General features: G+C 40.0%; 9 protein-coding genes across 57 annotated transcripts; 6 read left to right on the forward strand and 3 right to left on the reverse strand.

Annotated features, from left to right (window-relative positions):
* Positions 1–6,712: 6,712 nt before the first annotated feature.
* LOC121869975 (60S ribosome subunit biogenesis protein NIP7 homolog) lies at positions 6,713–15,157 on the forward strand. 2 transcript variants are annotated; one of them, XR_006089616.1, is made up of 5 exons: positions 6,713–6,912; positions 8,725–8,950; positions 12,303–12,443; positions 13,245–13,400; positions 14,981–15,157. XR_006089616.1 is itself a non-coding variant. In XM_042371596.1 (4 exons), the coding sequence occupies exons 1-4, from the start codon at positions 6,857–6,859 to the stop codon at positions 15,098–15,100; spliced, it is 543 nt and encodes a 180-aa protein (XP_042227530.1). In that variant the 5' UTR covers positions 6,715–6,856; the 3' UTR covers positions 15,101–15,157. The 2 variants fall into 2 exon arrangements, 1 of the variants encoding a protein (XP_042227530.1); XM_042371596.1 differs by lacking the exon at positions 13,245–13,400 and having other exon boundaries at positions 6,715–6,912.
* A 3,260-nt stretch (positions 15,158–18,417) lies between these two features.
* On the forward strand, positions 18,418–30,176 carry LOC121869976 (tetraspanin-4-like). 44 transcript variants are annotated; one of them, XM_042371603.1, is made up of 9 exons: positions 18,418–18,546; positions 19,940–20,131; positions 20,871–21,053; positions 22,218–22,373; positions 26,149–26,244; positions 26,962–29,193; positions 29,229–29,248; positions 29,289–29,354; positions 29,389–30,176. In XM_042371603.1, exons 1-6 carry the CDS (start codon positions 18,499–18,501, stop codon positions 27,091–27,093), a joined length of 807 nt encoding a protein of 268 aa, XP_042227537.1. In that variant the 5' UTR covers positions 18,418–18,498; the 3' UTR covers positions 27,094–29,193; positions 29,229–29,248; positions 29,289–29,354; positions 29,389–30,176. The 44 variants fall into 44 exon arrangements, with proteins under 44 accessions (XP_042227537.1, XP_042227540.1, XP_042227565.1 ...); XM_042371606.1 differs by having other exon boundaries at positions 29,429–30,176; XM_042371631.1 differs by lacking the exon at positions 29,229–29,248 and having other exon boundaries at positions 26,962–29,070; positions 29,114–29,173; positions 29,309–29,331; positions 29,369–30,176.
* A 3,258-nt stretch (positions 30,177–33,434) lies between these two features.
* LOC121869902 lies at positions 33,435–39,467 on the reverse strand. The gene is made up of 3 exons (XM_042371467.1): positions 39,274–39,467; positions 34,853–35,396; positions 33,435–34,353 (listed from the first exon to the last, which is right to left on the reverse strand). The coding sequence occupies exons 1-3, from the start codon at positions 39,418–39,420 to the stop codon at positions 34,247–34,249; spliced, it is 798 nt and encodes a 265-aa protein (XP_042227401.1). The 5' UTR covers positions 39,421–39,467; the 3' UTR covers positions 33,435–34,246.
* A 9,977-nt stretch (positions 39,468–49,444) lies between these two features.
* LOC121869910 (collagen alpha-1(I) chain-like) lies at positions 49,445–50,005 on the forward strand. The gene has a single exon (XM_042371476.1). It carries the CDS (start codon positions 49,445–49,447, stop codon positions 50,003–50,005), a length of 561 nt encoding a protein of 186 aa, XP_042227410.1.
* Positions 50,006–50,901: 896 nt separating this feature from the next.
* On the forward strand, positions 50,902–51,597 carry LOC121869911 (formin-2-like). The gene has a single exon (XM_042371477.1). It carries the CDS (start codon positions 50,902–50,904, stop codon positions 51,595–51,597), a length of 696 nt encoding a protein of 231 aa, XP_042227411.1.
* Positions 51,598–52,452: 855 nt separating this feature from the next.
* Positions 52,453–52,941, forward strand: LOC121869913 (SH3 domain-containing protein C23A1.17-like). Its single transcript, XM_042371478.1, has one exon. The coding sequence runs from the start codon at positions 52,453–52,455 to the stop codon at positions 52,939–52,941; it is 489 nt and encodes a 162-aa protein (XP_042227412.1).
* An 850-nt stretch (positions 52,942–53,791) lies between these two features.
* Positions 53,792–54,286, reverse strand: LOC121869914 (basic salivary proline-rich protein 2-like). The gene has a single exon (XM_042371479.1). The coding sequence runs from the start codon at positions 54,284–54,286 to the stop codon at positions 53,792–53,794; it is 495 nt and encodes a 164-aa protein (XP_042227413.1).
* An 850-nt stretch (positions 54,287–55,136) lies between these two features.
* Positions 55,137–55,577, forward strand: LOC121869915 (skin secretory protein xP2-like). Its single transcript, XM_042371480.1, has one exon. The coding sequence runs from the start codon at positions 55,137–55,139 to the stop codon at positions 55,575–55,577; it is 441 nt and encodes a 146-aa protein (XP_042227414.1).
* A 2,595-nt stretch (positions 55,578–58,172) lies between these two features.
* LOC121869980 (E3 SUMO-protein ligase PIAS3-like) lies at positions 58,173–83,472 on the reverse strand. 5 transcript variants are annotated; one of them, XM_042371645.1, is made up of 12 exons: positions 83,339–83,472; positions 79,541–80,000; positions 77,699–77,784; positions 75,576–75,677; positions 73,484–73,573; positions 71,711–71,834; positions 69,262–69,499; positions 68,205–68,282; positions 67,468–67,559; positions 67,315–67,434; positions 63,107–63,619; positions 58,173–59,102 (listed from the first exon to the last, which is right to left on the reverse strand). In XM_042371645.1, exons 2-12 carry the CDS (start codon positions 79,995–79,997, stop codon positions 58,930–58,932), a joined length of 2,073 nt encoding a protein of 690 aa, XP_042227579.1. In that variant the 5' UTR covers positions 79,998–80,000; positions 83,339–83,472; the 3' UTR covers positions 58,173–58,929. The 5 variants fall into 5 exon arrangements, with proteins under 5 accessions (XP_042227579.1, XP_042227582.1, XP_042227578.1 ...); XM_042371648.1 differs by lacking the exon at positions 68,205–68,282; XM_042371644.1 differs by having other exon boundaries at positions 67,315–67,559.
* Positions 83,473–104,509: the final 21,037 nt, after the last annotated feature.

Here is a 104,509-nt window from a genome sequence, read left to right on the forward strand (position 1 = left end):
ACATTAAAAGCATTGTTCAGGTCCGTGTTCCAGACCACAGAGTTCTTGATTACCTGCTTGGCAAGAGTGGTAGGACGTGTGATACACAATACCATGTATTGTGAGTTTGTGTTTGTTGCAAGGAGATTCTGCTTAATGATAGGAGTTGACGAGTAATAAAACAATTAGTTCGCTGGAGTTTACTGAAAGAGTACCAGTGCAGAGGCAAGAGCACCGGACAGACGTGTGCTCTAATTGGACAAACTAGTAAGACTGTTGGCACAGCCGCCAGACCTAGCCCATTTTGATATGGTTTACTACCCTAACGGTAGTTTGGGTGGCGCGTTAGTTTGCTAGGCGTTGGACAAAATAACAATACAAAGTAATGGTAACAGCACATACAAACAAAAAGTGAAGTAAATTAAAAGAGAATAAAAATAAATAAAGTAAACCTTTAAGAATTTAATTAATTAAATATTAACACAATAAAGAGCCTCGTAGGCTGTCACAACAAATTGATTCACCATCGAAACTTTTAAGACAAGTGATACAAAACATCGAAAGAATAAAAATAAAGCATTGGATCACGTTAACACTGCATAAACATATAAAAACTAACACTGAAATTAACTAACGTGAAACAACACTGAATTACTTGAATACAACTAAGCAAATACTGATGGACACAAACAGAGAAATAAATAGGTACTCACATAGATATACCACATTGGTGGCGACAGGAACAACACAAATAAATTAAGTACAAGTAACAAGTGACACTCAAAGAATGTGGACTGTATGACAAGAGGACTGAATTGACTCAAGTCAGTTGGTGGGTCCTATATATAAGGTCGGCTCCCGCCACGCGACCCGCCGGTGGGTCGTTTAACGATGCAGATGGTCGTTAGAGAACAAAGAATGCTGGTCGCAACACAAAATAAAGAAATAAGATGGGCTTGAACAAATAATGACAGTTAAAACCTTAACAGCACAGGGTAAGGTGACTAGAATATATAATAGTACGACAAACTCTGAAGAAAAACAATAAAATAATACAAATATATCCAAACCCAATAGGAAAGGTCCAAGTCAGACGTGTGGTATTACCTCATTCATATAATATTTGATCATATAATCCTTCACCTTCCAAGCAGTTCATTCACCATCATTGACTCTTTTAAGATACCTCCCCCCCAAGGTGATGTGTGCCGTTCCATGACCTACTACTGACTGAAGAACAGCTAATGGAGCAACAAGAGCACCAGGCTGTCACGGGTTCTCCTATGATATACAAGATGCCGAACCGTCCGACAAAAAATCTATAAAACAAAGAGGCAAATATACTAAAGTTACGGCCGTAATGACCCAGACGTTGACGGCCAGTAAAGCTTCAAACAACTGTGAGAGGAGAGAGGTGAACAAGTGAGGCACAACCGACACTCACTCACCTACTACACAAACTCTGAACCTTCAATACTCAGGAATTCGAACTATCTGGAAAACCTCTGCAATTAGTCCAATAAAATAATTTCACACCTGATATTACACTAAACTGTAATCTGATAGAGGAACTATTTAAGTAATAATCCTAGGCTTGCTTATAATCATGCTTCTTCAATGTCAAAGATACTCTGCCGTGCCTAATGTAATTGACCGCCCCTGGAGCTACAGACCGATCAGTGGCGAAGAGGATAAAACAAACACATACCTTTTTTCTTATTCTTTTTCTTCCTTTGGTTGTGTAGAATACGACACCTATCTTGATTAAACAGTCATAAAACAAATGGCTTTCTATATCTGTTAATGTCTTATGTACGGTAGTGTTCGGTGGTGCTGCGTGAGCAATGAAGACTAGCGCTGTATTACCGTCGTCCTCCACAGGATTGCTGATGTGTTGTGGGAGGGTTGCAAGCCTGGCTTTTCCTCCCACAAGTTGCACTAAAGTTTAACCACGGTGTTGCATTACGAAATATGAGCAGTTTCGTCTCGGGGAGGAGGTATCGTCAGCGTGAAGGTTATTTTTGTTTATATGTAAGGGTATACAGTACACGGTATACACCAAAAGCTCTTTTAGAGCTATATTCTAGGCTTTACTGAAGTCTGGTACAGTACATGCTATATTTGTGCACCCCATCCCCTGGAGCCCACAACGAAACATTAGCAGGTAATAAGAACTGGTCATAATTTAAAATCTTCTTGTCATGGGTAATGCAAATTGTCAAAGATAAAGGCAGTTGCGGAAATATGTTCCTACACCCCCTGTGGTAATCCTGTCTCCAAACGGCCACCCTATATGACCTACAGCAAACCTATCCACCAATCACGTCCATCGTTACACGATCAATACCCATTTATTCATAAAAGGTGATACTACTACTGTGACATGCCGTTTTGAGACACGGGTTACCATAAGAGGTGTAGGAACACATTTCCACAACTGTTCATAAGAGCCCTGACCCATGGCCCTGATGGGGGCATCACAGTGTTTAGAGAACTGTGCAACGACCTTGCTGAGCCCCTTAACCCTTTCATTACGGAGACGCCACTTATAATATTTTATTTCACTAATGCCAGACGATTTTATTCCGAGAGAGAGGACCCCGTACACACGTGGTAAGTACACTATTTCCCCCAATTCTTGTTCTACAGATACAGGAACAAGTAAGAGATCCCCAGTGACTGGAAAATGGCAAATGTGAGAACTATATTCAAACAGGGAGATCGCCACTGCACGAATAATTATAGGCCGATGAATTTTATCAGAATAGTGTAAAGTAGACCCTGCTGCCATATGGCATCACGAAAATTGTGACCAAGTCCCAGGTTGCTGATCTGACTTTCTGCCTCATTTACACACAATTGCAGGGTCTCAATTGTTTCTCTTATTATTGACAACTCAACATATATATACAGTATTGGTTCTCACTTTTTATTTATTTTTATTTTTATTATTACATTATTATTATTATTATTATTATTATTATTATTATTATTATTATTATTATTATTATTATTATTGTTATTATTATTGTTATTATTATTGTTATTATTGTTATTATTATTATTATTATTATTATTATTATTATTATTATTATTATTATTGTTATTATTGTTATTATTATTATTATTATTAGTGTTGTTATTATTATAAGTAGTAGTACTTTATTATTATATTTTTATTTTTATATTTTATTATAAATTTTATTTACTATGAATTATTACTATTATTATTATTACTACTACTATTACATTTTCGCCCCCCTCCCCCCTCCCCCCCAGGCCCCGATGTGGGTCGGTGACCTGTGCCCGGGTGGGCTAATACCCGTAAACAAAAAAAAACAAAAAAAATACAGGATGCCATTGGTAGAATATTTACTACGCAGAGGCGGACTGAGCACTGTTTAGAGGCCCTGCCATTTCATTATGAGTTGAGCCCATTTCACCCAACTAGTACTGATAGTCATCTATACCAATGCATTTGTCACCAGGGGTATATTTTTTGGAGAAGAAGCACTCACTCATCTGATCATTTCCAGATGTCAACTGTGCCATCCATCATGATACCATTAGTTTATTGAGAAAAGAGACCATGGCAATAACATCCCCGTCCTATCCCCTTGTGCACTTGTCGTTGGCTCAGAAAAGTTAAAATTAGAAAATAAGGAAACTATCTGAATTTCTTTCGAAGATCTTTTTTAAAGGGAGGATCGAGGACCTTCTACATGCCCGCCAGCAGTGTGTGGTGATTAATGGCACGAAATCATCATGTGTACCCATCACAAGCGGGGTACCACAGGGCAGTGTATTGGGTCCACTGTTGTTTGCTTACTTTATAAATGGCATGCCTGACGCTGTACATTCCTCCATACAAATGTTTGCGGATGACGCCAAGTTATTTCTGGAAATTATGAACCAAGCAGACTGTGAAGAGCTGCAGAAGGATCTCTGTGATCTCCAGGAATGGTCGAAGAAATGGCTGCTAAGATTCAATGTCACGAAGTGTAAGAGGATGCACCTGGGACGTTCCAACAGCAAGGAGGCGTATCATGTGTCCCAACGGGACGAAGAAACTGCATTAATTGAGACTGAATGTGAAAAGGACCTAGGTGTGCATGTTGACAATGAGCTGAAGTTCTAGGGCCATTACGAGAAGAAGGTCAATCAGGCAACTAAGTTATTAGGTCTTATAAGAAGGTTCAGATGTGTGTGTGTGTGTGCACGTGAACACATTAAGAACGTCAAGGTAATATTATTACCTTGACGTTCTTAATGTGTTCTTCTACGTACAGCTCTTCACAGTCCGCATGGTTCTTAATTTCCCGAACTAACTTGGCGTCATCGGCAAACATTTGTATGGAGAAGTGTACAACGCCCGGCATGTCATTTATGAAACAAACAAGCAACAGCGGGCTCAATACACTGCCCTGTGGTACCCCACTTGAGACAGGTACGGATGATGATTTCGTGCCATTAATCACCACACACTGCTTGCGATCATGCAGAAAGTCTTCTATCCACGCTAGAACATTTCCCCGAATTCCGTACCCTTCCAGTTTGATTTTCAGCCTTTCGTGGAGGAACACTGTCGAAAGCCTTGGCATAATCTAGGTATATATATTGTCGATATTACCAATCCGTTCTGTCACTTGACTCGAGTCACTCATATTTCAAAAAGTATTAATTGTAGCAATTAGTTATAGACACAGTAATAGGCAAAAGCTAAATATGTTGTAGGTTATTCATAAAAGGTAAACAAAATGCAATGCAAAATTAGCTGCCTTGCCAAGCATTCTGCTGGCCCTGGCAGACGAAGCTTGTCAGCAAGCAAACTTGTCCCTACACACAGCTGTGATGTAAGCACAAATCCCCTCGTGTTTGTTATAAAAATGTATATGATCATCGTAATTCCAGTGCAGTTATCCGAAATATCTACGGTAGTGGGCATAGCCTAGTAGCTATAGTTTTGAGGTAGCAACACGAGTTGCGTTAACACGCTCTTTCTTCTACATTACGACTAAATAATTCATTGTTATATAAACTACCTTGTTTTTCATATATTCTCGATTAATTTATAACGTTATTATGTACAAAACTTACGAATAATTGGGGCTGTGAAAACTAGGGAGAACTCAGCGTGGATCAAGCCGGGATGACGTCCTGGTTTCTAGTGGAGCATCAGCTTTCAGCGTCCACCAGCATATCCCACGAATCTCATGCTCGCGGTTAAAGCTTCCGGCCGCATAGCCCGAATTTTGAACGACGTTCAACCGGCCGCAACTATGACAATTCCCGGCCACATGCAGCCGGAAAAAGGAAGGTTGCGGACCCCTGACAGACGACGTACTGTGGGGGTATGAGATATTGGTTCACACTCAGGATGGGATGGAGAAAGGAAACTCACAATGTGCTCACTGTATACATATTGTATTGGATGAACAATGCAGCTTGTTGCTGGGTAGGTAGCATGGTAATAAGCGATGAATAGAGGGAGCTGGGTGGTGAGGGTGCCCAGAGTGAGGGCACGTGGCTTGAGGGACGCCTAGGTCGCCGGCAGGAGCGGGAGCCGCCAGGCTGGCGCGGAGGAAGAGGTGTTGCTTGCTGGTGGCACTGGGTAGAAAAGAGCGAGGGTGGTCACAGCGGTGTCAGGCCTTATAAGGCGGGGGTAGGCGTGGGTAGATAGTTGACCCCCGCTCCGTGGGCGGCGCTGGAGGCGTAGACTGGGGAATTCGAGAAGTTTCGGTGCTTGTAGGGGAGGAATCCACTACAGTACAGACGACCCGCGTCTTGTATACTACCGTCATCTGCTGACCATGCGGCCACCTACAGTATATGCTATGTGGCTTACGCGGTTTTCGCCTTACTTTCATGTCTCTCTTATTATAGTCTTTGCTAATAGTGTCTTATAATATTCCTTAGATTGCATTGTACACTGTATACCTGCACTGCACAGTATATATATACATGCTGAAATAATGTGACCCTTGTTCCATTTATTTATGAGTGAAAATTTTAATTATTGTTTTTTTTCTGAATAATTTTACTTACTCTCTGTGAGAGGTTTGAATAATAGACCAGGTTCCTTGCAGACTTTACTACTCCAGCGTCAGATGGTGACTGGCAACCGGGCGCTGCCACAGACAAGCTCCTGTGGGGTAAAAGGATGTTTGGTTCACACTCAGGATGGGATGGAGAAAGGAAACTCACAATGTGCTCTCTATATACATGTTGTATTGGATGTACAATGCAGCTTGGTGCTGGGAAGGCAGCATGGTTACAAGCGTGATGTAGAGAGAGCTGGTTGGTGAGGGTGCTCAGAGGAGGACCAGCTTGTGCGAGGACCGCCAGGCAGGCGGAGGAGGAGGAGGTGTTGCTGGCTGGTTGGTGTAGGTAGAAAGAGACAGGTCACCACGAGGTCAGGTCTTAAATAGCGGGGGGTAGGCGTGGCTTAGTAGTTGACCCCCGCTCCGTGATGTATGGCGGCGCCGGTTGACCTAGACCATGAGGCATACACTGGGGAATTGGTGGGGTCGACTACTCAGCGACAAACAGCGTTTGTAGGGGAGAAATCCGCTACACTCCCACCTCAACACATGGGAAAACATCGTACGATGGTAATCCATTTCATAATCTCACTCTCTCGAGATGATTAATGTTAAGAACTTTGCTCTGAGGTGGGTGCCGTGGTTAGCTCTTGTGTTCGTTGTGTTTCTCTAACATTGTTCGTCTTGGTCGCCTCGTGCACGGCCAGCGTTTGTTTACATCTCACTGGCGGCAGAGAGCCTGTGTAACAGAGCTTGGTCGACTCGTTCAGACAAGAAAACACGTAATAAGTGAAGGGAAAAGTGTCATTTAATACAAGAAAAATAAAATACAAATAATGAGGCCACTAAATAACGAGGAGACAACTCTGGTGTTTAGCAAACTGAAGAACTAGTAAGTCAGATCATATCACTACCGTAATGGTAATCGGTGTTGGATATTACTTTACTTTGTTTATTTTGTAGAATTTCTTCCTCCTATGGATGCAGCTGAGGTGGACCTCCGCTGTAACCAGACAGCGCAATAATCCTCTTGTCCTGCAGTTCGGGCAAGGTGTTAGGAATTGCACTGGTGTATCCCAGTATTGGGCGGTCCGACTAATTACCCAAATGTAGCCGCAATGAAGTCAAATGATGGTCCTACAGGCGTAAATCGGGCTGTGAATCACTTCTCGATTATTATTTGGTGTCATAAAGTCAAAAAAATTGGTAAACTTAATTTAATCTGAGTTGTGTTGTGTTAGGTTAGGATAGGTTAGGTACATGCACTCGATATATTAACTCAGATTAAATTAAGTTTACCAATTTTTTGTGACTTCGTCACACCAAATACTAGTCGAGAAGTGTTTGGCAGTCCGATTTATTCATCAGGTCGCCCCTCGCTCTACGTCTCTCGAGGGAGTGCAAATTAAGATGCTTTAACCTGTCTCTATACTCAAGGTTCCTAATGCCTGGGATTAGTCTTGTCATTCTCTGAATTCTTTCCAAGGATTCTATATCCATTCAGTAATACGGTGACCAGAACTGAACTGCGTAATCCAGGTGTGGTCTCACACGAGCAAGATACAGTTTTAGGATGACCTTGCTAGTCTTGCCGTTGAGATTCAGATGGATATGCTCAAACGTTATAAGATAGGTGAACGAACATCTGATATTAAGCAGAGAAGATCAAGAAGAGTGCCAAGAGTGGAACATTAATCAGTGCATCTAAGACTCGTATTCCTGAAGCTTAATTATGGAGGGAATGGATCGAGTGTTGAGCACATGGATCAAACACCAAACTCATGAAAATGTTCCTGTTAGCATGCTTTTGATTCAAATACAGGCCCAGAATATTTTATAATTCCTGATATGTGTATAGCTATTGTAGTTTTTCACTGGTATAATATTGGGTAGTGTGTTATTAATAATAAAAAACCCTAATCTCCGCTATTTACACATTTTCTTTTATTTACATAACCATTGTCAAGAAGGTAATTATTGCATAAGTTGAGAGGTTCCTTTGGGGAACTGTTATACTTACTTTCACTGCATCTACAAATAACATAACAGACCACATCAGAATCAGTTATGGTATTAAACAATTCAAAGCTAAAACAAAGAAATACTCGGTACAGTACATAACTGAAGAAGCTACAGCAAGAAAAAATAGTGAGTTTCTACATTATTAAACCACAGAAAGTAGTTGTAATCCGCCAGCCTTTGGATATTCCAAGCGCAGTGTAATGCTTATTAAATGCCATCAAATAAATTTTCACAAATACTCTTACTCCTGTAGACATACTATCACTGATTACAGGACAAGCATAAGCCTAAGCAAAGGGCCCTCATGGAAAAAAACACCTGACAGCTTTGTTGGCTATCCTTGGTCAAGTTGTCTTACTGTTACCCTTGTTGTATTCCTGCTCTATCTTGGCACACAGGAAACTGTATACAGTACAGTACTCTACTCCTATGGCCTCCATGCACCATATACTCTACCTACATTGTCTATATTCATGTTGAAATGTATAACTGCATAGTTTATTAACATACTTATCCAATTGTAAACCTGTATAGTTACCGAGTTATTATTATTATTGTTCACACAAACACACATTTGTACTGTAATGCTCTGTACTGTACTGTACTGTGTACACAAAAAAGTCATACATTACAGATTTTTATGCTGAATGTATAACTACTACATTAATTTAATTTCCAACAGCATTGGTAGTAACATCAGAGCCCTCCTGGAGCGCTCAGATGGACTATATTGCTTCCGTCTTCACAATGGCAGGATTTACTACGTTAAAGAAGACATTATGAAATTTGCAGCAACATTACCAAGAGAGAATATTATATCACTGGGAGTTTGTTTTGGCAAGATAACTAAAGGAGGAAAGTTCCTTGTACACATCACAGCATTGGAATTTCTTCATCCATATTGTCAGGTACTGTACTGAGTTTATTGTACAAGTATTGTGTTTATATAAGCTCATACTGTATTACAGAATCCTTTTAATGTGTTGTATCACTCTTCAATCAGTTTAAACAAATTCGAGCATAAGTTAAGTTTCATTGTTTAAAAGATTATTGGCACTCCAATGTTTAGAAAATTAGTGTTGGCCTTTTGACAGCTGTGAACAGTTTATTTAATTATTTCATGTAATGTTTTCTGGAGATGCCAGTCATCTTGACAGTACAGGTAAAGTTTTACCTATTTCTAAAATATAGAAAGCGAACACTACCACCTCGGTATCATTATTTTCACGTACAATTTGCAAATTTTACATTTCTTGATGACACCTTTAGTCAGGTGGCACTTGTACTACTGAATGACTTCTTAAGGTCCATAGACAGGGGCTCCTAATACCAGCCAGAATTAATTTGGTAATCCCATGATGTATAAACCAAATACCCTTCCCTTCCCCCAGTTCTGTCAGGTTCACAGGAGGGGGACATTAACTCAATCATTGTTCAAAAGAATTTAATTTGTATTTAAAGCCATGCTAGAGCAATTGAACACTCATTCACCTTGGCAGCTGATGCCTTTGCCTATGAACTTGAGCATCACTACACCTCTGGGGCTCAATAATTGTAAACAATATTTTGAATAAAGTCTGATTTAACTGAATTCGATTATAAAATAATATAATATACTGTATTAATATGAAACTCCCTAAGTAGTACAGTACAGTATTACCCCCCTGACCAAAATAATTGGTCAGCAGCCAGTTTCGTATAGGGATGTTTTTAGTATAAAATAAATAGAATATATTCATCCAATGCAGAGCTTTATTCAGTACAGGGTATATGAAAAAAGTTGGTATATTTAGTCCAGATAAACTGTCACAATAGACAGTACGTGTATATATATATATATATATATATATATATATATATATATATATATATATATATATATATATATATATATATATATATATATATATATATATATATATATATATATATATATATATATGCACACAATCAACACCTCAACCCGCTAGGATTCGAACTCACGGCCCACGAGCCCATGACTGTGACATGGGAACGCTAACCGCTGGAGCATAAGCTCGTTGAACAGGGCTGCTTTTAGTATCCTGGTGGTCCAGCGGTTAGCGTTCCCCGGTCACAGTCATGGGCTCGTGGGCCGTGGGTTCGAATCCTGGCGGGTTGAGGTGTTGATTGTATGTAGAAGTCCGCGTGCTTTATTGGGCATGATCCAGGTATATGCTAATAACCACAAGGAAAAAGAAAACACGAAGTTCCCAAGTGCTTTCGTGTAATTCACATCTTCAGGGGTGAGTACAGACGAAGGAGAAGTACATAACAAGGTATATATATATATATATATACAGAGGAGGGTGAGATCAAGTCCACAATAGTCAGGTATTAGGTAATGCATAACAGCATTAATAGAACACACACATTATGTAGACAGACATGTGTTGTTGTTTTGAGATTATTCATCCCCTTCCCACGTCACCGTGGGGGGATCGTCAAGCTCAGATAACGATGCAGGGAAGGATGTGGGCAGCTCAAAGTCACTGTGAGAAGTTGAGGGCGTCGGCTGATCTGCTGACAATGTTGATGCTGAGGTTTTCTTAAAGAACATGGTGATTAGAAGCTGTCTTCATTTCTTAAGCTGCAGTAACATACAGTATTCTTATACTGAGTCATAAGGCTTGTAAGACCTAGTGAGAAGTTGGAAATTGTAACCAATCTCCTGGGTTCATCCGTGTATAGTTGAAACCATTATAAGAAAAGTCCGCATAAGTTGCTAGTCTACTGTACAGTAAGTCCCCGCTTAACGTCGGGGTTAAGAAATAGATAAAATACGGAAGTTACGATCCTGAGCCTCCCTTTGCCCCATGAAACACATTACATGTACAGAAAATCATTGCCATTTCTATAGAAAACAGTGCATGCATATACAACTACTAAGTTGGTATTGGTACTCACCAGTGGGTGGAGGTGGTAGAGCGAGTGTGTGGTGGGTACTGAAGCGGTGGAGGCGGGATGGGAAGAGCATGGCGGGTGCCAGGAGGGTGGTGAGTCACTGAGACCTGGCAGGTAGCTCCTCCTCCCTCTCAAAGCGGTTTAAAACCTCCATTTTTGTAGCAAGGTCCTATGGTCTTACGTTGCTTCTTCACAACACAAGCATCAATAGCACTTGATGGGTGCTTGGAAGCCATTTTGAATGGTTAGAGTACAGTATTAAGAGCGAAAACACTTAACACTCACGAACATTGTGGAAGCCCAACAAAGACTGGCGTCACTTGGGGACGCCGTGACGTTCTGTGGCCAGACGAGAGAGGGTGATGCACTGTAAAAAATAGTCCATGACGACGCAAACTGCTGTTGTACCGAGTCACTGGGATGTTAAACAAATTTTTGGTCTCTAAAGTTTAGCGACGTAGTACCGAAACAACGTTAAACGAGCCAACTTTAAGCGAAGACTTACTGTACTGTACTGTATATATATACATATATATATATATATATATATATATATATATATATATATATATATATATATATATATATATATATATATATATATATATATATATATATATATATATATATATATATATATATATATAAGAATGACGCTTAAGTAATGGGTTATTTGGGATTTCTGACAGTTTTCTACTTGAAATTATAACTGGATAATTTAATCCACACAAGGAGTATAGGGTCTGTATGAATACTTGTGGGTGACTGTACATTTTGCACATTAATATGCGGTACATTGCAGTATTCGGTTGGACAAAGTTAACACGTTTTAATTATTAATTCAATTACCCGTATTTCAAACATTAAATTAATGAGACAATGAGCAATGAGGACTCTCTGTATAATTAATTTGTCTGGAGAACCATATAAGAAGTAATTTGTATGTACATTATATGAGTTGACAGAACTCTTTTTTTTAGCTTCAGGATCTTACATCTGCCAGTACACTGTATGAATTTCAGTTTCAGCCTTAATTGATGAGCTGCTGCTGAACTTCATTCATTTAGTTGAAAATTTGTTTTATTGCTGTGATTTTTATGATAATTATTTTGTTTTACAGGGTTATATTTGTTTGAATGTCATGAAATAATGGTAGATTTCAGTCTGTCCAACCGGACAACTATGCAGCAGTTGAACGTGCCTTAAATAGTGGGGTTTGCTGGAAAATGCTGTTTATATAACATTAACTGTGCCATTAATTTGGAGTTGCTGGAATGCCAAATAAGAGAGGGTCACCCTGTAATAAGTAGCATTAACTTCCTTGTTTCTTTTTAGCAGAACAAAATATGGCTGAAAGAATCTGCAGAACAAAATTTCATGTATGGTAACCACGTTTACAAGTCTGGTCTGGCCCGGATCTCTGAAAATACTCCCAAGTATGCTGGTGCTGTTGTTTACTCTTCAAAAGACATCCCATTGGTAAGATGACATGTCAAAATTTTTAATTCTTTGTTGTGCTACATATTTATACAGTGAGGCTTGGATGAATTCACAGTTGATTGCTGGAGTGTGATATACCCTGTACAGTAATAGTGGAGACCTCTGACTTGTATGTGCCTACTGTATCACCCTAAAATACCGCCTTGATACAGTAAATGAGAGACCTGGAACCACCAACATGATCAGCTGATCACAATAAACTGATTGGAATTGTTCTATGGCATGTACAACACTTCTTTTCTTTCTTTTTTTTGTATTTTAATATAAATTATGCTCAGTTTCATGGTCATGCTTTTATTCAACTTTCTAACAACAGGAAAATTAATGAAAACACAAGTAAACTTTTTGGGTAGAATAACACACAGTAAATCATAAAGAAAGATAAAAAATAATATACATTACATTTTAAGACAATAATAGACATGTATAAGGTTGAATTGTAAAATAAATGTAAAGTACAGTACAATCGGCCCTTAACATACGCGGGGGATAGGTAAAAGAGATACCCGTGAATGTTAAGAATCCGCGTTTTTTTTTTCAGCAAAAATATTACATTTCCATATTCTCAGAAATAAATAGTAGTTTTGCTGAAACGTAATGTATTTCAATGTAAATTAGGATAAACTACATGAAAACAAAAGACTATACCTAACCTTCCGATGTTCAAGATATGTTACTCGTTTTTTTAATAGTTTTTGGTTAAAATTCTGTTATATTAGTGATATTCTATTCATACTGTGCTTGATATAATACATTCACGGAAATGTAATATTTTTGCAGCTACAATGCTGATGTCAACACAAGCGTGGTTACAGCGAGACTGACTGACTGAGGGAACGCGGGGTGGCGCGGGCGATGTGTGTGTGTGTGTGGTGTCGCGTGCAATTTGAATAATGTATATTCCTCCAGCGGCAATCCACGTATTTGCAAATCCGTGTAAGTTAAACCCGCGTATGTTAAGGGCCGACTGTACTTCAATTTATTTTCTTTGCCACTTGTCAGCTTATTCACCAGTTGGGCACTTGGATTCTTTTTCTATTACACACTGTTAGCATGCAGGGCATGTTCAAAATCTTATGTATTTGAACATACACCAGTGTTGATCTGGTCTTAACCCTTAAACGGTAGCCATCACTCGTGGAAGTTAGCTCTAGAGATGGAGGTCATCATCTCTGGAAGTTTCATGTGCCATGCATTCCATTTTTGTGTTTATGGGGGTGTGAGAGTGGAGGATCCTAAGCCACCAATTAAGGATTAAAAGTAGTTCATACTTGTTTAGCAGAATCTATTTTCCCATATAATCTCATTAAAAACAGAGATGCGTTCCAACCCAAAAATTATTTACCCAAAACCCCATGGTTTAAATTTAGGTTCAGACCTGCTTAAAGATTTTGAACCTTAAAACCTAACCTAACAAAGATAAACATTAGTTAAGTATATTGTACTTACCGGAACTGAAGAGGAATGTTGCTCATGTTGGCCATATTATTGTTGGTTGAAGGTGTAGACCCTGCTGCCATATGGCATCACAAAAATTGTGACCGAGTCTCAGGTTGCTGATCTGAATTTATGTCTCATTTACACACAATTGCAGGGTCTCAATTGTTTCTCTTACTTTGACAACACAACATATATACTGTATAGGTATTGTTTCTCACTCTTGATATTTTTTTCTTTTTTTGAATGTCTTTATTATTATTATTATTTCAATTTATTTTAATTTTTTTTTTACTTTTTATTTATTATGAATAATAATAATAATAATAATTTTTATTATTTTTATTATTATTATTACACTTTCGCCCCCCGTGCCCCGATGTGGGTCAGTGGCCTGTGCCCGGGTGGGCTAATCCCAGTAAAATAAAATCTAGAGATGATTAACCTTTATTGAATGTTGTGATTCCACTTGTAGATGACTTTGGTGATCCTGGCATTAGAGATGATGCTTCTTTCTATAATCCTTGTTGTAGCACTCAGTCACCATAAATCTCAGATCTGTTTCAATGACCAACTGCAAGATTGTCCTTTAAGATAATAAGTTATTAAGGCTCTAATTACTCCTTGTTTATGGGCTGGATCAATGATGTGGTGTTCTTGAGCAAAAACTCCATTTTCACATGACATAAGACCTCAGCCATCTTGTGTCTTGGAGGTTTGGAATCTCTCAAGTCAATCTTTAACGAGGACAGAAACTTGGAGTCCTTTTATAGCAAAGAGAATGAGACATACTACCTGGTCTCCCTTGATAAGCTTCCTAACTGACAAGAAAATATTGACTTAGACATTTTAACTTGGAGATAGACAGTCTAATCCTTTGTTAATGGATTGTTATGCTAAGGAGTATTCTAGTTTCTCATGAGTCACATGTCTTTTTGTCTTAGTTATTTAATGGGATTTTATTCTTCAGTTGTATTTATTGTTATATTTATTATTATAATACCCCAGGATACCCTTATTCGAGATAAACAGGAAGTGGTGTCTGTCAGTAATGTTGTCAAATAAACTTCTTATTGCAGGGGTTTGGAGTAGCAGCCAAGGCAACTGCTGAGTGTCGGCATGCTGACCCCATGGACATTGTGTGTTTCCATCAAGCAGACATTGGAGAATATATCAGAAATGAAGACACACTTGTTTAGGAAAATATACTGTATTTTAAAGGATATTTTTTTCATTAAAATTTATTTGAAAATGTAGAGTTATTTTTATATAAATATCTACCTACTATTGTATCCATATTCTACAGTACGTATTTACATCAACATGGTGTTGAGGAGGAGGAGCATTAAGTTGTACAAGAAAAAGAGGAGTGTAATAATGTATACTAGAAAGAAAAAACAGAAAAGTCGAATCATTCATAATTAACCCATGTTGAATAAGAGAGTAGAATGTGTCCTCAGTATTCTTGGAGTATCTTTCCTTATCAGGGACATATTCTTCCTTTAACTAAGAAACGGAGGCCAACACCAATTGATATTATCTTCTACTACTACTGTACTACTTTGCTGTCACTCGAAATCGAGTATGCTGATTGTCCAGCAAGAGGGATGATGACCAATATCAATTGATATCAGCTATAGGGATGATGACCAGCATCAATTGATATTAGTTATAGGGATGATGGCCAGCATCAATTGATATTAGCTATAGGGATGATGACCAATATCAATTGATATTAGCTATAGGGGTGACCAGCATCAATTGATATCAGCTATAGGGATAATGGCCAACATCAGTTAATATTAGCTATAGGGATGGTGGCCAACATCAATTGATGTTAGCTATAGGAAGGTGGCCAACATCAGTTGATATTAGCTATTGGGATGGTGGTCAACATCAACTGATATTAACTGAAGTGATGGTGGCCAACATCAGTTGATATTAGCTATAGGGACAGTGGTCAACATCAATTAATGTTTGTTATAGGAACGGCAGCCAACATTAATGAATGTTTACTGTCCTTGCATTCCAGTTTTGCAAATATTAGGGAATCCTTACCTCCTGTTTACAGGTTAAAGAGCTACTTTTTAAGGGGTGACTATAACAAAAGGATTCATGTTTTCCATTCCTTTGAGGATTTTTAATGTTTCAAAGGGATCTTCCTTATTGTACCTTGTCCTAAGGGTTGTTAGCTCTAAGGCCATCAGTCTACTTGGATAATCGAGATGACATAATCCGAATCATCTTAGTCACTTGTGTGTTGCACCTTTTCTAGGGATGTTAGGTCTTTCTGGAGGTATGGTTTCCATGCCTGTATACAGTAATCCAAACTGGGACATGCGTAAGATTTGTACAGTTAAAGGAACATTTTTCAATTGTTGTATTTGAAGGTATGTTTTATAATTCCCTTATCCCAGTTTACTTTGTCACTGCTGCCCCCACTTGTTGTACCCCCTTCAGTGAATGATCGATCACATTGGTTAGATCCTTCTCCTTATTAACAATATCCAAGAAAGTGTCAACAGAATTATATAGTTGTGTTTAGGATTGTTTTATTCTACATGTAGTCTTATATTTTGTTATGCTAAAGAGTATTTGGCAGTCTCGGAAACATTTGAACAGCTCATGCAAGTCTTTTGCATTGTTGCATTATCGTCTTGACTTGCTACCTTCCTAGATATTTCATGTCCGCAAACTTGACACTGTAGTTCGGTATATATTTTCATCTATGTCGTTTATGTACACGGTAGATCATAAACAGGGTGGGTCCAAGGAAAGAGCCTTGTGGTACTCCACTGGGAATCTTTTTCCAATCAGAATGTACTCCATTTATTACCACTCTTTGTCATCTGTCTTCAAACCAGTTGTTACTCCACTTCAAAATCTTGCCAGCGATACCATGTGCCTGGTTCTTAGAGGCTAGTTATGCATGTGGGACTTTGTCAAATGTCTTGGAAAAATCCATGTACAACACATCTACTGGTGAGCCTTGGCCCACATAGTCTGTTACCATCTCAAGGAACATGAGTAGATTTGTCAGGCAGGATTTTCTTTCCATGAAAGTGTTGTGATACATTGATAAGACTGCTCGGTCAGGTGTAGTTTTCTGCTGCACTTTTTCTACCCTTGTATACTGGGGTGATGTTGGCTGATATCCAGTCCCTCAACACTTTACTTTGATCCAAGAATTTCCTGAATAAGAGTCACAGTGAGGTGCAAATCTCGTTTGCCACCTCCTTTATCACCTTGGTCTGTGCTCCGTCCACTCCAGGAACTTTGAGTTTTTTCAAGCTGGCTACTTTTCTTTTGATGATATTTTCTGGAATTGCTATCTCTCTTAATTCATTTTCTCCCCTGGTGTATACATTTTCACGGGTACTGACATGTTACCCACCATCTTCTGTGAATACTAATGCAAAGTATTCTTTTATGGTGTCGTCCTTTAGAGGGCTGAAAAGTATATTTGGTGTTCATTTTATTCCTGGTATACTCACAAAAGGACTTGGGATCTTTATTAATATTTTCACAGAAAAAAAATTACCATACAATTTTCCAGACTTGTGGCTTCGTCAACCTTGAGCTGTGACCCCTAGTGTAGGTGGGGCAGGCATCTGCCAGCTCCAATTATGGATAGTCTACTGAGTAGTGCCCTCAGAGATGTATATGAACTTCTTTAATCACCCCTCGTCTACCTAACTGCTAGACAGTTGCAGAACTTGCAGGTAATCTAATCTCTGGGTAACTGAGGTGCGCAAGGGCAAGGGGTGTCCCAGGCTCTCAGCTGAATAAAATTATCTGGCCCTAGCCAAAATAAAACCAGGTGCACAATTAATTTTTATGTTAAACAGCTCACAAAATGAAAGGGTTCAAAATTAAAACACGAACTATAAAAGCAACAAATAAACTTCAAATTTAATAATATAATCAAGAATTCAAGAAAAATGTTATTAGCAATCGTACATCGAAATAAAAATAAAATACTGTGTACTGAGAAGTGAGGAATCGCATTTTTCATAATTTTCGTCACTAATTGGGTGTAAGGCTGTTGTGCTGTGGTTGAGTTTAATTCTGGTTTCATAAGAATTCGAAATGTAGGTCCGCCCTGGAAGGTGTATGATAAGTTACATAACATCACCACATGACTACCATTTAGTATTATACAGTCATCAGCAGAGCTACAGCACCCGGCCTGTGTTACTACCACGTTAAATCTTCCTTGGTTGCTAGGTTGAGAGTATCACTAGGAAGTAGTTGAAAGTACTACTAAATAAAATAATTGGATTTACAACTTATAGCATAATGTTACTGAAACTCACAAAATGCAAAAAAAAAAAAATATATTCAGTATCCGAAACATTTAGAAAAGGTTTGTTACCATATAACTGTATATACACATAATTTCCGGTCATGAGATAGTAATATCGGTGAAAGTTAATCTTGATAAACTTAAATAGTACTGGAAGTTTATATTTGTAACTGAGTAAAAATATAATTTAATTTGAAAGTTGTTATAAATATTTTCTTGTATAGAGTAACTAAGGACAAATTGATACCTGGGAGTGTGGTAACAGTCGCACCTGGCCATCAGCTGATCAACATGGCTGTAGCTAAGTATATAGCCTTTGCTGCCTTCATTATACTGGCCGTAAGTGCTCCAATGATTGATATTTTTGTGGAACAGTAATATGGACTCATCAGAATATTATTATCTTTAGATATGTCCACTATTCAATGTGTTAAAGAGCTGGAGTATGGTAATATTGCAGTAAACAGCAACTATAGAATTACGGAAATTTACTAAACTCAATCGATAAAACTATTTTTGTCTATGATCATTTTCTAATATTATGTTAGGTAACACATTTTTTTTAATCAGATTATTTGGTTGCTGTAATCTGCAATTTTACCAAAAAAAAATTATTATTGGTTAATATTCGTTTAATGGCTGTGGCAAGATTTTCGTATTTAGTTATTCTACGTTTAGTTACGTTAGGGTTCAACAGTGATTTAGAAGTTGAAATTGTTATGAGATTAGATTTTTCTTGTATTTAGGTGTGTTTTATTCATATCTGGCCTTTATTTCTTGTGCCACAGCTATTAAACAAATATTTACCTTATTTTAATTGTAAGTATTTTGGGGTAAATTTTTACCTTGAGACAGCACAAGAATATCAGGAATTTTATCCTTACTATAGGTGGTTTCAACAATTCAAACAATTTTCTTCTATGACTTTTCCCTCGTAATTGACCTAACTAACCTCCTATCCAGGGGGTGCCGCCTCCCTGGATACCCCAACATAGTAAGTCGTGGCTAATATGCGACTCGTGACCGTCAGCAGTTAGGTAATTATGAGGGGTGGTTTTAGACACAGTGTTGTATGCAGTTTACTTTCACTTCTATTCATTTTCTAGTGCAAATGCTTAGTTTTCTAGATAAAGGGATTATCAGCTGTGATGTGACAGATGTAAACAATGTACATTGTAGCTTTTCGGTAATTATGAGGGACGTGGCTGTCAGTGGTTCGGCATTTATGAAGATGGTTTTAGACAGATTTGTACGCCGGTTACTTTCAGTTCTGTTAATTTCTTGTGTAAAAGCTTAGTTTTCAAGGTAAAGGTGAGTTGAGATATAGGTTAGGTTGGCACATGATTTCAGCCATTTTCATATTTTTCCACAGCATGATACAGCATCCTCTAATAAAATAAGTGAAAACTGGGTATTTTTAAACCCATTTTCAATGAAAAACAGCAGAAGGTCACTATTCAAATAATTACCAAGTTGTTTGTGAAAGAAATGTCATAAAGAAAAGTCTTAGAATTTACCATAAATACTTCTCCAAACAATCTGCGGAGTCTGTGTGTGTTGCTGTCTGCTCTGTTTGCCTACAACTGACATGCTTCAACAGAGTTTCTTTCATTGGTACCAGATATCATAATAACCACATTCTATTTAACATGGGGGGGGGTTGAATATGCTAGATATTTGATCCCTTTTTACTAAGCTAATCATAGAATATTAAATAATGATATTGTTGCAGGGAACTGGTATAGCTGTAGGCTATACGGGTGCAAGTCTTCTGACATCATATGTGGCGTATCTCTCACCTTGGGTGCCTGCATGGCTGTGGATAGCAGTGAGCATAATTATGGGACTAGGAGTTGGAATCACAGCTACAAGCACTGTTGGAGCCATTACCACTTTGGCCCCTAAACCACGAGCATTTAAAATTGTAAGTATTTTATATTTTCATACTGGCACAGTACAAACTTTAATGCAGTAGTATGTCATTTTACTGAACTCATTATTGCATACGAAAATCCTGATTACAGTAGTGGAAATTCCCAAATAGTGAAATTTTTACTACAGTGGTACACTCCCCCGTGCCTCCCAGGTATACTGTATACTGCAGTGGTCCCCAACCTTTCGTAGGCTCTGGGCCACATTTATCATTATAAATATCGTGAATGGTACCAAAACTTTGTATCTACATTCAAGAAAGAAAATCTCATATATATATATATATACAAAGCTCAAGACACAGGACAATGAAGCTCGTAACAAAGTAACAAAAAACATTTGACTGTCTGAATGACTAGTAAGCTGACAAGTGGTATTAATGATCAATTAAAATTTGAGGAATAAAAAAAATTAAGATTGTTAGGAAAGTTTTGTTCAACAGATTTATGCCTTCTTTGTTTTATAAGTGCTCTATTGTATATCTTTAGATTTGTTAGATTAATAAGAGTGAATATTTAATGTTAATTATGATTACAGTTCTTGTGTTGTTCATAACAGTTTTCAATTTTAATCAATAATTTGTTATTAAAAAGCCATTTTTCAGTGTATGCCAACTGCAGCAGTTGGCATACACTGTAAAATTGGTTTTGAAAACAAACAATTGATTAATATTTACATTCTGTAATGTATCAAGACAAGATATATGTGTCAAATATTTCTTTTTTCAACAGTGTCTTTCTCTGCTTCTGTCGATGGTGGTAACAGAAATAGCAGCCACAGTAATAGTTTACCAGAAACAGCACATACTTTGCCAGGCTCTAAGTAACTATATGGACCACTCCATGAAGGAAACACAAGTGGACTATGGAACTAATTTATCTGATACACAGCTGTGGGATGAGATCCAGTTGGAGGTAAGCTTTTTGTTCATGGTGGACTCATGGAAAAGATGAAAACTACGTATCTTTGTCGGCATTAAATTGCCTACTAGCTGAGTTACCCAGTATTACCGATCTTTTGGTGAAGAAGATAAATGAAAAGGAAAACTAATCAGAGACGTGACCGATCGCCCAAGCGGCTAACGAGCCGATCAGTGGCGAAGAGGATGAAAGTAAAGTATTACCCAGGTTTGTTTCCGAGGGGCAATGCATTGCCTGTTTCCATAACTACACTATCAGCTTCCCAATGTTCATCACACTATTTACACAACATTCACTGCACTCATCTACTCTACATCCACTACATTATAATCTAAACTACAGCCACTACGCTATCATCTATACTACAATCAATACACTACATCCTCTCCACTATCTACAGTACAGTACATCATCTAAATTACATCAACTACCCTTCCTAAACTACATCCACTATACTATTTGCAATAAATCCATCACACTGTCATCTACACTATATTTCACTTTATTATCCTTGGGCAGAGTTCAGTGCATATGCAAAAAATAACCATACAAATTTTCAGCTATGTCGAAAACAGTGATCATTCACAAAGGTCGACATTTACAGGGCCGACCTCCTTCCCCCCCAGTTTAGATATTTTTAATGAGGAGGTTCCACTTTTAGGGATGGGACACCCCCCAAAAAAAAATCTGCAGTTGGCAAGATGTATGGGAAATAGGGGGTTAGGTTCCATGGCCACAGATAACACTCTTCAAAGCCTAACTCTAAGTTGCCTGTTCCTTCACTAAACAATGCCTGTATTGTACATTGAATTAAATTTGAGTGAATTACATATAAAATAGTTTAATAAAATTACATACTACTGTACAGTATTTTAAAATTACATTTTGCATTTTTTTTAATACCTATTTTTCTGGTGTCATTTATATCTGACTTCATATGACTATGGTATGAAAATAAGACATTTTGATATTTAATTTGATTAGGAGATAAAAATTGTATGATAAGAAAAACTATTTTTTGTAAAGCAGTTTTGAATATTGTTCACCTGTTCTTCTTTATCCATAGAGATGTGCAGCTTGATAACTTAGGTAGGAATATAGTTGGATGAATAGGATTGAATTACTCTGATATTGTTCTCATAGATTATAAACTTGCAGATGAACTGCTGTGGTGTTGATAGTTACAAAGACTGGTTTCCAACGGATTTTGGCAATGGCACGGATGTCCCCGACTCTTGCTGCCTTGTGGTTGAACCTGGTTGTGGGAAGAATATTGCAAGTTCAGTTGATCCCGGTGATTATATTATAACAGAGGTGAGTAGTGTTAATGTTTGATAATCTCCATTTATCCATATCACATTCTTTCTGGTTAAATCAAATAAGATGTGTACCAAGCCTCACAGTGTATCAAAACTTAGTGTATTAACCCTTTTGATGGAAATCCTGAGCAGGAAGCTGTACCCCACCAGTGTAAAGGAAAACGTTAAAAATGAAAAAAAGCGGAAAAAATATTTGACCTTTCAAATTTGTTGTCATATTGTAAGGGTTCGTTTTTCCTTACTTCAGATTTATTCTATTTATTCTTCTTTTCTATACTTCTATTCTTAGTCTCTCTCTCTCTATAAGTATCTATCTTATATTTCTTTGTTTATATTTTCTAAGTCAGTATTCTTTTCTTTACTACATTTCTTGTTTCATATACCGTATATTATTGTATTTTCTGAATTCTGTCCTTACTTTCTCTCAATTATATCCTGTTTTAGTTATATTCTAAACCATGGATTAGTCTGGGAAACCATGTCATTATTATTATAACACTTATTATACCTACAACGGTAGCCTGCCACCACCCAGACTTTTATTAGAATATACCATATCTCATTGAACTGTTAAGTAGCGTGCTAGCGAGCTTCTAGGCATGTGAGTTATAATAGTTATTTTCTGAGAACCAATGGGTAGAAGAAATAGAGCGGTGATACTTGTAGTTTACTTATCCAATATTTATTAACATATGGAGTGAACAAGATGTTAATTAATTACACTCAAACAAGACTGGACCACTTAGGTCTTACTTTACACACAGCAAAATAGATCTTCATTACTTATTACATCATTGCACAATTGTTATATTATTTTATTGTCAATACAGATGATTATATAACACACTCGACAAGATCCAAAATTAAGATATTATTAAACACATCGTGTTAGTTCAGACTGAACAACATGTCACTTTACTAGAATTCAGTGGTAGTACACCTGGTTGGTGGACTCGACTCCTATAACACGGTACCACTAGTAACACCAACATTCATGGGTTCAATACTCAACTTGGGATAACTATATTTCTGCTAATTATCCCCAATCATAGATACCAATACTGCTCAATACATATAACCAAGATCAATGGACCGGACAAGAATGAGTCCACTGGTTGTTTACAACACCGACAGCCGAAACTCGCTCTCAAGGAGCGCCCGGGGGTAGACTCGGTACAGTGTCTTCGCACAGCGTTCCCTGATTAGTCCCGTCCTCGAATTCTAATCTCGCCTTATTAAAGACATCCTTCGAGGACCATCTTGTCCATAGGCGACTACCGAACCTCGGTAGTGGTGCCAACACAGACAGTGCCTGGAGATGCGTTGAGGAAGAGACACGAGCTTGTGAGTCTTCCTTGTGCATTCGTATATATGCGAGCCTGGGGCAGTTCTGGCCTACGCATACATACCAGAAAGACTAATCTCACCAACAACAGAAATTCTATTCAACTCGGTCACTGTACACTCAACTATGAACGCCAGTGTCACGGGTCAGGTGAATTTCTTATGTCTATTTTTATAATCTAATCAGAGATTGAGTTTGTCAGGAAAAAGTGAAATGGACGTTAAACACGCACTAACAACTCTACTTACCGTAAAATCACAAACCACAGCCAAGGAATTCTTCCCGGGGGAGCCATTAGGTCTTGGAGATTTTGAGTTTGACAATCTTTTCAGGAGATTAATGACTTTCTTAAATAGACAACTGACACTAACTACAAACATCAGATTCTCTGATGTTTGGGCATCAAAATAATCTAACATCAGTAGCACTTGGAAACTTATGGCTATCCCCAAGGACGATAAAAGGATATGCTATTCGTACTGACAGACTTGACACTCACTTACTTGACAAGTTTTACCAACAACAAAGACAGTTGAAGCTTTCAACATCACTCACAATGGATCTTGAATGTTCCAACTGTAATCAGACATATCTAAGTTGCCTCAACATATGCAACCACAGTTGCAATTTCAAATTCTGTGTCATTATACTAAGGAATAACGAAGTCTCGGGTGCACTCAGTGGTGGGCACGGTTCCGCTAACCGCAAATTAGCAAAGCTAACTTTCTCGTTAGCGGATTAGCATTTTCGCTAACTTTGAAAACCATTAGCGGACCAATTAGCTTCCGCTAAATTTAGTTCCGCTAACTTTAAGTCCGCTAACAAAATTTATACATGTTTGTTCCTGTCTGTCATAAGGGTGTGACGCCGCGACGCTTGTTTCCAACAGCCAGTCTGGCACGCTTGGCTGATTGCATGTTAGTATGTGTAAAGTTTAGAGTTTTCTGTTTATTTACATGACTAAGACCAACAATACAGCAGACAATAACGTGTTATTGGTGTTTCCCAACTTACACAAACACCATGAAATGCAATGAGACTCCTGCACACTGATGTATTATTTTCATGGTATTGTTATTTAAGATAATTATGTTTGACATCTTTCTGGCTATGAAGATGCTTATGTAATTAAATTATATATTCATTGGGTCATAAATCCAACCGTCATAAACGAACACCATGGTATGTAGAGGCCCCAGCCCATTCATCCCTGTACGTGTAGTAAGTGACATGCTTAGGTTTCAGCAGGAGGTGGGAAGGACATGGAAGAATACAGAATGACCGATGCATGTGTGTGAGGTTGGAAGGGAGGTTGTGTTGTGTTGTGTTATCACAGTGGCCTATTATCTCTTAAAATTAAATTCTGGACAGTTAATATGCATAGAATGGTTCAGACTTGTAGCATAAGCTTAAAAAAAAATTTAATGTACAGTACTACAGTAACACATTTTACTCATAATTTGTGTTTTGTCCTATGCATTTATATCCTTACTTAATATATTTGGTGTTGTAACTGCACAGTTAGTGGTGAGTGTTGCTGGTGATGATTAGTGTTGGTTTTTAGTGGTAATGGTGAGTGTTGGTCACCACCAACACTTACCATCAGCAACAGGTGTTTACAGCCGACTTGTATGTATTACAGAATTTCATTTTTTATGTAAAAATTACTTGGGTCACAAATATTCACTATATTATGTGGAAATCAGTCATATAAAGAGTGAGTGTGTCAAGTTAGTTGAATGCTACAAGAAAATTTTTACATACTGATGAGAGCGCTGATAGGCTGTGAGCATACTTGGGTACGTCGAATGTTCTGGCTTGCAACTTTTGTTTAGTATTATGGATTTTCTTAATTTTTTGTTTTCTCATAAAAAATAACTCCAAGAGAGGACAAAAGAGCTCCATAAAGAATCAGTGTTATGCAGGGTTGGGCTAATTTGGATACGAATGTTCCTTTATGTTTTCTTTAACGGACTTGAGTCCGTAATATATGAACCTAGTCCAAACGGGTCAGAGTGTCCGTTATACACGGTGTCCAGTATATTGGGGGTTTACTGTATGGAGTCTGCAGTTTCTTAAAAACAAAGGTTTTGAAATAAAAGGGCAAGTTTCCATAAAGTTGTGTGACTTACAATTTTGTCATCACAGAGGTTAAATGAATTGCTAATATACTAAGACTAGGTAAAGTGATTTAAAAGCCTACTTACTTTTTCCTAGTTCATTTTTAGCATCTCTGCTCATCCTCCTTTTTCTTCTGTGCATCTAGTAGTCTTTCCTTATTGATTCCTCTCATAATTACATGTTTACCATCTTTTCACACCTAAATTAACCTTCCTCATTCGCTCTGTAGAAGATAATATCTTTAGCATATAATTATAATGAGCACAATTTTGAAAAAGGCATTTTATGGTATTTTTCTTTTCAGGGTTGCCGTCTAACTGTCATACATGCCATTGGACTTGACTACCACAGTCTTAGCCGGGGAGTATGGCTGCCTGTGTGTGCTATGCATGTTGCTCTAGTAAGTAATAATATATGTATCTTCATTCATAACAGTGTTTGTACCAGTCTACTGGATTTTAATGTGGTTTTGGGTGGTATATGAAATAAAATGCCAAGACAAAACACTAAAAAGGATCCCATCTGAATGAAAGAATCAGTGGGTGTACAATAGGAAGAGGTTACCCTGATATACAAATGATATGTGAGAAGAACGTCATACTTAGCACTCAATACTGTATTGTACAGTAGTTGTTTTTCAAATCGTAGTTTTGGGTCGATGTATTTTTTATTTATTTTTTTACTTCGTTACAGTATTGAGTGTTTACTGAGAATGTAACAACCCTCAGTAGACTTGTATCCTACTAAGAAGTTACTCATGAATGCTTTTTAGCTCTTGCATCAGTATAGCAAGAAAGGCATTTATGAATAAAAAATTAGACTGTGATGTTGGCCATCTAAGTGTAATACATCTTAAAAATGGAATTAAGTTATTGTTGTGTGTTCATATGGTTTCAGTAAACAGATTGTGGAAGTTGATTTTATGATTTTGAATTTTGTACTAGTACTGCCAAGAAGATATTACACTGATTCACCACTAAAATACCTGTTGTGATATTTTCTGGTGAATTGGCTACCTGTTTTTATCATAACTTTAACTTTTATACGGTAAATGTAAGGTGTATAGCAGAATGTAAATGATCCAGATAAGCTACTAATTCTACTTTTTGTTGAATAGATGGTTCTGCTGGTGGCCACGGCCATGTTCCTGCAGGAGAGCTACACAGCCAGCAACCTCCGTATCTACTCTGTGTCTGCTGTTCTCCCAGCCAATGCTCACAAGTACCAGGCACTTGATAATAATTTTTAGGAGATGAGTTAAATATGCTTAAAATATCACAAGCCTTAAGTTACCCAAAATATAGAGGCTCATAGGATACAGCTTTTGGACCTATGAATAATCTGGTGAGTGTAAAACATAGTAACTATTTTTGCAGATTAGAGAAAATAATTGTAGGAATTTCACATAAATTTTCTTGCATTAATTGTTTCTGTTGTAAAACAAGATAACCTTTTGCTTATACTGTACAGTATAAGAAAAATATTAGGAGGCGCACACACACAAATTGGGCTTGATATTTATTCGTCATTGAATTTTTTGTATTTTCTGTATGTAGAGAAACTACACTATTTTAGATACAATAATCCCTCTGCAATTCCTAATTATAGGGGTCAAGCCTTTCTGAGCTTGGGAGGAATACAGATTAGCTAGAATTTTATGAACACAAGTGTTTGTGCAATGAATCACGAGAGAACAGTGCAGGTTAGAACCCAAACTACCGTAGGCAGCAATAAGGCACCAATTCTTGAATCAAATTCTAATCTTACGGTAATTTTATCAAATTAATTCCTTTGTGAATATGTTGCAGAATGGTAAAGCATCCATAGTGTACAATGCAGTGTTGATTGTTGTATTTATACCATATGATAACTGCAGTAATTTATAAATAATTTTTAAGGTAAAGATTACAAATGGCAGAATCAACATTTGAAATAGTTATGACTTAAGCGGAATTAGCTGGTTAATTTCAAGAATATTTCTTTCAATTTGGAATATACACATTATTAGAGATTTCAATACTTGATTTCAGAAGCACCAAAATGCTAAAATTACGAGGAATCCTAAATTTGGGAATGCAGAATTTTAGTGTAATCACTGTACACTCGCTGGCAAAATACTCTCATGGTAGCATCTGAGACAACATAATCATACATAAAGGCCAAAAATCATTTATATAAGTAACACTGGTGTGAATTGGTAAATGGAACACAGGATAGGAGACTGAAACAGAGTGACATGATCTGAATATCTATAAGAGTACAGTAGTGCTGCCAGACGTCTCAAGAGTATTTTGTCAGTGACTGTACATTGAGAAGTAATTTATTTTACACTCAGTTTTACTCTCTTCACCCCCTACATCATCTTTCAGTTTTTTAGTACATATTCTTATGTTCCATATATACATATATATATTTTTTTATGTAGCATTAAATTGGAATTTACAAATGCACTTGCCAATGAACAGCACTGACACAGGCACACTGTGCACATATAGTACATGCACATACTGTACACTCATGCACTAACATGCTCATACCAAGTTACATATTCACTGTGTGTGTGCGCATTAGATTTATACTGAATATTTCTTTGTGCAGTGGGTGCTCAGAAAGGTATTAGAGGTAGTACCGGGTATATATATATATATATATATATATATATATATATATATATATATATATATATATATATATATATATATATATATATATATATATATATATTATATATATATATATATATATATATATTGTTTTATGTTAACATGTGGGAGAGTATGATCTGTGATAATCATAATGCTCTCCTGTATTGAAAGGTAGATATATATAAAGTTTTGAAAATACAGTACAGGGGTGATGTAATTTTTTTATTTAACTGTGGAATATTTAATTGAGGTCAGTGTTGTGGAGTAGATATCAAGTTATTTAATGTACAGCTCTATAGACACCACTAAATAAGACTGCTGCAAGCTTTCTCAGGTGGTACCTTTATTTGTGGCTTCTATCAGGTGTCATTCATTAAAAATTCAAAATAGATTAATATATTAAATATAATTCAATGCAAAGAAGCTATTGTACATTGAAATTTGGTCAAAACACAAATTAAAGAGCTTTCATATTCCAAGTTATCTAAAACAATGATTAATGATTAGTTATAAGTTAGGTGTATTTCTAGGCTGTTAGGTGTGATTCTTGGCTGCTGTTAGGTGTGATTCTCGGCTGTTAGGTGTGATTCTCGGCTGTTAGGTGTGATTCTTGGCTGCTGTTAGGTGTGATTCTCGGCTGTTAGGTGTGATTCTCGGCTGTTAGGTGTGATTCTCGGCTGTTAGGTGTGATTCTCGGCTGTTAGGTGTGACTTGGCTGCTGTTAGGTGTGACCTGTTAGGTGTGATTCTCGGCTGTTAGGTGTGATTCTCGTTGTTAGGTGTGACTCGGCTGCTGTTAGGTGTGATTCTCGGCTGTTAGGTGTGATTCTCGGCTGCTGTTAGGTGTGACTCTTGGCTGCTGTTAGGTGACTGCTATTAGGTGTGATTCTCGGCTGTTAGGTGTGATTCTCGGCTGTTAGGTGTGATTCTCGGCTGTTAGGTGTGATTCTTGGCTGTTAGGAGTGATTCTTGGCTGTCAGGTGTGATTCTTGGCTGTCAGGTGTGATTCTTGGCTGTTAGGAGTGATTCTCGGCTGTTAGGAGTGATTCTCGGCTGTTAGGTGTGATTCTCGGCTGTTAGGTGTGATTCTTGGCTTTCATGGGCAGAAACTATGAACTGCACTATACTCATTCTATATTGTAGTTTGATTGTTCAATAGGGCTCCACTTTGGGGAGTCCAAGAATAATCATCTTTCTGCTTATTCATCACACAAAATTCTTGACCATATTGTTTGTAACAAGTTGCTATTCTTGAAAGTGGAATCTCTATACAAGTTGTCAGGTATATTTAGTGTATAAGTAATCACAGTTTGATGACTAGCTGTAGCTCTTGGTCCCTGGTGAGTTAAAAGCTTTTGACCATAATTATTTTTTACAACCAGTCACCTTATTCACTTGAGATTAAAACTGGGTACATGTCACTTGTGTCCCCCAAAATGGTTAGCTTATGGTCAAAAGTAAATAACCTCTATTGTCTTCTAATCGGTTTAAAAGATTCTGGTAATTTTTGTCATAATCACCTCATTTATTTGCAATTAAAATGGGAAACACCTTTCATGGGTTCTCAGAGGTGATTACCATAAAGTCAGAGTTTACAGACTGGCCACTTTCTATTGACCTTGTGAGTTTTCCAGCTTTTTGTTGCAATTATTCACTCATTTGCTTGATATTAAACTTGAAACTGATTAGCATTTGGTCTTATTTCACAATTTGCCAATCTTTCCTGTTCATTGATAATTTGACATATTTCAGCCTTTATTTGCACTTGAAAAGAGAACTAGAATCTCTCTTCTGAATTCTTAAAAAGTCTTTAGCATTGCAATCTATTGTTCTAGTCATCTGAAATCAAAGCAGGGTCAACTTCCCTTGAGTGTTAAGGAATGACTATATAAATGGACATATAGGGAAAGCAAAATCAGCATTTAATAATCTAAAAGGCTTAATGAAAAGAGACATTAACTTCAATTTGAGAAAAAGGCTGCTGAAAAGCTTTACATGGCGAGGACAATTGTTTGAGACATGCATAGATACTTGCAGGCCTTTGAAATGTGGTGTTATAGGCAAATGCTAAGAAGCTATACTGATGGGAAAACAAACAAAGAAGTACTAAGCTGAGCAAAAACTTCAAGAGAAATTCTTGAAATGCACAAAAAAAGAAAAATGGGTTATTTGGTCACATAATTAGGGATGAGAAGATAATAACAGAAATAATAATGGGCAAAGCAGAGGATAGGAGGGCCAGGGGAAGACAGAGACTGGATTGGATGAATGAAATTAAAAACTGACTTCCCAGAGAGATACAAAACCTTAGAGATTTAGTAAAAACAGCCCGAGAACGTTGAGAGTGGAGGGCTGTGGTCGCCAACCCTCGTATGTGAGGATGGTACTCTGATCCATTGATATACATGGACATTAAATAGTGGTTCCTCTGCTATGGTTGTTACCATTACTAGTTTTCTAGTTACATATCTTTAAAGGAAATTTTTACATTCTTGTACAGGCTTCCTCATATTTAGGAAGTTTAGTAAAATAGAAAATGGTGAGAGTGTGTGATAAAGGTATTGGCTGAGTTTTGGACAGCAATGAGCACCATTATGGGGCCTTAATTAGTTTCAGTTATGAAAATCTGTCTTGTGCATTCTTAAGAAACAGTGGTACTTGTAAAATACAGTGATATAAGTTGAAGTACATTTGATGAAAAACTGTAGTAAGTTTGTCTAATTTTCTCAAGACAATAAAGCATTTTCTACAGAATTTTGTATAAATATGGCAAAACAAGTTATTAGATGTAGAAAATTAAATATGAAAAGTTTCATATACAGTACAGTACAGTAGTTCACATAATGAATATGAAAATATAATATTGTGCAGTAGTCATTCCATAGAGCAGAATAAAGCATGCAGGTTGATTCTGCAAAAGGGAGGATTCTGCTAAATTGAATATAGTTATACATCTGGCACTGTAGTGGATATGTTCATGAAATCCACTTTGTTCTCGGAAACTTCTTTGTCAGAGTTGGATTTATAGGGGAATAGGTTCCAGTCCTTTGTTATTCTGTATTGTACATAAGCCAAAAATTAACGAACAGCTGTAATTAAAAAAATAATGATACATAGCACAACATAAAATACAATAGCACATACTTTATGTGTCAAAAATAGCTCTGGGCAATGCCAAGAGTGAACCATACTGGTCCACACATTTCAGCCAGTCAGCTGACTCAGATGTGTGTGGCCGATACACTGCATTCTGTGTATGCCGTGGTGATGTCACATCGGGCCCCAGGGAATGGAGCACGGTGCCGCCTGGGCTGGCGATATAGTTACAGCAGCCCACAGCCTCGACACACATGTTCACTACCCACACAAACACAATCATGCTCAGCATTTTTCTTATTTTACAGTTTTATGTTATATTTTCTTTATTTATTAGTCACATTCAAGTATTGAAATGGTTTTTCACAACTTTTACAGTTCATTATATGTAATAATGGCAACGTGTCTAGCCATCTCACAGCTGACTGGCAATGTGTTGTGGGGAGTTCTATTATTACTTACAATGATTATTTTACATGATATTAGATGCTCTTCATACTACTGTACTCATAAGTCAGTCTCAGACACCGAGTGATTAGGCAGTAAGTGAGAGCAGGTTGTCACCCACCTTACAACCGTCAGAAATGACAAAAATGCCCAACGAGGCCATGAACCCAAGGTAAACATATCCAACCATCCATATGTATACATCTTATGATTTTGCATATATATATATATATATATATATATATATATATATATATATATATATATATATATATATATATATATATATATATATATATATATATATATATATATATATATATATATATATATATCTTTCTTTTTCAACTGGGTTTGAGGGGATAAGTGCAAATAGTGCAAATTGGCAGTGTATTAAGAAAGAGAACATGAGTCTTGTGGCTGACATTATGGGAACTAGGAAAATATTTTCAGTTTTGTGGATCATGAAATAAGACTGTTCTTCACAGGTTAAAATTTATATTGGGATATGAAAATACATTACTAAAACATATGTTCACATAGTGTACATTCTACATTAAATCCTTCAATATTTTATGTAGTTGATGGAAATTAGAAATCTATAAAATAAATGTGACAATGAGGATGCCTTTAAATATGAATCTAGTATTTTGGGGAAAATAAACTTGGTTTAAAATTTTATAATACCGTACATGTTTTTTATTATAGATGGTTTATAGAAAATTTTGGTTAATTTATCTTTTATTATTTAATACAGTGGTCCCTCAATTAACGAACACAATTGGTTCCACAGAGTCAGTCGTTAACTGAATCCATTATTTCAGTGGTTCCAACTCACAGAAAAGGTACATACAAAGTACTGTATACTGGGAATAAAATTAACAAAACATTAAATATAAACAAAATACAGTACTGTACTGTACAATATACTGTACAATAATAAATAAAAAACAATGGAATACTGTATTTTAACTTACTTTGACATGTGTATGTCATATTCCTGGCAGCTTTGTTTACATAGCAAACGGCTGATTGTAGAGGCAGCCGATGATGACATGCCATATTCTATACAGAGTGCATTGGTTCTAATGCCTTCTTTGTATTTCTTAATAATTTCTGCATTGAATATTATCAATATGTTAACTAAATTTCAGAATGACCAATAATTTTAATGTAAAAATGCAAAAATATTCAAGAGACCAACAAACTCGATGTTTACTCCACTGTAAACAAAGTTAAACTGAGAAGCGTTGGTGGGCAATTCGATCAGCTGATGGGTGCACAAAAATACCCTGTACTGTATATATCAATATGTTAACTAAATTTCAGAATGGCCAATAATTTTAATATAAAAAACAAAAATGTTCAAGAGCACAACTTTCTCGAAATTTACTCTACTGGAAACAAATGTAAACATAGAACCGATTACTGTATTGGCAGACTAGCCAATCAGCTGATGCGCAAACCAAAGCGTGTTTCTCGTAAGGCTGTAGTTAATAGAAGTTGTACTCGTTAATAGAACTGAAAATCCTTATGGGAGCTAATTCGTTAACCGAAATCTCGTAAATTGAATCACTTGTTAATGGAGGGACCACTGTATAATTTTTAATATCACCTCTGAAGTCTTAAACTTTTAAAAATTTTCTGTGCAATACTTGTCGTAGGCTAAGGTTCCCTAAGTTTTAATATAGCTAATGTAACTACAGTATGTATACTAATTGTATTATTAAATGTGAAGTGTTTGGGTGGTTATTTTTATGAAAATGAAATAAATCATTTACATTATTTTTTCTAAATGTTTGTGATTACACTGTTAAACCTTACAGGTAATTACAGTAGAGTTGGTCACCTTGCTGCTTCATAATATAAGATATGAAACTATAAGACTGTAAGGAGCCTCCTATCATAGTTCTTGATGAATTTTACAAGTTTGACTTGTGGAAAGATTGGTCTGAATTAGTGAGAAGAATATGAAGTTATAGTATGCATAAATACAGAGATGTTTTACATGTGCAATATAGAAACACATCCTTGGGCGTAATACAAACATTACCAGAAAAGGACATTAACTGAGGAAAATGCCATCTCCTTTTTCTTGCATCTTGAAGCTGAATCACCCTTGGACCTGTGGTTCTCTGAGAGATACTGCAGTGTACTTCGTTAGTGTTAGGATAGGGGTGAAACCTTTATAGTGCAATTCCTTTGTATTAGTCAGTCAGTCATATCTGGCAAGGTTCAAGAGGAAGCCTTTAAAACCGGCATTCACTGTTAAGCACAGAACTGTGATCGCCTGCAGACATGGTGATGGAGCCAGTGTGGGACCTGTAGAGAATAGAATATATACCAGGTACTTTAATGACCTGTGACCTTATTGTTAGTACAAATATTTTTTTAATGTGTCAAGTAAAGGCAGCGTGACTCACCATGTGTCAAGTAAAAGCAGGGTGACTCGCCATGTGTCAAGTAAAGGCAGTGTGACTCACCATGTGTCAAGTAAAGGCAGGGTGAGTCACCATGTGTCAGGTTAAGGCTGTATGGCACCATGTGTCAAGTAAAGGCAGAATGACACGCCATGTGTCAAGTAAAGGCAGTACTTCATGACAGAAAGCATGCCACATAACTAGGGTGAGATAACTTTCTTCAGTCTACTCAAAACTGTTCTATAGCTGCAAACTTCCTGAACTGAGAATTGTTATTTCGATTGATTTTCAAAAAGCTTAAACCCCAAAATTAGAATGAAACATTATACTGAACTACAGTACTGTACTTTGAGATACCTGATCCCCTTTACTTAGAGGATAGCTCTAAGACACATCCTTACCTGAATTTTCTGATAATCTTGATTTACTGCTGAAATGCAGCTCTGTGGGAAAAGATAAGAGCGTCCAAGTTGAAGTCTTCAAGGAGAGGCCTCCAATATTTGCAACACAAGTCAAATTGATCTTCTGGTTTTTAGATGGTAGCGAGGAATAGAGATCTCGAGCAACACTAGAGGGGCGGGAATATGAAGAAGCTATTGGTGATATCGAGGACAAAGAATATAAGGATTCATGGGCTGATCGTCTTTCAGAATGGGTGTGTGTGTAGGGAGGTGTAAAGGGATTATTACTATAGGGCGCTGCATCGTGAGATGAATAAGGTTCCTGCCATTGTAAACGGTAATGTATATTGGACTTAGGGTTACCGCTAGACATATTTCTTCTCGTTTCTTGTAAGATGTAAGAATGATACTGTGGGAGTGATTTGGGGAATAAGGTCTTTATACTCTCAGAGTTTAAGTGAATGGAGAGAGTTGAAGATGAGTTCCATATCATATCTCTTGTATTTCTACTCGGTTTGTGTTTCATGACCCAGCCATCTTCATCCTGGAATCAAAGTAAACATATCAAATGCTACAAAAGAATGATGTAATTAAAGTAAGAAATAATTGTATATTACATTATACATCATTTACAAAGGGAAGTTAAGTCTGTTTAATTTTGAAGCTAAAATTATTAAGGGATACTTTCCCCTTTAAAGGACAAAGTATCCCTTATGTATTTTATTCCGGCTAATGCCAAACGATTTTATTCAGCTGAAAGGAGCTCATGACTGCTGAATGGTTAGACAATACCTCAAATAAAAAATATAAACTAACCATATATCTTAACTGCAGTACTACAGGTATTTAGTTTTCAGCTTTTTATTTTGGAAAAAATAAATTATTGGCTATAAATTAATTGCACATACCTGTAATGTCAAAAGCCATAAAACCTAAAAAAGAAACCATACTATTGTACAATATCTTGTTTAGATGCTGCAGTTTCTTTGTTTCCATACACCTTTTACTTTTACTTCATCCTCTTTGCCACTGATCGGCTTATCTGCTTGGCCAAGTCTGGTCTTGAATGAGCTCACAACACTCTCTGGCAGATTGTTCCAAAAGTTCACAACTCTCACCCCCAAAAAAGTTTGCCCTGATAATTTTCTGAACTTGTGGGTTCTTCAACTTGAGGCCATGACCCCTAGTGGGATGGGCATCCTATAGTTCCAGGTATGAACATTTGACTGAGTACAGTAATGTTCCCTGAAGTGCTTATAGACTTTTATTGAGTCATCCATTTCCCATCTGTAGTATAAGCTAGTTAACTGCAGGCGTTCTAATTTGTCTGGGTAACTGAAGTGCCGAAATGTAGGCACCAGTCTGATAGCCCTTTTTTTGGACAATTTCAGTTAACTGATAGTCTCTAGCATATCTGGAGGACCAGATGGTGAAAGAATTTTGTACTCCAAATGGGGAATCACCTCACTTTTGAAGAGCATTATGAGGGACGAACCATCGAGGCATGTGAACGCCCTTCTTACAAGACCTACTAGCTTAGTCACTTGATTTACACTTTTCTCACAGTGATCTGATAACTTCAGTTCATTGTCAACATGTACACCCAGGTCCTTTTCACATTTCACATTTGTATTCACACTGTTTCTAATGGGACCCACTTTCACTTTTCAATTTTGCTTCTTCATCCTGTTGGGACATGTAATACACCACCTTACTATTGGTACGACCTTGGTGCATCCTTTTGCATTTCGTGACATTGAATTTTAACAGCTATTCCTGAAGCCGACAGATATATTCTTGTTGCACTTTACAATCCATTTGTTTCTTAATTTTCCTAAATAACTTAAACTTTTATCGACAATCATTTGTATGGAGAAGTGTATAGCATCTGGCATATTATTTATGTTATTACTTGTACTGTGCTGCTACAACTAAGCTCTTTAAATGTGTAACAAGGTTAGAATTAACACTAGACCATCAACAGTTAAAAATTATGAGATAAAACTCTTTCATTTACGAAACAAATATTGTATACAAACAACAATGGTCCCAGTACACTGCACTGTAGTACCCTGTTTGTTACAGGAACACATGATGATATCATGTCATTAATCTACAAACTCTATTTACGGTCATGAATAATCTCTGATTTTGTTCCACGCCTGGACAATTCCCTGAATTCCGTACCCTTCCAGTTTTATTTTCAGCCTTTCATGTGGTACGGTGTCAAAAGATTTGGCAAAGTCTAGATATGTATAGTAATCTCCCCATTAGCTGGATTAATTGGTGCAGAGCGGTTCTGGGTTGGAGAGATTTCTGGGTACTGAGATGAATTTTCTCATCTTGGGGAAAAAATTGCACTACCCTGGAATTTTTCCTGGCACTGGCTAAATGTTTCTGCAGTAGGACAGACTCAGAGCTTTACAGTATTTATTTATGCAAACACTACTGTACACATATAATATATTGTAAATAAACAAGATATACAGTATGTACGTACTACTGTATACACTATACAGGTCGACTGTACTGTACTCGCCAACAGATGCTGTCATCTTTATCTTTTGAGGCAGGCAGGTCAAATGGTGATATGATGATACGGAATAGTCTGCTTTTGTCCTGTACCAAATCCTGTAGCAGGTGTTGTTAACTGTTACTCTCTTCTCCCTCCATGAATGAGGTATTGTTTACTGTACAGTATCTCAAAAAAGTATCTGCCAGGATGGGTCCGATGACTTCCGAAATGCTACATCCAACTCATGATGTCCCGTAGGGTTGATATGCGTGGCTCTGTGGCATACTGAGCCTACTACAGTACATATGGTAACTGAACATCATATTAATTAAGCCAAAATAAATGTGCATTATATTACTTACATTTAAGTACTGTATATACAGTACTGTGCCAAAATAAATGCATGTCCCCAATATCTACCCACCAGCCCGGCATGCATCCTCTCTTTGGAATATCTCGGAAATTCATTCGAATGTCCGGAACACATATTTTCACAGAATTTTCTGGAAATATGTTGATGTACAATAATATCTCAGAAATTTGTAATGGAGAGATTACTGCACAGTATTATCAATATTACCACCACGCTCGAGGATCTGTGTCCACACATCCAGCACCTTAAATAATTACGTCAAGGAGCGTCCAGGCATACAATCGTGTTAGCTTTTTACAAAGTTGTTTTGTAGTAGATGTTCCTCCACTGCATAATGTATAACGCTCTTTAGTACTTTACACACTACAGTATGCTGGTCAAACTCATTGGCCTAAAATAGTTCATGCTATGGCGATCTCCAGTGCTGTGTCATGAAAATAAAATGCTAGGGTAAGCAAATAACATTGTCAATGACATCATACTACTATCAAGTACTATAATTCTATTGTAGTACAATAATAGTCGTCTATGAAACTGAAACAGAACAAAACTGTAAGATAATTAAAAGTTATTTTTCGTTTGTCTTTAGCCTTCATTTATGACACCAATGAGACATTTACTTTTACTTTTACCTTTATCCTCTTCGCCACTGATCGGCTTGTTAGCCGCCCTGGCGATCGGTCACGTCTCTGTCACGCACTGTTGGCAAATACTGGGCATGCACCGGTTCCTGAATGTATCTGAACCCGCTCCAGTGTTGGTCAAGTCTTGTCTTGAAAGAGCTCACACTCAGTGCCGTCACAACACTAGATAGTGTTATACAGGCCCTGCCAGCCAGAGTATTGCTATTATCTGGGGTGTGCTGCAGCTAACTTAGTCTTTTTTCTTTTTTTCTTTTACTTTTATCCTCTTCATCACTGATTGGCTCGTTAGCTACTTAGGCGGTCGGTCACGTCTCTGCTATGCACTGTTGGCAAGTACTGGGCATGCACTGGCTCCTAAATGTATCTGAACCTGGTCCAGTGCTGGTCAAGTCTGATCTTGAAACATCTCATACCTGGTGCCGTCACAACACTCTCCGGCAGGTTGTTCCAAGAGTTCACAACTCTGTCATGTTAAAGGTCTATGTCAAGCTAATATGTTTCACCTGGGGGGACAATACTCAGGTAGTGAAAAACATTAACAGATGTTAGATGAATTGTACAAAAAAAAAAAAATTACCATTTACAAACAAGTTAAAAATTTAATTATTTTTTCATTAACTCAGCCAATACAGTATCTACATGTGTATATCAGAACTATTACCAAAAATACATATTACAGTAAAGTGATGGCATTGATGTAAAGCTATAAAGTATACAGTAACTGATATAATACTGTACTGTTATCTATTATTATGAGCAGTTATGAAACATTAATCATGTTACAATTGTAATATGCAAAATTCCTGTTTAAAGTCATATAATTTACTCTGTTGGGAAATATTGAAGATCATAAACATATATATCTCTGAAAATAATAAATTGTAGTTACCGTAATCCGGTGATCATTGAGGAAGAAGGTAAACACAGCAGGCGGGCGAGAGCCGAACACCTGACAGTGGGCGTGAAGCTGCTGGTTGACGTGGTAAGCGCTCAGCACACCTGTCCAAGTAGGGCCATCAGCTGGCACCTCTGTCATGGTACACTGAATAGTCAGTTTACACCTATAGTCTGAATTATTTTATTATTGAGAGAGAATTCATCTTATGGAAAACAGATAAATCTATTGTACTGTATTTTTGTAAGATATTGAATTGTTTTCCATATCTCAGTATACAGTATATTCACAATCTGTTATGTCCTCCTGTAAATACTGGACTGGGTTAAATAATAAAGTTTTCCCAATATCAAATGGGCAATAGAGGAAATGTTTCAAGATTGCAGAATTTGAATATGAAGTGTCATTTCTTTACAGCATCTGATAGTTCCTAAAACCCACCAGCCAGTGCCTTCGCTCTGCACCACCCCACACTGCACCTCCCCCACACTGCATCACACCCACACAGCACCTCCCCCACACAGCATCTTCCCCATACAGCACCTTCCATAAACTGCACCTCTCTCACACAGCACCTCCCAATACCTTACCTTTTCCACACAGCACCTCCCCCAACAAAGCACCTTTCAAACATGCACCTCTCCTACACAGCACCACCCCCTACATACCTGTATAATACCTGCCCCATACCTGTATAACATCTCCCCTACCCACACAATTCCCCTTTACAGTGACCCCCTACAGCACCCCCTATAGCTACACCTAAAGTTTCCCCTCCACAGCACTCCCAACAGAGAACCTCACCTATTCCCAATTTTACTCTGGGTTTTAACTCTCTCCCTCACCTTTTATTCTTCAACACAATAATGTTAGTTTCTACATTCAAAAAGTTAAGTATTTAGTCACTCATAGCTACTGACTTACTCGTAGTTTTATACTAATTTATAAAGAACAAGGATTGTGGACAGAGTTGTGGTGGAAAAAAGATGTGACGAATTGGAGAAGGCATTGTGGTGGTGATCAATTCACCGAAGATGGAGAGGAGGATGACGAAGAAAAGGAAGTGCGAAGATTACAATTAACAGGGTAGTAGAATGACAGAGAAAAGGATGTGTGAAAGCTGATAACTATTGAGAGGTAGAATAAGAGGAAGGCTTGGTGACACTTGCCAATGACAGGGAGGTAGGCAGAGCAGGCGCTGGAGAAGAAGTCAGGGGCATCACTCATGGCCTCGCAGGTATAGATGCCAGACGTGAGAGCCGTCACATTGGTTAGTCTCACTGCATACTCGTTTGATGCACCAACCTGCTGACAGTCATCTGCATCAACTAATAACTAATACCCAATCTCAGTCTCCCACCACTTTCGTGATACAGTGTATAATAAAACAATATAACTACAATAGATACAAGGTGTCCAAATTTATACACTTTGCCTTATACATTTTGGAGGAGATTGCGTGAAAGCTTATATTAAAACAGCAACAGTGTTTTCACTTGTTAATGTGCGGGTATCCCACAAATGAGGACAATGATGCTGTTCTAATACTGTTCAAGCATCCACGGAAATTTGTAAGACAGTGCATGTACAGTTCCCTTCAGAAGTTCGTGGTAGTGAAGGGTGCATAGTCTGTTGTACCCTTCCTGGATGACAGATCAAAAGTGAGAAAGGTGACTGTTGAGCTCAAAGGCGAACTGATCGTGTAGCGAACTTGTAATGATCTGTTTAGATTGTAAGTAATTATTTCATGTAGTTTAACAATGTAAAACACAGTAAGTGCATAAATATATGTTTTAAGAAAATACTGTACCCTAATACAATAAATTGTCATCAAAATGAAGGTAGCATCACAAACAATGATCGCTGAATTATCTAGTTATTTTTAAATGAAAATTTTGTTTACTCTATGGTAATGTAATTACAGTTATGTCATAAGTGAGTTTAAAGGATATGTGAAATAATTTATTTCAAAATGCAACAAAATGCCCTTTGGAAAGACTAAAATGCGTTGTCTTGCTGGGAGAGCCATACACTCACCTCCAGACCCTCTACCATAATGGTTTTCATTGTTGGCACTCGCTGATTTACAACACCACCATCTGAATTTTAACCTTCATCAGAACCAGTTGTTAAAAAAATGCCAGTACACTCCTGGTCATATCCGAGCAGCATAAAAGGTCAGGGGGTCTTATCCAGCAGCCTGAGCGCTTGGAGTTCAAATGGCAGCAGCACATGTGGAGGAATTTCATACCACAACGCTATAAGGGCAAAGTTATATCTCGGGCACATACAGGATGGGAATTATTATCATCAATGACATTATAAGAAGAAGAACTTACCACCACCTGGGTTCCAAGCGCTGGGAAGACTGTTTTACGCAGTTTCGGGCGAAGTGTCACCACGAAGAACTGAGTGCCATCCTTGCACCAACGGAGGGAGTAGAGAGGTGGCCCACTGCCTGCAGACCATGTGCACCCCAGCCTAGCTGTGTGCCCAGACAATGTTTGCTCTGGTACTACCACCTTCTGCACTACCACACTCGTACCTGTGGCAGATGGACACATTTGCAATGACGCGCACGAGTCAAATTGATTCAAATGATTTGAAGCTAAAATTCAACTACTAGTACTGTACACACAGGCAGACTGTTTCCTAAGGGAAGTACTCCTGGAATAGTGAGCCTACTAGAACAATTTATTAGCAAATGGAAATGCAGATGTGCAAACTAGAAATGCACACAAAAGGGGGCAGGGAGAGAGGAAGGTGGGGTACATTATACATGTAATGTATACTGTACACTTGTATAAAATATAAGTGAAAGAGAAGAGAGGAAGGCAGATATACCTTAGGCAAGGAGGTGAAGTAATAACAAAACTGTTACTGCTGTGAAGTGAAGTAAAATAATGGTGAAGGGTGAACCTCCTAGGCTGGTGGTTGCATTGATGCGCTCACTGCAGTCTATTCAAAGTTCTAAGGTGAGAATGTCCCGCCTACATCTGATTGGCTGGCACATTGTCAATGTGTGGGAACCAGCACAAGAGAGAACATCCCAAGATATTGCAACACACCTAGCAGGGATGGGAAGTGTTAAGGAGGAAGCCTGAGCTGGTGTATGAACACATTGAGTCTGTCTCCGAGCGGCTACAGAAAGCGATTTCCCTTAACGATGGCTGGACAATACATATATTAATTGCATTAAATTGAAAATAAACAAGATACAGTATTGTTTTTTATGCATTTATAATCCCCTCACCACACTTGTCGTAGTCTTGATCAGCATGTTGCCACATCTGAGATACAAACTTCACATAGACATACTGTAAGTACAGTATATGATAATAATCATGTATTATGAGGTCTCTATACAGTTTCAGTTTGCAACTCTGCCGGTTAGGCAAAATGTGAGATATGTGCCTGTGTTTCAGATAAGGACAGAATTGCAGTTAAGTACTTCGGTTATGTTCTGAAATATAATGGGGAAATACAGGACTACAATACAATAAATATTAATTAATCTGCTAAATCTTGTTTGTTTCCTTTATCAAAGGTCAAACCTTGAGTTTGACTCTGAGAATTCTCTGAGTCCTGCTGGCACAAGCTGAACCACCCATCGTATATGGATTTTTCTAAGGCATTTGTCAAAGTTCCACGTGCATGATTATCTTCTAAGGTCCAAGCACATGGTATCGCAGACAAGATTTTGATGTGGATCAACAGCTGGCTCGAAGACAGGCAACAAAAAGGGATAATAAATGGGGGCGCATTCTGAATGGGTTCTCAGTGGGGTATCACAAGGCTCTATCTTTGGACCCACCCTGTTTGTGATCTACATAAACAACATAGATGAAATTAGATTGAGCCACATTGTCAAATTTCCGGATGAAATGAAGATATTTGGGAAGGTAGCAAGTCAAGACAATATCATAACACCGCAGGAAGACCTGAATGAGCTGTTCAAATGGTTTCCAGACTGGGTTGTTGAACCTTTTCTAGGGATGTTAGGTCTTTCTGTAGGTAGGGTATCCATGCCTGTATAGAGTAATCCAGACTGGAACGTACAGCCACTCAACCCTTGTGGCTGGCTGGGTCTTTTCTGCACAGTAAGTAACTTTGGGTGGAGAGGGGGAATGGTAGATTTGGGGGAGGGCCATTTGTTGGGGGGAGGGGTGTGGGAGGGTGGTATGCAATGCAGGTTGTTTATCAGAGTGGGAAGGGATTGAAGTAAGCAGGGAAATTCATAAAAGAAGGAAGGATGTTCAGGTTCTAAACAACATTAATTAGATATTTATAATAACGTTGAAATGAGGGTGGAAATCACATTTATTTTTAGTATTTACCAAGACAGGTCATACAAAATCTCAATAGCCTATGCAATGTCCTCCTCGCCTGTCAGTCGTGGTCTCCCCGACCTGAAATTCATTTATATGAATTAAGAGTTCAAATATGTTTTGTTTATATTACACTCAAAATTAGTCATTTTTATATATCAAATGAGAGCAAATCATCAAACATACTCACCATGGCCAGTTTCCCAAGTTCCCAGACTCCTCCCAGTGGGTTAACCATTGTATCCAATAATTCATTCTTAATTTTTTTTTGTCAGTTAATTGTTTTTTTTTTTCAAGAACAGTAGTGGCGAGAGGTGGAAGTGATCAAGTAAACAGCCTCGTGGTGATGAGCAAGCCACGCCCTCTCGCTTATGGTGTCATTTCGGGGGCTTTCCTCACTGAAGCCAGACGCCTTATCGACCCTAATGACACATTACCTGACAAATGCTCACTCGCATTCCTCCCCAGTAAGGCATAGATAACGAAAGGAAAGAAAGTTCATATGATGCCTCCCCTTCACCTCCCCACATACCCGCCCTCCTGGTGATTAAGGCCGTCAACGTCAAGCTACATCCACCAACCTTACCACCTTCCTCAGGTGTTAAGGATAATTCTAAGACCACATACACTCTCACTACATATGTGGCCCTTGACTTGCGCCCTCGTACCTTACCCGGGTTCACTACCCATAATTCTACCCCATCAACAACCTCCCCCACCCACTTGTGATCCGTCGTGTAGAAAGGTCTTGAGCTCGCGAGTATAGTAGTAGGAATGGTGGATGATTACTTTTGACCACAACTGTACGTAAGATTTATGAAGTTGGAGGAGCATTTTCATATCTTTGTATTCGAAGGGACGCTTTATTATTACCTAAACACGGTTATATGTTATATCAACACATCAGTTATACCTGTGTCAACACTGTCACCATCGGTAATGCCAACAATGTCAACATGAGTAGTGTCAACAATGTCAACATGAGTAGTGTCAACAATGTCAACATGAGTAGTGTCAACATTGTCACCATCAATAGTGTCAATAAAAGAAGACTTACCTAGGTGTACAAGGGAGAAAGCTGCCAGTATGAATAAAATCATTTCGAGTTTACTGACGTTGAAGCTATGTTGTTCTGTGCTGGCCTTCAAGTAAGTGCTGTTTTCCAAGAATGAGCTCTAGTATCTAAGAATGAGCTCTGGTGTCTAAGAATGAGCTCTGGTGTCTAAGAATGAGCTCTGGTTTCTAAGAATGAGCTCTGGTGTCTAAGAATGAGCTCTGGTGTCTAAGAATGAGATATGGTTTCTAAGAATGAGATATGGTTTCTTTTTCTGAGTGCTGATCTCCAAGAATGAGCATTGGCTTCCAAGAATAAACACTTGTGGTTAGAACGAGCTAGCCTCTTTAGGAGCACTGGTCTCCAACAATGAGTTCTGGCCTTCAAGAATGAGTGTTGGTCTCCAAGAATGAGCACTGATCTCCAAGAATGAGCACTGTCTCCAAGAATGATTGCTGGTCTCCAAAAGTGAGCGCTGGTCTCTAAGAATGACAGTTGGTCTCCAAGAACGAGTGCTGGTCTATAGTATAAGCACTGCTATCTTGGTATGAAACTGGTCTCCTAGTATGAGCATTAGTCTCCTAGTTTGAACGCTGGACCTAGAGAATTCGTGTTTATCTCGTCTCCAACAATGAGCGCTAGTCCTTGAAGAAGCTCTAGTCCAGGAAGAAGCACTAGTCTAGGAAGAAGCGGTAGTCCATGTAGAAGTGCTCGTCCATAAAGAGGCATTAGTCTTCAAGAAAGTGCTTTTCCAAGAATGAGTACCAGTTTTAGAGAATAAGCACTGGTCTTAGAAGAAACACTAGATTCCAAAAATGAGCGCTGATCATAGAATGAGCATTGTTCTTGAAGCACGAGTTGTGGTATCCATGAATGAACACTGACCTCCTAGAACGATCGCTGATCTTTAGAAACGAGTGCTGGTCCAAGAATAACTACTTGTCTTTGAGAATGAGTGCTGTTCCTTGAATGAACACTGGCCTCCAAGAGAGTATTGGTCTCCTGTAGTAAGCCCTGGAGTGAATAATGGTGTCCTAGAGTGAACACTGGTGTCCTGGAGTGAACACTGGTGTCCTAGAGTGAACACTGGTGTCCTAGAGTGAACACTGGTGTCCTGGAGTGAACAGTGGTTCCCCAGAGTGAACACTGGTGTCTAGAGTGAACACTGGTGTCCTGGAGTGAACACTGGTGTCCTGGAGTGAACAATGGTGTCCTGGAGTGAACAATGGAGTCCTGGAGTGAATACTGGTGTCCTAGAGTGAACACTGGTGTCCTGGAATGAACACTGGTGTCCTGGAATGAGCACTGGTTTCATAGAGTTAACACAGGTTCACTGGGGCGAGGTCAAGACGCTACTGGCTCTGAGAAACCCCAGGTTTAGGATGATGTGAGTGGCGAGAGGTGTCAGGTGTCGCCTACAGTAGCACCTGCACCGAGAGATTAGTCGTCGGGATATTTTTTATTACTCGTATAATTCACAAACTTCTCTGTAGAAATGATGATCATAACAAATAGGGTGTCGTTTGTAGCATCGTAAAATATTATCATTTAGGCATTACCGAGGAAACGTCTCTGGTAACATGACACCTCGATCCTGGACACCTGTGGGCAGGACCGGATTTACCAATAGGCCAAGTGGTTTATGTCATCAAGTTATTGGAAGCTCCAACAACTCCCTGAATATGAATTCGCAACTTTCGACTTACAACAGGTACCTACTTTACTGCTAGGTGAACAGGGACTAATGGGGGCATCTGCGCTTCACCTTACACAAGGACGTAGGGGAGTGCCCAATAAAAAAAAAAAATAAATAAAAAAAATAGGTCAAGTAGGCCATTGGCCTAGGGCCCACCGGTATCTGGGGACCCACTGAAACTAAATTGTCGCGCAGCGTGCCAGCGTATAACCTTGTTTCAAGTGTACACCGAGTATTTCATTATATAATATATTCACAACTATAAGGGCCCCTGTACAATAAGTATAGGCCCGCAGTGGTCTTCAGCTGGTGGGCCATGGGGTGGTTCTCAGGTGGGCCATGGGGTGGTTCTCAGGTGGGCCATGGGGTGGTTCTCAGGTGGGCCACGGACTAGGCCCTATAGTAAAATGAAGAACATAACCTAAAATAAGATAATAAAAAAAAAATATATACATTTTTTAAATGTCCGTGTCCCACCATCTATCTATCTATCTATCTATTTATCTATCTATCTATCTATATATACATATATACTGGAGAGAGAGAGAGAGAGAGAGAGAGAGAGAGTAAAGTTCAAGAAACCTTCAGCGCCTTGACATGTGAAGGACAGGATCGATTCAAGTTCAGTACGTGTCAGGGTTACCGTTGGTTTGCCGACAGCTCGCTCAGCCAGTCAGTATCTTCTCAGCCTCAGCTCAGAATTAATGCCTACTAATAAATAAAGCAAGCTGTTTAGCTAATGGAGTATGACAGAATTAAATATGATGATCTAAAAGCCCAACTGGAATTGGTTGTCAGTACCTATTCCAGTGACCTGGAAGCATCTGTTCTAGATGAGTTTTTGCAATTTAAAGACATTTAGTCTTCTGAATCTGACAGGCCAGTGACAAACATCTCCACTTTGCTGAGGTCCAAAGATGGTATTTTGACAACTGCCTTTCCAAACATTAGTATCTTGGTGAGAATTTTCCTTACCATCCCCTTTACAAATTGTGAAGGAGAGAGGTCTTTCTCTACTCTATCTAGGGTGAAAATTCACCTGAGGTCTACCATGGGACAAACCAGATTAAACTCACTTTCATTATTATGCATTGAATCTAACCTCCTACAATCCCTTGACACAAACAGTATCATTGACAAATTTTCCATGAAAAAAGTAGGAAGAATTTATTTTGAAATTCACACAGTTTGCTGTACTTCATGTGCTTGCAAAATTGTTTATGCTTCAAGTTAATTGGATTTCTTTCATTATTCCCACATATAAGATGTACATGATATAGAACTAATTTGATTAAAAGTAATGATGTGTCACATTGTGTTGAAATTCTTATTTCTTATAACATTATAACATTATGATATTATGTGATATTTGATGACATTTGGCCATTGCAAAGTAATTACAGTAATATATATATATATATATATATATATATATATATATATATATATATATATATATATATATATATATATATATATATATATATATATATATATTGAAACATGCAAACATTTCTATTAATTTGGGGGCCCACTGATGAGTTTGGCCTGGGGCCCACAAGTAGGTAAATCCGGCCCTGTCTGTGGGAACCTATTTCACCACCTACGTTATATAACTAGGGTAAGTGAGTGTGTTTGTGCATTATGTTATTATTATTATTATTATTATTATTATTATTATTATTATTATTATTATTATTATTATTATTATTATTATTATTATTATTATTATTATTACTATAACAGCAACAACAACTACTACTACTACTACTTTTTTTTTAAACAACGTGGCCCCCAATAGCCACATCTTCGCCGCCATTTTATTACCTTAATATTAAATATCCTAATACATAAGTAGCTATCCTAGCTGTGATGAATTAGTTGAGCTGCAGATCTATGCGGCATTCAGTGACTGTAGCCTCATAGTCAATATCTGCAGCAGTTATTAATCATAACTTGTACCCCATAATAATAATAAATGATCAATCATAGAAAAAATACTTATACAGTACTAATATTTTATGGACATCTTTTCTGGAAATGTTTTACTGATATTCCTTCACCTACTTTTCACGAATATAATTCTTACTCAGAATGTTAAACCTGCCTATGTTAACCCCCTCACTCTTATCACCTATCTAATAATCATCCTTTTCTCACTATACCTGTCATTTCATGATTAAAAGTCATGAATATTAATAAAGGTAATTGATAATTCTAGACCATTTTTAACTATGCTTTATAACCAGAAAGAACCAAAGTTGGTGGCGTTGCTGGTGATGAACCCCAAGACGTGGACGGAGATGGCCAGGGTGGAGTTTGAGGCGTGCGGAATTGTCACCTCCACCTTCCATGGACAGTTCGCTGCTGATGATGAACCTGTTCATATTTTATAAGATCACCTGTATCATGCTCTTGAGGAATATTATTAACAGATGAATTTTATCAACAATTGTGATGAGGATATTTTAGTAATACAAGTTAATATCATAAACCTGGCTACTGTACTAACATTCTAACTAGAACTTTACCAGCCCCATAATATATTGTATTGTACCATATTCACTTTACACTTTGTGGAATGCTGTACTGTACTGTAATATTCACGGTGCACATAGTGGAATGTTGTATCGTAATGTACTGCATCGTACTGCACACTATGAAGATTGTTGTATTGTAATGTACTATACCATACTCACTGTGAACTTTACGGCAAAACTGCAAAACTAAGCACGAGATAGAATATGCATATGCACTTAATTCCTCAACAATGTTTTCCGTTACATAACCTGGCAGTTGCGATATAGTACAGTAATGTTAGTAGCATTGAGTACATCTTCAACAGTGGTGTAGAAAACATCATGTATAGTACAGTAGTACTATTATGTATCCAAACACAATTATAGTAACAAATGTTAATAAAAATATTAATCTCATATAAAATATTCACAGTAAAACCTTAAATTCAAGACACTCCCAGAGGCGACGCCGCCCTCAGGGACCTTCCCTAGGGTGGTCGTACCCCCAGGAACCCTCCCAGATATAGGCGTTGCTCCCCAAAACCCTCCCAGAGACGGCGGCACCCCCATGGGCCCTCACAGCAGCGACGGCACCCCTAAGGTCCTTCTCAAGGATGTCAGGGGCCCTCCCAAGGACAGCAACGCCTCCAGGGACCCTCCTAAGAACCCTGATGCCCCTAAGGACCTTCCCCGGGGCGGCGGTGCCACCAACTACCCTTCCAGAGACGGCGACGTTCTCATGTCCCCAAGTACCCTCCCTGGGGCCGCTGCCGCCACCCCAGGGACACTCGTAGGCACGCCGGCGTACCTAGGGGCCCTCTTAGGGGTGGTTGCGCACCCAGGGGCCTTCCTAGAGGTGGTGGCACCTCCAGGGCCCCACTCAGGGGCGGCAGTGCACCCAGGGACCCTCCCAGGGGCTACGGCGCCCCCAGGAACTCTCCCAGGGATGGTGGCGCCCACCAGAAACCCTTGCAGCGACGGTGGAGCCCCGTGGGGCCCTCCCAGTGACAGTGGCGCCCCCAAGGACTCTAGCAGGGGCATCGGCTCCTCCAGTGACCCTGCCCAGGGTGGCGGCGCCTCCAAGGACCCTCCCAGGGGCAGTGCTCCCTTTCTGAACAATGATTCGTAGACAATTCTTTTAACCAACAAAATTACAGCCAATAGGAGAATACAGCAGTCAGTCAACACAACACCACAACTTATGTTTTCCTGTTGGTTATTAATCTACCCGACCTTCTTCAGAATGTGATGATATTGTAAATGTGATGGGCAGTGTATTTATTTATTTAACGTTCTATCTCCCCAAAAATCTAAATAGCGCAAAAACAACTGCACCCCAGGGCCCTACAGGTCTGGTGCTCCCAGGGGCCCTCCTTGGGGCGGCGGTGCCCCCAGGGCCGGCAGCACCCTCAGGGACACTCCCAGTGTCGGCGATGCCCCCAGGGACCCTACCAGTGGGGCAGCGACCCTCCCAGGGGCAGCATTGCCTCAACGATCCCTCACAGGGACCGCGGCTCCCCCGGGCACTCTCCCAGGGACACTAACACAGGCGATGGCCCCCTCAGTGACCTTCCCAGTGGCGGTGGCAATCCCAGGAACCCTCCCAGGGCCGGCGGTGCCCCCAAAACCCTACCAGACACTGTGGCACCCTCAGGGGGCTTTGCAAGGGCGATGGCGCCTCCAGGGAACCTCACCGCGGCTCCCCCAGGAGCCTTTTCAGGGCCGGCAGGGCCTCCAAGGACCCTCCCAAGGGTAGTGGAGCTGACAGGGGCTCTCCCAGGGGTAGTGGAGCTCACAGGTGCCCTCTCAGGGCAATGGTGCCAACAAGTACCCTCCTGGGGACATTGGTGCTCCCAGGGACCCTCCCAGGGGAGGTAGCGCCATCAGAGACCCTCCCAGAGATGGCGACGCCCACAGGGAGCCTCCCAGAGGCCTTCCTAGTGGCGTCAGCATCCCCAGGAGCCTTCTCGGAAGCGGTGTCGCCCCAGGGGTGGTGCAGCCTCAGGGGCCCTACCAGGCCCAGCGATGCCTCAAGGATCCCTCCTAGGGGCGGTGGGGCCCCGGGATCCTCCAAGGGGCGGTGGTGCTTGCAGGGACTCTCCCAGGGGCCCTCCTAGAGGCGGTGGCGCCCATAGTGACATAGGGATACGCCCAGGGACACTTCCAGTGGCCGCGGTGACTCCACCAACCCTCCCAGGGGTAACAGCGCCTCCAGGAACCCTCACAGGGACGGCAGCACCCCCAGGGACTCTCCGAGGGACCCTAACACAAGCAATGGCGCCCCCAGGGACCTTCCCAGTGGCGTTCACGATCCTAAGGACCCTCCCAGGGACGGTGGTGCCTTCCAAAACCATAATCAGAGACAGCGGCATCCCCAGGGTGCCTCCCAACCCAGAGTCCCTCACAGCGGCAGGCGGCACCCCCAGGAACCTTTTCAGGGCCGACAGGAGCCCTCCCAAAGGAAGTGGAGCCCACAGGGGCTCACTCAGGGGTAGTGGTTCCCCCAGGGGCCCTCCCAGGGCAATGGAGCCTCCAAGTACCCCCATTTGGACATTGGCGCCCCCAAGGACCCTCCCATTGGGCGACGATGCTCAAAATACCCTCCCAGATACGGCGACGCCCCCAGGGAGCCTCCCAGAGGCTCTCCTAGTGGCGGCAGCACCCCCAGGAGCCTTCTCAGAAGCGGCATTGCCTCCAGGGGCCCTCCCAAGGGTAGTGTAGCCCCCAGGAGCCCTACCATGGGCAGCGGTGCCTCCAGGATCCCGCCTAGGAGCGGTGGCGCCCCAAGGGACACTCCCAGGGACCGCAACGCTCGCAGAGACTCTCAAGGACCCTCCCATGGGCAGCAGCACCCCAGGGACCCTCCAGAAGAGTGACGGAGCCCCCAAGGCCCCTCTCAGGTGTGGTGGCTCCCCATGGACACTCCCAGGGACAGCGGTGCCCTTAAGGACCATCCCAGGGGTGGTGGCGTTCTTAGGGGCCCATCGGGGGCGGAAGCGCCCCCAAGGGCCCTCTCAGGCGTGTAGAGCCAGCAGGGACCCTTTCAGGGGACCCCAGGGCCCCTCTCATGGGCGGCGCCGCCTCCAGGGACTCTCCCAGGGGCGGCGGCGCGCCCAGGTACCCTTCTAGAGGTGGCGGCGACCCCACTGAAACTCTAAGAGCCAGCAGTGCTCCCAGGGACTCTCGCAGGACACCTCTGGGGCCTTGCCAGGGGCAGCAGCGCCTCTAGGATCCCCCATTGGGGCGGTTGTGCCCCCAGGGGCCTTCTCAGGGGCGGCGTCGCCCCCAATGTCCTTCCTAGGGTTGATGCAGCCCCCAGTTGCCGTACCAAGGGCAATAGCACCTCCAGGCTCCCTCCGAAGGACGGTGGTGCCTCCAGGGGCGGGGGCGTGCCCACGTACCCTCCAAGGTGACAGGAGCGCCCCCAGGGACCATGCTAGGAGTGGTGGCTTAACCAGGGGCCTACTCAGTGGCATCAGCGCCCCTAGGGACCCTCCCAAGGGTGGTAGCACCAGTAGGGACTCTCTCAGGGGCGTCGGCGCCCCCAGAGACCCTCCCAGAGGTGGTGGCGTTCCCATGGATACTCCCAGGGGCGGTGGTGACCCCAAGGGCCGTTTCAGGGGGGACTCTCCCAGAGACTTTCCCAGGAACGGGGTTGACCCCAGGGTCCCTCTCAGGGTCGGCGCCGCTTCCAGGGACTCTCCCAGGGGTGGCGGCTTACCCAGGGACCCTTACAAAGGCGGTGGTGCCCCCAGGGACACTCCCAGAGACAGCGGTGTTCCCAGGGACTCATGCAGGCACCTTCCCAAGGGCAGCAGCTACCTCAGGGACTTTCCCAGGATGGGGTCGCCCCCCAAGGGCTCTCGCAGGGCGATGGAGCCCCCACTGGCAGAGGTGCCCCCTGGGACCCTCCCAAGGGCGGCAGTGCCCCCGGGGACCTTCCCAAAGACGGCATTGCCCTCAGGGACCCTTCCAGGTGTGGCGGTACCCACAGGGATCCTCCCAGAGGTGGTGACGGCCCCAGGGACCATCCCAGGTGTGGTGACGTTTCCATGGGCCCTCTGAGGGGCGGCAACGCTCCAGGTGGCGCTCCCAGGAATGGTAAAGTCTACCATGGGCCCACTCAAGGGCGACGGCGCCCTCATGGACCCTCCCAGAGACTATGGTGCCCCCATGGACACTCCCAGGTGTAGCGGCGCCCCCAGGGACTTTTCCAAGGGCTGCGGTTCCCCCAGGGACCTTCTCAAAGGCGGAGAAGCCCCCAAAAAACCTTCCAGAGACGGCTGTACTCCCAGGGGGGCCTTCCTAGAGCGACGACGCCCCCAGGCACCCTCTCAGCGGCGGGGGCACCCTGGGATGGTCCCTGGGGGCGTCGCCCTCCCTGTGAGAGTCCCTGGGGCGCCGTCGCTGTTGAGAGGGTCATTGGGGCCGGCACCGTCCCTGGGAAGGTCTCTGAGAGAGCCCCCTGAGAACACCAGACCAGTAGGGCCCCTGGGTGCAGTTGTTTTTGCGCTATTAGATTTTTGGGGAGAGGCAACGTTAAATAAATAACTGCCCATCACATTCCCAGTATCATCACATTCTGAAGAAGGCAACGGAGATTAATATCCAACAGGAAAACATAAGTTGTGCTGTTGTGTTGACTGACTGCTCTCTTCTCCTATTGGCTGTAATTTTGTGTGTTAAAAGAATAATCCACCAATCATAGTTCAGTAAGGGGGCACCACCCCTAGGAGGGTCCTTGGGGGCGCGTCTGTAACTGAGATGGTCACTGGTGGGTCCACCGACCCTGCGCGGGTCCCTGGAGGCGCCGCCATCTCTGGGAGAGTTCCAGGGGGCGCCGCCGCCCCTGGAATGGCCACTGGGAGGGTCCCCGGATGCTCCGCCGCCTTTGAGTGGGGCCGTGGAGGCGCCACTACCCCTGGGAAGGTCCCCTGGGTGCGCCGGCGTTTTTGGGAGGGCCGCCACCCCTGAGTGGATCCCTGGAGGCACCACCACCCCACAGATGGCCCTTGAGGGCGCCACCACCCCTGAAAGGGCCCCAAGGTACGCCGGCGTCCGTGCAAGTATCCCTGATGGTGCCAACGCCCCGAGGAGGGTCCTTGGGGGCGCCAATGTTCTTAGGAGGGTCCCTGGAGGTGCCGCTGCCCCTAGGAGGGCCCCTGGGGGCTCCACTACCTCCGGAGGCCCTGCCGGCCCTGAGAAGGCCTCTAGGGGGGCCGCTGCCACTGTGAGGGTTTGGGGGAGCATCCCCTAAACGTGGGAGGGTCCCTGGGGGTGCGACCGCCCTAGGGAATGTCCCTGAGGGCGCTGTCACCTCTGGGAGTCTCCCTGTGGGTGTTTCCGACCCTGGGAGAGTCCGTGGGGGCTTCACCGCCATTGAGAGTGTCCTTCGGGGCTTCACCGCCATTGAGAGTGTCCTTGGGGGCGTCGCCGCCCCTGTGAGAGCCTACGGAGGCCCCGTCGTCACTGGGAGGGTCCCTGGAGTCGCTGCCGCCACTGGGCGCTTCGCCGACAGTGGGAGGGTCACTGGGGGAGCTGCAGCCCCTGTGAGGGGCTCCGAGGACAACGCCGCTCTGAGGACGGCCCCTAGGAGTCTTGTAGGGTCCATTGGTGCAGTAGTTTTTGTGCTATTTAGAACTCTGGGATATGCAACGTTAAACAAATACACTGCCCATCACATTTCCAGTATCATCGCATTCTGAAGAAGGTAACAGAGATATACTGTATATCCAACAGGAAAACATAAGTTGTGGTGTTGTGTTGACTGACAGGTCTCTTCTCCTATTGGCTGTAATTTGCTTTGTTAAAAGAATGGGCCACCAATCATAGTTCAGTAAGGGACTGCTGGATTTATGTAATACATATGACAATGCCATAAGTCCCCTGGGGACTCTTGGTAGGGTACCTGGAGGAGCACCGCCCCTGCAAGTGTCCATTGGGGCTAAACCGCCTCTGGGAAGGTCTCTGGGGGGGGGGGCGTTGCCCCTGAGAGAGCCCCTGCTGGCGATACCACCCCTGGGAGGGCCCCTGGGTGCGCTGATGGCCCTGAGTGGGCCCCTTGGAAAGCCACTACCCATGTCATGGTTCCCTTGGGGCACAGCTGTCCCTTGGAGGGTCCCTGGGGACGTCGTCGTCCCTGGGAGAGTCCCTGGGGGCGACGCTGCCTCTGGTACGGTCCCAGGGGGCTGCATCAACCCTGGAAGGGCCCCTGGGCGCGATGCCGCCCCTGAAAGGCCCGTGGGGGCACAACCGCCACAATGAGAGATCCTGGAGGTGCTGCTGCTCCTGGTAGGGCTCCAGGGGGCTTCCTCACCCCTGCGAGAGTCTCTGGGAGCACCGCTGGTGCTGGGAGTTTCCGTGGTGGCGCCATCGCCTCTAGAATGGTCCCTGGGCGCGCCGGCGCCCCTGGAAGAGTCCCTGGAGGCGGCGCTGCCCCTGCGAGGGCCCCTGGGGGCACTGCAGCCCCTGGGGGCACCGTCGCCCTTGGGAGTGTCTATGGGGGCGCCACCACCTCGGGGTGGGTCGCTGGGGACACCGTCGCCCCTGAGAGGGGCCCTGCTAGCGCTACCACGCCTGGAAGGGCCTCTGGGGGTGCTGCCGTCCCCGAGTGGGCCTCTGGGAATGCCTCTGGGAAAAGCTGTATAGATCCAGCGTCTAACGCCAACACACATACAGTGAAAATAAGTAATAATACTTAATATGCCTATTTTCATCTTTATTTTCATATGTTCACACTCTTTCGACATCCCTCTATCATAACGACTTGCTACTTCTTAGATCAATTAAATACTTTGTGATTTTTTGTAAGGAATACATCACATTATTAATCAAACCCTACACACGTTCCTGATCGACACAATCAACTTGCTAACATTCTTGATCTTTGTTTTACCTCTGACCCCTCACACTATTCATACTCGATTTCTTCCCCTTAGGGTCTTCTGATCACAAACTTATTTTTATTAAATCAAACTGGGCACGACCACCTCCCCCACCCCTCTCTAAACGTCAACTATGGCACTATCGGTGGGCAAACTGGCAATCCTTGTGAGAATCCTTCACCGACATTCCGTGGAATGAATGTTGCTTTTCCACTCACTTTACAGTCATGGTTTGATCGCTCCTGCTCTCTTGCATGCAGGGAGAGAGATAGGGCATATCAAGCTATGAAACTATCTCCTTCTTCTATTACCCACTCCTCTTGCAGTACTTCTAGGAATCGTTGTAAGGTTATTCTTCGTAGGGCCAAGCGAAATTTTATGAAAAAAAAAAGACCAATGTCTTGACTAATTCTAACTCCAGTAAATCCTCCAGGAAGGTCCTTAACCAAAAACATCTGTAATAACTTTTGCACTCCCTCTTTTCCTCCTCTCTTTCAACCTGTTAACTCTATAGCCAACTCTCTCTCTGACAAAGCCAATCTTTTTGGCACCATATTTTCCTTTACTCCACCTTAGACAATTCCAACTCTATCCCTCCTACCCCTGCTCCTCCTACTGAACCTATGCACTCTCCTATAATCTCCACTCGTAGGGTTGTTGGTGTGTTATCCAGGTTGGATGTGAGTAAGGCGCATGGAATGGACGGAATACCCCCTTGTGTTCTGAGGGAGCGTGCTGAAATTCTGGCCCTTGTGCTCGCTCGCCTCTTTTGCTTTAGTCTCAAAACCCATACTTTTCCTTCTTCTTGGAAGCATGCCTTGGTTCAGCCCATCCCAAAGAAAGGTAACCATTCTAATCCCCCGAACTGTCGCCCCATTGCCCTAACTTCATCCCTCTCTAAGATTTTCAAAACTATCTTGAACTCCTATTTTCTCTGTCACCTTGAACGCTATTCTCTTTTGTCGGATCACCAGTATGGCTTTCACCAGGCGAGATCTACTGGTGATCTGCTCTCCTACTGCACCCATCTTTGGTCATCCTCTCTTAGGGATTATGGGGAACTTTCGTCGTGGCCCTCGACATCTCCAAAGCATTTGACAGGGTATGGCACAAGTCTTTGCTTTCTAAACTTACCTCTTATGGTTTCTCTCCCCCACTTTGTTCTCTAATCTCTAGCTTCCTTGAGAACCGATCCATGGCAGTTGTTGTCGAGGGATCGATCTCTTGCTCATTCTCTACCAATAGTGGTATCCCACAGGGTTCTGTTCTTTCACCTACTCTCTTCCTTCTTTTTATCAATAATTTACTTCACACTACAACTAACTCTATCCATTCTTACACTAATGATTCTACTCTTCACTCTTCTTCACATTTACCCTGTCCCTCTAACTCTCAAACTAGATCTGTTTCTAGAGCTATCATTACATTCTGTCAATGCAGATCTGTGCAACATCTCCAAATGGGGAGGTAGAAACTTGGTTAAATTCAATAGTAATAAAACTCAGTATTTACCAATTACACTTTCCAAATTAGATGATCTCCCACCAATCACATTTCAGGATGCTATCATTCTGCCAAATTCTAAAATAGATATGCTAGGCATCACCATTTCCTCTAATATGTCATGGAAGCCACACATCCTCAACATTGCTAAAGCTGCCTCCCGAAAGCTGGGAATGCCGTACAGATGCCGTAACTACTTCGCTCCTGAGCAATTGCTTCAAGTATATAAGGGATTCATTCGTCCTAACTTGGAGTACTGCTCTCATATCTGGGATGGCTCTTCATCTGTCCAACTGTTAGATAGGGTGGAATCAAAGGCATTTCGTCTCATTAACTCTCCTCCTTTAGTTGATAATCTTTCTTCCCTTTCTCTTCGCCGCAATGTTAATTCACTCTCTCTCGTTTACAGGTATTTTAACGGGCAATGTTCGGTGGATTTAGCATCCTGTGTACCGCCAACAAGGCCGAGGGCTTGTGACATATGGCTTGCCCGCGATGCCCACCATTTCTCTGTGGAAGTCGGTCACACTAGAATAACCCATCATAGTACATACTTCTTTCCTCACACAGCCAAACTGTGGAATGCTCTGCCTTCTTCTGTGTTTCCATACTCATACAATCTGTCTCATTTTGAAAAGCTAGTTTTCCGGCATCTTCGTGGTGTAGATTAATAGAGCCTTTTTCTCTTCTATTTTTAATTTCTTTTTATTCTTATTTTTTGTCCCCCCACCATGTGGGTAAATGACCTGTGCCTGGGTGAGCTATTCCCCATAAAAAAAAACTGATGGGCTTTTATTTACCTGTCACATCCTGCCAGGGGAGGAAACCTTAGATGAGCAAATGACAATAGATGAAGAGTTGGTCAATTTTTCAGTGACTATAAAGTTAGTGTTTCATTGAATCAACTTAATGCTTTCATTATTTATTCAATTAAAAAATAAACAGAAATTAACACTTTATTTTTATTAAATCTTTTGTTAAAGATATCAGATACAAATAAACATATGTATGGATATGACTGGTCTATGAATATTGGCAAACACCATTGTGTGTTTGAAATAAAGTATACCTTTGCCTTTAACTAAATTATGAAAATCTGACAAGTAAATTATCATTATTTTAAACACTTCAGTCAAATATATACACTGCATTTATAAAACTTAATGAAAACTGCTGTTCCATATGAACATAAACAACAAAAAACGTTCTTCAAGAGATAATTGGGCACATGATGATTTGTATAATTATGGAGCGGAGTGTATAAGCTGGAGCTCCACTAGTCCGTGTGATCAGTACTATTCAATATCCATTAATTTTTTGAAGATCAAAAACATTGGCTTAACATCTTTATCTTCCGGTACACAAAAATAAGTAAATATCGCATAACTAAAGTAATATTTTGTAAATGCCTAAAAAAAAAAAAAAATTGAGCGATGTCCTTTAGAGGTATTTCATTTAAAAATTTAAATGGTAAAAGCCCACAAAATTATATATTAAACACTGCTACACATGAACCCAGCTGTCAACTGTATACATGAAGAAGACATATGGTGGGCCAAATGCTGTGTTCAAAAATTAGATTTCTCACATATAATATGATGGGTATGGATGATTAAAAAAAAAAAAAAAAATGTGCTTAAGGCAAATGCCAAATTCAACTCAAATTTTACTTATGAAGTTTCTTACAGAATATCCTTCTTGATACTTTTCTACCTGCCATCTTCAGCAAGTTTCTTTTTAATTTTTTCTTCCTTTTGTTTGACATGCGCTTCTTTTTTCGTGTCTTCGTCAAAATATTCTGCCGCGTAGTGCCACGTGTACGAGGTGTCCCACAGTGGTCTACAAAAAAAATAAATAAATACAGTAAAGGAGACGTATTAAGTATACTTCCTTAGAGACTATAATATCAATCTGTGGAATATTTCTCATCTTGCTTGTCTGCTTCTCCCTCTTTGAGTTTCTGGCTTCCTCATTGCACTTCGCAGCACCATAGTTGACCGTTGGGATGACACATTCGAGCCTATAAAAAGCATAACAAATGAGCTTTTCAAAATGTAGAATTTTATATATAGTACATATTCACTTCTTTACTCCAATCTTTTTAACATACTTGCTTTATTTGCATCCTGATCTAGGAAAAAGTAGGTATAGTTGCTATTCACTAACAATAAAATACCAAACATGACTCAAAATTATGTGGAAAAAAAAATACAACAGTGAAAATGCTCACCATTATGCTATCATATGAGAAAAATAAAATAAGAACAATAAAATAGGAGTCTCAATAAGATTATCATAAATAGCTACATTTTATTGCAATCATAAGGATGCACACTTATCAGATAACCTCTAGGATAATACAGTATATGCATCCCCCGGGTTACGGAAGGCTTAGGTTCCGGAAAATCTTTCTGTAACGCGAAACCATTTTCCCATTGACTCCCATGACACAAGTTGAGACGTGTTCCTAAGGAAAAATCTTTCGGCCAAAAAACGTAATACAAGCACATTTATGAATGAAAATAAACAGTTTTAAGCACATACAATGAATGATCCATTCAAGATGTAACATGACAGTAAATGCACACACTTGAATTTAACTCACCAGAAACGATGTTGAGTGTTGCATGAGGTGGTGAGGTAAGGTGCTGCAATCAGAGTTACCTCCTTAAAACATCATGGTTAATGTTCAACATACTTCTTTTAAGGAATATTTTAGCACCACTGTTCGCACTTGAACTTGATGTCCTTTTTCCACTCATCTTAAATAAGGGTACACAGTAACACAGATACATTATTGAACACAAGCTGGGGAAAGTATTCAAACTGAGCTGTGCCACTGTTGTGGTGTGGCCCCTCACCTGGAACGCGATCACTCCACACCATAATGTTTGGAGCACCACCACAGAGGTGGTGTCCATACTTTCGAGTTACCCCGAGCGCCAGTGATTATATATATATATATATATATATATATATATATATATATATATATATATATATATATATATATATATATATATATATATATATATATATATATATATATATATATATATACAGTGACCCCTCGTTTAACGAACACCTCGGTTAACGTAATTTCGATTAACGAACTGCCTTCCATAAGGATCTTCAATTCGGTTAACGAAAAAAAATTCGGTTAACGAAGTTCTTACGAACCGACCTCAACATGTTTTTGCTTGCACTGACCGGGCAACCAGCTTTAGTATCAGTCCGCCAATACATTAATCGGTTCTAGGGCTTAAATTCCTTACTATTTTAGTAAATATCAAGAAGTTTATACTATTCAATAATTTTAAAAGTTTAATATTCAATTTTTTAGTCATTTTAACAATTATTGAACATAATTGAAGGTAAAGTGACTAGTTTAATGCGCAGCATCCAGCCTCTTAACACAGCAAACAGGAGTTAGTCATTTTCTGTTTTCACTGAAGGTAACATCTTGCTCGAGACTCTCTTCAACTAAACGCTCTTTTTCTGTGTTTCCAAGCAAATTATTGGTCATTTTGAAATATATTTTACATATTGACAATATATAATGCAGTGCAGTGTTGATTTAAAGAAAATAATCTTGAATTACACCAAGAGAGCTAAAATTTTATGGGTGAGAGAAATAAATATGGGGTGACCTCTTCCCACCCCAATACTTCTCTTCTTCCTTCTCCTCCCACCCCCCATTCTAAAATCCATCATCATCATCATCATCCAAGGAGCCTTCTACATACACACCTCAAAGTAAGTGACTTTTCTACCATTTTGTTGAATTTAGAATTTTCGTGAGTTGAACCATTACTCAAAAACCCATTGAAACAATGGTTTTAAGTAACTAATAGGTTAACAACGACCTTCTGGAACGGATTGAGTTAGTTAGGAGTCACTGTGTATATATATATATATATATATATATATATATATATATATATATATATATATATATATATATATATATATATATATATATATATATATATATATATATATATATATATATATATATATATATATATATATATATATATATATATATATATATATATAATATATATATATATATATATATATATATAAAAAAAATATATATATATATATATATATATATATATATATATATATATATATATATATATATATATATATATATATACAAGTAAATCACTGTAGGTGGACATGATCGGTGATCCAGGTATACGCTGATAACCACAAGAAAAAGAAACACGAAGTTCCCAATGCTTATTTGAGGGATAATAAGCATTGCATTGATCGATAATGCCTCCTCAATATTACCTTGTAATTCAATTGACAGTAGAACATTATAGAATCCAGTCTCATTAAACATAACGAATCCATCAACATGAATTTGAGTAATGGTATGTACAAACTGGATAATATCGTAATTAAGAAGATTTGTAACCAGGTGAAAGAGTTGGGTCATCTTACCCTCTGACCTGACCACCGACTGCTGTGGTGCTTTTGAAGATTAGTCGGTCATTACCTAATACCTGACCATTGTGGACTTGATCTCACCCTCCTCTTATATATACTGTATACTGTACCTTGTTAATGCCTCCTTAGTCTGTGCTCACACCTGAAGATGTGAATTACACGTAAAGCGCTTTGGGAACTTCGTTTTTCCTTGTGGTATTTCAGCCGCGCAGCGCAAACGCGACACCCGCGCAACGCCGCACGCGCGCAGCGCGACCGACGACGACGACGACGCACCCACGCCGCACGCACGCACGCACGCACCACGCGACGCAACGCACGACGACGCACGCACGCAACACACACACCACACACACACACACACACACACACACACACACACACACACACACACACACACACACACACACACACACACACACACACACACACACACACACACACACACACACACACACACACACACACACACACACACACACACACACACACACACACACACACACACACACACACACACACACACACACACACACACACACACACACACACACACACACACACACACACACACACACACACACACACACACACACACACACACACACACACACACACACACACACACACACACACACACACACACACACACACACACACACACACACACACACACACACACACACACACACACACACACACACACACACACACACACACACACACACACACACACACACACACACACACACACACACACACACACACACACACACACACACACACACACACACACACACACACACACACACACACACACACACACATATTTTGCTTGATTTTTTTTTTATTTACCCAAATCCCATAAAGGTGAATTTCCGTAACACGGGAGTTGCTGCCTGTATATACAGGGGGTCCCCAGGATACGAATGGGTTCTGTTCCTGAGGATGTTCTTAAATCGGATTTGTAAGTAAGTGGGAACACACGCTATGTGTATACCGTACTTACAGAACAATGTTTAAAATCACACTAAATCATAGCCAAAGTCCTTACATACATCTAAAAATCCCTTAATTTAAGACAAAATAAGAAATAGAATGACAAAATACAGTAAATGAAAGTAAAAAATAAGTCATCAGGTAAATAAAAACTGGAAAAATTTCAAGTTTAACCCCGTTCGTATTGGAGGGTGTTCGTAAGTCAGACATTCATAAGATAGGGCCCCCTGTATCTCCCCCGCTCCCCCATCTTTTCCATGACTTTAGAGGTTTAACAATATTCCTTACCTCTTCCTGGACTTTTCCTTGAAAAATAAATTAATTTACTACTCCATGATTTCTAGGATGAGTGGCCCCCTCAAATAGTATTAATAACTTACCAAAATCTTTATATGGAATAAAGGAAACATCAGCATCATTGTCTTCTGATGGGCAATCGCTCAAGTCCTCTTCTGTAAATTCATTACTGTTGTTTGTAGGATTGTTTTCACTTATTTTCATATTACTGACTCTGCTACTATTTCCACTATTGTTCATGCTGCTATTTTCACAATTGTCCATGCTGCTATTTCTGCTGGAATTTGTTTTGTTAACCTTATTCCCTTTACATTTTCTTTTACATCGTTTTCCTTGTTTTGATCCCCTTGTAATATTTGAGGTTTTGAATAAGGGAAACACATGGGTTGAAAAGTTCATGGGCTGAGAAGCTTCAATGGTACTGTACTCTAGGGAAGGGGTAGAGCTGGAACTTCTGGTTTGTATTGTACATTTTTGGGGTGTACTACATGTTAGATTGTTGCTGGCCTGGGGAGTACTGTCGAGAGCTTCATCATCACTCAGTGTGATTGTTTCAACTGAAGATATATCCTTTTCAACAGTACTCGTGTTTAATTCTGCAAAGTAAAATGTCTTAATGTTACTCCTCAGATATTCAGTAATAAAAAGAAATTAAAAAAGGCTGATAACCTAACCCGGGGTTAAAAAACACACAATTCATGTAATTCAGAAGAAAAAATTTAAAACCTCTGAAATTTGGGGTGAAATTTTTTTTTACAATTAATAACAGTACAGTACTGTATACCTGTATTAATTTTTCTGTTTTGCAGTTTAAAAATCATTCTGAATGAGAGGGTAGTCTGAGGTCAATGTTCAGTGTTACTTTTAGATGTAATTCTCAGTGAAGTCAAGCTAAGGTTAACCTTCTTACGTGTCGGCAATACTTGTCAACTCAGGTTATCATCCAAGAGACTGACAAGGTCTTGCCGGGCCAATATCCCCTCTCCTGACTGAGACCTGACAGTGAGGTCAGAGTCAACTTAGTTCATCATCAATCTCTTTCCTCTGAGGTGTGACAGCTCGTGATATTTGGTTCAACCTGCTTCCAGTCACAAGAGTTGATACAATAATGTTATTAATGTTGGCATCACGGGTCAACTTGTCAGGATTGTATAATAGGGCAGTCCCAGCAAGTTGCTTCAGTTTCAAGAGACAAATCATAGTGTGAGCTTGTGGATGTACTTCACTGGAAGACTTCAGATTATAAGGTAAGAAATTATCAAACTAATTCTGTTAAAAAGCATTATGTTTTCTAAAACAATGTAAAAGATGTACAGTATTTTGTTATGATTATGTTCAGAGGCGCATTTCTACAAGTCTTGTAAATCACCTCCCCTTCATTCACAAAAAATATATACCAATGACACCCTCATCCTACATAAAGAATACATTCCTGGAAAATCTCACATGTCAGATCAGACAGTTAAAGTCTTATGGAAATAATTGAAATAGAGAAGGCGAGTTCAAAACTTCATATGAAGTATTCAGTCAAGGAGTGACAAATACACCTAAGTGAGTGAGATAAATGCAGTTAAAGTATGCATACTTTACTTTTGGTATACTGTACTCATACATTCATAACCAACCACACAACTTTCATGAGACTAGTGTCATGGGATATTTAGTCGAGTTTTAGGTATAAACATTTTTTTCTGTTTCTTCATAAGAGAATTTGAGTCCCCATCATTATATCATCTCAAAATATTTTTTTTTTTAAACCAATAACTGCGACATACATTCTCAAATGGTAATTGGAAAAGTGCTACATACAGTAATACCTCGCTTTAAGCGGTCAATTGAACCCACGGAGGCCCGCGTAAAGTGAACAACAGAACACATGGGATTACAGTGATCCCTCGGTTAACGAGCGCCTCGGTTAATGAGATTTCGGTTAACAATTTACCTTCCATAAGATTCTTAACTTCGGTTAACGAGCAATCCCTCGATTAACGAGTTTTACGAGCCGACCTCAACATGTTTTCACTTGCATTTGGCGGTCCACCAGCTGTAGTATTAGTCCGCCAATACAGTAATCGGTTCTAGGGCTTAAATTCCTTACTATTTTAGTAAATATCAAGAAGTTTATACTATTCAATAATTTTAAAAGTTTAATATTAATTTTTTTTAGTAATTTTAACAATTATTGAACATAATTGAAGGCAAGGTAACTAGTTTTATGCGTGCCATCCAGCCTGGCAACACACCAAACAGGCGCCAGTCTCTCTGTCTTTTCAGTGGAGGTAACATCTTGCTTGAGACTCTCTTAAACTAAACGCTTTTTTCTCTGTTTGCAAGCAAATTATTGGTCATTTTGAAATATATTTTACATATTGACACTATATAATGCATTGCAGTGTTGATTTAAAGAAAATAATCTTGAATTACACCAAGAGAACTAAAATCTTATGGGTGAAATGGCACCATGGGGTGACTTCTCTTCCACCCAATGCCTTCTCTTCTCCCTTCTCCTCCACCCCCGTTCTAATTCCCATCATCATCATCATCCAGGAGCCTTCTACATACACACCTCAAAGTAAGTGTACTTTTCTACCTTTTTTGTTGAATTTAGGCAATTTTCGGTGAGCTGGAACCAATTACCCAAAAACCCATTGAAACAATGGTTTCGGTTAACGAGTTTTTTGGTTAACGAGCAACCTGCTGGAACGGATTGTGCTCGTTAACCGGGGGACCACTGTAATTGAAATAGAGACTGGGCAGACCCCCAAACTCCACTTTTTCAGACACAATACCTATGTTGTAGTAAAAATAACTTCTTAATTTTATGATGGTATGCACACACAATATAATTAAGAGAAATATCAATAATATTAGGTTTTCTAACACTTACATTAGTAGAAAAGATGGCTGGGCACACGGGGAGGGGGGGGGGTTGGTTCCGAGGCAGAGGGCAGATTATTGGCCCTCACCATTATCACTTGTATCAATTGTATCACTATCCACCACAGAGGCTTGCAGGGCCTCTTTGTCAAACCCCTCAAAGTCCATATAAGTTCATATCCTCACTATCACTGACTTGGGCCGGCTGTGGTGGGTGGCGGGTGAAGAACTCGGTAATGTTTTGATGACTGGGCGACCTTGTGCGCACCCTGCCCGCGCCGCTTCCCGCGTATACGAGTAGATGCACCGCGTAAAGTGAACATTCCGGTTCTGGCGGGGTACCGCGTAAATGTAGAAACGCGTAAAAAAAAAAAAACGCGTAAAGCGGGGTATTACTGTACATTCTGGAATTCAGATTGTTTTGAATGCAGCGCACGAAAAATTTCTTATCTCGTGGGGTCAAGTATGGGATGTTTACACTCGTCAGTTATCTCACTGGGTAATCCTTCCATCCACGTCGCTGATAACACAGTCATATCTTGGTCACAATGGAGTCAAGTTATGTGTCCTCGCACTGTGATGATGTCATTGAACCCACCCCCACCTCTTCCACTGGCTGTGGTGGAAGGCCAGAGACAAGTCAGAGGAAGAGACTACCTTTAAAAAGGAAATTACTCATGGGATATCACAGCAGTAGTGAAAGTGAGGAATCTGTATAAGACCCAAAGCCCAAGTGGCATCGTGAGGTTGGCCGCAGGTCATGCGCCCAGCCCAAAACTTCAGGACACAAAACCACTCATTCTGCCTCTGCACTAACTACACTGCTTCCATCTACATCTCAACACCTGCTGCTCTGCCTACTAGAGACGATGAAGCTGGAGGTGAGAGGAGGACAGTGAGTGAAGTGAGGAAGGGCAAAAGAAAAAAATGTGCTACACAGGTTCGTGCTGCCATGCAAAGTGGCAGGAAGGTTGTCTCCACACCTGTTACTACAAAGTACAGTTTTGTTTAACCTAAAAAAATGAAAAGCCTTACACCCTCTAAGTTTGTGCCCATGGTTTATGATACAGATAAGTCCATGTCCTCCTTATCTGATGACGATAATTGGCAAGTCGAGACTGCTGGTGAGGAAAAATGTGCTGGGAGTGACAGTGGCAGCAGTGTGGAGGAGGTAGGGGAGGCTATGGAAGAGGATGGGGATGTGGGGGCGAGTGAGATACTCCACGACGCGACCTTGACACCCTCTGTGTGGAGTGATGGGTCAGATTTTGTGCCAGATATCCATTATTTTGATGACGGAATTAGTGGTGTTACTTGTGACTGATCTTGTGATGACACTGTGACTGAAATCGAATATTTTATTGCCTTTATTGCTAATTATTTTGAAATAGAGTGTTGAATAGCAAATTCTTACCTTTTTGTTGACAAACATTATCTTGTGTATCAATTTCTATACAATCAATATTGGAAGTATCACCATCACTGTCAAGGTTGACCGTCTGGTTAACTTGTACACTTTCCACTACTGAGACACAATTATCATTTTTCCTTGAATGCTGCTGCTTGCTATTAGTTGGTATAAAAGGCTTCCAACTGCCATCAGCTTGCAGTACTATTTTATCACTGCTAACATTCTCCTTTAAGACAGCTTTAAAGTATCTGCAAAGAAAAATAAGGAGGCATATACAGCTTATAACAAAACATGGATCCAGCATCTCATAATACAGTATATACTACACCAACAAATTTGCATGTTTGACCCAAGCTTCCACAAGGAGCCCTTCACTTTGTGTTATTGGGACTACAGTACATTCCAGAATCTTATGAAATATATAGAAAAATAGATGCAGTATCCCTCCCAACTAACTGCTCCCCTAAATAGGTGGATCACCCATGAGTCAGTTGCCAAAGTTCAAGAGCTATGAATCTGCTGCTGTGCATGCACTAGGTAATCATTCCACCATCCATAGAGGCTAGAAAATGGAAAGTCAGCTCAATTCTTCAGTTCCCAGCTCACCTTAGTACCCTAAGGAAGGAAGAAGGTTGGGATCCCAGTCACTTAATCAACTCTAGCCATTATTAGTACAGTGGAAATAACCACGATAAAGAATCCACCTGCTTAGAACCCAGGTTCCTTGGAACTTGAACAACATGCCTTCCCATTAATGGCTTTTCGTTGACAGGTATAAAAAGGGGTTGGTAACAAGATGGGTATCCAACTGGAAAACTTGTTTCAAATCTACCTGAAGGCAACTGGGTATGTTAACAATGACAAAATCTTCTTTATTTTGAAATCTTACACACCTTGAATTACTTAATGTAACTGTACCAATATCTTCTTTTAAATATAGTGAAGCCGCAATTTCCACTGGGGTTTTGCTCCTAGAAAATACCAGAGACATGAAATCCTAAAAAATGGATGTTAATATCTTATGGGAAATGATGGCATGCATGCAGGATTATGAATTTCTTTTGTAATAATGCCATCTCAATTAATGATAATAAAAATACTGTAATAACAATAAAAACTATTATTCAGGAGCTAGTAACATCATCAACTACATTCTGGAAACTACCACTTGTGATAAACATCAAAGCTATTAACATAGATGTATGTGTTGGGGGTCTTGGGACCACATGAGACCTCTTTGCCACTCAACCAATATCTGTAGTACCGTAGCAGTATGTGGTCATCAATTTGTAGAGGGTCCAAAGGTTCCTTAAACACCCTTTCCCTCCAGAGTGCACGGTTATGAGCTAAAGCAATCATTAATTCCATCTTCACAGCTCCACTCTCACTAGTGATGCTTGAAGTATGGGATATATGGTAAAGAACATGGGAGTTACGTGACCTTATTTCTGCCTTGCGGAAGCTTACGGACACTTGGGGGCCACCGAACCTTTTTCTGTACGATAAGTTCGGTTACGGGCATTGCAAACTGTGAGTGAGTTACCCGTTCAGCCGTAAGGTTGATCGTAGGGATTTACCGTGACCATAATTTGTTAGTGAATCTGGGCCCTGAACTATAATCTTTCCAATAATTGCCTCACTAAAACTCTAACACTTCCTTCAACATAATTCTAATATTTTGGTTTCCATTCTGGCATCCTTGCTGAAAACAATATCCAAATATTTTATTGTTATTCTTTTTCTTATCTACATTGAACAAATACAGTGCTATCCCCATTAGCCGGAACAATTAGCCGGAATTTTCTGGAAAATTCCGGCTTTAGGAACGATTTTCCGAGAAAATTTCAATTCCGGCTATCGGAGAGTTCCGGATTTGAGGGATTCCGGCTAAGGGAGATATTACTATTGAAAGAAATTAGACAAAACAAAATCCAACTCTCATTGGTTTACCCATCTATCTGCAGGTCATCGTAACTGGCTGCTTTAGAACATACAGGACACAACCATTTTGCCTTGAGTTCATTCAACTGAAGATAAATAACAGCATCAAAACACTGGAAATGGCTGCAAGTTGAGGCACGGCAGGGAAGTTTCATTCTAACCTTACCCAATGGACAGAGTAATGAGCAATGGAGGGTAGTAGAGGCAATCTCATCTCCACTCTGGCCCCCTTGCAACTTCTCTTTAACTGTGAAAAAAAAAGAGACGTGTTAAGGGTAATGTCATTGTTTCTTCACATCTAAGTCATGCCAATATATACACTAACTTAGAGTAATCTTTCCTATACGTGTGTATTATAATTTGTTCTATAACCCATAATTAAGCATCAGTACAGTACATGAGAGTACAGTACATGAGCAAAATAAAGCAGACTGCACAGGTATATCGTTGTATATAGTGTTGTTAGTACAATTTATTTACAATCATATGCAATCTGATATGGATTTTACAGTAAATGTTCAAAGTTTCAGCCCTCTTCCTGAATGCAGGCTTCAGCAAAAGTGACTGTCATACACAGTCAAAGACTTCAGTATAACAATATAATACTGCTGTACAATACTGCAATGTGACTTAAAATAAAGAAAATATAATATAAAACTACAGTATAAAATATGAAAAATGAGGAGTAGGAAGTTAATTCTGTGTGGGAGAGAAGGTAAGAAAGGCAGGATGCTGGCTAGTTTAACGAGCAAACCCTCGATTAACGAATTCCTTACGAGCGCCCCTCAACATGTTTTCGTTTGCTCACTAGCTGTCGTATTAATCCGCCAATACAGTAATCGGTTCTAGGGCTTAAATTCCTTACCATTTTAGTAAATATCAAGAAGGTTATACTATTCAATCATTTTAAAAGTTTAATATTAATTTTTTTTGTCATTTTAACAATTATTGAACATAATTGAAGTACAGGAAACTAATTTTATACGCGCCAAACAGCCACTCAACACACCAAGCTTGGCGTCAGTTTGTTTACAGGTTCAGAGGAAGGAACATCTTGTTTGAGACTCTTCAACATAAGAGCTTTTTTTGTGTTTTTCCAGTCAAATTATTGGTCATTTTGAAATATATATATTACATATTGATAATATATAATGCAGTGCAGTGTTGACTTAAAGAAAATAATCTTAAATTACACCAAGAGAGCTAAAATTTTATGGGTGAAATGGCACCATGGGGTGACTTCTCTTCCACCCCAATGCCTTCTCTTCTCCCTTCTCTTCCACCCCAATGCCTTCTCTTCTCCCTTCTCCTCCACCCCCATTCTAATTCCCATCATCATCATCATCAACCAGGAGCCTTCTACATGCACACCTCAAAGTAAGTGTACTTTACTGCATTTATTTTTCGTTTGCATGTAATTTTCGGTGAGCTGGAACCAATTACCCAAAAACCCACTGAAACAATGGTTTCGGTTAACAAATTTTTCGGTTTACGAGCAACCTTCTGGAACGAATTGTGCTCGTTAACCGAGGGACCACTGTACATTATATAACAAAGTTCGGTATTGGACGAGTTTTTCGGATTCCGTTTATACCGAAAACTCTCTATACCGAACTAGCTGCTCAACAATTATTTCAGTATAGAGAGGTAATACTGTACTGTACAGTACAGTATATTTTTGTTTTAATTTATTTATTGGTATTATTTTTATTTATTCCTCACATTTACTGGTACTGTACTGTATACAGTATATTATTTCAAGAAAACTATGGTTACAGGAGGAAAATACACACAAAGGCTTTTTCCCTTAATATTCCCTGCTGAAACTGGGTGTGTTTTATATGCCTGTGCATCTTATATGCTGTCAAATAGTTTGAGACAGTTTTTTTTTTTTACTAAATTCATCCTGAATTGTACAGTACTATATAAAAAAATTAAGTGTAAAAAATGAAAAAAAAATCTATATATGTGCCATCAAATGGAGGTATTTTAGGGGTCCGAGGTATGAATGGAGATGTTTGTCACAGCCAAGACATATGCCATGCATATGACAGCTCCCGGCAATACCAGCCACTTGGTGACTCACTGAGTTCAGTTGTGATGAGAGCCTGCATTTAGTTGCCAAGAGCATATGAGACCAAGGAAATCCTAACTATTTTACCACAGTTGTTTAAACCTTAAGCAGCTAAAAAAAATTAAGTTTAGGCTAAAAATTACAGTAGATTCGGTGTTCTTACGTAGTTTAACTCAGAAATCCCACAACCCTCTGGAATTTTCCACCCTGCAATTATAGACAATACAGACCCCCGCCCAACCCAGAATTTTGGCCAAACCAGACAGACCTTCCCTCTAATTAGTCTGGATTAGAGGAAGTTTACTGTAAATTATCAGTTCTCATTAAATTAATATATAAATTTAAATACAAAACAATTATTATTCCCCAAAATAATTATCTTACTTGCAGAGGCTGTGTCCTTAGGGTTTGTAGGCTTCCTTGCTTCTAGTTTTTTTACCAAATCTTCAGATGTAAGTTTTTTAACAACATAGATAAAGAGCTTGAGCTTCTCAGAAGTGTTCCTTATCTGCAGGATTCAAAACAAATTTAAATCATACTTAATACATGAATAAATATTTTCTGTACAGTGCTCTTTACAGAGATAAAATAGCATTCGAATAAAACATGATGGATCATGTAACTACTATAATTTTTTTTAATAAAAAACACAGTGAGAGATAATACAGTAAGTTCTCGTATAACATCGCAAAAACTTAACGTTGTTTCGGTACTATGTCGCTACTCTTTAGATACCAATAATTCGGTTAATGTCCCGTTAAGGCGTTATTTGTTGGCCACCTGTTCCTTCTTCATTAACATCATATCTGTGACTAATTCTACCTCTGCTAGGCTATTCCTTTCATTTCCCGATACATAACCGCTAGTGTGGACACATTTGGGGACTATTTGTGTGTTTTATGTACTTATCATAGGTGCAATGCCATTACCACAAAAATAAAGTGGCTGCTGTACATCTGAGTTTCTGTCAAACAATGGGAAAGATCTGCTGTTACAACAAGTAATTTGCTTTGTAAATAAAAAAGTATTTTCACTGAATTTTCATACCACAAAATACTAAGCTCAATAAAAAATTTCTTGCTCAGCAAGATCTTAATGTACATATTACAGTATATAATAATGCATTATCTGTTATGGTACAGTGTCGGTAGGAATGCACAACACATGATTATACAGATTAACATAAATTTATGCCTTGACTATAGCCTGCAAGCAAGTGGTGGGTGAAAGATTTTACTGATATATATGGTGTTCAGCCATGTGTTGGCTTATGGATGGCAACATGTGGTAGGCAACAAAGGGGTTAACAATCGGCAAGTGAAATCACCTAACGTCTACACTCAAATAAACTTTAAAGTCAGTTATTTCCTCTCCTTTTATATGATGCATCAAGTTTAGTCTTATATTAATATAATACACCTACAGGTTGGTCCCCGCTAATCCAGGACCTGATAGTCAGGCAGCTTCGACAATTCGGGACAGGTATCAGTAGGCCTGTAATATAAAATTTTATCTTTGCTTTTTCTGCTAACCTACTTATTTCTGTGTCACAGAACAGTAAACCTGTGCCATAGCACTAACTCTTTGTCATAAAGAGGTCCAATAAGCCTGAATTAGATTTATGCTGATGTAAGTTGTATTGGTACCAGTATTAGTACATTCTATGCATTATTTTGCCTTTTTTTAACCTCGGCTTCGATGGTTTGGAATTTTCACTAATCTGGAACCGGTCTGGTCCAACGTTTCCTGGATTAGCAATGTCAAACCTGTATTACATTACTATATAATAAAAAAAATAATTACCTGTACTTATGAAAACTTATAACATTGAAAAATATAAATACAGTAATTTGACACTTAGGAACTTCACTTATCCCTGCTTCAATATCTGAAAAAAATATTGTCAACTTTACTTTTGTTATCTCATCAATCAATTATTTCATATTATCCTTTCACCACATACATTTATGCTTAAGTCATTCTTCTCATACTATAACCCATTCAATGTGGTTGGTCTGAGTTTCAAGTGTACCCTCAGTTAGGTACTTCTGACACATAACACTTTTCTGTTCCATACATGGCAGGTCCACACTGAATGGGTTAATTTTATGAAACACAATAACAAAACAAATAAAGTTATGCCTGAAACATACTTACAGTTATATGGTTAGTAAAATTGTTAGACAAATTACACAAATGGGTAATGCCCACTGGTCTTGCTGGTCCCCTTGGTACTGTCTCAAACCCCTGAGAAAGAAATGTACATTATATTACTTTTCTGGGTACCAACACATGAATACAGCATTTAGTTTCAAGTTCACTTCATATACAGGTATATAACATGTGGTTTTTGTGTAAAAACATTTTTCAAATATAAAATATGATCTAAAATCTAACACAAACATAACTACAATGCTTATACAATACCTATACTGTAAATAAAGCTTGAAATATTTTGAGATGCTTTTATTGTTTAATAATCCAGACTATTTATTCTGCATATCAAAATAATATTGCCCGTGTCTATTTTTTTCTTATGGTAGAACATGGTAAGGGGTGAGGACAAAGATGTGTCTGCCACACGGCGCTGTTTGTGTGCTATGACATCACATCGAGAGAGAGCTTGGCCACGCACAGGGCCGGATTCAGGAGTGGGCAAAGTGGGCAGCTGCCCAGGGGCCTCCACAATCTGGGGGCCTCCACATATTACAATATTTTATTTATTTGTTTATTCATTTGGATTATTTTTATTTTCATTCTTTAAAATTCATGTTTATCTATTCCATCACATAAAACTATGTTCAGCAATAATAATATATTCTTTTCTGTGAAGTCTCTTGAAAATTTTTGACATGTGCAGTAGTAGCTATATCAGGGCTGGTTGACTTGAAACCACATAAATGACCCCAGTCATGTCTCACTTTTGTGTGTGTGTGTGTGTTTGTACACTATTAATAAATATACAGTTAATTAAAAATTTCTCAATGTTCTGATTTCCTCAATATAACTGCATATGGCTTCAAAATTCTCCAAAGAAGTGTTCAAATTTCAAAATTTTCACAGGGAGGCTTACAGCGCCCCCCGGAACTCCCAGATGTTTAGGGTCGCTTCACTCGCCACCCCACCCTCTTGGGTAGTTATAATGAGGGGGGGCCTCCACAGGTCTAAATCCGGCACTGGCCACACACTTATAGCTCACTGCCGCCACACACTTTCTCTTCCCACACATACACACCCATGCTCTTTATATTTCGTATTTTATAGTTTTATATTTTCTTTATATCAAAACCATATAAAAGTATTGTAATGCTTTTTCCACAACTCTTAGTTTCATTACATGTAACAATATATGAGGCAGCTGGGCTGGCGAGTCAGCAGTTTAGTTATAGCTTACCGCTCTCACACACGTTTAGTTCCACACATACAGTACATACCCATGCTCTTAATTTTTCTTATTTATACAGTACAGTACAGTAGATTTATATTATATTTTCTTTACGTATTTCTAAGCCGCATCATTTACATAGAGTGGAAAAGTGTTAAGAATTTTTTTTTTAATGCATGGAGTTTCATGAGTGTTTAAATTTAAAAGGAAACAAAATCTCAAATGAGCACAAACAAGCAAATAACATGGTAATTGGAGAATGCTCATGCAAATACTGTACACGGATTTGCAAAAAAACGTACTTCTAAGACACAAATTTGCGAGATCAGCCAGTATAACTGTGCACATTAGGATTTATTAGGGGATCCGAAGAGTGAGGTTTAATTAACGGGAAAATCTCTTTATCTGGCACCTCTCAATCTCCATAGGTGCCGGATGACTGGGATTCTACTGTATATCCAGACAGTTCCAGCCATTCGGAAACAAACCACTCAGGAGAATACTAAGAGTGAGAAGGCAGGATCATGTCAGAAATTAGATCATACGGAAAATTGCGAACATATCATACACTGATGTGTGACTGGTGAGAAACCAATGGAGATGATTGGGATAAATTCTGTGTTCAAACAAAGAAAATAATAAAGGAAGCTAACAAAACTGGCGAAAAATTTTAGATACTTGAGCTAATTCAGCAAGGCCAGAGCATATGGAGTGCTGAATGATCAAAGATTTAGTGCACAGTATATCCAAAATTCCAATTAGTTCGGTGTCATTGTAATATTATTAGGTAAGACAGTAACAAAAATTTCTTCATCTTTAAAAATGTATTAAGCCTAAAAAGATTTTTTCTGACTTGAAACTTACTGGAAGAACACAAAATTTATTGTTGACCAAAATTTGTAGGGTATTTGGATAGTAGTCCACCTGTTCACTGGGGCCATCAAGCTTGCCTATTCTTAACTGTACCTGCAATGAAAAATAAATACAAATAAATACATTGGGGTATGCTATAACGAATCTAATTGGTTCTAGAACCTCGTTCGTTATAGGATTAATCCGTTCCAGGCCCCCAAATACAACCACTTAACACTGAAAATTTTCTGTGGAAATTGTAAAAAATACAGTACTTTATCTTACCTTAGTGTTGTTCAGCATGCAAGACAGGAGGCAGAGGAGGAGGGGGGAGGAGAGAATTATGGAGAAGAGGTGGAAGGAGAGGAGTCATCCTTCCAAGCCCTCTTTGGTGACTTTCTTACAGGCACTTTGTCTGTTTATTTATAATTTTTTTCTTAGTTTCAAGGGTTATTAGCTTTCTCACTCACTTTTGACGATTCATTGTTACAATTGTACACTTGTATAACAAAATAGTTATAAAAATAACACGAATTTCCACATCAAAAGACGAAATTTCAACAAGTTCAGTGGTGCACTGACTACACAATGAACCAATATGGCGCCTAACGCTCTTGCTGTGAGCCGCGGTAAAATATTCATGTGCCACAAGAAATAGTCCCGTATTCATCCACGTTCATTGTAGGAGTTGCGTTCGTTATAGCATTCTCAATTTTATAGGTAAAACCGTTCGCTATAGGAATATTCATAGTAGAATCCGTTCGTTATAGCATACCCCACTTTCCGCGGTGTGTGTACCCTTTTACGCGGAGAGCAGAGCGAGCAGGGCGCGCACAAGGTCGCCCAGTCATCAAAACATTACAGAGTTCTTCACCCGCCACCCACCATAGCCGGCCCAAGTCAGTGATAGTGATAATGATAGTGAGGATATGGACTCATATGGACTTTGAGGGGTTTGACAAAGAGGCCCTGCAAGCCTCTGTGGTGGATAGTGATACAATTGATGGCCAATAATCTGCCCTCTGCATCTGAACCAAACCCCCATCCCCGTGTGCCCAGCCATCTTTTCTACTAATGTAAGTGTTAAAAAACCTAATATTATTGATATTTCTCTTAATTATTAATTGTGTGTGCATACTATCATAAAATTAAGAAGTTATTTTTACTACAACGTAGGTATTGTGTCTGAAAAAGTGGAGTTTGGGGGTCGGCCCGGTCTCTATTTCAATTAATCCCATATGTTATGTTGTTCACTTAACGCGTTTCTCACTTTACGCGGGCCGCCGTGGGTTCAATTGACAGCGTAAAGTGAGGGTTCAGTGCGTGCGTGCGTGTGTGTGTGTGTGTGTGTGTATATATATATATATATATATACACATACAGTGGGGTATGCTATAACGAACGGATCCTACTACGAATATTCCTATAACGAACGGTTTTACCTATAAAATTGAGAATGCTATAACGAACGAAACTCCTACAACGAACATTATTTAATTTTTTTTTTTCTAATTTATTGTTTTTTTATTACAAATATTAATGATATTCTTTATTTCAGGGGTTTAGATGCATATTTATGCACTTTTTTACAATTTTTACAATTTTATATTATATTTTTCAGTGTTAAGTGGTTGTATTTGGGGGCCTGGAACGGATTAATCCTATAACGAACGAATGCTATAACGAACAAGGTTCTAGAACCAATTAGATTCGTTATAGCATATATATATATATATATATATATATATATATATATATATATATATATATATATATATATATATATATATATATATATATATATATATATATATATATATATATATATATATATATATATATATATATATATATATATATATATATATATATATATATATATATATATATATATATATATATATATATATATATATATATATATATATATATATATATATATATATATATACTGTGTAGGATCGATTTTAGCCAATGAAATTGTGGTCACGTTCTTGGTAATACACTGTAATTTCAATGATGAGTACTGAATTTCTCAGGAGAAAAAAGTACAGCTTATAACACAACTAAGCAAACACCAAATACACAGTAACATTATAATGCATTATGCATAACATAAAAAAGTATTGACTCACCTGGTATTTGTTTGCAGTATCTTGATTTTGAAAGTGTTTAGCTATATGTGGTTTCAGATGAAAGCTGAAGTGTGATTGGAAGCAACCTGTTGACAGTTAAAAAGTTGGTATTATTTCTATAAAATATTCCTTGAAAGTGTGGTAACCCATATGAAAGGTTATGAAAAGATATCCACCAAATATGACCAAGTCCTGTGTCACACCACAACAGAGCCCAAGTGCCATAACTTTGGATAATTAAGACACAAAATGCTCACACACATACACATATACAACACAGGTAAAAGAAATAATTGTCCTAAGAGCAAACACATAAAGAAAATATACATTTCTTTGTACTCAAGTAAACACGTAACACACACACACAGCGTCAGCAAATGTTATTTCCGGATTTGGCTATTTGTGGCCATTTAGAGAACCAAGCCCATGCGAATTTGAAGGGCATGCTGTACTGTACATGCTGTTCTACGATTATCATAATATTTGGCAAAATTTCCTATTACGAGAGACATTTACGAATATGTATGATTCACAAGACGCCATGGGATGCGACCTTTAACCACCCGCCTCAGAGTAAACAAGTACTACATGTGTCACGTGTGTCAGGTCACATTGGTCATTCATTGTGTGCACATCTATGATCTACATGCAAGCTTTTTTTCCAATTGTTTTTCCATTATTGCTCCATGTTTGAGACATTATATCTCAAAACCATGGACCAAGCATCTAAATCTGGTACAAAGGTACTGAGAAACATTTAAAATTTTCGATTGGGGCAAATAAAAGAGAACTACAGTTGCTTTTTTCCCTTCAAAAGATGTCCCTTGTATTTTGTAAAATCTCATAATTCATATAGGCTAGAGTTCCTATTATTTGAATTGTGGGTTTTTTACTGAATAGGTGCTTCTTGGATGGCAGTAGCATGGCAAGCGACTCAGCATTGTCCACAAGCAACCAGCTTGAAATCACTAAAAAAATAGTATAGATACATCACAGTCAACACCGGTAAAACCACACAATTTCTTAACAATAAATAACCAATTCTACAAATAATTGCAAATAATATATCAATACACATAGTACGGTATAATTAAAATGACCAATACTAATATTAATTTGCCACTCCCAGCACATATTCTAGTGTTTTATCATACATTATATGATACCACACCTGTGTGGCTTTAACATGATTACAGTACCTGATGGCAGTTGTTGGGTAAAACCAGAAAAGAATGTTCCCCTCACCAGTGCAAACCAAAAAATTCAGCAGAGACCAGGGGATGAGCACCACTCTGGTGTCCCAGTTGCCATCAGGCATATGGAAGCCACATTTTACAGCTGTTTACCCTTCCTAAAACCAACTCAGATGGCAAGAGCAGTTGGCAACTCCGGGGTAATTAAAAACTATCCACTTAATCATCAGCTTCTGAAGTAAAAGTAAAATGGAAGAACTAACTGCCAGGAACAGTCCTCTATACTAGTCAATTGGAAACTTAATGTATGGGCAATCACATAATCCCAGGTTTGTTCAGGTTCACACAAAATGTCATAGAAGGCAGGGCTACTGTCATGATGTCACTAAATTCAACAAGCCCTACAGCCTTGAGGCAACTGCTGCATCATGTTCCCCAAACTAGTAATACTGTACTGTACACATATATCTTACTTGAACAGAATAAATTCAGTCAGCCTTGAGATAACATTAAGAAACCAACTAGAAAAAATTATATACCCGGTATCCAGAAACCAATAGAAAAAAATCTTACACAGGATAAATAATTTCAATGCATATTTAACTAAATACTGTAATGACAATGATCAGAAAATAATTGTCTAACTTACCGTTTTTGTCTATTGTATCAATTTGCAACAGTGTAGCTATGACTTCAAAGAATGGAAGTCTTTTAAGTTTAACATTGTATGTTATACTATTATTGGGCTGCAAAGGTTCATTGACTACATGATTATGAGAGTGCGGTGCTCTGCTAGAATCATAATCCCTTAAGGGACGCCTTCTGTAGGGACAATGGGAACTAGTTGTCCCCGGCCATTGGACTGATGAATAATTAAAACTTCTGAAGTTATCTGCTGCTCTGCGTCTTGGTGACATCCGAAAATTATATTGCTGAGCTGGAGGTCTACTTTGGTAATTCTGATTACGAAAGTAAACCTCCATATTCGTATAAGAAACAAGGGGAATAAACCCATCTTGATTATTTGTTGTCGTGTGATACTGCTGTGCAAAATTTCCAGGAACTCGAGGATTCCTTCCACTTGATGGTAGCCAATATTGTGACATAATCTGTGGATAAGAAAGTTATACAGTAGTTGTGGTATGAATAACATAGTCTACATATTTGGCTTCACTTTATCTTTAAAATATCTATTCTTCAAAGTAAACTTACAAAATTGTCATTTAAGTTCAATTTGGAGAATTAATCTCTCCAAATTGGGAGGAGGAATTCCACACTTCATATTTGGGTTATTCTTAAGAGAAGATTTTTTTTTCTCGAGATTTTTTGTTACACAGCTGGTTAACCAGGTCTCCTCTCCTTAACCATTACTAAAACGAATTGTCTTTGTGGCTGTAATATGTGGCTACCTAGCCCACAGGTTGTTGTGTGGCCATTGTGGAAGATTAAAGGAGTACATCATGGAATTGCACGAAATTTTCAGATGTTTGAATGATACCGAGTAATAAAATCTAAGCGACAACATTGTAGTAATTGTCATTATTTCTTTCTAGCATATCCTTCAATTATAAATTACTTGTCAGTGGGTAGGGCATGAAAGATAATGAAAATAATGGGGTAAAAAACACTGCGAACACTGATCATATGGCAGTAAATTCACATCTTTACGTACTTTATAATTGAAGAATTAATTATGGTGCCGTTGGGTCTCCTGTCATCTGCTATAGGGGAGCATCCGCAGTTTTTGTCTACATGTCAAGAAATAAACGGCGAACTCATTAGGCGTTTATTACGATTAAATGGGACAGATTTCGTTCATTTTTTCAAGAGATGTTGTTTGGATGATAATTAACAAATTTAAATGACAATGTACAGGTTAGGAAGTTAGGTGAGGTTGGGTAGATAAGGTAAGGTTAAGTCAGGTTCTAATAGGTTCTGTGCATTCTAGATTCCATTTTTGTGTTCAATTCCATAACTTATTTCTGATTAAAATGGTCTCCTCCACCTTTACCTTTCATTTTACAGTTCTTTGTTTTTGACAGGTTAGGTTAGTTTCACCCACTGTAAAACATGCCATTTTAATTTAAAATGGTAAATGAAATCGATTCTATTCTCTAAGAATGCAATATCAAGGCCACACAGCCTGTGAGCCCGGTAGCCACAATATTATAGCAACGGACCCACCTCCTTACTATTATTTTTTTGCTTTGGATATTTGTCTGGTAATCAATTAAGTAGGTTTTTTAGACTAACTCCAGAAGGAGTCAATAGAATTGGACGAAACTTTGCTTTATTTACAATCTATTAAATGGACAAGTGGAAATAAGAATCCGTTCAGTGTCATTAGGTATGTTTTAAAAGGTTTTCTGGTAAGTTAGGTAGGTTAATTTAGGTTAGGTTGGTTAGGTCAAGTTCTAATAGGTTCTGTGCATTCTCATTTCCATTTATATATTTAGTAGTGTCAATAACGTTTCCACAAAGTTTCGTCCAGTTCTATCAACTACTTCTGGTGTTAGTCTGAAAACAAAATTCTAACTGATAACTGGACAAATATCCACAGCCTTTTCTCAAAGTTGCTGGTCAAACTGCACCTGTTCCAGAGTATTACTAAACCCAAAATAAGGTAAAATTTTAGTTTAGGTCATCCTTGTATTTAGATATCCAAACTATGCACCTAACCTAGCCACAGAACCCATCGACTATATCTAATCTAACCTAACTGGGAGGGCTTTGGCCCCTCCCAGACCCCTCCTTTCTGGGAGGTGGGCTTAAATTCCTAAGATTCCCCAGATGATCAAAACTAAAATAATGCCCAAAATAATTCTGGACAAGATTAAAAAAAAAATAAAAAAAAAAAAAAAAAAAAAAAAAAAAAAAAAAAAAAAAAATGCTCATCAGCCTCTTTCCTGTCATGGCCAACTCTGGTTGTGGAGGATATTTTGTTAACAAGGTTCGCTACAGTAATTATGTACTTTCAGGTCGAGAGCATAACCACTCCTCTACCAATTTCTTTTATAACATGACTAATTAGCACAATGTCTAGTAAAGATTCATTTTAACGTCATCTTTGCTTTTTACATAAATATATTTGGTATTTTTGCATTAGTGCACACAACTTTCCAACACCAAATCTTTTATCAAATTCGAAAGACGTCTAATTTTAAGATAATTTTCTTCTATTACATTACCGTCTCAAACGTATAATAACGGAGATAGCGCACTCCAGATATTTCTTTATTTTCTTCCATTAATCTTCCGCCATTATTGCCTACCCGACCTCCCACCCAGCGTGTTTCCTTCATAAATCGCAATACGCATGCGTTCCCGTACACGTCACACGGCCAATCAAAAGGTTTTTTTGCCACCAATTAAAATAAATTGTGGTTTAATTTGCAGTATTCGATTATGATTTTTGGTCTCTCATATTTCAAAATTCAAATTAATTTCCGACCATGGAAGTCTGCGATGGGTGTCACTTCAATTATATGGAGTTGATTGCGCACTTTTGGGAAAAAACGAACAATGCTATAGCATTTTTTAGAACTCATGGTGTTCTCCCGACGTTAGTAGTGTCCTAAATCCAAGAATGAGTGTAAATATCGTCAAGACCAACATAGTTAGCATTGTAGTAACTCAGACACCTGTACTGATCTCAGAATCCGATGACGAACCGGAACCAGACTAATACGGTAAGAAATAAGTGATTCCATCATATGGTGAGAGTTAGGTTAGGTTAGGTCATCCAAAAAAGGTTAGGTTTATATGTTTTTCTAGTGTTTTTTTTTTGTGTGTGTGTTTTGTATTTGCTTGGCCATGATTTTTGTCGGAAAACGCCCCACCGAAAACACCTGATAACTAAAAATCAGGCAATTTCCGACGGAAATCAAGGACAGAACCAATCAAAACACACAAAAATACACTAGTAAAACATAGTTTTGCCTTTCTAACAGTTGTGTGAACTAATGCAGATTTACCATAAACTTTTCTGGTGAGTTTTGGTGTGCTTAATTTAAATCTTGAACTTCATTTTCCTTGGGAAATCCCACTTTATGAGACAATGTCAGAGAGATATATAGAACTAACCGACCAAAGAAACCTACCTAACTTCCTCCCCTGGGCCCCCCGCCATATTAAACATAAAGTACTATTTTGTTACCAATGAAAGCAACTTTGCTGAAGCATCATGGTTTAATTTTACCTTTTTAGTGGACGTGAGAGTACTGTACACTGGGACCGAGGAGGAATATTTAAGGTAAATAATTCAACTTTCGACATTACCTCTAAAATAATAACAAGCCAAAAATGTCAAAGGTAACGTAACCTATAACTAAAGTCCAAATAACAAAACATTAATCTTTCTATAGAAACTGGCGGGGCAGTCAAAACGATTCTTAACCCAATGTCTCAGCAAATCTGGTATAGAAAATATAAATTAGTGATTACGAACCTTTAACAGCTTAACAGGCACTATTTGTTACTTGATTCACAGGATGATCATATTCATAATTGGAGTTAGAGTTAATGCCTCTGTTACTGGTAAGACCATCTGACTCCTTCTCTTATGGACGTTGTTGATTGGTGGAGGAGCCTTAAGGGATACTGTGTATAAATGTTTATTAACCATTTCTCAGATACAAAATCATATAGACAATCGTTGTCGCCTTCTAATAAGGTTATTGTTACCATTTTTTTATTTTTTTTATTTTAAGGAGTGCTTACGGTTAAAAAAAGATCAGTAAGCTTGAAAAAATTAAGTAGGAAAAGCGTGTTTGGCACTCGGTCCTTGGTTGTTGAGCCGCAGAAATTGGACAGTGATTACATAAGATCATCAAGATCGTCTTAGTGATGTGAAAGTGTAAATCGATGTAGGATTTTTAATGCTAGATGCGATTGTATTTTTGAAAACTCAAACTCCACCGAGTTGGAGGTACAGCCAGATCAATTGGCATACAAGCGGCTACAACCACAAAATCATTGCCATATGACAAAACTTTTATTTTATTTTTTTACGGAGTTGTGGTCATGGCTGTGATAAAGGCCAACCAGGGAGTGTAGTACTGTGCCTTTAGTTAAATCTTGAATAAAGACGAAAGCTAAGGTGCTCCGTTGTTTCCCTTTTCCCGTGTGATTTCATCAAGATTTATGTTATCCACGTTTTCATTGTTGATATTAAACTTCATTTTTAGTCCATATAACACGCAGACTTTGAACATATAATCAACGACCTCACCAGCAAGGAATCGAACCCTCGACCTACTAAGTGGGACTAGGCTAGCCCACAAGGACACTAAGGCAGTTCTAGACTCTTATATTTCCAGTAGGTCGAGGGTTCGATTCCTTGCTGGTGAGGTCGTTGATTATATATATATATATATATATATATATATATATATATATATATATATATATATATATATATATATATATATATATATATATATATATATATATATATCTGCAAGTAAATCACTGTGGGTGTGCGTGATCCAGGTATATGCTGATAATCACATGGAAAGAAGAAAACACGAAGTTCCCAAGTGCTTTCGTGTAATTCACATCTTCAGGGGTGAGTACAGACTAAGGAGGAGTACAAAACAAGGTATATATATACCGGTATATATATACCGACTCAGGATAGGCAAACTGTACTCCAAGCTTTGTCAATAAATTTGTTAAACTAAAACTAAGTACTTGCCAACAGTTCGAAACAGAGACGTGACCGATCGCCCAAACGGCTAACGAGCCGATCAGTGGTGAAGAGGATAAACGTAAAAGTAAAAGTATAAGCCATTTTCCAATCACTGGAAACCTTTTGTTCATCCAGGCATTTACAGAACAGGATCTTCAAGGGCTCAGCAAGCTCGTTGCACAACTCTCTTAGCACTGTGGGATGCACCAAGTAGGGGCCGGGACTCTTATGAACCTTTAGCACAATGTGGGTCAGTGTTGTGTCGAACCGTCTGTCCTCAAACGCAGGTATGTTAATCGCATCCTCTCTCGTGAATACCGTGGAAAAGAAGCTGTTCAATGCCTCAGCTTTGTCCTGGCCAGAATCCGTGTAACTACACATCTTCAAGCCTCAGGTCCGATACTCCTGCTCGCGTTTCTAATTTCGACTTCGCATAGCGGTAAAATGCCTTTGGTTTTGACTTGACCTCGCTTGCAACCAGCCTCTGGAACTCCTTTTCAGACCTTCTACACTCTGACTTTGCTTGGTTCCTGGCTCTTGCATAAATCCTCATGTCCTGCCGAATAACCTCTCATTTCTTATCCCCACTCACAAGTTTGATCCTGATGGAGCGAGGCTTGTCCCCTTGTCCCAGCCTCCTCACATCCTGGGGGGGTATATTCAGAACCTCTGTACAAATATTCTCAAACTGTATCTTATCGTGTGTTTTCCTACTCTTAGCTTCCTCCGACTGGCTCTCAGGGACTCCATAAACTATTACGTTGTTTCTGCGCTGGAAACATTCCCATTGTTCCTCCTCTCCCCTAACAGTAGGTCTGCTAGTTGCCATCTCTTCGACACACTTTTTCAGAGTCCCTAGCTGCTGTAGAACCTAATCCTGCATTACTCTCCGCACTTTCCGTGGCGCTGCTAAGGCCTGGGCATAACTCCTCTTTGCTACCACCTCCTTTCTATCGGATACTTCCTCAGTCTTAGCAAGGATCTCTTTCCCAACCTGTTCTAGTTTAGCAACCAGCAAGGATCCAACTTCATCTATTTTCATCCCTAGGAAACTCGTTCCCCTATGGCTTGCAATCGCTTCTTTCACCTTGACTATGCAGTCAAGGCAATACCAGCAACAGCCTTCATGCCTTACCGCATTCTGTAACATCCTAAACGTTGCATCTCTCAGTCCCGTACAATCTACACCCGACGTCGCCCTGCAGTAATCACAGGTCAACAGATTTCCTGGTGCTGCTTCAGCCCCTGATTCCACATCCCTCATAGTTGTTGCTGTTGCGGAGGAGGGGGGGGGGGGTGCAGACTCTGTACAAATAATAATAATAATAATAATAATAATAATAATAATAATAATAATAATAATAATAATAATAATAATTAACGGTTTATTGAAAAAATCGGCAGCCCAAAGGCTGAAAATATACATTGGACAATAATGACTTATTACATACAAAAACATGGGGTGGGTGGGTCGTTTAACAAAAGCTTTCATGACTGAAAGAAGAAAGAACACGAATTGAGCATACAAATTATAATAGTTTACAGTTGATGGCCAGGGCCTGGACTGGTCATGGAGACACCAGGTGGTGAGGTGTTCACGTGGTGTAGTAACTCGTCCTCGGGTGTTGATATGAAGGACCTCACGTGGTCATGGAAACATCGGGTGGTGTGATGTTCACGTGGTACAGTGACTCGTCCTCGGGTGTTGATATGAAGGACCTCACGTAGTCATGGGGACACCGTGTGGTGTGGGATGGTGTCATAGTACCTCACTGCTCGGTGATGTTGTGTTACCCCGTAGTCAGGTGCATAGCCGGCCGGCCCTCTGTTGTTCCCAGGGTGGATGGATTAGCACCTCCTTGTCAGAAGATGGCGGTCAGTTCCCATGGGTGCTTATCTCACTGGTGGGTCGCGGCTTTCACTGGTACTGTCTAGTGCTGAATTCACTGGCTCAAACACTGTTTATCACTGTTCAACACTGATCCCATTTATTTCCGAAACGAAATTGTCACCTTTGATTCTGTAGATATCCCGGTGGTGAAGATGGATCGGGGAGAGGGACTTGGAGAATGGGCCGACATTGGTCAAGGGGGGCAGCTGTGTAGCGGGAGCAGCGCCTGAATAGGTCTTGACCATGCTATGGAATTTTAATCGTCGGCTTAATATTAATAATAATAATGATCTTTATTATTACTGCGATAATTGCTTCTAATCTGTGTCTTGGTAGCAGGGCTTTAGCGTCAAGGTCCCTTTAAAAGCACCACAGGCTTGCTGCTTGCGTCTAGGCCCCTTATCTGTGGAATGCTCTGCTTTCTTCTTTTTCCATACTCTTACAATCTGCTTCACTTCAAAAACCTGGTTTTCCGGCATCTTCGTGGTGTAGCTTAATACATTCTTTTTCTCTTCTATCTTTAATTTCGTTTTATTCTTATTTTTTCGCCCCCTAGGCCCCGTTGTGGGTCGATGACCTGTGCCCGGTGGGCTATTCCCCGTAAAAAAAAAATGGACCTGGCGAACGTCCACCCCATAAAGGGTCACAGCTCAAGGTTGAAAAAGCCACAAGTAGGATTGTAGATTCCTTCCATATGTATTTATGCAATGGATGCCTAGCTTATACTACAGACGGGCAAGGGGGGACCTAGTTGAGGTTTATAAGCATCTCAGGGGGCACTACTCAGTTGAGTGTCCTTACTTGGAGCTGGCGGACGCTCGCCCCACAAGGGGTCACAGCTCAAGATTGAAGAAGCCGCAAGTCCGGAAAACCGTGAGGGCAAACTTTTTCGGAGTGAGGGTTGTAAACTCTTGGAACAATCTACCAGAGAGTGTTGTGACGGCACCGAGTGTGAGCTCTTTCAAGAGAAGACTTGACCAACACTGGAGCGGGTTCAGGTACATTCAGGAGCCGGTGCATGCCCAGTATTTGCCAACAGTGCGTGACAGAGACGTGACCGATCGCCCGGGCGGCTAGCGAGCCGACCTTTTGGTGAAGAATATAAAGGAAAAGAAACGTGACCGATCGCCCAAGCGGCTAACAAGCCGATCAGTGGCGAAGAGGATAAAAGTAAAAGGATGACAGGAGTCTACGCTAAAGACAAGATCGTTCTCTAGATATCTACACGTTTTCTTTGATGGAGTTTATGCCGCAAATAGTTAAAACAGTTAATGTAAAATTAAAGTAAAATTAAATTCGTTTTCTTAAGCACTATGTACGTTTTCTATGGAATGGGATCTTTTAGAGCAGTGGTTCTCAACCTTGTTTGCCCCATGCACCCCTTTCACCATGTCAGAATGTCATTCCCCCCTCCTTTCCAAGATTGTCTGCCTCAAAAAGTGCATTCCAAATAATATGCATATAATACTGAAAATCCTTTATTTTTTCCATATTAGTACATATACATTTACAATTTTACATGGATTATTTTTATAGTGGAGTTTTACAAATTAAATGCCAATTGAAAATGTTGATGGATTTATAAAACTTGAATAAAAGTAAAATAGTTTTTTTTTTTTATAATGAATTACTTAACAGACCTAACTGAAGCATAATGCAATAAACAAAAAGTTCAATAGAATACCAGGATATTGTAAATTTGTAATTAATTTTATTCAGATGAAGATTACAGTCAATGAGAAACCTGTGATTGTTTTTTCTTCGCCAATTCTGGGATACGCGGAGGAGTGCTTGAAAGGGCACAACGCAGGTCATTTTCTACCTCTAATCTACTACGTTGCTTTCTTTTTAATTTGCAACAGAGTTGAAAAGCCTGACTCACAAAGATATGTCGACACAAACGGAAGCCTTGCACGGATAGCTCTTTCTGCCACATTTGGGTAGGAATCGCACATCAAGGGCCAAAATTCTGTGATTGATTTCTCATCGAACATATCTCTTGCTCCCGAATCAGTTTTCCCCCCCTGAAAACCTGAATTCCCCGGGGAATTCCCCCTTGGTTGAGAACCACTGTTTTAGAGAGATGGCGTGGCAGTCAGGGGCCGAACAATGTTAATTGAATGATGTACTAGTTCCTCTATATTTAATCTATATACTGTACAGTGTATAGCTTCCTTGCCGTATGCTTCCACAAGACGGAAGCTTGTGCCTCGACCAAATATTCCCAGACCCAATTTTTATTAACCTTTATTTAGGGGGCAGTGGCGTAGCTAGAGTGTGTGCCTCGTGGTCTAGGTCAACCAGCGCCGCCCACGGAGCGGGGGTCAACTACTAAGCCACGCCTACCCCCCGCTATTTAAGACCTGACCTCGTGGTGACCTGTCTCTTTCTACCTACACCAACCAGCCAGCAACACCTCCTCCTCCTCCGCCTGCCTGGCGGCCCTCGCTCCTGCCGGCGAGCATGGCGACCCACAAGCTGGTCCTCCTCTGAGCATCCTCACCAACCAGCTCTCTACATCACGCTTGTAACCATGCTGCCTTCCCAGCACCAAGCTGCATTGTACATCCAATACAACATGTATACAGAGAGCACATTGTGAGTTTCCTTTCTCCAACCCATCCTGAGTGTGAACCAAACATCCCAAAAACCCCACAAACATAGCGACCGCAGGTATCAGATGAAAATATAATAGAACAATGATCTGGAAAAATGATGAATGTATCAGACCTATGTGAAGTGTTGGAAGTGATCCAGAAACTATACTTCAAAGAAAATATATTGTATGCCTCGGTGTGAGCTTAATATGCCTCGTTATCTCATGCGACAAATAACAACGAACAATGCAATGATTAGCTGATAGCGGTGAAACGATACGTATTAACTACGCATTAACTTCTAGACACAGATAAATACGTATTAATAACAGTACGGATACTTACAGTCGGGAAAATAACTACTCACTGACAACTTGACTTGTTGTGCAGAAAGCCTTGGGCGTGTGAATCACCTTGCAGTCCTTCGCTACATTGCAGTTAAATATTTGACGTACGAACGAATGATTCACTTCCTGCTTTTGTGGTTCAGTAGAGAAGAAAACTTCGCTTCCAATATTACGATCATAATCAAAGTAAATTTTGAAATATGAATGCAAATACAGATTTAGCGTCAAAGTACAAGTCGAGTAAGTGCCCTGCAGCGGTTATTGGTTCTAATAAAGGTGACAGGTTTGGTAGATAACTTGCCTAACCGGTGTTTTTTTTTATCTACGGTTTACGTGGGGTTTCTTGACAGAGAAAGAAAAGTAAAACATTAACTAAACTAAGACAAACAGCTCAGATTTTATTCCTGTTGTATAATAATATAATCTTTAACTTTCTTTAATTTATCTACTTTGTAAGTTATCTACCAATACATGTATATCTATTTATTTCTTAATTAAGTGTTGGTTATTTCCTTTTAGGTGGCACTTCATGGGAGGGCATGTCAGCGTGATCGAGTTGGTATATACAGTACTGTATATACAAGGTGTTTCGGAAATACGTTTCATATATTCCTGAGATACATACGGATAAATGACTCCATGACTATAGTACCAATACTCCATAGTTTCGGAGTTATACCACAAAATTGGATAGAGAAGGACTATAACAAGTCTATGGACATAAAACTAAATATCAAGTCACTACTTAAAGTAAGTGGTAAAAGTCGAGTGGCAATCTACAGTACTCGTTGAAATTGTTGCCGCGCTCCTGTTTAAGATATTAAAATTATGAGCGGACTTTATACAATATGATAACTTAATAGTAGTGGGCCATTTAAACTAAGAAATATGTACATACGATACATATAATTATTGCAGTTCAATTGTAACAAAATCATGAAAAATATCATAAGGACAGACAAACATTTTGCTTGAAGACGTTAAAATTATGTATTGTATATTTCATATAATAGAGTATAAACTTAAATAATTCACCGGTGAAGATCTTAAAACTTAAAAGTGAGTTAGTTAAGCTGTGCGTAAAATAGGTATGTTAGTAATATAACCAAGTGACTAGTGGGCCAGTAGAATAAACCTAATGGGCCAAATTCAAGCGGAACTGTGCCAAATGACTTGCAATATACGTATACATGTTAACAAAAAAGTCCCCGGGAAACAGAAACTTAAACAATGAGAGGAAATGGTGAGGAGAATGATACAAGAGGTGTATAGAAAATGACAACGACGATAAAGGAGGGAAACAGGGAATATAAACGCCCCCACACACACACACACACACACTTTTATTTCCACAACTGTTGACTCTTTATACAAAGTGAATCCCTAATCACTACAAAGATTACAGCACTTCATAATTATCAAATCATTCGTGTGATAAAGTAATCCTGCTGACCTCGACATTCCTCTTCATCAGTACCAAGCAACAGGATTTTTTTATGTTCACCTTCCCCTCTTTCTTGTTTTCCTATCATAGGGGTGACGGAGGACGTGGGGTGACGGAGGACGTGGGGTGACGGAGGACGTGGGGTGACGGAGGACGTGGGGTGACGGAGGACGGGGTGACGGAGGACGTGGGGTGACGGAGGACGTGGGGACTGAGGTACGTGGGGTGACGGAGGACGTGGGGTGACGGAGGACGTGGGGTGACGGAGGACGTGGGGTGACGGAGGACGTGGGGTGATGGAGGACGTGGGGTGATGGATGACGTGGGTGACGGAGGACGTGGGGTGATGGATGACGTGGGGTGATGGAGGACGTGGGGTGACGGAGGACGTGGGGTGATGGAGGACGTGGGGTGATGGAGGACGTGGGGAGATGGAGGACGTGGGGTGACGGAGGTAGTGGGGTGATGGAGGACGTGGGGTGATGGAGGACGTGGAGATGGAGGACGTGGGGTGACGGAGGTAGTGGGGTGATGGAGGACGTGGGGTGATGGAGGACGTGGAGAGATGGAGGACGTGGGGTGACGGAGGTAGTGGGGTGATGGAGGACGTGGGAGATGGAGGACGTGGGGTGACGGAGGTAGTGGGGTGATGGAGGACGTGGGGTGACGGAGGTAGTGGGGTGATGGAGGACGTGGGGTGACGGAGGACGTGGGGTGACGGAGGACGTGGGGTGATGGAGGACGTGGGGTGATGGAGGACGTGGGGAGATGGAGGACGTGGGGTGACGGAGGACGTGGGGTGACTGAGGTACGTGGGGTGAATGGTGGAGTTGAAAAGGGTGGGAGAAAGACAGAGATGTGAGGGATTTGGAATTTCTGAACAAGTGTGTGTGTGTGTGTAAGGTGCAGACTGCTGATAATACAACACCACATAAACTAATATGTCTATGTCTGTAACTTGTCAGGAAATAGTTACTACACCTTGCCTCAGCTGCCCTACCCAGATACAACCAATGTCACCTACAACTGGAGATGTTTACTAGAAAAAAGGAGTTTATAAAATGCGAAAGAAAGAAAGAGATAAAGAGAGAGGAAGATAACAACATTCACATGCTCATAGAAACACACAAAGGAGAGACAGATTGCGTCATCACCAGAGGTATTACACCAGGCAAGCTATAAAATCAGGGCGTGACGCTCAGTAGACCAAGTTAGTGATAATTTTGGGAGATAGGGAAGCTGAGGAAGTTGTCTTGTTCAGAAAATATGAGTTTATCCAGTACAAGTGAGTTTGGTAGGTAACATTATGGTGCCCTTGTGGCATCAATTTGTTCTGGTAAAATCTGCCACCTCACTAAATATTCCTTTGTATTTTATAATCATATGCGGAAAAAAATCAATAACAATTTATATGAGTCTTAATGTTGCAATCATAATATTACGTTTTTTGGTTCCTTTGTGATGTACTTGAAGATGGAGACACTAGTGTGTTCCCTGATGATGTATAACCTATATTCAAACTAAACTTGTCAAATATACCACGTAATTTATGAGTCAACCCGTCTATCACGTGTGCCTGGGGTCACATATCACACACAGGCTAAGATAGTTTTTACAACAGCCTGTGTTGATACGGTTATACTACTGGTACTGGTTCACACAGGATATTTATCACATATTTCCTCCTTAAAGAGGACTTGCATTCAGGACCAGTGAACTGTCCATCCAGTATGATAACCATTTTGTCGCCGTACGCAAAGATGTTATACATTATTGCAAGTACACCTTTATTGAACTCTATTTGCCATTTAAAAAAAATAAGTAATGGAAAACTTAAAGCCCAGTGTAAATATGCTCACCTTGAAGACGTTAGTGTTAAAATACTCTATTGTTGGGACGTGATATATCACGACTAGTGTCGAGAACAAACCCGCGCGGCAACGGTGCGCCTCAGAGGTTACCAGAGAACGTGACGCAGCAGTCTCCCAAGCCTATCTCACGTACCCACGACGAGCACCTTTCTCCTCACCGCCACCCGTGTTTCTCATCTAATTACAGTACACACTGAACTTTCTGAGTGGTTTAATTTGACGTCTCTTACTCATCACCGGCAGTGTTCCTCATTCAAAAATTCTTCTGTTCTTGTCCTAAATATGTTAGGAGCATACATACCCACGTCCATCCGTGCATCACACTTTTTTAAACTAAAGAATCGACTAATGGAATCAAGTGTGAGATTTAGCTTCACATCAGTGATTTTCAGACTACGCTATATAATCTCCATGTGCCATGGGTATTTTCCTTATAAATTGCCCATTCTCATTTAAGAAATTATGGCAATGATATAAATTATTTCGGACCATTAAGTTTTGAATAGGATGACAGATAGAAATTAAATTTGCTAAATAAACCTTTTCTTATAATCTGGTAGCCTTCTGGATAACAAGGGTCTTAATAAGGTACAGTAACAAAAAATAGAATGACCGCGAGAACGGCTAGTGGGCTCATAAATAGTGGAAATTATGAAACAAAGGGACAGCCGACACAAAATGCAGAGACCATTGTTCAAGTCACCACTAATTGTTGCCTCTCGTGATTCGTGAAACGTGTATGACTTATATTTAATTTATTTCTATATAATATTATTTTTTATATAATTTCTTCCAGCCTATTAAGTTATTCTTTTCTATATTGTTGTTAGTATTTGTTTCTAGAATTATTTTTTCTCCATGTAGTACTACATGATGTTTCGGAAGTACGTTTCATTAATACTTGGGGTGTATTCCTGAGACATACATAAGGTTAATGATTTCAATGACCATATTGTCAATACCTCATAGTTTCTGAGTTGAGCCACAAAGGGTAGGGGAGGACTGCAACAAGCCTATGGACATAAAACAAAATATCAATCCTTATTTAAAGTAAGTGGTAACACTCGCGTGGGTAGTTTGGTGATATCATGAGGAAGGGGTGGGAAGGAAAGGAGAGGAGGGGGAAATACTGAGGTGGTAAGTTTAAATTAAGTTGGCAGACTACTTCCTCCCCTGCAGGGGGCGAGCACACGTACACCTGGACATGGAGGAGCATTCATTCGGCGAATTTGAGGATATGAGTCTAATATACTATAGGACTAGGCGTGTGTGTGTCTGTTCTGGGCAGCCGAAACGGCACAATCGTTTTTCATCAAACTTGGTGGAAAAATCGCAAAAAAATCGTAGAGTGGAACAAACCTGGTCCCATGTCGATGGTTTCTTTAGGAAGGCATTAGTTAACAATTTTATTTACGATGGAAAACGATGCAAGTCTACGGACTTGGCGAACCCTAATTAACCATGCAAATCTACGGACTTGGCTCACCCTCATTCGCTGTGCGCTGTCACGAGCGTTCAAACTCTCACAAGGGCACGAACGTGCCCGCGATCACTTGTCTCACACTATAGGTGTAGCTGGAGGAAATGTATCCGAGGCTGTACAGGGATCGTTATCCAGACCGTGGGGCACCTTCACGCCCCATGTTTCTCGCCGTTCATCGGCGGTTATGAGACACTGGTACCTTTCGACCAAGTGCAGTTGCAATTGACAGAGGGAGACCACAAGACCGGCACATACTCAACGCAAAGGAGCAGACACTGTACTGCGTATCGTCGAAGACGATCCTGAGACAAGTGTTCGAAAATCGCTGTTTTTGTTCGGGCGACAAAAGGTCAGAACTTGGTTGCATAGACAGTTAAGCACACTACAGAAGTTTTTGTCACTGTACAGTAGAGACAGATTAAAGAATTTGAATTTACATTCTTTTGAGAGACGTAGGGTGATGGGCGATATAATCAAAGGGTATAAATGAAAGTCATAGTTAAATAAAGGTGATTATAACACGAGTATGAGCGAACGCATAGCAATGGTTTTAAAATTGACCAATTTTGATGTAGGCATGAGATTGATAAACATTGGTTAGGGAATAGAGTTGTGGATGAGCACTAATCCAGCCAGAAGAGATCCGTCAAACCGTTGTCCATTTCTCGCAACAGCCGAAATCCTGGCAAAGGGCCAGCAAAACTGGCATCATGTTTGGGGGAAAGTGCTTAGTGTGCCACCACCTTTAGCTGCAATGCCATGACGTCATGGCGTCACGGATTGGTGACGTCACAGGCTCGTCACAGCTGTACAATACAGTACAGTACTTCATTGTATTGTATTCTAATTTAAAAACATCTTTGTTACTGGGATTTCCTTACTTATAGCAATATATCTTTAAAAGATGTGATTATATACTAAGATCTGAGAAGTTTTTGTGTCCAAGTGACAATACAGGTATTTAATTATGCACGACTTGGCCCTCGCCTTAGGCGTCGCACTAGTTGCCTCAAAGAAATTCACTCACTTTTTATTTTCAGTTTGCCATAGCACTTACCGGTATTACTATGAGCGGTCTCAAATATTTCCTCACCACATTTTCTATTCTTCCTATTAGAAGTTAAACAGGCATACTTTCTGTTGTAAACCAAACAATGCCTCACTCCTACATAAGGTTGACTTCTTTTAACTGCGACTTTCAACAAAACGCAACACAGAATTGACGCATTCGCTTTGCCAGGACAATAATGATGATTTTGTGAAATCTCTGTCCAATTTCTGTCACCCAGTAAACCAACACCATTTTTACAGATACCCCAACCTGGACACGCCCGACACAGCCTTAAAATACAATTAAGCTGAAAATAGGATGAATAGCCGTCGCCTGTTGTCCTGGTGACGCCTCTTGAACAACATTAGGGCAGTATTTGATTTAGAGGAGATAGTGATATTTATGTCCTTGGGTTGTGGTTGAGCAGAAAACCTAAATGTGAAATAAAAACGTTGACGGGTTTTCAGATGCTAAATGACGTACCAGTCACATTGTATATATATGGCTGAGAACCTGGAGGTGCGGCTAGCCCTCCAAGAGGGAGATGGAGGTTGTCGCCCCTGGGAACTATGGAAGACAGTGGTACTCAATATGAGGGTGCACCAGCTCTGTGTGTAGAGGATGTAATATATTTATCTTTTCTTGAGAAGACCCAGAAGATAGCCTGTACAGTATATGATCACCCCATTGTACTAGATAATCTTGTCCAGGACTATTCTGAAGCCCAGTTCTATTCTTGCTTCCACGGCTTCAGCTGGTAGACAGTTCCATTGGTCTACCACACTCTACGTTAACTATACAGTACTTTACCTTATCCTCTTCGCCACTAATCGGCCTGTTAGCCTCTTGGCGGTCTGTCACTGTTACGCAATGTTGATAAGTACGGGACATTCACTGGCTAAAGAATGTGTCTGAACCTGCGTCAGTGTTGGTCAAGTCTGGCTTCGAATGCGCTCACACTCAGTGGCGTCACAACATTCTCTGGCAGATTATTCCAAGAGTTCACGACTCTAGCTCAAAAAAAGTTTGCCCTCATAATTTACTGAACTTGTGGCTTCTTCAATCTGAGTCTGTGACCTTGAGTGGGACGGGCAGCCGCTAGTTCAAGGTATGAACACTCGACTGAGTATTGTCCCCTGATGTGTTTATGACCTCTATTGAAGAATTACTTGATATTATTGGATTTTTCAGTGTCTGTAACATGAGCTTCTATGCGTCGACGAAAGGATATTATATAGATATTTGAGCCGTAAGTTGAGGAAGATGCGAGTGATTTTGGGTTGCTGGGTGACCCAGTCTAGGTCACACGCCAAGATCATTATTGTACATGCTGATAGGTTGCCCAGGAATTTCGCTGTCATGTCTGAAAACTGTGTTAATCAGGTTTAAGAAAGAACATTTACGAAAAAATCTACCGCTTGTTTTATTTTTATAATTTCCACCACTTATCAGCTTAGTTGACGCAGAATAACAACTTCTCCTCGAGGTCCAGGAAAGAAAAACTTTAAAAGAGAGAAATTACAAAAAAAATATATATATATATAAAGAGTAATTTTGCACACAGAATAATAAGTCCTGCTTTAAACACAAAATAAACAAGCAAATATGGTTGACTATTTAGTTGTCAAGTTGGGAGCTGTTTTGACAGTACAATAGTGTGGGAGGTTATGTTATCTGGTGATAGTTTGTTTGTGGTTATCGGTTCATAGATGAATCACTGCCAAGTTTTACTCTCGATGGTTATTTATATCTAATGAAGACTAAACTGACCGTAAAAATATTAACGCTGAAAATTGATATACAGTTACCATTAATATGGGAGTCACGGAATTAGCCTGCAATATTTACACGAGCAGGAACAAAACAAAAAAACAAATTAATAGTAATCTTATTTATTTTATTGTATGTATCGTTCTCTCGGGAGTCTAACTTGTTAATATAAGACGTGAAACGTTTTTTTTTCATTTGGTGCGTGTATTGTGCAGGTGGAGTGGTAGTGACAGTAGCGCAAGATGCCCTGTGCAACACCTGCATAACAGTACAAAAACATTAAAGGTAGGGGAAAGAGGACAAGGTCAATTCATTGTTACATTTGACTATGTAGATTAAAAAAAACCCAAATCTTGAACCTGTGTCGGATATACTGTAAGTGATGGAGATGTGGAAGGTGAACTCAGAGAAGTCAACTATCTAGAATGATCTTTAACTCTCGGAAAAAATTCCAATAAATGAGCAGGAGCAAGATGAAATCTACAATTGGCGGGAAATCCCGGCGGGGAGCCCCGAGAAAGAGGGAGAGAGAGGCGTTTCTGTTGAGCCACTCGCATGAAGCAGCGAGCTGGACCAGCAGTAGGAAAACAATGAAGAATTCTTTACTCGGTATATTACGACACACAGCCCTGCAACCCACCATGACTTGGTGGTAAAGGCGTGACGAACACACACGGAGGTTAAGTTCCAATCAATCATATCAAAATTCATTTTTCTAGGAAGAACTCAAGTATTTGACGCTATTCTCAGGGCGAGGAAAAATTACCCAAGCAGAGAATACTCTCTCTAAGTGAAAGTCCCTGTTGTTGGGGGTGTAGAGAGTGAGGAACAATCGGTAATCATCATTGTAGTTTGTTACTCTTGCAACTAACGTTCATCCAGGAAAAACCAGGCAGCCACCCTCTTCACATGCACAACGCCATGGTGAAGGGTCCACTCCCATGCCCAATGTTCTCTCACATTTGTATGAAGGAATCTCACTGCTGTTCGATACCATTTTGGACATCATGGGACAGCTTAGCCAGCTTGTTATATGGGGTCTTGAATACCTGTTAATAAGTACAATTTAGTGTACGGACGTTTGAGGTTCCAGTCCTTGGGTCAGAAGGTTTCACCAGGAAGCACTGGTAACCAAACACGATGTTGACACGTCACCGGCGTATATATTTGCTTTTGTTGGGGAGTGGGGCTTAAGGCCAAACTTTATAATAATGTAATAGATGCCATCAGAGGTATCAGTGGTAATGATTCATTTTACTGTGAGAAATTAGAGCAGAAGTTCTCTTTTTATGAGGTAGTAGACTCCACTATTTTATGAACAAAGAAAATGGTGGGGAAGCGTAGCAAGTTTAGGTGCATTGTCTCAAATTAATATTTATAGTTCAGGTTTCTTCTGGATTTGACTCTCGCAGAAAAAACACTTAGAAGCAGCTCATCCTCTTCCAAGGTAATTATCAAGTGCCCAAGTGACGCGACATTCTTCATCTGGAAAAAGAGGAGGGAAACAACGCCATTGTGGAAATAGTGTGGTGATGACGTGGAAACTTACTGGTGCTGCCACCTCCACATCAACTCATTTTCCTTCATAATCCTCACTGCGACCTTTACTTAAAAACAGACATTTACACAATATATGCAAGCGATAAAAATATCATTGCCAAAACGATATCGCAATATTAGGCAGTTTAATAGTGCGAAAACCCTGCACATAATTCTCGGATAATGTATTTCCGCGGCTTCATGCATCTGTTTGGACTCGGTGAGTTTTTCATACCCTGCTTGAAGATGCGTGCAGGCTCGCATTTAAAATAAGACATTATGGAGATATTTAAAAATAAAAGTCCCATATTTACTTTGTTTTAAAAGGCGGATGCGAGTCAAGAATGTACACAATTTTGTAAGGATAGTGGACGTGCTTACTCAAGTGACTACATGGAGGCGTCTCGGGCAGGCACGAGGCGGTTGGCTTGTCCTTGTGTGTTGAGACTCGACACACCCAACTAGCGAGGCCCACACTTGTTTTTATATGTGCTTGATTACTAGACCTGAACACTCCATCTCAACCAGTATATACCGGGTTATTTCACTCACCCAGTACACCCAGCTACCCCTCTCAACCAGTAGCCTACACCCAGCTACCCCTCTTAACCAGTACACCCATCTACCCCTCTCAACCAGTACACCCAGCTACCCCTCTCAACCAGTCCACCCAGCTACCCCTCTTAACCAGTACACCCAGCTACCCCTCTCAACCAGTACACCCAGCTACCTCTCTCAACCAGTACACCCAGCTACCCCTCTCAACCAGTACACCCAGCTACCCCTCTCAACCAGTACACCCAGCTATCCCACTCAACCAGTACACCCAACTAATACACTCAATTGTTACACCCACCCATCATACATAGTACACCCGGCCATCACTCGGTACACCAGATCAGCACAGAGAATCAGTATACTCAGAACACCTGGCCGGGAAACCAACGGTATATACAGCTAATGAAAAGTGAAAGTGTCCCCCATAAACCGGACGAACCGTGAAGGAAATTGCAGATTCAGCAAACTGTAGATTAAACCTTCAGTGCGGTTAATACTGTTCTTGATGCCCTTCAATTCCCAACCGTAAATTTAAGGACCTATGCACACTTTACAATTATGGGAAGTGTTGGTGTCACCGAGTGGGATTCAGGACAGGAAACAAGTGCTTTATCCCTACAGCTACCACACACTACATATATCCATTAGTGATTGTTATATTATTCTATAGATTCTAGTACATTTACCGGGATAAATATATAACCCACTGGCTCCAGGAATACAAGGAGACCGTTATACAAGAATTATGCGGAGGTTGATAAAGTTAAGAAGAAATCTCAGAAATTCAAGAGATGGGTCACGACAAATGGTGAGCAGGACAGGAGGATGTGGTCCAGGAACAAGCAGAGTCAGAGTGAAGAAGGGCTCAACAAGTTTCAGAGGTGGATTGCAGGCGAGGTCAACTCAAACCCAAAGACTTTCTACCGTTACGCAAAATGGAAATTGAAAACACGTGTGGGTGAATAGGATCTGAGACTTGAATATGGTATTTACGCAGACTCAGATCAGTACAAAGAGGAGGCGTTAAACAAATTCTTTTCCTCGGTGTTTATAAGAGAGGATACGAACAATATCCCTGCATTTCAGGAAAGATGATTTGGCACAGCACTGACGCACATTATATTCTCAGAGGAGAGTATTGGAAACAAATTTTCAAAGCCAAAGGTTCATAAGAGCCCTGGCCCTGACATGGTGCACCACAGAGTGCTAAGAGAGTTGTGCAACGAGCTTGCTGAGCCCCTTAAAATCCTGTTCTGCAGAAGCATAGATGAGCAAAAGGTCCCCAGCAAAGTAAAAATGGCATATGTGAGTCCTATATTCAAGCAGGGTGATCGCTACTCCACTAATAATTATAGACTAGTGAGTCTGACCAGCATAGCGTGTAAAGTACTAGAGAACATCATAAGAGGTGCCATGCAGGAACATCTACAACGAAAGAACCTAGTAAAGGAATGTCAGCACTGTTTTAAGCCGGCCCGCTCTAGCTTGACGTAATTACTGTACTTAAGGTGCTGGAGCGTGGTGGCAATACCAACGCTATATATTTGGGCTTTGCAAAGGCTTTCGACAGCATATCTCATGAAAGGTTGAACATTAAACTGGAAGAGTACGTAATTCGGGGAAATGTCCTAGCGTGCAGGATCAGACTTTCTTCGTGACCGCAAGCAGTGTGGTGATTAATGGCACGAAATAATCGTGAGTACCTGTGACAAACAGAGTACCACAGTGGTAGTGTACTGCATTGGCCTGTTGTTGCTTGTTTGTTTCATAAACGGCATGCCAGAAGCTATACACTCCTCCGTGCAATTGTTCGCGGACGATGCCAAATTATCCAGGGAAATTAATTAAGAACCAAAATGGACTGTAAAACGCTTTAGAAAGATTTCTGTCAGATTTAGGAGTGGTCAAAGGAATGGCTGTTAAGATTCAACGTCACGAAATGCAAGAGGAGGCGCCTAGATCATACCAACAGTAAGGAGGCGTATCACATGTCCCAACGGGAAGAAACAGCATTTAACGGAGACCAAATGTGAAAAGGACCTTGGTGTGTATGTTGACACCGAATTAAAGTTATCGGACCATTGAGACAAAGGTGAATCAAGCGTTTGGAGTACTGTCTGGTCCCTGAGATATCCTTGAGACTGTCAGTTGATTGAAAACGTCCATAGGAGGGCCACCTCAGGTACCCAGAGAGATTAAAACACCTGCAACTGCCTAGCTTATACTATAAGCGGCAAGAGGTGACTTAATATGGGTCTATAGACACCAGAGGACATTACTCAGTCGAGTGTCCATATCTAGAACTGGCGAACGCCCGCCCCACTAGGGTGACAAATAAAGTTTGAAGAAGCCACAAGTTCAAAAAAATGTCAGGGCAATGTTTTTCGGAGTGAGGGTTGTGAATTCTTAGAACAATCTGCCAGAGAGTGTTGTGACAGTGCTGAGTGTGACCTCATTCAAGACCAGACTTGACCAACATTGGAGCAGGTACAGATACATTCTGAAACCAGTTCATGCCCAGTACTTGCCAACAGTGCGTAACAAAGACGTAACCGACCGCCCAAGCGGCTAAAAGGCCGATCAGTGGAGAAGAGGATAAAGTAAAGGCAACCAGCTGATCTACTCAACGTAGTGCCCTCAACAAGTGATGCCGACCATTATTACGCACCTAAGGGTTTGGCGACGAATGGATACTGAGTTCACCTCTTGTCATAAAGGTAGCTGGTTCTTGTCTAGGGCACTCCTAACTCACTCACCTGTAAATGAACACCTAACTTGACAGGTGGGGATGTGCAAGAAGTTGAGGGCAGTCCCGGTCAAGCATTTTCTTGTGTACAGTATAAAGTTTTCTGTAACCACACTACCCCAAAAGGGCCGTAAGGCTTATGGGACACTTTTTTTCACTGTGCAAGTGTGCTCTGAATGGTGGCACTACCCTCTCGCTAATTTAGAACACTAGCTGTCCCCCAGTGTGTCATATAAAATTACCTTATTATGAGGTGAATTGTTTAAATTATAATTCTGCAGAAATCTTTTTCATTTAATCACACGCATTAACTTTTACTCTACACAATAGAGATCATCACACAATAAGATTTACGTGAAGTTTAATGTATTCTGAACTTATGTCGAAGATGAACAATGCAGATCGAAAAAAGCTGGAAAGTAATTCGTTAAAAAAATGTAAGATGATGTGGTACCTGGTTAGTGACGTATAGGAAAACACCAAGAGAAGATACTGAAGAACTCGCTTGTCTGCATTTGGGTCCTGACACAGTATCCCCAAGAGGATACACTGTATACGTATATACTGTGTAACTTTGATTGTCACAGTTTGCCCCCCTGACATGGGTAACCACCTCAACCTTGTCCTACTTAATCTAACCTAACCTAACCTCGACTGCCACGGTTTACCCTCTCTGACACGGGTAACACCTTCTGTAATCGTTATGGCGATATCTCAGTCAGGGAAGATTTTTGTTTCTTACCCGGACCACCTGGGGGTCCGTGGTTAATAGTAATAACAGAGTGCACAGTCTTGAGACCCATCACCTATGTAAGATGTGTCAGGTCTCTAACTGCTTCCGTTTAGGGGAGATGACTGGAACAGATAGAACAGACCTGTTGACTGGTTAATCTGACCTGACGGCTTACGCCACCAGGGCCGGATTCAGGAGTGGACAAAGTGGGCAGCTGCCCAGGGGCCTCCACAATCTGGGGGCCTCCACATATTACAATATTTTATTTATTTGTTTATTCATTTGGATAATTTTTATTTTCATTCTTTAAAATTTATGTTTATCTATTCCATCACGTCTCCAGTCATGTCTCACTTTTGTGTGTGTGTGTGTGTTGGGAATTTGTACACTATCAATAAATATGCAGTTAATTAAAAATTTCTCAATGTTCTAATTTCCTCAATATAACTGCATATCGCTTCAAAATTCTCCAAAGAAGTGTTCAAATTTCAAAATTTGAAACTCCCAGATGTTTAGGCTTGCTTCACTTTCCACCCCACCCTCTTGGGTAGTTATAATGAGGGGGCCCTCCACAAAGAGGCTGCCCATGGGCCTCCACAGGTCTGAATCCGGCACTGTACGCCACCATCGCAACCGTGACCTTACCATCCATAGCGACAGTCCCATGGGGGTTGGTGGGGGTGGGTTCCTCTGACCGCATAATCTGGGGCCCCACAGTGGCTGAGTTGCCCCGGGCCCCGCACCCTCCTAGGGACGGCTGTTGCTCCCGGGCCCCGCAGCCCTCCTAGGGACGGCCCTATATACAAAGCCTGTTCAACGATATGGCCCATATACCATATATATATATATATATATATATATATATATATATATATATATATATATATATATATATATATATATATATATCTCTTGATAAAATCACACGGGAAAATGGAAACAACGGAGTACCTTAGCTTTCGTCTTTATTCATTGTGGATTTACATGAAATATATATATATATATATCAATGACATGATATTTACGAAAAGATGGTTATGGTTAGCACTTAGCAGCAAAGTTATGGTGGACAAAGTCATGTCCTTATCAAGGACGTTGTTGTTTTCCTTGAGAAAAAGAAAAGTAACAGAGATGTGACCGATCGCCCAAGCAGCTAACGAGTCTATCAGTGGTGAAGAGGATAAAGATAAAAGAGACGCGGAGCGATTCACTCCGTGCGAAGTTCAGTGTGTTGCCATGTGCCTCACCCTTTCGTGTGGTGGAATATCTTCACTTCTCCACTCTGAACTCTGACCTGATAAAAAGTCGGTAACCAGACAGTTACAGCAGGAGTCTTTGTTGCAATTGCCAGTGTTATGCAGATGTAAAATTAAAAGTAGAGAAAGCTAGATATACTGTACAGTTACAGTAGTCCAGTTTTTTATTTTTTTATTTATATTTTGATACTTATCTGTCATTAATGTTTGTATAAAGACCGAATAATCATTTACATTCGTGCCCATTTTATAAAAGTTACCTATCAGTACGAGTTTCAGATTTCAGATTTGTCTGCTGAGGGGGCTAGTTTATTGGGCACCCCCTTACATTCTGTGCAAGGCTAATCGCCAACTCGTTTACAGCGCCCAATAGGGAAGCATGCGGAGTTCATGCTGCCTTCTTGACACATGAATATAATGGCGTAAGTGCCTGAAGGGCCATGGAATTTATCGGTAAGTTACATATAGTGACACGATGAGTGTGGAGGGGACCCGTTGACCTCCTTGTCTGCAAGGCCAATGTTTGCTATAATCTAGTTTTGCCAAATCATTTATTTCTATCTTGTCAGGTGAAATATGAATTGGATATGGATTGTATGTACTGTAGGGGAGAAATCCACTACAGTACAACGTTACATTGCCA

Source organism: Homarus americanus, unplaced genomic scaffold (assembly GCF_018991925.1).
Source record: "Homarus americanus isolate GMGI-L3 unplaced genomic scaffold, GMGI_Hamer_2.0 scaffold14467, whole genome shotgun sequence".
NCBI lineage: Eukaryota > Metazoa > Arthropoda > Malacostraca > Decapoda > Nephropidae > Homarus > Homarus americanus.

Bases quoted from the DNA above. Each gene is read 5' to 3' on its own strand.
- LOC121869975 (XM_042371596.1), top strand. From the start codon at position 6,857: ATGAGGCCACTAAATAACGAGGAGACAACTCTGGTGTTTAGCAAACTG. The intron at 6,913-8,724 runs GTAAGTCAGATC...AATTTCCAACAG, and splicing joins TTTAGCAAACTGAAGAACTA to CATTGGTAGTAACATCAGAG. The intron at 12,444-14,980 runs GTAAGATGACAT...TTCTTATTGCAG, and splicing joins CTTCAAAAGACATCCCATTG to GGGTTTGGAGTAGCAGCCAA.
- LOC121869976 (XM_042371597.1), top strand. From the start codon at position 18,499: ATGGCTGTAGCTAAGTATATAGCCTTTGCTGCCTTCATTATACTGGCC. The intron at 18,547-19,939 runs GTAAGTGCTCCA...ATATTGTTGCAG, and splicing joins CTGCCTTCATTATACTGGCC to GGAACTGGTATAGCTGTAGG. The intron at 22,374-26,148 runs GTGAGTAGTGTT...TTTTCTTTTCAG, and splicing joins GTGATTATATTATAACAGAG to GGTTGCCGTCTAACTGTCAT.
- LOC121869902 (XM_042371467.1), bottom strand. From the start codon at position 39,420: ATGACAGAGGTGCCAGCTGATGGCCCTACTTGGACAGGTGTGCTGAGC. The intron at 35,397-39,273 runs GTAACTACAATT...CTTTGATTCCAG, and splicing joins TCAATGATCACCGGATTACG to GATGAAGATGGCTGGGTCAT. The intron at 34,354-34,852 runs GTAAGGATGTGT...TATTCTCTACAG, and splicing joins AAGATTATCAGAAAATTCAG to GTCCCACACTGGCTCCATCA.
- LOC121869910 (XM_042371476.1), top strand. From the start codon at position 49,445: ATGGGCCCTCACAGCAGCGACGGCACCCCTAAGGTCCTTCTCAAGGAT.
- LOC121869911 (XM_042371477.1), top strand. From the start codon at position 50,902: ATGCCTCAAGGATCCCTCCTAGGGGCGGTGGGGCCCCGGGATCCTCCA.
- LOC121869913 (XM_042371478.1), top strand. From the start codon at position 52,453: ATGGATACTCCCAGGGGCGGTGGTGACCCCAAGGGCCGTTTCAGGGGG.
- LOC121869914 (XM_042371479.1), bottom strand. From the start codon at position 54,286: ATGGCGGTGAAGCCCCGAAGGACACTCTCAATGGCGGTGAAGCCCCCA.
- LOC121869915 (XM_042371480.1), top strand. From the start codon at position 55,137: ATGAGAGATCCTGGAGGTGCTGCTGCTCCTGGTAGGGCTCCAGGGGGC.
- LOC121869980 (XM_042371644.1), bottom strand. From the start codon at position 79,997: ATGTCACAATATTGGCTACCATCAAGTGGAAGGAATCCTCGAGTTCCT. The intron at 67,560-68,204 runs GTGTGTAAGATT...TTTTCTTTGCAG, and splicing joins GTTACATTAAGTAATTCAAG to ATACTTTAAAGCTGTCTTAA. The intron at 63,620-67,314 runs GTAAGAATTTGC...TTTACTTTGCAG, and splicing joins TAATGTTTGTCAACAAAAAG to AATTAAACACGAGTACTGTT.